Source organism: Pinus tabuliformis, chromosome 2_2 (assembly GCF_031772625.1).
Source record: "Pinus tabuliformis cultivar Carrire ecotype Pingquan chromosome 2_2, CPIR1, whole genome shotgun sequence".
Lineage (NCBI taxonomy): Eukaryota > Viridiplantae > Streptophyta > Pinopsida > Pinales > Pinaceae > Pinus > Pinus tabuliformis.
Window position 1 is genome coordinate 22260764 of NC_142300.1, and position 144179 is coordinate 22404942.

Consider the following 144179-nt stretch of genomic DNA (forward strand, 5'->3'; position numbering starts at 1 on the left):
AAAAGGCATCAGCGACACAACTAAAAGCATCTTCTACAACATGCATCCGAAAGAAGGCAGAAAGAATAAAAGTAGAGCTCCCCAGTCAGAGAATCAACAACGAAATCCAACATATGAGGGATCATGCACTCATAGGCAAGTTCATGGGATTCTAGCCTACTGAAAAGGCCCTGCATGGCTGGATAGCTTCCAAATGGAAGCCCAAAGGACAAGTCTCTTTGCAGCTTGGCCCTAAAGGCTTCTTCACTGCCACTTTTAACTGCTTGGAAGACAAACATCGCATATTCGAAGGAGGCCCGTATTTTTTCAACTCTTTAGGAGTGTATCTTCGTAACTGGAAGGAAAGGTTCAACCCAGACAAGGAAGACCTCAGCTGGGCTCCAGCATGGATAAGATTGTATTCTCTGCCATTGGAATACTAGAGGGAGGAGACCTTAAAGGACATAGGCAATAGCCTGGGGGTATTCATCAAAGTTGCCGAAGACACAAAAACCCGGAGGTACACCTCCTATGCTAAGATCTGCGTTCACATGCACTTGACGAAAGAACTCACAGACTCGGTAAGTCTATTTCATGACGATTATGAGTGGATTCAAACTATAGATTATGAGCATATACCTTTTCGCTGCAGAAAATGCCATGAGCATGGCCATCTCTTCAGGGATTGTCCTCTTAATCTTAAATCCAAAGCCCCAGCTAATGATACTAGCAAAGACTCTGAAGGCTTCACAAAGGTCCCTAGTCGTAGAAGGAATTCCAAGAAAATTCTGACAGCTCCCAGCACCTCCAAAAGTCCTGAATCCCAGAACAGATTTGAAATTATGACTTCTCTTAACTCTAAGTAGATTCACACTGATATCCCTCTAGCAGATCCCTCGCCTTCCTCACCCCCTAAGGCCCCTCATTCTGAAATGCCGAAACCTGTCTTAACTCTCACCAGCTTTCCCGCCTCAACCTCATCTGAAATATTTGATCCAGAGATAGCCCAGAAATCTTCCACCATGGAAATCGATGTAGCCTTAGCTCTCAGCATTCACCATCAAACAAATGAGGAAGATCAGAACTCCCCGATCCACATGGAAGAGGAACCCGAAAGCATAAATCTGGAAGGTCTAGATATTCTCAAACTGGAAACAGCATGCAGACAAAAGGAGTTCAACACCATACCCCCCCGGGAAATTGAAAGGCTGGAAGTAGTTATGGCTAGAGATCAACACAATAAAAGCCTAGGCATTCAAGCCGGCAGTCCGTGGGACGGGAAGAAAATCCTGAGAGACACGAAGAAACGAGGGCGCAAAACGGATCTGCAAAGGACAATAATCATAGGAGAAATGCTGGTGGACTCTGGTAGATTCCCCAAGCTAACCAGGTTCTTCAAATCTCTCCCCCATGGTTCCTCATGAAGCTCATATCATGGAATGTGAGAGGGCTCAACAGCCCCACAAAATGCAGAATGTTAAAAAATATGATTTAGCAAGAAAATCCTTCTATTGTCTTTCTTCAAGAAACCAAAGGAAATAGTATAGTACTGGAAAGGATTCTAAACAAGGTATGGCCAGGATGTCACTCAGTCTCTGTGGATGCATCAGGGGCTTTAGGAGGGTTGGCAATTTTGTGGAACCCACAGATACTCTCCCTTCAAGGTTTTCATGCCTCACACTTCTTCATTCAATCCACCTTTCATCTAATGGGGACCAACATTCACGGCCATCTCTCCAATGTTTACTTTCCACAAAACTTACAACAAAAGATGGATCTCTTAGATACATTCACAGCACTCAACTCAGAAAGGAATTTCCCCCTTTGGATTGGGGGTGGTGACTTCAATATCATCACGGCTCTAGAGGAAAAATCCGGAGGTAGATCGAAGTTGGAAGCTGACAACTATGGCTTCAAAGACTTTATCAACAACAATCAGTTAATGGACCTTCAAACCTCCAATGGTATGTACACCTGGACCAACAAAAGAAGCGTACCTCAGCATATTGCGTCCAGGCTGGATTGCTTCCTCATATCGGACAATGCAATACACCTGGGTGGGGATTTTCATGCTTCCATTATGCCTCAAGCGGGCTCCGATCACTGGCCCATAATGCTTCAGTGGTCGCGTCCGGGCACAAAATGCAATAGACCTTTCCGCTTTGAAGCCTTTTGGTTCTCGCATCCCAAATTCAAAGAAGTCGTAGAAGAGACCTGGAAGTCATTCCACCCCCCAGTAGGAGCCAAGATGTTCCAGCTACAACAAAAACTAAAACATCTCAAACAGGCTCTCAAGTCATGGAATAGAACTCAGTTTGGCAATATCTCAGAAAATCGGAAAGAGTTGGAGCAGCAGATGGCCTCATTACAGCAGAAAATTATCTTGGAGGGAAGAACAAAGGAATATGCGCAACAGGAGTAGTCCCTCTCAACTAAAATCGATGCACGAAGGCAGCAAGAAGAAGTTTTGTGGCGACAAAAATCCAGAATCAACTGGCTAAAGGACGGGGAAAAAAATACAAAATTTTTCCATCGATCAACAATTCAGAGGAGAATGCATAATAACATAGCCTTCATAAACAATCACCAGGGGGAAAGATTAGAGGCACATGAAGATGTGGAATAGGAATTCAAAGAATAATTTCATGATATTCTCAGGGATCCGCCAGGATGCAGGAATCAAGCCATACGCTCATTAACGCAGAATATTCCTAAACTGGTTTCGGAGGACCACAACAAAATGTTGCTCCAGGCCGTCACTAAGCAAGAAGTGGAGGATGCCATGGCTCAACTCAAGGATGGCAAAGCGCCTGGACCCGATGGCTTTACAGCCAACTTCTTTCATGCATTTTGGGAGCTCATTAAAACAGAGGTTTTGGAAATGGTGGAGGAATCAAGATCAATGCACTGGATCCTTCCCTCCCTTAATTCCACCTTCATAGTGCTAATTCCTAAAGTGGATGAACCCAACACGCCTGACAAATACAGGCCCATAGCACTTTGTAACGTCATTTACAAGCTCATATCCAAAGTCCTGGCGAATAGGCTCAAGCCTCTACTCCCCCTTCTCATCTCGCCTGAGCAAACCGGATATGTCGAAGGGCACCAGATAATGGATGGCATCATTCTCTCAAATGAAGTAATCCACTCTCTCAAGCTTTTAAAAAAGCCAGGTATGATTCTAAAGCTAGATCTTTCCAAGGCTTTTGACAAGCTTAGTTGGCATTATATCAATCAGGTGTTACTGGCTTTCGGCTTCAGCACAACTTGGACGTGGTGGATCATGAACCTCATCTTTTCACCTAGCTTTTCCATCCTGATTAATGGCTCACCTTCTACCCCATTTTGTTCTTCCCGAGGCATCCGCCAAGGCGACCCCCTTTCCCAGTTCCTCTTTGTTCTAATGGCTGAAGGCCTCAGTCGTCTCCTTCATTCTGCCATCTCATCCCATTCTATAAAGGGTATCTCTCTACACGGACTCCCCCCCACCTCTCATCAACAGTTTGTTGATGATACCATGCTTTTTGGCCACCCGTCAGTTCAAGAAGCTACTGCCTTTAAAGACCTGCTTAATCTCTTCTCTGAAGCCTCAGGAACCTCCATCAACGCCTCCAAGTCCCAACTTTTTTCTTCAATACTCCTACCCTGACTCAAAGGAACATTACTAGGATTCTAGGCTTCCAGATAGCTGCACTTCCTGTGAAATATCTGGGAGTTCCATTGCTAGCCTCTGCTAATAAACATGCCTCCTGGAGAACCCTCTTGGATAAGTTAGAGACTAGGCTCTCTTCTTGGACCTTCCGTCCGCTCAACATAGCTGGTAGACTTATCTTAATCAAATATGTTCTCCAAGCTATGCCCCTTTATCTCTTTTCTATATTGGTAGCTCCCAAGTGGGTTCTCAAGAAAATCCACAATCTACAAAGAAACTTTCTTTGGGGATCGAATGGACTCAACAGGAAATGGGCTTTGGTCAAATGGACTGAAGTTTTCCTGCACAAATCAGCTAGTGGGCTAGGATTGAGGGATTCCTTACACAACAACAATACAATGGGAGCCCGTATCTAGTGGAATTGGATTTCTAAATGGGAGATCTCATCAGAATCATCACAATGACTCCTGGCTCTATGATCTGGAATGCTGCCAAGCAATAGAGTGCCTTCATTCAAGCGCACAACTTTTGGGAAATCCACTCGGGCACAACAGCTAGATTTTGGGAGGACTAACCGCTCTCTTCCATAAACCCAACTGGCAAGCTTTGATGAGGCAAACCAACCAAATCCATATTCATCAGTTTTGGCAGAGGCATCCCCCACAAGACTTTCAACTCTGGAAAGCAGCCATCACCTGGTAGGCAAATTAGCAAGAGGAAACATATGAGGAGATCGACCAGGAGTTAAATCTCAGAAAAATTAAACACTCTGATAAAAAGGAAAAATTGCGATGGTGAAACACGCCAAAAGGTATGTTCACCACCAAAGAGGCATACCAACTCCTATATCAACCCATGCAAACAGTAAAGGATCAGATTTGGGAACAAATTTGGCAACCTGGTATCTGGCCTAAGGTTTCCACTTTTTTATGGCTTCTGAGCAAAGGGAGAATCCTTACCTGGGATAATCTTCAAAAACATGGATTCAATGGACCTTCAAGGTGTCCTAACTGCAATCTCAACGCAGAAACCATTGTGCATCTATTGGATACCTGCCCATTAGCAGTACAGATGTGGGAAAGAATTGCTCAATGCAATAGAAGGACAGGCAGATGTGTGGGAAATATCACAGACACCATCAGAAACTGGCCCCAGCATCCATTCCAAAGCCGCCTTCTCAACTCTCTTTGGAGCCTCATTCCGGGCTTCGTTTATTGGATCCTATGGAAGGAAAGAAATAACAGAACCTTCAACAGTCTTAGCAAGACTCCTGATACCTTATGGCTCCTTCTCAATCGAAATCTGCAGGAAACTCTTGCGCTAAGACATTGGCAAGATTCAGATTTGCCAGACTCTCCTCAGGAACGCCTCATTCTGAGAGACTGGAATATGGACCTCACTTTCGTAGCTCAAATCAAAACTAATCCCCCTATCAGAAGTACTTCTCCCCTTCACTGGTCTCCCCTGGCTTCACATTCTTACAAATTGAACTTTGATGGGGCTGCTAAGGGGAATCCTGGGCCGGCAGGCTACGGTGGGGTCTTCAGAAATGAGGTTGGTTTAGCTCTGCATATTTATTATGGGTCAATTGGCAAAGATACCAACAATGTCGCATAAATAGAAGGTTTATGGAAAGGTCTATGCATAGCAGAAAAGGAAAACTTCTTCCCTCTTGAGGTAGAAGGGGATTCTCAAATTTTAATAGCAGTAGCGACAAAGATTTACTTAGGTACCCCAGCAGCAAATATTGCCTCGATTTGGAGGCTTCTAAGTAGATTGGAACAAATAGAGGAATGGCTAAGGGCCTCCAGAAGCATAACCTTCAAACACATTCGACGAACGGCCAACAAGGTTGCAGACAGACTAGCTAATCAGGGAGTCAATCAGCAGCTCCATTTTTTCTCAGGACCTTTAAGTGAATCCAATGATGAACAACTCATACAAGACTGCAATTCTCTGGTGCTACAGGATTCATCACCCCCGGATGCGGGTGTATAGCATAGAGTTCAGAGGGATGGCGACGAAAAGGCAAAGCAAGTGGCTCAACACAAGTGCCAACCAACATCGCACAAACAATGATTTGATATCTCAGTCAGTAATCATTAATGCTGCAATAATGCAGCTCACCTATGCATGTAGATATGTTAGTATTGTGGATACTTTGCTTTGTATGTCACTCTGTCCCGCTCCTCCCTCCGACACTTGTAGGTTTGGCAAGGTGGATGATAGTCCAGGCTACCGGCGGTCTCAGAAACCAGACGAAGACAAGCACAGGGGATGGTATGCTTCCAACTCCCTTGGTTTCCCCCCCTCAATCCTTTCCATGGCAAACTGTTTAATTCCTCTTGATTTCTTCAAGATGCCGAAGCTGCGAACCAGAATGATTAGTAGAAGGGGCGATTCATGGGGACGTGTCTCTCGTCAGCCCTCCTCTTCTACCTTAGAAACTTTGTCAGAGGCTTTGAATTTTCGGTTTGACAGGTATCCAGCAACTAGAAGCGGACGCGGCAGGGGTCATGACCGTTTCCTCTCAAACGAGCATGCTCTCCATCCCAACTCCTAGACAGAGAACTTCCACTTCCCGTGCACCCTTAGCCGCTCGTCCATCACAGCCTCAGTTACTGTCGAGCTGTGTGAAGCTTCTGAGGATGGGGAGGCTGATAGTTCGGGACACCCTTCGGTTCCAAGAATGGAAGACCAGATGGCTACAATGCAGACTTTGAATGCTCAAAGGAACACCCAAGGTGGTTCAGCAACTCAGGCAGCGCCCTTCCAAGTCGGTCCTAGTGCCCCTTCAGGTGGAAGTCCTTCAGAAAAAGAGGGCCAACCCTCTGAAAGTGAAGACCCTGATCCTTATGGCTGCCGCATAGTCGAAGAACCACCTTCTACACAGCATGAAGAATGATCAGGTCGGTGCCTTAAGGTTTTTGTCCAATTGCTGTTTGAAGTCGCTCATTCCCATCCAAATTCACAGCCTTTTCATGGTTCTAGCTCTCAGAACTTTGGTTTTCAATTTTGGCTTCACCGGTTACCCAGTTGTGGGCGGTTTACTCCTGTTCTAGTTCAGAATGTTAATGGGTCACTGTTTTGGCAGCGGTAGTGCTTTTCCTTTCCCTTGTCCTGGTATTTTGTCACTGTTTTTTAGTTGCCTCAAGTCTCAGAGTAAGTCAGTATGCTAGGTTTTGGTCAATGTCCCAAGCAATTTTTGTAAGCATGCCGACACAATGGCTAGAAATCTCGAGGCCTTTGCCTCTCCGTAAAAAAAAATTTGTATCAATATAGGAGTAGTCATATTCAGAAAAAATAAAAAATAAAAAATAAAAAATAAAAAATAAAAAATAAAAAATAAATAAATATGTGCTATTAAGAATTACCATGGACATTTTTTTTTAATACTTTTTATCAAAAGCAGTCACACAAGAAATAATGAAATATGAACTACAATCTAAAGAAAATAATACTATTAAGTATATGGAGCAAACTGTAACGAATTGGAAACAAAAATGCATAGATTGCATACCATGCATTGCATTAAAATTTATAGTTATACAAGAGAAATAGAACAAATTTATGTTCATAGTTTAAAGACTTGTCAGAATTTGATATTTGCATGTTTTCGTTGTTTCCTTTCTTTTTGTTTTTTCAATATTTGCAAATCAAGGCCCTATGTCAAAGGGGCATATTTGCAAATGTGACAAATATTGTGATAACTCAACAATGAAATTCTAAAGTACAAACATTGGAAAAATGATTCAAGGTGACAACAAAAATATGGTGAGACAAATTGTATGATGATCTGTTCAATAAGCATCAAAAACATGGAAAGAAACAACATTAGTTGAAAATTTCGTCCAAAAGTGATTTGCCATTGAGCTATATAATTGTCATTTTTTGTATCAAGATTGAAGTCGTTATTTTGAATAAATGAGAGTAGTTTTTTTTTTTTTTGGGTGGCTAGTTTGCAACATGTGCATATTGAAATCACCAACAAGCACAATTGGCTAATTGGCTAGTTGTTGCATGTGTGCTTTAAAAAGAGTTTGATGAAATTAATTATCTCTTCAATTTTTGCAATACATAGATTTGCAACAATATTGGTTTTTTTTTCAACATGAAATGTTGCAAATGTTGATTCAAATTCATATTTTGTATAAGGTATATGATTCTCAATGACAATGTTTTTTTATATAGTATGTGAGATCTCTATTTAAATGGTATAAATGTAAGTAGTCATGTTTGCTAGACAATAATGGATTCGATGGAGATGATTTTTCTTTTGTTTCTTGGAAACAAAAAATGTCAGCACTCATTAGATCATACCTAGAAATGATATCTTTAAAATGCAAGGACAAATTACGAGTGTTCAATGAACATATTGTCAAATCGACAAGTGTTTTATTTTGATATATGCTATACTCAAGCTCATACAAGACATTATGTCTACATTTAGTTAGCTCAATTGCAACTTTGTCATTGAGAGAAAAGTTACTATGTTCCAATTTGTTTAATAAATACAATAATTAATATCTTTGACACAAGAAAGTGCAGTATAAACAAGTCCATGTTGCCTAACTCCTTTTGCATCAAAAGCCAATTTATCAACTGTTAACCCTTATGATTAATGTATAGTTCATGCACATGCCAATTGAGCAAGAGAAATTTCTCTTGTAAAACCAATTTTGTTGTTTGATTCATTATTCCTATAAACTCTAGTATCAAGTGTCCACCCAAAAAATATTCCATCATTGTACAAATGCACCATTTTTCTCGTTGAATAGTGCCAACAACTAGATCAACAAATTCGATTCAAATTGCACCAATTTCAAATGTCGTCTATGCTCTAAAATTCCTTCAGCACCATTGACCAAGCTATCCTGAATATTGTAATTTCCGCCAATTAGTTCAACACGCATATTTTCTTTCAACACAATAGAAGATGGCAATTGCAGTTTCATATGTTTATTATGATTTATATTTGTTGAGTCAATTGTTCTATCATATGCATTTAGTATAATTTATTATTTGTTGATGAGAGACACCATTATGTTCATTTACATTATTGTTTAAATAAAATAGGTATGGAAAAGTTGGATCATTTGCTCCCAATCTATAACAATGCTTATTCAAGAATGCAATAAGATGGATACAAATTTTCTATTGTCTTGTTACATTACATGTTTTAGTTCATAAGTTTTCACATTTTCTTTCCAAAAATTGTAAGGAGCACTGGTTCCTTTAAGATGTGGTTGTTCAAATATCCAACAATCACGTACAAGTTGTGCTTGACATAGCTTACCGCAAAATATTATGTCAAGGCTTCCAAACGAGCAAGCTAGAGTATGGATAATTTCATTGAGTTACTTGTAAATGATATAAAACAATCAAGAACCAATTAATGAAGACTCATCTATCAATGGAAATTTAAGTTGTTCATATTCTTTTCTCAATACATCGAGTGTGTTAGAATCCAATAGCACCATGTGACATGGTGAAAGTGGAAAATGCAAAGCTGAGTGGAATATAACACCATGTGCAATATATGCAACTTTGCCAACAAATACAATTATTAGACCTTTTTTTTCAAATCATTTGATAACATTAGTAGGGAAACTTGATCCAAAGAACAATGTCAGGAAGTTCAGTTCTTTAGAGAATTTCTCTTGAAAAATGCCTAGGGGACAAACCCTTTCAGAAGGTGCAATCTATATTATTCTTGTATCAAGATCATGGATAAGGTGGGCCTCTGAAGGTACAAGGTGAGTCTAGTTCCTTCATTTTTGGACTATCATTCTAATGATCTTGTCTACTTTGATCATAATGTTCTTTCCATTCATAGTTAATTTCTATTTGTTTGCTTTTGTATAGAGATGTGTTGCACAAGTCATTTAATGAACACATCACTTTCTTGGGTCAAATATTTTGAGACAAATAGGCACTCTTGTATTCCAAGTTTCTTTTTAGCATAATTCTTGTTGCCATAGTGCCATCAATTTCTCTAGACAATGCTCTTTGAATTCCATCTAGACTAGAAGGAAAATTTATGATTGTTCTTGTTAATCCAATTTGTGATGTTTTGTAGCCAAGTTGTCTTATTTGTGCAAAAGCCATCTTTGGTGCCACTAACCTCTGTTCCAAATGTCATTTATGCAATGAACAACATTTTTTCGTCAAATATAAAGAGGTGATGCAAGTGTCAGGACTTATTTCATTAAGTATTGCATTCTTACAACATTTGCATATTTGTTCATTGAGTTTAATGGTTTTGGACTATGAAGGAAGCACCAACTAGAAAATAGTAGATAATTTGTCTTTGTTAATAGATTGCATGTCTTTTCCAAAGGACAATATATCACAAATGCAAAATGCATATGTAGACCTGTTTTGGATTGATTGCAAATATGCCACAATTTCTTTATTTGACTTTACATGTCGCTTTTGTGCTTCTTGTATTATAACATCTTCCACTCATCTTGCATATTACAATTAATGTAAGTGAGTATACTTCTTACTATAGGCATTGGAAAAAGAAGTGGATACTTCTTTGCTATTTTGTGTCTTCATTGAAAAAGGATTATTGTCCTCATTTGATAATCTAAAATCCTTTGATGTTGTTATCACTTAGGGTAAACCCTGGTTGCTAGGAAAAACTCTAAGGTAACCTTAAAACCTCTTTTAGGCTGAATTTGGCCCTTCAACCCGGAGGGGGATCTCTCAGTAAAAGTCAACTACCTTATGTTCAGTGTAGTAGAAGGTTCTATGCAATTGAGTTCAGATGACAAGATTTAGGTCTAGGGATAAATTGGTTGGGTGATATTCAAAACCTACCATTGGGCATAGAGTTCAGCTATCAAACAAATGATATCACATATCTAGTGAGCGAGCTGTACAAAAAATGAAAGTAACAAGTCCTTTGACTGTTTGGGAGATTTAGAAGAAGGGGGACCAGAAGAAAACAAAGTTTATAAATGACTAGAGTAACAAACATTAATGGCTGATAATTTAAGAGAGGAGCATCAATGAAATCCAATCTCATAAACTAACATTCTCAGACATGGAAGAAAACAATTATATAACAGAGAAATACTGCTAGGGAGATGTAACACATGAATTTTCTACTAACTGTTCATTAAACATTATGAATACATTCAAGATTGCTCAAATATATTTAGACTACAAGTGTTTTTCCAATGATTTCCAACCTTGTTTTGTTATTCATAAGCTGTTTATATAAGGCTTACATAACAACTTGCACAATACTAGTCACCACATAATTACAAAACCTGAGATATTTTAAATATCGTTCAAGTTCATGTATGTAAAAGATAAACTTAATTTTTTTTTGTTTTTCCTAGAATAACTATAGGAAAATATGCTAATATTTATGCAAAATAAAATATCTGGTCAATTTCCTCCCTTGAAAGTAGAACAAGTCCCTAAACTATATCTCAGCTTCCTTTATAGCGAAATAGGTCCCTCTGCAAACTCTATCAAAACTGCTCCTTTGTTCATCCTGTTTTCCTACAGTTCTACTGGAAAAACATTGATAATGTAGATGTCAGCGTTATGGGTTTTCTGTCCATAGTTTTTGCTGACAACTGGGAGGTCAGTTTTTCCACCTGTTTAGATATTGCTGACAATGAAGATGTCAACGTTTCTTGCTTGCCCCAAAATTGCTGATAGGCAGACTATCGACCTTTCTCCTGTATTGTTTTCTTATCAATTGGTATACATAGTTTTTAATTCAAAATCGTTGACAGTGGCCCTGTCAAGCTTTTCAAAAATGCTGACAATGATATTGCCAGCTCTCTCGACTATTATGTTGTTTATAAAAACTACCAAGCCGACTGTCAACAATAAGGTGAAAACTATGTTTTCATTGGATAGGTAGGAAAAATCTGAGTCTTAATACCTTGACATCCTAGCTAAGGGTACTAGCAACTTCAAGCAACACATCTACCTTATCCAACCTCTGTTTTTTACTCTGCTTGGTCTCCATGGGTCTTCTTTTCATATTTTCTTTATTTCGGCTCTTCCTAGAGTTTGTAGGCTTCTTCTTTCTGTTAATAATTAGGTCCTTTAGGGGCATATCATCAACATCGATTACCTCTTTGGCCAACTCTGGGTTACTTTTGAGTTTAATCTTATATCTTAGTTTGTTAGTTGGTTTGGTATGTCTGTTTCCCTGCTTGAATACACTAGGTGAAGGCCCCTCTTCTTTATTTTCTACCTCTGGTTCCTTGCCCTTCAAGTCCTCTGGTTCTTTCTCCTTAGGATTTTCTAGTTCAATTGTGTCTGTAAGGGAAACTTCTGAGGGTATGGCTAAAGTATGGGAAGAGTCAATACCAACTGCTAGGTTCTCCAGGGATGTAGGCTCTGCTTTGTGAAGTTGAGCACTCTTTCTCTGATACACCTTAGGGATCTTCAAACTAGATGAGGTAAATGGGATCCCAAGGGTTTTGTGACTAGTAGGGGGTTCAACAAGATCCTGGTATCTTGTTTTCTTCACCTTTCTGGCAGTCTGTGGTTTGCCTCTTTTTCTCCTGATGGGTTGAGGTTGAAAACCTCCTCAGAAAAGGAAATGATTCCATGTTCTCCCTAATTTAGCTAACTAGTTTTCTATCAACAATTTAATTAATGCCTTATGGTATATGAAATGAGATGAAGGATTAACTCGGCCTTTGTATCTAGCAACCATATGTCTCAGACTCTTTAACAGGTAAAAACATGGATTAATTCTAATCTATTCGGCTAGATGAGCTAGAAAATAAAAATGATACAAGTTCACTCTATTGTATAGACCTTCACAGGTAAAATATTGCTAACAAAGGCATAGGGGGATATACCACTAGTCCTGTAGCCACTCCTTTTGAACTCCAACCCTCTAATTCTTTCCTTTGTGTTCTTCTTTGAAGAATAAGGGAATGTTGATTCCTGCCAAAACGTGATTGTAAAATATATTCTCACCATCCATTGGTAAGGCCATGGCTTCAACGATGGTGTGATCTGTAACTTCGAACAATAGACCTCCCATCTCCACATGGTTCCCATCGAACCCTTGCGCAATACTAAGTCACCAAGTCGTGGTAGTAAGAACATCGGTAAAGAAAACTACTCCACCTTGCCTATTGAAACAAACATAGAATATTGGGGTAGATGTTCAACAAATTGGCCTCTTGGGCTCAGTCCAGTCTAGCTTACCTCCTTTTCCCATTCTAGTGTATGTTATCCCCGAGATTTGATCTTGAAACCCTTAAACGAAAATATCTCTCAATGCCAAGTGTGAAAAATCCTGGATTAATCACTAACTAACTACTTACGAGACAAATTAAGGTGCCTTGACATAATGGTTGAGGTAAAATAAGGTAAGTAGAAGATCAAATCATTTCTTGGTTATGAATGCGAATACTATTCGCATCATATGAAAGAACATGTTACATGACCCTTTTACTGATTATGACAGATAAAAAATGATTTAACCCTGTACTTTACCCTTTCGAAAACAATGGAGACATGTTCAAACAAAATCATTGACGCTGACGTGGTCAACACAGTCACCACTTTTTAAATTTGAAAACTCATTTTGGCGCTGACAATTGGCATGTCAGCCAAAATGAAAAATGGTGCTACCCTCATTGTTAGTGACTTCTTTCTTAAGACAATATTGAATTTCAAAACACACTGATAGCCCCATTATCAGAAATTTTTCCCTGTTTATTACAATTTTAATTGTTAACACTGCAATAGTCAGCGTTTTCTAAAAAAGATTAAAATGCGAAGTGTTTATTGTGATAACAAATGCTACATCAATTTTTTTTTGATATTATGTTATCAATTGACAAATGTTTCAATTGAGTAGACCATCTAGTAAACCTAGACTCTTTACTAACAGGATATCTACAAGGTACAATTGAATTCGACTTGCAGTTATCTCTTTCCGATATTCCTTCAAGCATGTGTGATGGATTGTCAATGTCACTAATATTCTCAACATTCTGAATTTTCGGAATTGCATATAAATGTGTATGTGTTGTAGATATTGGTATACGCATAAGGTACATGACTTTGGAGCAAATTTTTGATGAATAAAATCTCAAGGAAATATCTTTTGTTTCTATGTTCAAGATATATATGTTGACCTCAAAGAGTTCACATATCCATTGTATTGCAAAACCTTTTCCCTCTATATGTCCATATGCATATGGCATTGATAGATTTATAATATAAGCTTTCCAATCATTGATAAATTTCTCGTGTTCAATGTTTTTAGTACTCAGGTGTTGTTGTAAGCAATTGATAACTTTATCATCATTACAAATGAAACAATTGTAAAACAATTTATGCAATTGTCTTTCTAATATTAGATATATCAAACCATCATGAAAATGTGCAAATAGAGTTCAACAAAGAGTCAGTCATATCCATTGAAATTTTGTCAATAGATCATGAACCCTTGTTTGAAATAAGATCTGCTTAATTTCCAATGTGTCAAATTTTCCATTTGAGAATTGGTATGGGAAAATGCATGGGCCAATCGTTCTACCTACTAAAGCTACACTATCTACTATGTTATGTAGCATCAATGGTTCAAAATGTCCACATGCTGGATTTTGACTATGTAGCAAAAATTTATATTGATAACCATAAATGTTTGAACTAAAACATAAATATGCTTGGCCATTTATAAATAGCCAAACATTGTACGAAACTAACAACAACTTGAAGAACCATTTGATACAAAATGCACCCCCCCATAACCTAATTGTAGTTCAAGCACAAATAAAAGGTGTACACAATCCTTTCAAGTACATTGTAAAATAATTAACATATGAAGGTCTCGAATGTATTTAGGCATCAATTTTGTATGCAATGAATGCAAAACAACATCATGTCCATGAGATAAGCAACGTCGAAAGTGGTTTACAATTTCATGTCATATTTCAATTGAACTATAGTGAACGTGAAGAAAAACCAACAAATGAGGCAAATACATTGTCACCATGATAATAGAAGAAATGTTCTAATCTATGTAGATTGAATCTAGATAACTTGTGATCAATTTCTTTCAATTTTGATCCTTTTCAACGCAAAACTATTACTTATTTCCATAAAGTATATTGAGACAAACTGACAATTTGACCAAATGTGACAATGATTTATAGCATTAAAAGCATGGTTTGCATTGAATATCCAATCAACACACATTATACTACATAATTTTAGACCTCATGTATTATCTAGTATACATTGTCTTTGAGATTATCTTCTATCCTTGTTTTTTTGTTTCACAATACTACAAAAATGAGTACATAGCATTGTGGCAAAAGAGTGGATGAAGCTACCATTAGCAATCCTGAAGATCGCATTTTTTTTGCAATTGAAACATAATTTAAAACTACAGACATTTATGAAATTTAAAATAATAGCAACAAAAACATTATTACCATTTTAACAAATTTCAAAATACAATATTTAAATACCAAAATTCCGTAAAGAATTTTTGAGAACAATAGTAAATTTGTCTCAAAATGTATAAATAAAATAGAATCCAATTATTCGCTTGAAAAACAAATTACAATATAGCTTTCTATAATAAACAACTATAATTTAAGATAACAAATAAGAAACCGTAGCTCAATTACACTCATAGAACTATAAATACATTAAGTTGCAAACCAAGGTGGGTAGGCTAACTTTGTACCATATTGTGCACTAGACATTGAAACCGTTACCTGCTACACCATAAATAATAAATAAAAAATAACATTTTAGCCAGACATGGCAAGAGTAATTGCAAATAAAAACCATCATTCAATATTAATCATAGTTCTATAACAACACTAAATTGGAGATGTACTTTAGTAAATGTGTCAAATTGAACAAAACATATTGCACAAAAATTCTCTAGAATTGCAATAGTTAAAGCTTCCATAGCCACTCATCTTGGAATACAGATTCCAAGTAGATATACACAAAAAAATGACTACGAGATCTAGAGATGCAATTAATATCTCCTGATTTTAGCATTACAATCTGTAGGAATTATTTCTCACTTGAGACATAGCGAATCAACAAATTTAACATCTAAATCACACAAAAAAAATCTTGCATGTTCCCCTTTGATAATCATTTACTGTTCTCTGGATTTGAACAAAGATATTACATCCAATAGCATAAACATTTGCACCAATTAAAACTGCAACTAATCCACTTGCCACTAAAATTGCATTCAAACCGCTCATTGTTTTTCCTTTCTATGATTTATTTGCAGAATGCAATTTCTGATTATAAGACTCCTCTTTTATAAGTTCTCTTATTTATTTGCAGAATGCAATTTTTGATTATCAGACTCTTCCTCTTTTACAAGTTCTTGCAACAACTTTGACAATTCCACAACTACACATTCCATGACTCACAATCATTCACAATCCTTAACATATTCCACCCAAACTAGCATACATCACCTAAAACCAGTATACCATCAAGTCAAATAATGATTAGACATTGTACTTCAAATCATACCAAATGTCAATTGGTCAAAAGAGTAAAATCTAAGTATCTAAAGGTATTTAAAGATCCGCATAGTTTCCTTTAAGTGTTTAGACATTAAATACTATTAAACACCACAATTACAAATAACAAAGGTTGTAACATTATTTAATTCCTCCTAGTTTCCTTTTGTTTTTTTATTGCTTTCCACTTGTTTTAAAAGAAAGAAAAAAATACATAATTGCTACATAAAACAATAATATTATTCCATAATTCAAAGAATCATTTAAAAGCTTGACTTGCAATCTAGCCACAAGTAACACGTAATTTAATCCCAAATTAATTGACAACAATAAAGTTCATGTAAAACTTCTAAAAAATCTATAAGTTCTGGATATTGCTCTAGCTAGATAAAAGTAATCAACACTTTAAAATACAACGACAATTCAAAATTGCACAAATATCCAAAACATCCTAAACACTACAATCTCATACCTATAAAATAAAAAACACATACAGAAACAAATATTTCTCAACTAAAAAAATGACAATTTTTTTATAAAATCCTAAAAATACATATTTCAAAGGCCCATCATAAACATTATGAAGGCATTAAATCATCACATGATTTATATAGATAAAACACCTAGAAAGAATAATGTATCTTGGCCATTTGTATCCCTGACTCCATAATTTTATTCCTCAATTCAATCTTTATTTATTATTTATTTTTTATTTTACCAATAACATCTGTTCATTGAATATCAAACAATGCATCATGATTTACAGAAAATCACTAATAAAAATAATATGTTTCTAACTATACATCACTTAATAATAATAATAATAATAATAATATCTATATCTATATATATATATATATATATATATATATATATATATATATATATATATATATATATATATATATATGACAATGCATTTATTAACTATTAAATTATTGCGATTTTCATGTTTATTTACATGTCGTTAAATCCCATATAAATGACACAACATCACAATGATGTCCAAGAATACTAGCTAAATAAGCTATTTTAACATCCATGGAATTTAAAATAGGCAAATATAAAACAACTTAATATAATAACTTAATACTCTATATATTTGTATATAAAAACAATAGAGTTTGATAATAAAACACATTATGTAAACAATTAAAAAATACAATGTTATTGGAATTTCAATAGATGTTTATATATATATATATATATATATATATATATATATATATATATCTGAAAACTATCATAAATATAGTTAGTTTTAAATCTAATTAATTACTTAATATTCCAAATACTTAATTTACAAAATATATGAACAAATTTAAATTTAAATTTAAATAAAATTTAAATTCACATTCACATGACTTTAAACAAAATCTCCTTTACTTTATAATTAGTTAAAATAATCAAAATACTCACTAAAACTTTAATTCTTTTTGCAACCATCCACAATTTTAAATAAAACCAATAAAACTTAACAATTTTGTCATTTGCCACAATTAAAAATAATTAGGACCCAGATGAAAAAAAGAAGAAAAAAAAAACAAAAAACAAAAAAGAACATGCTCAACAAAGAAAGTAAGAAAGATCTTGATATAAAATGTGCTATAGAACAAAATTAGATATATTGCAAAGTTGTATTTTAGATATAAATTGATAAAATTGTATATATATATATATATATATATATATAGATATTAGAACCCATTCTCTAAAATTGTATTTTAAATAAATAATTTCCAATCTTAAAACAAAATTGATATAGAATGCTTCAATGCAGTATTGTAGATTGAGTCGATTTGGTCGGAGACTAACAATAGTCGGGAGTGTCTAGAGAGACCATTCAAATGGCAAATCCAACTTCCGACATCATAAACATACCCATCTTTCCACCTGCTTTAAGTAGCGACCACAAAAAATATATGTACATATAGTTGGGCGTGTTTACAAGGAGGCCAATTGGTCATGAATGTCATAACACTGTCCAAAACACAATGCCGACCTCCGATCTCATAGCCAACTCGACCACTGACTTTCTTGTGGCAGGGCCTACAAAAGAAATGTATATCTATAATTAATTTTTTTATAATTTATAATTTTATATTATTTGATAAATTAATTTAAACAAAATTATATTTTTTATCAATAAAAACACAAATTGAATAAATTATACTTATAAGATAAAATGTTTAAAAGGTGTGAACCCATTGTCCCATTCTCTAAAGAAAAAAATGAAATATTGAAGATGGAGTTGAATTGGCAGAGAAGTATCAACAGTTGACAGTGTCTAGAGAGACCATTCAAAGCACAATGCTGATCTTTGATCTCATAGTCGGGACCGACATCTGACTTGCTTTCAGTACGAGCCACAAAACAAACATACTTGTCAGTAATTTATTATTTTGTTTTTCACATAACATATTATTTAAATATAAAATGATAAAACTGTATATATATATATCTATATATATCTATATATATATATATATATATATATATATATATATATATATATATATATATATATATATATATATATAATGATAATGTTTTAGAATCCATTCTCTAAAATTGTAATTTAAATAAATAATTTTCAAATTTAAAACATTGACTTAGAATGCTTCCATGCAGTATTGTAGATAGAGCCAATTTGGTTGGCAACAACAGTCGGGAGTGTCCAGAGAGACCATTCAAATCACAATTATGACTTCCGAACTCATAGCCGAACCCGTCTTTCGACTTGCTTTCAGTAGAGACCACAAAATAAATATGTATACATAGTTGGCCATGTTTACAAGGAGGAGAATTAGTGACAGAATGTCATAGCACCATTCAAAACACAATGTAAATCCATACCCATGAAGTGGCACCCTTTAGAGTAAAAAAAATCAGGTGTTGAAAGTAAGAGTTAGGTTTAGGATCAGGTGTTGAATCAGGTGTTGAATTAGGTTCAGGATCAGGATCAGGTGTTGAATCAGGTTCAGGATCAGGTTCTGAATCAGGTGTTGAATCAGGTTCTGAATCAGGTGTTGAATCAGGTGTTAGCTTGGGGCATATAGCTCAGCGGTAGAGCCAATAAGTAGGGTCGCAGGGTTCGAGTCCCGCTATGTCCAGCTGAGTCTCTCACAAGAGCATGGTGTTCCTAGGTTGGGCCGCTGTCCCAGGAATGAAATTGACTATACTCGTATGCGCCTCACCCCGAGCAGGTAATATTGAGCCAAAAGCAACACTGAGCCATAAGAAACTTTGGGTGCAAAAAATAGTACGTCACCCCACCTTCCAACCAAACATCCCTCAGCCCTCCAACAACCTTTTATTTTTTCTAGAGATGTAGAGTTCAGCACACCCAAATCTGACAGTGCATCCTAAAGATGGGCAAAAACTCCTGACCAAAAAAACATACTCTTGACCAACAAAACTCCTGACTAAGGCACCTAAGTAATACAGTTGCCACACCTAAAATGGTCTGATTTGAAGGCCAAGCCAAATCATCCCATTGAAGACTGTATACCCGAATTCCGGGAAAAAATACAGTGGGGAATATATTGATCCAAGATGGACATAGAGGGACTCGAACCCTGCGACCCGATAAAGGCTCATAAATCAAAACTTTTGAAAGGGGGAGCTTTGAGGAGCCAGGATGATTTGTTGGGTTTACATAGACGGATAGAAGAGCTTACTATTAATTATGATGAGGAGACTTTGTTCCGAAGTGTTCCGTTGTTACTCAAACAATTAATAGGTCAAGATATGATTACTGCTAAGTTATATCTAACTGAGATGTGTGTCCTGTCCGAAAAGGATTTAGCTTATATTGAGAAGTTTAGGACATATACACTGGAGGCTATCGTGATGCATGTACTAGGGTCGGTGTTCAATTGTGTCCAGAATTTACCTGTCGTTAGGGTCTCTACTTTGATCCAACAGCTTGAGTTTGCAGTACGAGTTCAAGCTTATCATCTGGGAATGTCGAAAGCTGCGGATCATCCCAAAAAAGGGACAAAACGCAAAGTGACTAGGAGTCATTATGCTATCGGGGTGAGCTTGGTTGAACTATTAGTTGAGCACAAATTGATTGCTCTGAACAGAACATTGAGCTATACGGAGGAATTCCCTGTTACCCCTAAGACGGGTAAGGGGTTTATACCCTCAAATTGCTTTGCTATGTGCAATTTTGATCCCAGTATTCTTCCGATCAAATTCAATCTTCCCACCCCACACCCCACCTTCCAACCAAACATCCCTCAGCCCTCCAACAACCTTTTATTTTTTTCTAGAGATGTAGAGTTTAGCACACCCAAATCTGATAGTGCATCCTAAAGATGGGCAAAAACTCCTGACCAAAAAAACGTACTCCTGACCAACAAAACTCCTAACTAAGGCACCTAAGTAATACAATTTCCACACCTCCAATGGTCTGATTTGAAGGCCAAGCCAAATCATCCCATTGAAGACTGCATACCCGAATTCCGGGAAACAATACAGTGGGGAATATATTGATCCAAGATGGACATAGCGGGACTCGAACCCTGCGACCCGACTTTCTTCTGGCAGGGCCCACAAAAGAAACATATATGTATAATTGGCCTCTTTATAATTTCATATTTTGTTTCTTTCATATTACATATTATTTGATAAAATTAATTTAAAACATTTTTTTTTATTTTTTCTATCAATAAAAACATAAATTAAATAAATTATACTTATAAAATATAATGTTTAAAATATGGGAACCAGTCATCCCATTCTCTAAAGAAAAAAATGAAATATTGAAGCTGGAGCCGAATTTGCCATGGAGTGTCAGTAGTCGGGAGTGTCTAGAGAGACCATTCAAACCACAATCCCTACCTCTGAGCTCATAGTCGGGGCTGACCATCGACTTGCTTTCAGTAGGAGCCACGAAAGAAATATGTGCATATAGTTACGCATAACCTTATAGGCAGCACAATCTCCTACTTGGTTCTACAAAGGCCCACCAAAAAAATGTACGTATCTATAATTTATTATTTTGCTTTTTCACATAACATATTATTTAATAAATGTGATTTAAAATACTTTATTCTTTTATCATTAAAGAAACAAACTCAACAAATTATTTTATGAGAAATTTAACATTTAATTTATAACATATCAACTCATGATAAACTTCATCATAGACCTCATTTAAGTTGTTTATAAGAAATAATAATAATAATAACAATAATGAACCTAGATTCTAAGCCGAATCGGTCGGGGGGAGTTAGTGGTCGGGTGTATCTAAAGAGACCATTCAAACGACAATGCCGATCTCCAACCTCATAGTGGGAGTTGATCTCTGACTTGCTTTCAGTAGGAGTGACAAAAGAAATATATGCATATAGTTACGCGTGTTTACAACAACCATCTTCGACCTCATACTCAGTACGACCTTCAACTTGCTTCTACGAAACCCCAAAAAACTAACATATGTGTCTATAATTTATTATTTTGTTTTTTTACATAAAGTATTATTTAACAAATGTAATTTAAAATATTCTATTCTTCTTTCAACAAACAAACAAATTCAAAAACAAATATTTTTATAAGACATATTTAAAGCAATTTTACAGAAAAATTATCATTCTTCCTATCTAAAAGTTTAAGATAACAAATCCAAAACCTACAAATTAAAAGAAAATTAGTATAATAATGCTTAAAAGATATGAACTCGCTAGCCATCGTCTAAAGAATAAAACAATCTGAATATGGTTCATAAATTACAAAAACTGAAAACAACTAAACTTAAGCGCTAGTTGCAACTTCAACACTAATCGAACCTCAGCCTTTACCAAGTTGGCTCAGAGCTTGGCCTTTCCTTATGATTCTTCTTCAAAGACAAAATGATTGCCCGACCATGAAATCGATCCTGACCTCAACTATAGGTTTCCTTTGACTCTATAGAAAACAGACAAACTGAAATGGAGTCAGACACCCCTATAAAAACTCGCATACACAAGTATGCTAAAACGAAAACATGCGTCAACTTCCAACATTGCAAAACATCACACCCAATTGAGGTTGGACTTATCTTCTTCCTGAGCTAGTTGTTTATGCCAATAGAACTTTGACCCTCCTAACTATCTAAAATAACACAATGTGCAGTCAGAGCCACCACCTTGCTCACCAATCTTCTGAAAATGAAAAGATCCCTACACTCCTGAATTCACATGTTTTAGAGTAAATTATGAGAAATCTTCACCGTAACTGCTTCAGAAAATCATGGAATTCGAGTCAGCAGACAATTTAAAATCATAACATATGGAATCGGTTTCAGCACCTTGCCAACAAGACTTTTCAAATGCAAAAAAGGGTCAACCTGTGACAAAGCTTTGGTTAGTTAATACTGGTTTTTTCCTACAACATTACATCCAAACCATTGAAACTTGCGCCGACAATGTATATAACACTTCTGACCCATTAAACTATAATTTTCTGACAGAGAGAACTCAAAATCTTACCAGGTTTCCACCACTAGAATCCAACAATCTGCTTACTTGAACAACTCTTATGCTCTAAATTCTAAAGCCTCACCTGCAAATTATGTGAACCAACGAACCATTAGAACTCCAAATTATGCACCACGACCATTAAACCAGAAAATAATGTTCATAAATTCACATGTCAAATCATCCCCGAGAAAGTTTGCAAACTTGTGTCCTGCCACATAGCTAGACAACTTAAGCATTCCGCATAAAAGATTATTGCTCGCATCCAACGAACTAAAAAAAAACTCACTTGGTAATAAGATAAACCTGACAACGAGAAGTAAAGCAAGAAACAACAATCCAGACTCAATAAGCGCCACAACACCATGAAAAAAATAATACAGCCACTTTGAACAACAAAAATAGCTAAATTCGTTTCTCGATGATCCATCAACCATAATAATAAATTCTCTACCAACACTCTTAAAATGAAATTAACACCACCAGAGCTCAAAGCAATCCATGTTAACCCTCGGTTGTACGAAAGGTCACCCTTCTCTGTACCTACACTATCAAATCTGATCTACCATGCATGGCAGGGTGACGTCGACTCTCGAATTCTGGAGCTGGGGATGTAGCGGTGTATTGATGTCACCAAAAAATTTCAGCCAAAAGCCTAATGTTAACTATGGAGATTTGAAATTTTTTACTAATACAGACAAATTAATATTCACTAATACAGTCAAATTAATAGTTTCCAACTAATCATAAATGTCATTTCATAAAAAGTGACATAATAATATATCAAAATGCCTCAATACCAAGTGACTTTATTGATGTTTTTAATGGGAAATGCCACTTTCCCATTAATAATGAAGCACAATCAATTAAATTTAATTGCTCAGAAAACTTTGTCCTAAAATGCAAATGAGTTTAGTAATTAAAACTAAATGCAAAAAATAATGAATGTTAATGTTAGAAAAAAAATAAAAAAAATAATTAATTTCATTAATGGAGTTAAAAAAAAAAAGTTATTAAATTATTAACCTATCACAAAAGCCCCCTTTCCAAACTATGCGGGAAATATTTTATAATGATATTATTATTTCTCAAAAGGGAAACATTTTTTTCCAAAATTGAAATTTTACCTTCCCTTGAGGTATAAATATGGATGAAATTTTCTTTATAATGATAAAAATTTAAAATGAGAAAATTCCTTCCTAATAATAACTTTTCTTTTCTATCAAAATGTATTATTTCATTTCGAGCTGTCGTGCATCCAAAGAAAGAAAATGAAAAACTCTCTAATTTTTTGCATGTCCAAGAAAAACTAAAATGCTAGACTCCAAGGTAATTCCGCTTAATAAATTTAGACGTCCAACCAAGGAAATGAGAGCTTGTGTTAATCTTACAACCAGGAGGAAACGGCTTGAAGAATCAAATCGATTTTAATGGCTTTAAAATTTCTGGTTCATTCAATTTCCCTGTCAAAGATTTTCTCTTCACATTGCAAAGCGTCAAGGAAATTTTGCATAGGGTCAAGATACGAAGGAAGGCCAGCTCCAGGAGAAATTGATTTTTCTTTCCAAGCAGATGATAAATGGCTTTCGGAATTCTGAATCCTCCAAAGAAATCCACACATCACAGAAAGAAGAACTTTCTAGGCGTACAGTTAACTATAAAACGACACAAAATCGTATGAAATTCCAACGAAAATATTGATGTGCAGGATCTCCAAGGTTGAGAATGGTTTCTCCTCAAAAAACGAAGAACCCTCGCAAGAAGGATTGGAAAGGCTCATAAAATTATTAAAAAAAAATATTCACAAATTAATTTATAATATTCACAAATTTCACGTTACAAGATTTAATTAGCAGATAAATTCTTTATAGCACACGATCAAATAAAAAATTTGAGAATTTTTTTAAATAAATATCATGGATGAATAATTTTGAAAAATAGATCAGCAAAACTCTTCCGCAAAATAATTCGTCAAAATGAAAGCTTATGGTTCAAAGAAGGTTGACCTTTCTCTACATTCTGTGAACTTGGAGCCCAACGGCTAGCGTACTTGTAAATTTCTATTCAATCTTAAAGTAAACTATAAGATCATATAGTGAATCAAAATACTTAACATAACTCGTACTAATAAAATGTTCTTGTCACCAACAAATGAAATAACAATTAAAATATTCAACACAATATAGAGTATAAACACATAAATTAGCACATATCACGTATCAGAAGATAGAAGAACACCATGAACGGAAACCCCAAAGTCATTCTATTATGAAAAAAATAATTCAACTCAATAAATCAAAAGAAAATTACTCTACCCAAAGATGGGAAATAGAAACTAGATGTTTTCATTATATAGAGAAAACCCCTCCAAGTGGAAAATAATGTCTAGCTGGCTTGATCCCTGTCAAAATAATCTCGACCGTCGACAATAACTTGATCATCTTTTAATCTCCATTGTCGAATTTTTATTTTTTTGAGGAAAAATTCAGATTTATCTTAAAAACCATTTTTTATTAATAAAAAATTAATATTTTGGATTTATTTCCTAAAAAATTGACTTTCACTTAATTGCAAAGGTCCAAGGCCTCAAATTTTCTCAAAATCTCAAATTTTCCCTTAATGGGGGATTTCCAAAAATAGACTACCTTTTGAACGACAAATTTATTGATTATTTTCCATTTGGAGAGATTAATTTCTCTATAATTATTTTTTGGCTCAAAATTAATTAATTTTCTGGCTTTAGATTTTTATTTAATTTTGCGAGAAAATTTAATTTATTTACTCTAGAGGGGATTTAATTCTTTTGTCACCCTCAAATATTTTAGCCATGGTTTTTGATTGCGAGAAACCATGCACTAAAATAGTTTTACATCAAAATAATTACAATATTAACACTTAGAAGGGGAAAACACGTTTAGACATAGACCCTCAAGACATTATCCAATTCTGTGACACAATATGATTTAGGATTAAACCAAGTGTGTTTATAATAAAATAATTTAGCCATAGTATTCTGATTACAAGGGACCATGCACTAAAATTATTCATAAAAACACTTTTATATTAGACTCGATAAACACTAGGACTCACCCAAGACCTTGTTAATGAATTCCACCTTAGCTTTGGGGTTATCGCTGGAAGAAAAGCTATGTTGATTATCCATGTTTACAAAGACACATAATTCTCGGAGGTTAAAAAATATCCTATGATGAAATCCTCTTAAAAAGGTCATAGGCTTACCTGGGTGCAATTACATGACTCAAAGGCCATACTAGCATGATTTACAATAAAATTTGCATAAATTAGGTTTAGAATGATAATATTAATGTTGAATAATGACTTTGATCTTTGAAACATTTTGATCAGCTACTTTGTACTCTGATTCTTGGACTGTTGACAAGGTGTGGTCAATAGGGCATATATTATACATGATACTGAAGATAGTCTTATCTATTTCCATTTCTTTGATTTATGCTAAGCAATGCAGTAAGGTCATCTCCCAGACTGAGAAATTTGTCTTCTTCCTGATTCACTCTCAAAGTAAGGAGAACATTGTGGCTAGATCCATGGCCTTGACACATGGCTCCTCCATGGTGGAAGAATACAAAGACAACTTCTCCTTGCCCACTGGGAATATTGATGAGCAAGGTAACCTTAGAAGGGGAAGAATACAAAGACATTATTGATGAGAAAGGTGTGCATGTGGATCCAACAAAGATTCAATTCATTCAGGATTTGTCGACGCTAATGCCTCTAACAGAGCTTCGTAGCTTCTTGGGCTTTGCTAACTTCTATTGAATATTCATGTTGGGGTTCTCTTATATCGCTTGGCCCTTAAGTCAAGTGACCAAGGGCGGAGCAAAAGCAAATATTTTTTGGTCTTAGTCACAACAAAATTCATTTTATGAATTAAAAAACCACCTTTGTTTTTCACCAGTTCTCACCCTGCTAGAACTGTAACAACCATTTGAGATTGAGACAAATGCCTCTGACTATGTTATTGGTGTAGTCCTCATTCAACAAGGATATCCAGTGGCCTATCATAGTGAAAAACTCTCTAATATTGTTTAGAGATACCCCACATATGATAAGGAGATGTATTCCATCATGTATGCTTGCCGGATATGGAAATATTATATTACAGGGAAGGGGATGATCATCCACATGGATCACATGCATCTTCAAGTTATGTAGAAACAAGGGAAGTTACAGAACGACTGCCATAAAAAATGGTCTACATATTTGTAACAATTCCATTTGAACATTAAATAAAAGAAGGGTAGCACCAATCATGTTGTAGACTGCCTTAGTTAGCTCCCAGTTGTGGCATTGATCAAAGTTATCAAATCTCGTAGACATAAGATCTTTGGGTGACCACATTTATATAATAATGGCTCAAAATTTGGTGTCACATACTAGATGTTGATGGTAGGAAAGCAAGTTCTAAACTTCCACCTCTAGGATGCATCGTTGTGCTACCTTGGATACCTTTGAGTTCCTTCAAGTGAGCATGCCAAACTTATTTGGGGGACACATTATAGTTAGGTAGAAAGGAATTTTGGTGTGTAGAAGACAATGACGGTAATGCAAAAGTATTTTTACTAGCCAAAAATTCGACAAGATGTTGGCTGGTATATAAGATCCTGCACTACTTACCCCATTTCCAAACCAACCATTAAGAAGCAAGGATTGTACACCCTTATGCCTACTCCTAACCGACCTTGGGAATCTATCTCTATGGACAATATGTCTAACTTTCCTTCTACCAAGCATGGTAATGACTATGTGTTTGAGGTTGTTGATAGATTTTCTAAGATGGCCATTCTGATTGTTTACAATGTTGTAACTATTTTTGCCTATGCAATTTATTTTTAAATTGTATACTTTTCCAAAAAAAATAAAAAATTTATTCGCACTATGTAATAAAGTTTGGCATATGTTTATAAATGCCACTTTAATTAAATTTTAGGTGCTAATAAAGTTTACTTAGTGTTATTTGTAAAAGGCCGTTGACAATTATATGTTGAGCAATTTTCAACGATGAGGACTGTTTCCACCCAAATCAATGCTTAACGATAAATTTTGGGACCCCCCACACTCCTGAAGTTTAACAGGGGGGGTGAAAAGCTATTTATTTGAAACTACCTAGCATGGGCAGTGGGGGGTCGGGGGGCGTGCAAAACTATTTATTTGAAACCACCCAGCATGAAGTGTTGAGCATTCAACGATTGCGGGACCCCCCTTCATGAATATCGTTTACCGCCACAACCCTTCCCGCAAACCACTTTCCAATCAATTTTTCCCACTATCACCACTTCTGCCAAACAACCACCAAATTAATTCCCCGCTATTTTCCTGATGATTTAACAATTTAACCATTGAAATCATTTGTTCTTTCCTCCCAATGTCTCGATAGTTGTTTGGGGATGCGGCAAGCATTAATATCGATAACGACTATTCAAAATTATTTGATAAACCATTTATCCTCCATCCACCTATCTTTTTCCTTCATTTCAACAATGATTGCAGAGGTGCTCAACGATAGAAAATTTCTGAATTTCACAATCAAGAACTTCAATTAGCCAGCATATCACCAAGTACTGTTACTTCTTTGTTCTCTTTTAATTTGAAATGGCTAGCCAGAAGGGAAAGACAAAATCTCTATTGAAAATCCCATGCTTCCTCCTGTCCTTAATTTGGATGAATTCCCTTTGGTAGATGTTGATTTCAAAATCATAGAAACTAAATGTGAATTTGACTTTTACGAACTCCACAATTGGGTAGGTAAGAAATTTGAAGATGCTAGTGATAAATTCAGCTTTTGGAAATCCATGTTACCATGCTTTATTTTTCCTCAATCTTATCATTTCCCTGAATTTATTACCTAGTGTGAAAATTGTTATCTACCTAGCCAGAGAGAAATTGTAGCTAGAAATGGTGAATATTTGTTCTCCATAACCCTAGAATATATTTGCCACCCCCTGCAAATCAACCCTCCAAGTTCCCTTCATACATTTTCAGTTCATTCACTGAAGGAAATCTACTAGAAACTCACCTTTCAACAGAGAGCTAGTATCTTTGAATCTTTCATGCCAGGGGGTTTTGATTTACCTCTTCATAATCCACCCTATTCTTCAGCAACCTTTCCAGAGATGTCTAGACAAGTAATTTCTATGGCTTGTTGTATTTTATGTTACCAGAGTGATGAATGGGTTGATGAAGTTATATTAGGGTTTTGTTAGTATTTTCACTTGGTAAAAAGACCTTTGTTCTTTTCAACTTTGCCTAGTTTATCTTAGACATTATCCATAAACAATTTTGTAAGTTCAATGTAGAAATATCATTTAAGCATCAATCTGTATTGGTGTATTTATTTTTATATCATCAGTGAGAAAGGTTGAAAATTCCACTTCAAAAGTTTGACTCGTAAGGAAAACCACAGTTTGTTATTCATTGGACCTCATTAGCCAGAAGAAATTTAGAAGTCTATTCTTTCAGTGATTTTGTAGATCAATTCCTACATTTTTCATTGTGTCTCCTTAGCAGTGATGTTGTCCCAATGATATCAAGATAAATTAAAAGGATTTTACATCTGAGTGAACAATCAAAGGTAGGAGACTGGTACTTGTATCATAATTTCACAAAGATTAGAGTTTATGGTTCTGAGTAGTAATCGTACAAATTGCCATTTTTTTTTTCGATAAATATTTTCACTCTAGAATCACTAGGACAAAGTTTGAACATGGATGAGATTAATTTCGTATCTAGAAAGAAAAAGGCCCAATTCAAAATAAAGGTCAAAATTGGTCCATTCATATTAAATACTAGAGCAAATGATAAGGAGGTGGAATGTTTATTGAGCCAAATGAAGTTTAAGTTAAGTTTCAGTTGGACTTATGTTCTTCTAGGAGTAATTTCATCTATTAGGGTTGAGAAAAACTCTTCTCCTTACGCTCATATCTCAAAACCAGAAATTGAACAATATGCAAATCAGGAGGTATGGGAGGAGAACACTTTGCAGGAGGTTGAAGAACAAATTTCTAATCAAACAACCTTGGAAACTCCAAGACTTAAAGAGAAAGAGTTAAAAAGACCAAGTGAAAGTATGTCTCCTACTGGTTCAGGTTCCAAATCAGTAGAATTCAAAGTTTTTAAGAGGAGAAAGACAAATAACACAAAAGAAGAATCATGAGAGGCCAGAAATATAGAGGTAGCTACAACAATTATGTTATCAAGCGAGCTTGTGTTTAATTTGTGGCAAAATGAAGAAATGATTCTTGATACATCGACTTCCCCTCATCCTGGTGAGAAAAGTATTTTTTGCTAGATTCAAAGAAATGAAGAAGAAGAATGAAATGCTAAATAATGTGATCTATTTTGAGTTTTGGAAGCATACGTCTACTACTCGAACCAGACTCTTGTCTACAAGGGACCCTGATAGAGGAAAATTTCAATTGGCATTTATTGAGCCAAGGATCCCAATTCCAAGATCAATAAATCATTACAAAACTTCAGTGTTGTATTTTGACACTAAACAAATTCATCAAATAGATCAAATCGATCTAGACAAACAAGCTGGTGAAATGAGTTATTTTTCCCTAACAAGCTCTGCCATGGCAACTTCAAAACTACAAGCCTCTTTAAACAATGTTCATTCTCAACTTAAGTTGGAAAAGAAGTCATCCTTAGCAAAATATACAATAATAAAAGCTTTAGAGGATATTGTAATCAAATTAGGATTATATCCTAATGATAATGTTTCTAAGGAAGTTATTAGGAACAGGAATGCAGACATTCAAAGACTGGGGAAACAATTGAAATTGCCTACATCAGAGCATCCTCAAGCTCATCAAGTAGGGTAAGTAGAGAAAGAAAAAGAGAATATGTTGCACATGATTGTTGATCAGAACATCCAAATTCAAAAAATGGAAACAAATATGGAAAAACTTCTGAAGAAGAGAGAGAAACAAGTTATTGCAGGAACTTCTATAGCAGAAACATGGCCAGCCAGCCAAGATGCCACTGAATAGTTATATAAAGCTATGGGAGATCTATCACTGAGGAATATTGAAATTGAGAAACTTAAAGCATCACTATAGAGGGCAAAAGATAGTAAACTCAAGGAAGATAATGCATATCTTACAAAAGTACAAAATAATTTCAAGCTCACTAGACAACTTGAAAAATATATGGATGAATCAATTAGTGCAAAAAATCTGTCAGAAGCTAAGGAGAAGATATAGACAAACATTCATTCAACAATTTCAGATGTTTGGACATCAATAGAAATTATTTTTGAACAGGAGAAACTAATACACAAAGAAAAAGCAGTTGTTGTTGAGATCAAAGAGGAGCTAGACAATAAACCTAGAGAAGCAACAAGGATTATCAAAGTTTTGTATTCAAAAACTAAAGAAGAACTTGAAGACATGGGTATTGAAGACAGAACAAATGCAGTCCTTGAAGTAAGAAAAATATTGACAAAGAGAAATTTGATGCTACAACTAGAAAACAAATGCCAAAATCTAGAAGTTCAAATCAAAATGTGTCATAAAAAGTTTTATGTTCCTTAGCAAAAAGGACTTCCATCCTTAAGAGATTTTCTTGGCCAATTGATCTAGTGGAAATATTATCAAAAGAAGTTACACGATACAACAATAAATAACTCAAAATTTGCTAAAGTAAAAGGAGATGTTGGTGGTAAAACTTTTCTTCAAGGTTTAGAAAATGATTTATTCATCTCATATGATGCCTCACCATCTTTTTGTAACTAAGCCCACATTTGAAAAATACACTGAGTTAGTTGAAACATATATGAAAGTAATTAAATTTTCATTTCCAAATGATGATAGGTGGAATACGTTCCATGAACTTATCAAATAAACAAAAAACAGATTTGAAGGCGGGATTTGGGGAAAGCAACAGGAGAAGAATAAGAAAAATAATATTGAAAGGAAGCAGTTGGAAACTAAGTCCTCAAATAGTGTGTTGATTACACTAAATCAGTTTCAAAATTTCCATTTTTGAATTTTATCAATTAGAACTATCCAAATTATTTTGGATAAAGCTTTATTTTCATGTAAAAGATTGTAATAGATTAGATATTTTTGATACAACTCTATAAGTACTTTGTAATTCGAGGTAAGAAGGGTTGATACTTTCCTAGAACCAGAGACATTATTGTACTTTTATGGAAATTTTGAAGATAGCCAAAGGCTTCTGGCTTCAGTTTCTAGAAGCATTTGTGTTCATGAGAGTCTCCTTTGTGTAACCATTTTTGTGATTCTTCATGTATTTGAGGTAATATAGAAGTACTAGGTAAGGCTAGGTCGATTTTTGACCTCCCTGATAGCCATTGAAAAGTTATTATCATCACTGAGATTAGCTAATTGAACAATTTAAATTAGTACCTCTGCATCATTAAATTATTACCTTTTTTCATCTCTCAAATGTATAATTGTTAGCTATAGAAATCTTTCTATACACCTCAACTTAGTTTGATAATATAAATATTTAGGAAGGATATTTAATTATCAAATATCTTATATTTCATCTATCATAAGTATTTAAATATTGCATTTTGTTAGTACTGGAATCAACACTTTGAGAAAATTTTAAAATATATGGGTTATGTACATGTGAATGATTTGATTCATTGATCATCCATTTAAATAAATCCTCATTGAGATGCTTTGGCACAATTCACGAGCCTAGAACTTTCTACAAAGAAACAACATACAACAAGAGTATTAAAACATAATCCATTTCCAAGATCTTCTTCGAATGGATTGGGTACATTTTGGGATCCCACAGACCATCATATCATATCAGGATAACAGGTTCCTAAGCGCATTCTAGTTGAGTCTTTAGTCATTGTTGGACACCAAGCTCGCCAAATCAACTTCCACCCCAAGACTGATGGCCAAAAAAAGGTCGTTAACATGATGATCATGCACATTTTGTGCATGTACAACTCCAAGCATCCACACACATGGAATGAGAGTTTCTCCTATGTTCAACACAACTACAACAAATATCTCCATAGCTCAATTGGCCATAGCACTTTTAGGTGGGCCTAGGATTTCAACCATTAGGTCCCATTGATATCGCACTACTCATTTCAACTACACCAGACGAGATACACATGTGCAATATGGAGCCAATAAAACTACCAACTTTATTTAATTAATTCAACACACCTTCCAACAGGTCCATGATATCTTGCAAAAAGTAAATACTAAGTACAAACAACCTCATGATCAACATTGTGTGCCACACAAGTTTCAAGTGGGAGACATGGTTTGATTGCATTTGCAAAGGAACACCTTATAGGGGATCATATAAAGCTTCATCCACTTTGCTATAGACCTTACACAATCACCAAGGCTATGGGTGACAATGATTTTGAGCTAAGTATTCACCCCTTCCTTGGCCTACACCCAGTGTTCTATGTGGATTGCCTTCGACCATAATTTCCACTATTGTTAAATACATCAGAATCATATAGAAACTAACACCAATAGAGCTCAACCCATATTTCATTTAAGATCACAATTGATTAGATCATGGACACATAAATTAAAAGGACTTGCCAACAGAGGACCTAGTTGTATCGGGTTGTCGAAGTAGGCAAGCTCCTGCACCAAGGAAGGTGGCTCACTATGTGATTTCAACAAAATTTTACCCATATAATGGAGGCACTCAATTCAATGGAGACCATTTCTTCCTAAGGGGGGAGGACTAATCCTAGTGAATATCGAAGGTCACCCACCTATTCCAATGGCTCACAACACAATTTCTAGTTTGGTAGTTTCTTTTATATTTTTTAGGTCCTGAACTTTTGGAGTTTTTTTGACGACCTAAATGATGTTTTTGGGGAAAAATAATTGCTAAGTGCAGACGGAAAAATGTACTTCTTGGTTAGACCTTTCCAATGAGTTATCTTTCACAAAAAAAAAAGATTGTATACCAAATTTATGACCTCGGGATGTTGACGTTCCGACTTACCCCATCAGGACCCATAAACATTTGACACTTCATCTCCTAGGGTTAGTTATTTTATTTTTATGGTTTCTTATTATTTTTTATGATAAAAATTCCTCCGAGCCTCATTAGTTTGATGAAGGTGTGTAGCTATCACATCTCTTCTTAGAGATAAACTACCACCATTTGAGCTAGTATGTTTTCTTTATGCATTTATATAGTTTCAACAATTTCCATTTATTAATAGAAATCAAGTGTCATTGTATCTCAATGTTTTGGTTATATATATATATATATATCATTTCATTCTTTTCATAAATTTGGATCATATAAGGTCATATGAGCCCAACGGTAAAAGGTTGAGAGTGGTTAAAGTAGACATGTCGCTTATTGTCGTGGGGCATGATTCCACCATGTTTATCACACATCGTTTGGTTCCCATGGCTAGCTAAACCAACCATAATTTCTCATGGATTTTCTTTTGTAGAGCACATGTATTCACCACCTTTGGGATGATATAACTAAAATTAGAACATAGGCCAATTAAAATTAAAACAGGTTGGTTAACAACCATACCTTCCCTTTTTATTACTGAAGCTTGATGTTTTGCATACCTATTATCCAATGCAGCATAAATTTGTAGTATGTTGTAAGCCACATCAAGTAAGCTGTGCCCCAATCTGCACCTCTGCACTATATTACGAGGCAGCTGAGGAAAGTGTTCGCTGTCTCTTACACATTGTACAACTTTGTGCCATTCTGTTGTTGTTAAGGACAATTTCTCCATAAATGGTTCTCTCCACGTGTCCAACACTACACATACCCTTTCCTGAACTCGTCAATCTCTTCTTTTACTGGTTTAGTAGGCCAAATTTTGTCATAAATAGTTGATTTTTTTTATACTAATTCTTCACTGGATTGGTGAACTTCACATTTTCCTCTCTCCTTACTTATATCTTGAGGGTTTTGGCATTTTCCCATTGAAATTGGTCTTATCTCTTTGTTTCTAGTATGTTCAAAACTCAAGTTTGTGTTTGACTGTTCATAACAATATTTGGCATTTCGGATAGTGTCCTCAAATGTTCTTAGCTCATAAAACTCAATCCTATCTCGATAAGATCGTAGTAACCCAATGATATATGGCACATACCTCAACAACTCCAAAAATCTATTAGTGTACTCATCAATAATAACTTCCCTAGCTTATGCTTGTGGAATTCTATAATTTTTCTATCATAATACCTCTTAGACAAGTACTTCTCCCATAATTATTTCTCAAAATTTATCCATGATAGTTCCTTCACCCTAATGTCTTTAAAATTCTCAAATCCTCCCACTATATATCAACTTTTCCCTTCAAGATGAAAATGACTACTTTGGCCTTCATGTTTTCATAGTCATGCATTCTGTAGTGTTTTTTCATTCCCAACAACCAAGATTATACCTCTTCAAGCTTCTTTATCTCTCTATGAAGATAAGAGGATTTGACTTCTTGAACTCTTCTGGAATTGTCCTTTTCTCCCTTATATTTTGTTGATGGTGACTTCTAGTTGCAGTGATGATTGATCAGGGCTACTTGTCTTTTCTTCTTAAGCGTTGACTAGGATTTGTCCTCTCATTGTCTCTTCATTTCCTTGCTTATTTTTTTCCTTGGCTTGTTTCCTTCTACCCTATTGGTCTCCAATCCTCAATTTTGGATCTCCAATGGTCTTTTCTTGGATTTGTGCCTGCCTAGATAGATGGCACTGAGATTATGTGGCTTTTGTCTTTGCAGGTCTAATAAGATCTGTAAAATCATTGCATTCACCTTTGCTTGCCTTTCTTTTGCTCTAATGATATTTTCATTGATTGCCTTGCAACTTCTCAATTCAACTCTCAAGATCTTGAGAGTATCCATCCAATAAGGGGATTTTTTGTCTGACTTATTTTCCACTAAATCCTCTTTTTGACCATGAGGGGATCTGTCTGTTTTGTACCATACCATTCTACTACTCATTCTTCCATTTTCTTGCTGGAATCTCTTATCTATATCTCTTTGTGTTGTTATACACATAGCTATTAGTTAATTCAAACATAAATAAACATATTTACACACCACCTTGCATGTTTACAATAAGAATTCTGATCTGCAACTGGTTGTAAAATAAAACCCCACGTTAACATGTAGGTTAGAAAACAAAGTAACATTTGAGAAATATGTCAAGCCAATTGTCATATCCACTGTAAGACTACAATAAGTACACATGAGCATATAGTGATTAAACTATTAGGTTAAGTGTTTACCATGTGTGCATGTGAGTGTGAGCTTCTTCAGGTCCATTGTTGAACCTTCACTTTGATACCACTTTGTAACATGCCCTCCCACCCCCTTGTACTATCTCAGGCTGTTGGACGTGTTACTTATTGAATTGATCTGACCTCCAAGGTATATTATGAATATGGAGTTATAAAAATTCTCCTTTCATAATTTATTTAAGTCTCAAAACACATAGCACCGTCACGTTCAACGCATGTAGAGCTTTCTGGTGATATAAAATTTATCTCTATCCAACTCCCTGATTGAAAATTATGTCCATTTGAAGTTTAGCCAATCATATTAGGCCATGTTAGCATTGCGCTTCCACGTCAACTTAGTTGTTAGTCCGCATCAACATGGTACTACCATGTCATCCCATGCATGGGCCTCAAAACTTCCTACCCTTATGTGCTTTAAGGGCTTTCCCCATTGAATGTATTTCAGCCCATCTCACAATTTTGGTGGGGCTCGTAGACCCACGTCATGTCGGACTGACATGATTATTTTCTCCTAGTAAATTTTCAAAATCAGGTGGTAGGTGGCAAGTGGTGTTAGAGGTTCCATCAATTAACAACCTTGACGGATGGATGTCTTCCCATTAACTATTTTCCCATTTTATGCCACTAAAGTTTGGTAGAGACTAAAGGCCTGGGAGTGCCAACAAGTTTTGGGCAACAAATGTTTGGTGATCTCATCAACTAACGAGTCCAAAAAAGACATTCTCGTTAGCTATAATTATATCTACTACCACTGCCTTTCCAAGGAAGTGTGGAAAGTTGGAAGTTCCAATGGGTGATGAGCAATTCCATCGGTTGACAACCCTAATAAACAAGAAATTTCTTGTCAATTGTACTGTTGTTTCTCGATACTTAGGGGAAATGAGAAAACAAAAATTTACAATGCAGAAGAAGTCTCGATAGCTGAAATATGAGATCTCGTGCACTCTGTCACCAACCATGGTCACATGGTTAATAAGATAAGCCAGGTGTTGGGGCTATATAAAACTGTGATTGTGCATTGCTACTGCAACTCCAGTGAGGAGTTCAGAAAATCACTGACAACATTGGACTGTGTAGATGGGTGTTTGTTGGCTTAATGGGGCCTGACCCGGGTTCAGAAATGTTTAGCCAAACAAATCCTGACACTACCAGCCCTTTCAGAAACAGTCCATGGAGTGCAGACTGAAGTCTCACCCGAGGTACTATGGGAGGGTGCTGGAACTAGGTTTTCACACCCTAGGGATGCCTTGATGTGGTCTAGGTTTTTGTGAAGTGATCCTACATGCTGCGTTGCTTCCGCGCAGCTGTCATCTCAGGGTAACTACCTTAGTCAAGTTCGAATGCAATTTACCCTTTTCTGTGCTTATTATTATTATTATAGATCTTTGGTTACTTATGAAGGTACAACACTATTAGTTATTATTCAACATAAACAGAAATGCACGTAATCATAAATCAGTAACAGATGCATAAACTAGAATCTAGAATAGATACACGATATTTTAGAATCAACTTATCTTTATTAATGCCTTTATCTGGTTACAACCCACTTCCTTCCCTGTGCACACAGCTGCAGGGGTCCGCGCACAGAGCTGCGGACTCTAACCAGGCCTCCATGCACACAGCTGCGAAGCCTCTTTCTCCTATTACAACCCAAACTTGCACTTACAGATTCAGATCTACTATCACGTTTAGACACCCATATTACTTCTATTACCAAAAAGCTGCCTTTTACACTTAGAGCCTTGCTCTTATTTATACCTTCCCATGGTCTGCAGACCATGGGCAGGCCGACACATTCTAGATTAATTTATAATATTTTAGGGTGGACTACCCTTAGACTTGACCCATTACAATTCGTGCTCTGTGTACTTCGTAGAGCTTTTACAATACAATACCCAAAAATGTGGGCTTCAAGCCCCAAAACCGTTACGCGGGGGATCCGCTGCCCAACAAGCCCCCAACACAATCATCGTGACTCATCCCGAGTCACTCGTCGATGCAGCGAGACGTGCTACCAAGGCTTCGCGGTTCACCATCCCTATGAGTGACATACTGTGCTTCGTTGTTCCATCCTTGCTTCTTGCAACACTTCTTCAAGCTCCTGCTCCATTTCCCCTACTAGTTCGCCTAACTGATGATGCTCATTCTGCTCTGCTTGGTTAACACAAAGCGGCTCCTCATAGGATTTTAGATCTAGATGAGATTCCAAAGCCATAAACTCTTTGTGCAAGTGCAACAAGTTTGCAATCTCTGATCCTGTATACTTAATATCTGCTGCACCTTGTGTTTCATTTTTGAAAGAGAGATGTTGTTGTCTGCGAGGTCTCAATCTTCAAGGTTCGTCGTAGGCACGTAGCCCAGGGTTGCACTTGGCCATGATATCCCAAGATTCACCATATCACCCTTAATTTTCATAAATCACTTACTCAACCACAGGTTTCGCGGCAACATCCGGGCCAGTCCTACTATCTGTCTGGGAATTTGCGATATGTCTCTCACCACTCGTGTTGAGCTCGGCACGACGACTTCAACCGTCGACATTACGTTGTCCCAAAGGTCCTGCAAATCATCGAAGTTGAATGGGTCCATACCTATCAGGTAACTCAATAACTTAAGTCTCACAGTGCCATGGTTTGTTCGGTAGACAAGTAGATGTGATTTATAAGGCAGCCAATATTAAAATTTGACCGTTCCCTGCTTTTCTAGTTCATTAATGTAATATGTCCTGGAGATTGTTTCAAATCTCGTACGACTTCATGTTTTAAATTCCTGTCATCCACTCCTTGTTGCCACAGATTGACCCTCTTGTCATGAACAGTGACCTCAACTGTCACTTTCCCGCTTATCTGCGCAGTAGTGCAGTCCTTTATGCATGATCGCGATTCTTGTAATAAACGCTTCTTACGCGGAACCCTATTTCCACGCAGCTTTCTTGCAGACTCGTTTATAGTCCCGCGCCTTCTTTCAACTACTTGAAGTGCTGAGACTATACTTCAGTCGGTTAGTCAGGCAGCCGACTCACTTGTGTAGATCTTCAGGCAACTGCCATTTACCTTTCCTGGGAAGGGCTCCCCATTAAGCTTGCTGAGCTGGACCGCGCCACCATCTGTGACTTCTTTGACTACATATGGTCCCAACCAATGCATTCAGAGTTTTCTAGGGAACTTCTTAAACTTGCTATCATATAGTAATACCAAATCGTTGAATTTAAGTGTGCGCAACTTAATGTGGCAATCGTGCCACGCTTTCTCGCGCTGTTTTTGTACCTGTTGATGGAAGCCTGCCAGAAATTGTTCTTCCTCTAGTTCTTCCAGTTGCGTGAGCCTATCCTCCAAGGCTTTGCGGTCAACCATGCCTGTCATCGCTGTTATCCGCAAATTGGGTACAATGTATTCCATTGGCATGACGACTTCCGTGCCGTAGACTAACCTGAATGGTGTCTGCCCTGTCAATTTTTTGCATGTGGTTCTGTATGCCCATAACACAATAAGTATGTGTAAATCCCAATCAGTTCGCTGCGTGTTACATACTTTGGTCAACGTAGTCTCTAGAATCTTGTTGAATGATTCTACAGTCCCATTCACTTGCGGATGGTATAGCATGCTTTGCTAATGATACACCTGGAATTCTTCAGTAAGTGCGCTAATAGTTTCATTTAGGAAGTGTGTTTTATGGTCATTCATTAGAATTTTTGGGCATCCAAACCACGTCAAGACGTTTTCAAATAAAAATTTCACAGCTGTAGTAGCCGTGCAGTCCTTAACCGGCTGTGCTTTTGCCCATCTAGTTAAATATTCTGTCGCAGTGATGATATAGCGCACACTTGTCTTCCCTTTAGAGGTGATGGACCCCACAAAGTCTATGGCCCATTTTTTGAATGGCTGTAATGTCATTTGTGGATTGAGTGGCATCTCATCTCTTCGTGATGGTTTCCCAGTCTGCTAACATACGTCACAAGCCCGACAATACGCTTTTGAGCCTTGATGTAGGGTTGGCCACCATAGTCCAGCGTGAAGAATCTTCTGTGTTGTCACTCGTGTCCTCTTGCAACCCCCCTGTGTGCTTCTGCGAGGATCTGTCCTCGTTCAAATTCCAGTACATATCTTTGTAATATTTCGTCATTTCCCATTTTGTAGAGGTTCCCCACGATAACAGTAAAATCTGTTGTGCATTCCACCAATTCTCTTTTCTGCTGAACTGAATACCCTTGCGACATGGTCTCTGTGGTTAAGAAGTGGATTATATCCTCGAAGTGGCCATCCGCGACATGAACTACATAGAGTTGTGCATCAAGTAGTCCTTCCTCCAAATTTGTTGGCTCCTCACTGTTCTCAATTCAGGACAGGTGATTTGGGCTTTCGTTTAGGTGTCTCAGCTTTACGATGACCTCGAAATCATATTCTTGAAATAGTAACAACCATCTACAAATGCGGCCCCCCAACACAGGCTTGTTCACCAGGTATTTCACCCGTGGAGTGATTGGTATACATTTTAAAGTGCCCACTGAGTAGATAGTGGCGGTATTTCTGGAGCACATATACCATTGCCAATCCCTCACGCTCAGTAGTGGAGTAGTTCTTTTCAACTTTAGACAATTGTCGACTTGCAAACGCGATCGGGTGATCAATGCCTTTTGCTCCTTCCTGCATGAGTACAACGCCCAACGCGATACACAACGCATCAACGTGTACATGAAATTCAATGTCCCATTTTGGGAAAACCAAAATGGGGGCGGATGCCATATTTTCCTTCAGAATCTCCAGAATCTTCTTACAGTCATCATTCCAACAATATGTAGCGTCCTTTTTCAACAACTGTTCCATTGGTGTCGTGATTTGTGCGTAGCCCTTAATAAACTTTCGATAGTAGCCAGTGTGTCCCAACGTGGTATGGAGTTGTTTGACACTACGCGGCGCTTGCAGATTGAGTATGACAACAATCTTTGTAGGGTCCACCATCAGGCTTTGTTTGCAGACTACATGGCCGAGAAAGTTGCTAAAAGGGATGAGGAATGTACACTTTTTAAGATTTAGCACAATCTTGTGTCGTCGACACGTATCCAACATCAATCGTAAGCTTGCTACATGTTTCTTGACTAGCCCAAATATAGTCCAATCATCAAAATAAACCTCAAAAAAATTATGAATGAATTCTTTGAACGTGACCACTACTATGCGCGAAAGTATCGTTGGCGCTTTCTTCAACCCGAAGGGCATAACATTGTACTAAAAACATCCCCATTCGGTTGCAAAGGTGGTCTTGCTCCTATCTTCCGATGCGATCTTGATCTGATGGTACCCCGAGAACCCATCCGTGAACGAGTACACTTCCTGTCCACCAACATTCTCTAGGAGTTCATCTATAAACGGGGTCGGGAACGAGTCATGAACGCAGGCATCATTCGGTTTTTGGAGGTCCACGCAGATTTGAATTTCGCCCTTCTGTTTTTTCTCCTGCACTATCACAGGACTCACTCAATCAGACTCTTCCACAGGTTCAATAATTCCTGCTGCAAGCATTTTGTCCTATTCTTCGCGAAATTTTTCCTTATACTTCAGACTCAAAAGGTAAGGATGCTGCTTAACTGGTTTCACATCTGGTTTCAGAGTTATCTTCATCATTCCTAGGTCGCTGAGAATCCCCTTTAACTTTGTTATTTTGGTCGGGAATAAGTCTTGATATTCGCGCAGTAACTCGATGACTTTATCCACCGTGGCATCATCCCAATAGTCCCCCAGGGTCGCGTACTTTGGTTCATCATCTGTACCAATGTTCACCTATTTCGTTTTTAGTGGCGCTGTGATGTCGGGGTCCTGAATTTCGCATCTCCCTTCTGTTTTGCAGAATGTTAATGTTTCAGGGGTCATCATCATCATCCTCTATTTGTATGTTGTAACATTCTAGGGCATGGCTTAGCTTATGTGACCATTTTGGTTGAACTATTTCTTTTGGTTCCTGTGGTATTTTGAAGATAGCAGTGTTCAAAATTTGCAGCGCATCATCAACAGTATCCATCCATTGGTCTTCAAATAAGAATGTTAATAAAAACCCTTCGTGTAAGATATCCCATTCGCCTGTACCATGTTGGAGCTCTGTCTCGATATACCAATTTCTGGGGATGACATCTAGGGTATGATAGAATAAGTGTACCCATTCAGGCTGGGGCTCTTCGCCATAGGCTTTGGTCCATTTTGTGAGGTGCATGCATGGGTCATCGTGTCCATCGTATTTCTCAGTTATTCATAGCTCCAGCTTCCCAAACCTTAGCTGCATCATCCTTTTGAAATCACAACAGTTTTCAAAATTCCCTTCATGTGTTCCCCACCAACACACATGTGTTGTGCGCAATACCCACTTTAATGCATCGAACCTCTGGTGCTCTGGTATTACACCCTCAAACTTGCTCAAGAATTCATCCACCACTATTAGTCCATCATATGTTGGTAGATCTCGAGCCTGGGTGGTTATGCAACACAATGATTTGGTCATCATATTACAATTTAGCATCATCACTTCACTCAACTGATTGTGCCATCGCTCATCTTCTTCGTCAGACTCCGACAAGCAGGATTCTATGTGCTCCCACGGGGTCCCTTCATCTGCAGTCAGATTTAGACAATCCTAGTTTTGCACGGTTATTTTATAGATACAATCTAACTCCTTGTCACTTCCATCATTGCACATGGGTTCTGTGTAATGCTTTCCTTCAGCAGGATCCAGCAGAACTATCACACGTAGGGACTTTTTCTCGAAAATCATTTTCTGCTTCTTTAGGTTGATGACTCCATTCATATCTGTTGCCCAATCTATTCCGAGTAATGCGGGGTAAGGGTTACTGTCATCTACAATCTCTATTACCTTGAAATCTGTCTGCGTGCTCGCACCATCGATATCCATTGTTACTCCTGTCAATCTTCCCATGGGCAAGATCTTTTGTTGGTTCGCCATCCGTAATTGAATAGGAGACCATTGTAGTGCGGGCTTGGCCATGCGTTCCCACTTCTGTTTAGGTGATACATTCACATCCAAACCCAGGTCTAAGATTACTTGATCCATCTCATATTCACCAATTTGTGTTGTCAACTGCATTTCCATCCAGTGCGCAGAGCATGCTTCCCCATTTTTCGAACTACGTGCGGCTCCCCTGACCCTGCGCACCTAGCGATAAACTCTTGTAGTCCTTTAACTACATTATTATCACGCAGCAGTTTCATACATGTCTCTAAAAAGGTAGTTATCATCAAGGGATCTAGGCTCATCTCCAGTTGATCCCTACTACCTGAAGTAGAGACTTCCGCAAAGCTCTTCTTAGCTTCCATAAATGTTTATTTTGCATGGTACAATTCAAACTCAGGTTCCTTTGTTGGAGCCTTACGTACCTAGGTATCCTCTTTAGGTTTCTTCTCCTTATCTTCCCCCGTGGTCATGCCACTTCTAAGCATCATGTTTATGTTGGGTTCCTCTTCATGTGGTTCGGACCTCACCATTTGGATATTTTGTGTCAGAGTGGGCTGCAACACCCCTTTTTCACTCATTTGTGCAATCAGCTTCGGACAATCTATCATTTCATGATCAAACTGTTCATAGTACGACAAGATAGTCTCATCAGGTTGGTACAATCATGAGCATAGTGCCCAGGTCCTCCGCAATTGTAACAAATTAGCTGTCCGTGGCACCTTCCAGGCCCCATTCCCCCATGACCTCGACCTCGCCCTTGGAAGCCACCTCGCGTTATTGCTGTAGCTGGATCAAGGCCTCACGTTTCTATCTACATTCGATAAGCAGGGGTCCTATCCATCATTAGTTCATAGCTCCGACACGTTCGCTCATCATGACCCACAGATCTACGGAAATTACAGTATAGTTGCTGCGAAGTCTAGGTGTACTTTTGCAACAGGTGATAGTTGTCCATTGCATGCTTTCCTCCCACCTGAAAAATCGTGCACCAGAGAGCGGTGGATGCACTCAGTCCTGCTTTCACCTTTGGTCTCAATGGCATCGGTCCCCCTCTTGCCAAATAGTTTGTGAATATAGTACAGTGATCCTTATCGTGACCCTGGCCTTTACATTTTATACACCACACTTCTTCGCACGCCTCTGGCCAGGGCACCCTATCCTGCTTCAAACTCTACATCTCTAAGCATAGGTTTTGTAGTTACACGTGGATTTGTTGGACTCCCAACCTCGAATCCTGTATCATTGTTTCGTGCAACCTCATCGCCATTTCCAATGCCTCTACCTGGGTTGAGAGCTTCTGTTGTGACAGTGCCGTCCTCAGGTGTGGTGTCAAAGACGCCACAAACCATGCGCGGTGCTGCACATCCGTTAGTGTCATATTAGCCTCATGGATCATACTTTTCAACCTTTGATCTAGATCCCAGGGGGTTTCACCTGGAAGCATCGCGATCTCCTTGAATCCTATAATCGACTGCGTCTTCGATTTTGGTCGACTAAACTCTCTGTTCAATGCAATTTGAATTTCTACTATTCTGGCATTCGGGTGATCATTTGAGTGCTTGATATACCAAGTCAGCGCGCGATCCTGTAGCGCACTTACCAATGTGGCCTTCTTAATGTTATCATCTGTAACCCTGTGCGCTTCCCACACTGCTCTTACTACGAACCAAAACTGATCGGGATCTTCATTTCCTACTCCTCTGAATATAGGCAACTTGATCATGCTCGCCATGCTAAACTACTGATTTGGTGGAGGCGGAGTGGGCGAAGTTGGAGGTGAAGAAGGTGATGGGAGTGGTGGTGTTAGCGGAGATGATAACTGCGGAATGCACTGCCTGATCAAACTGACCGCACTCCTCGAAGAAACCCAAGCGTGCTCTTCCCCACTTGCTCGCGGTGGTGAAATTAAAGGACTGTTTCCTAACCCTTTGATCCCTTTGAAGATCCTTCCACTTCATGTCATTCCACTCATTAATGTATGCGCATCACCCATTTTTCACATAACAACATCTTAATCCAGGTATTCAAAGACTTGATGTACTTACCTCGCGGTCCTTTGAGAAAGCATATTTCGGCTTTGCTGTAGCTGACAGTCGTGTCTATCACAAATTTAGTGATAAACCCTCCTATTATTCGATCCAGCCAATGATCTACGGCCCGCGCAATCTTATCTTCAGATGCCTCTAGCCTGTGCACTAGCTCTGGAGTCCACACTATCGGCTGATCAAGCTTGCACCTTCTCGTGCTGTCTGCTAGCCTCGTGATCCAAGCATATAGTTTCGAAGAGAATGTCGCGAAGAAGACCTCGTGGATTTCTGTATATATGAAGCGATCCAACCACCTTCTCTCAGATATCTGCAGAGTTTTGTTTTCCTGTATTACGAACTCGTGCAGCTTCTGATCCAACCAATCTTCAAGTTCTTTCTTCGTAGGGTTCCAACGTCCTAACATCAGACATCCCTTAGGTAGATCCTGGTCCCAACAATGGAACCATTTGTTGGCTTAATGGGGCCTGACCTATGTTTAGAAATGTTTATCCAAACAAATCTCAACACTACCGGCCCTTTCGGCAACAGTCCACGGAGCACGGATTGATGTCTCACCTGAGGTAGTATGGGAGGGTGTTGGAACCAGGTTTCCGTACCCTAGGGATGTCTTGATGTGGTCTAGGTTTTCGTGGAGTGATCCTACGCGCTGCATTGGTTCCACGCAGCTGTCATCTCAGGGTAACTACCTTAGTCAAGTGCGAATGCAATTTACCCTTTTCTGTGCTTATTATTATTATAGATCTTTGGTTACTTATGAAGGTACAACACTATCAGTTATTATTCAACATAAACAAACATGCGCGTAATCATAAATCAGTAACAGATGCATAAACCAGAATCTAGAACAGATACACGATATTTCATAATCAACTTATCTTTATTAATGCCTTTATCCAGTTACAACCCACTTCCCGCCCTACGCACATAGCTGCAGGGGTCCGCGCACACAACTGCGGACTCTAACTAGGCCTCCGCGCACACAGCTGCGGAGCCTCTTTCTCCTATTACAACCCAAACTTGCACTTACAGATTCAGATCTACTATCACGTTCAGACACCTATATTACTTCTATTACCAAAAAGATGCCTTTTACACTTAGAGCCTTGCTCTTATTTATACCTTCCCATGGTATGCGCGACACATTCTAGATTAATTTATAATATTTTAGGGCAAACTACCCTTAGACTTGATCCATTACAATTTGCACTCTACATACTTCGCGGAGCTTTTACAATACAATACCCAAAAATGTGGGCTTCAAGCCCCAAAACTATTATGTGGGGGATCTGCTGCCCAACAGTGTTGATCCAAAATATTGATCCGTAATAAATTATATTGGGTTGCTAAGAAATATTTTGGAGCATCAACTTTGGCATTGAAAAGCCAAATTTCCTAAGAAAGATTCACATTAAGATTTAACCAATGAACCTCATGATTTCACAACAAAATACAAGAGTGCATAAACCATAGGATTGTCACATAACTATTAAAAAAAGTGACTAACAACACTTGACTGAATCCTCATTAACATACATAATATGAGATAGGATACAATCTTAAGTATGGCAAAGATTCATTAAATTCATAAACATGTTAAATAGTTGGAAACACTTATAATCACAAGTTGGTAGCAAATATCTCATTCAACTAGATATATTCATATAAGTAGCCTTGTAGTTCATGAAGAAAACAACCATCACATAGTGTTAGAAGTTCACATAACCATAAGGACATATAAGGAAACTCATTCACCATGAATAGTGTTGACCCATATATTTTCTAATAACATATCAAACATTCATCATCCTTAAGTCATTTAGTCATAAGTAATTATACTTATCTGAATAACTTGAAATGGCTTAGAAATTGAAGGAGGGGCTTCAACTCTCCACCAAACCATAGGCCAACTACACCACAATCTTTCTTGTAGCTAACCAACCTCGACTCGAGTCCAAATTCTAAGTGGATGCTTGCTCATGGAATTCATCCAAGGCTCAGCTGGGGTATTGCTTAGTTCTAGGAGTCTATATCTACTGTCTAGGTGGTTTTTTAGCTATATTTTCAAGGCAAGCACTATAGGATCCCATAGCCCACTGTCTAGGTGGTTTATCAACCTTCCCGAAAATCACCATAATTTTTTAGCTACCATGCCTAGTGGTTTATTAACCTTACAAAAAACATCCGAGTGGTTTATTAGCCCTTTTAGCAAGCATTGAGTGGTTTATTAACTTTTTTAGCAAGCACTGAGTGGTTTATTAACTTTTTTAGCAAGCACTTAGTGGTTTATAAAATTACTTATTAAGCACTCATAGTTCAATCCTCCTTTAAGCCTCCTACTAACCATTTAGGCTTGGAAACCACAATCTATCGACCCAGCACATCAATACAGGGGAAACAACCCAAATTTTCAAAGCACCAAGCTCAAAGGTGGGGTTAATCAATCTTAAGCTCTGATACCACCCGATCTAAAAATGGGGCTCTTAGGATTCTTGTCTAACTTACAAGAACCTCTCCCACTTCCAAAGCTTTAAATTTTCCCAAGTCTTAATGATTAACCAATGCAGAATTAAGAAATGCTTGAAAATATGGGTGTATGCTTGTATTTGTTTTCAGTTGATTATTTACTTTAAAATCTGTTGTTTGTGCTGATATGGGAAGGTACTTAAATTGATATATAAATGCATATAACAGTAGTTAGAGCAGCAATAAAAACAAACACATAAGACAACAATATAATATGGAGTTCACCCTGATATCTTGGGCTACGTCTCCTTGAGCTCTAGTCAACTCGACTAGGCTCCTTGGGATTATGGCAACAGTTCTTTTACAAGTTCCACACTCAACTCCAATGTTTTACACAGGAACATTGGGCTCAGAACACCATCTTATCCCTTGGCTCTTGGAGCTCTTCGGCTTTCTAGCTTTGGCTCTTGGCTCTGGCTCTGGCTCTTGCTCTGGCTCTTGGCTCTAACTCTAGCTCTGGCTCTTTGGCGCGAGCTCTGGTTCTGGCTCTCAGCTCTCGCTTCTGGCACTCACTCTGGCTCTTAGCTCTAGCTGTGGCTCTTTGGCTTTCTGTTTTGGCTTCTCTAAGCTCTTCCTCTTGTCCTTTGCATGCCTCTATGAGTTGCTCGACCTCCAAGCAACTTCAACAACAATATGTTGCTGTCAATTGAGCTCTTTGGCTTTTCACTTGACCTCTGAGTGACTCCAAAGACTCTCTGCGCATTTAACTTTTTATCACTATTCGCTCTCCTCTCTTCTTCTATCCTCTCTGCGCATTCCACTCCCTTTTATCTCTATCAGTCTGTGGCTTTAAGCCATCTCCTTCCTGACTATTCGTTTCCCTTCTTTTGGCTGTTATAGTCACTGCATCACACCTCATAGGGAAACGACCACCTATTCCGTAACGGATAAGTGTCAGGTTCACTGGAAACACTCGATTGTTTGAAATGGATGTTATTTCCGTTTACACCAAGAATGCCCGCAAAACACGAATCTTTGCCAACTCATCGTCCTCGTCAGACTTCAAATCTTTATGCGCCATAGCTTATTTCTCCCTCGAGTCTGGTCATCCATCGGGTGGAACCTCTGTTGTTGATCTGGGACCCCTAGATCCTACGATCTTCGCTTATATCACGCGGATGAGTTGCTCGACTGTTAGTCTGTGATGTAAGCGGTTTTTCTCTCTCCCCACCGGACACGCATCACTCAGTGTATGGAATCGCTGGGTCCTCGGCCAAACCCACTTACCGCCCAAAATGCCTTCGATATTCCACCGGTTTTGGAGTGCGGGACCCGCCTGTCAGTTTCAGTGCTTTTCCCATGGTTTTCTCTGTTTTCCACGTGACCAGGTGCTAGGGATTTTTTCCTTCTCGAGGGTTTTGTCTAGCGATGCGCGATTGGCGCTTTGCGCGAATCGTGCATCAAAAACAGCCTCCGTTTCTGGGTTTGAGCCTCCCAACTGCTATTTTTGCACCATGCACAGTCTCCATGGGCCAATGGTCAAGCGCTTTGACCGAAGGTCCTCGTTGCTCCATGTTGGCTGCAAAATTACCATTATTCAGAGGTTATTTCTGATAATTCTTTATAGAGTTTGGGTAACTTTAAGAGAGTTTAAAGATCCAATTTCGGATCATGCCTTCTCACTAAAATAACTTTTGGTCCACCAAAAGACTGATACACTGATTTGAGCAGTAATGGGAGTAACAACACCCTCTTCTTTCAGCCTCCCTACATCTTCCTTTGCATAGTGCCTCTGAACCATAATCTCTAACCACTTCCCTCCTTGGATGGGTTGGTCATCTTGGGAAGAACTGTTTTCCTCCTTGACTTCATGTAGAACTTGTGAAGTTTACAGAAGGGAGATTGAACTTCTTTACCTTGATCCTTGATCCAAGGTGGCTCAAACAAATGTGAAGTACATCTGCTCCATAAAACTTTCATTTGTACTTGTTTGAAAAGCTGCCAACAACAACGGTTAACAACAATAGGTATACAGACAAAAACTGCATGGGCTAACTCCTGCTTCAACAAAGAAACAGGTTTCACATCTTGTGAACCCTTCCATGTCTTATATTTGCATACAAATGATTAATAGATAAAAGCCAATAAAACATGCCTTTACAACAAATGACCCTTCAAGTCAAGTATGTAGGAAAAAGACCTTTAGGATTCTTTTCCAAAAGATGAAACACTTCATCATTATCTCCATTTTGGAGACCAAGTTAACTTCTTCCAAACCAACATTACATGCATCTCATGCTCATGCATGCATTCCATCTATCAACTTTCGCTTAAGTACATTGTACTTTCGAAGTTGAAATGAACATATTGTTGCAGCAATAAAGTGAGTTTCCTACTCAACTTCTTTCTATTTACCATTTTGGTAAGATCCTGCAACTTGCATTTATTCCACAAAGAAATGAAAACAAAGGCATCAAAGGACATGTAGTCTTAATTGGATAAGAATTCTAACCATTTCTTACCAATCCATTTCAAAGGTCCCTCCTTGGTTTGCACTTCAACATCAATATGTTAATCATCCTGAAACACATCAATCACGGAATCTTTATTTCTATCCCTACCATTTTCTTCTTCCACCTTCTCCTTTAGCTTTGATGGAAGCAATGCTGGATTCAAAGTCCAACACCCTTCAACAAGATGCCCTTGCTTATGGCAGTAAGTGCAACACATGTGCATCCTTTTGATAGCATGTTTTGCCTTGTCCTGTGGACCTTTGGCTGCTTGCTTCTTTTCCTTCAAAAGTTTCCTGTATGTGGCAATCCTCTTCCAGCATCTAGAAACATAATGGTTATCCAAACCACAAAAGGAACATGCAATTCTATTTCCATGCTTTACAAAATCAAAAGGAATGTGTTTAGAACTAGATTTATACTTGCCTCTTTCACATTTATTGCCTTCATGAGTAGGTGAAACAAATGAAGAAGTGGCTCCCTTTGGAACACTGTCACTTTCTTCAGGGCTGTCAGAGTTTCCACAGCTCTCTAGTTCAAGTGTCTGCTTTTGAACACCTGCATCCTGCGAATGATGTTTCGAGCCATTGCATTCCTCCTGAATACAATCTTCACACTTCTGAGGTAGAGGACCTGCAATGAAACTCCTTTTCGGAACTTTTTCAGTGGCCTTCATGGCAGCTTTGGAACTCTCTCCATAAAACTGTCCATAACCAAGACCCAAATACTTAGGCCTTTCCTCAACCATTATGGGTTCAACAATACCTTGTGTATGCTTGCCCAATCCTTTTCTTTCATAGCCCATCTTGGACATTAGCTTGGAACCTATGCCTCTGGTATGTTTTTCGAAAGAACCAATATAAGAATTCTTAGAAGAGTTTGAAGACAAACAAAAATGGTTTGCCTCTTCTTCAAGCTGATACTTGGCCAAGGCTTCTTTTGCAACAAAGAGCTGTGACTCCAACTCATGCATCCTTTTTTCAGGTTCATGCTTGCAATATTGTTGAGGGAAATGTTCCCCTAGGGCTTTTTGGGTTGAAACCCTAGCAGACTGAAAGTTGTATATACAGAGAAACACACATTCACACAGCCATTATGCTATTATAAGCAAATTCTAGGATAAGGGAATTTACCTTAGGTCCTACGTTTGAGAAGGTCCTCAAGGGTCCAAACCCTTCTTCAAGTTCCTCTTGCTCCTTTGTCCTGCAAAATGACCAATTCCAAAGAACACAGCAGTATATGGACAAAAACTTATAAAGAAACCATCTTCATGTTATAAAGAAAGGTAGTTAGTTATGAAATATAAACAACCATTCACATATGAATTCTAACATGAATATCATAAACATAAAGAAGATTCATATTAGGAACCAAGACATGTGTTTCTTTTATTATAGACAAATAAAGTATAGAAAAGGAATAATTTCACCTGAGTCACCTTTAGCAGGCTCCAAGCAAAGCTTCCTTCCAGATCCGTTCCAGCCTCAAGCCTTTAACAAATTCCTTCCATGACTTACTCCATGATGTCATAAGTAGTGGATGAACATCAACACACAAGGAAACAAGGGTTTCCTGTACAAATGGGGGAAGTGCAGAAGGCACAAGGGACTTCAGACCTGGTCAGGGGAAAAATCTCAGCATAATAACCTTTCTCTCTCTTCTCTCCTCCCTTAGGCCTTCCCATTGAGGTCTTTTTATACCTCTCCAAAAGTAGTTTTTTAGTTAGGAGTTGGTTGGGAACAGTTGGGCCACGGGCACTAATAGGTGATCAGCAGGTAAAACCCGCGATCTCCGCCCGAAATTAAGGAGTTTTATATTTTTTTAAGTGTTTTAATACATATACGCGGGTTGGGTATACACAAACCCGCGTATACACGCGTTTAACTCAGGGAATGTCGCGTATAAGGGATAAAACACTGTTTTTAAAATTTTAGGACCAATTCTAGAAGGAGGGGTTGCCATAGGCCATGAGTGCAGCATCACAAACCATAAGAGTGAGATTTGGAGCTATAACAGATGCCCCCTAATATATGAGGTCAGAAGGGGTACATGATGGCCGAAATGTATTATGCAAGTACATGGAAAGGAAATCTGTCAAAAACCAAGGAGGACTTCACCAGAATTCAGCCTGCCAAGCCACAAAAGGAGATCAGAAAGAAACACTGTCTGAGGCGGGCATACCCATGCTCAGAAAAAGTAAAGCATGTCCGCATATCAAGTACAAGCGGATCCACTAAGTATACAAGTATAAATGACTGGAAAATACATAATGGATCATTTGATCATGATGAACAAGTACATGTCTGAATATCACATATAAGACTGTCAATGATGCTAAAAGATGCAACGGATCACTGATATCAAAGACTGATCCCAAAAGGTACCAACTGAACATGATGGAATAGGATGGTACTACACTGCAAACTCAGGTGCCAGCATATAAAATGTCGCCATGACTGATTGCAACATATAAGGTGGAGTGGTACCAACTAGCAGCAACAAGAGCAACTGTCAAGTGAACCAATGAATGCTGATACAACCTAAGGTCTTCACCGACCGCCGTGGTACATTTCTACACCATGGGAATAAATGATTTGAAGTCGACCATGTGAGAAATCGTTTGATTACCGGTCATTGATGTATACCGTTAACAAATGCGAGACTACTCACCGATAATGATAATGAGCGTCAAGGTACCCAGTACAATCTAACAAGTGTGAATAGATGAGCTGGAGTCGAACACCTGTAAGAATTTATCGATCAGGAGACAATGATGGTTTCCCACTGTCGATAGCGAAGGATCTGCCACTAATGACTGCAAACCTCAAGGTACTGCCAAATGGACACTAGATCTTTGCCCCAGAGCAATGAGTCAGAGTCGATAGGGAAAGATCCGCTAGAAGGAAGGCATTAAGGCATCCTTCATCAATCTAGCACGAGTGTAACCCGTAGGCCAATAATGTGGAAGGAATCGGACGAAAGAGATGTAGTAACCCAACCGAAGTACATTTCTGGCGTACACAAGATGTGGCTAGCGCATGACAGAAACCCTCTGAACCAACCAATAATGAAAGCTGACACAGAGGCGCGGTATCCACCAATAGGGTCAAATGGAAACCAATGTACTGCATGAATCCCAATGTGTGATAATGTAAGCTGATGTCGAACACAAGGGAAACCACTCAGTTAAAGACCCATGATATTGATCAATGTTGAACACAAGGTGACCTATCAATAATGAAAATAGGGCCGGGGTGTAGCTCTAGGCCTGTCCTCAGAGGAAGATGTCGTCGTCGATAAGGACAAGACCCTCTAGCAAGAAGTCAATGGGGACCTTCTCAAACCGGCATGAGTAAAGGACCAATATAGTTGATGTGACGATAGACACGACACTGACAACCAGGGATGGCCGACTGAAAAATGAGTCAAGAGACACTGTAGAGAGGCCGACTCAGGCTAATTTCCCTTGAACAAAAGCATGACTCAATGTGACTATGTGGTAGCATATGATGACTCTGTATAAGTTTGTCATGTAGGAGGCACGAACAAACCCTCCATATGATTGGAAGAGATAACCAATCCGGGGAGAACTGAGTCAATAACAAGGTTAAGGCTTACCTAAGTCAAAATAAATCCCGCCCAAATGGAGGAGACTTTGTTTTGAGTGCTTTGTTCAAGGGTGACACGACTGACTCTAGTTACCAACAATAAATGGAAATACTATCCCGTTCCTGCTCTTTTTGGAATATTTAATTTTTTTTGTCTTTTTCTGTTAAGCTGGAAAAAGAATAAAAGAATGCTATGGTATAGTGGAAAGAACGAGTGTCGTTGAAATAGATGATTTAGTTCCTGGGAATGGAACGTTCCTATGCTCAATGCAGGGAGGTGAAAACTGGTTAGTGACACTCAAAGGTGTGTTCCTTCCACGAGTCAAGGTGTGTCAAGTTGCAAAATTCAAAGGTATGCAAGGTTGATTTTGCAGTCGTCATGGTCAAAAGTTGGCTTAAACACGAGTCCAAGTGAAGCTGGCTCTAGGCCAAAAGGTGCAAGTGGTCAACATGCAATGCAGTAGTACAACTCAACACAAAGGAGCCTCTAGGGTATAAGGTTAGAACAAAGCGAAGAAGCTAAGAGGAATGAGTCTTCAACGCATAAGTCATGGCGGGACTACAGAGGACACCCGAGCCTACTCAAATCGGAGCAGCATGGGCAAAAAATGTCAGTGAGGTGCTAACTACGATGCCCATGTAAAGGATGGCTCTACCACCATGTCATTATTTTAAGAATCGACGAGTGAAGATGGCTAGCGAACCATAACACGATGGGGTCGACCCTATGGCAGATGTATCGACAAATGGAGGCTAGTATGCATAATGCAACGGAAAAATGGTGTCCCTAACCTATATGCCAGTGAGAAAACGATACCTGCCATGACGGGTCAGCAGTCATGGAACCATCTCGAAACTGTCAAAAAACGTCCAAAATGTCCTAAAAAATAAACCATTCTCGACATTCCAAGCTCCCAATTTAAAAGTCACATGAGGCCAAACAAAATAAAATTTTGAAAAAATTTTACATTTTCAAAACCTATAAAAGAGATTTTGGACTCACCATTTTTACCATTTGAGTTTGAGAGCAAAGGATTTGGAGCAAAAGGAGAAAACTTCCCATAGCCAGACTCAACCGTTCAAATTCTTCAAAAACCTCCAGGTAACTCTTATACTTAGCTTGCAATTGATTGTGACTGGTTTTAAGATTTTTAATTAATGTTTCACCGTTGAATTTTTTTGCCCAAAATTTCACCGCGGCATATACGCGGGTTAGTAATATGAAACCCGCGTACACACGGGCCCTATACGGGACTGTGTGCATAGGGACCCGTGTATACGCCGTGAACAATTTTTAAACAAAAACTAACGGTTGCAAATCATTTTTTTCTCAAAATCCCAATCACCTGGTGAGAAAGAGAGCATGTAGCGGTGGATTATGAAGTCATGAATGATCCTGAAGCTTTGGATGCCCTATGGGGATGCGGTTTGCTTAAATTCTTCAAATTGCCGAATATGAAAGCAAACACATGTCTACTTGAGATGCTCATTGATTATTGGGACGTCGAGGAGCAAGCCTTTATGATTGATCAGATGCCACTCAGGGTAGAAGTGGAGGATATTTATTTTATCACAGGCCTTTCCCAAAGGGGAGAGGTAGTACATTCCCGGGGCAGGACATGTAGCAGTCTCACGATAGAGGACTACGTACAAATATATTGCCCAAGACATCCCAAGAAGGTTGGGAGCCAGATTTCTATCACACATGTGGCGAGTTTATCACTGAGGATAATCATGTTCACCATAGCTCGAGTGAAGGGATCGTCCTCTCTGCATCAGGCATCACGGCTAACCATGAGCGTGGCAGTTGATTGTCTCACTACTGTGTTCGACTGGTGTACTCCTGTTATAGACATTTTTGTGCCTTACAACTCCAAGCGTGAAATGTCCATAAACCAAGGGCTCCTAAGTCCCTAAAAGTGTTGTCCTAACCCCTAAAGGAACAAGGTCAACAGATTACAGCTTCTCCCAGAAGTTCTCCACCAGAAACTACTCAGAATTGGTCAAAACAGGATCATTTCAGCTGCTCCACTGGCTAAGTGCTTTGCATTGCACCTAAATACACTGTGAGGGTGCGTTGCATTTCAAAACTCCCTTCTGTAGGGTGCGATGGGCGAGAAATGACAAATGGCAGTGTCATTCCGCGAGGTGGAGAGGCAATGGAAGTTTCCAGAATCTTCTCCTGTGACACTTGCCTCACTGAATTCGACCAAAGATGAGTAAGAGGCCCTCAGTCTCCAAGTGGAAGCAAGAACTGACGGAGAGAAGACACTAATCAAATCACAAGCTGACTCATCCTCCTTACACATATCTATATATGGATCCCTCATCCCAGAGATCCAGGGGCTGGAATTTTGCATATTGCAAGGAATTGCTGTTGGTTTCTAGAGACATACATCAGATTGTTGGGTGATTTATGCTTTGTTTGAGGTGGAGAGGGGCTTCTTTGCTGGGAGGTTAATGCTGGGTCGGAACCACTAGTTGTAACTCCTCCTGGATCTTTTCTTGCTTATCAATAAAAATTATTTGAGTTTTCCTCCATGCTTTTGTATCATTGATGCTTGTTACATTTTGTGTGGTTAACTTAAATCTGATCCTAAGTTGTTTATGAATATAGATCCTTGTCTTTGTATAGTGCTCTTCTTCTGTGATCCTACAGGTGCTTTGTGAAGCTGGGCAAGCAAGGGAGCAGGTAGCTGGAGACTATCAAAGAAGAGAGGAATTGGATCAAAGGATTAGCGCAAGACACAGGTTGGTTCTTTCTATTCCTCTCTGTCTATAATTCATAAAGGAAATACAAAAGTAGTTTTTCTCTGTTTGTTTCTAAGGAAGCTGTCACACCTTAGTGGGATAGAGCAGTTCTAAATAGACACTTTTCCCTGTAACAAAATGGCGACTCCACTGGGGAGTGTCTAATTAGTTTGTTTGTGTATCATTCTTTGTTGTTTGTTTCATAAACTTACAAGTAGCTCTCGAACTGCATTTGCCATAACAAATGCAAAGTAGATAACTGCTGCTTCAATCCATTCACTGGATCTGTTTATGATTTAAACAGTTGATTCACAGACTATCTGATTGCCCTTGTGATAGCTCTTAGATCCTCCTTAGATCTACCCCTGATTGTTGCATTACTAATTGCTTTTTACTCGGCCAAAAACCAAGGACTGAACTGCAAACTGTGACCCAGTACCCGGACAGAGTCTTGTTTCTGGCCCAGCGCAGGTACTGTTCAGAGATCCTCAATTTCAGCGCACTTCCTGAAGGGGCAACCTGCGCTGCATTTCAGATTCTTTATGTTATAGGTGCGCTGATCAGACTAGCTCTGTGCAGTTGTGGTTCCTGTGCTTCATTATTTCCAGTTCTATCCCTGAATTTTGCTGCCTGTGATTAGTATATGTCTGTTTGAAGCCTCTTTTCCTTGCTGTTATTCCACCTCCTTTGTACAAAAGAACTGTAGATGTTTTTATGTGTTTGTTGAGTCGTTTATAGTTTTCCATTGCAAAAGTAGAATAGTCGTACTGTCGTCCTTTGATTTGAATCTGTCGCAAGTGTCGATTTCGATCATAGGAGAAAGTTTAGTTGTTGTTGATGGTCGATTATACTGTTACTATTGCTTATGGTTTGAATTTGTGATTTTCTAGTGTCGAGAACAAGTGTTCATTTCAAAATCGTAAGGTGTCGTAATCATCTCTGTTTTTTGATTTCGAAAAAGAGCTTGTTTATATTTGTTGCTTGAAAAGAAATTCAGATTTGTACATCAACTTTCTTTTTAGCATCAATACTAAGAAAGTCGAAAACAAATACATGCATGTGCATTTGCATATAGACAGTCCGTTTGGCTTGATTTAGGAAAGTGCATTTACAGTGTGCTCTTTGCTCTTTGTGAAAAGATTGTGTCTTTCTTTTCCCCTAGTAGCTAGGATTTTCATTGCATAAAAGAGATAAAAGTTTGTTTATCATCTTTAGATTGCATTTTAGGAATTACATCTACATCTCGTGGTGAACCCGAAAGGCAAACTTCATAAACAAGATCAACTTAAAATAAATTCAATGAATCTAACAACGCTTTGGAACTTAACGCACAACATTTAGAGGTCTAGGCTAGAGACGTATTCCGGCGTCGTAAAGCCTGGTAACTGTTGTCCTCACTGATGGTTGGGTGATTCCTCCACTTTGAGACGATAAGTGCTAGTATGGACTTGTGCTCCCACGTACCGTCGAGTATATTTTGGGAGACCCCTATAGGCTTAAATCCTTTATCCTTAGGAAGTCGTGTCTGCCGCCCTATCGATCGCAATGCACTGAACACAACATTCGGGAAGATTGACTGCCATACCATAAAAATTATTCTGCAGTTTTGTGATTGGTTTGGTACTCCCTCTACCTAGATCTCCAGAGTAGTCCCTTTCGTTCCTTTTCAGACTCCTTAATGGAAAAGGTCCATCTGAGCACTTGTCACTTCAGGCTCATTAAAAATTGAAGGCGACTAGAGTCATCTTTTGTTTTTTCTCGACTCTTAAAAATTGAAAAAACAAGTTGTGTCAAAGCGTCTAAAAATTTATTTTAAACGGAATATTCATTACCCCTTTCCTACGTTGATCTTGGGTTGAGAAAATGGAGTCCACCAACCAAGGAATTCCCCTTGGAGGAAATCCTAGTCCCTTCTCCTCTTGGGGAGATGTTGGTGCACCCCATATGGCCACATTGTCGCTTCTAGGACTGACGATTGGTTTGCCTATATGGCTCTTCTCAACCTCTGTCATTCAGAACACCACTATTCCTGAACAATCGAATCAGCAATTAGACGAGTCCAGAGTTACCCACCAACCTTCTACTTCCTCTAATTCTTCCTCTCCTCCTTCCTCTTCGCTTGATGGGGCTGGTAAAGCCAAAAGTCAAGTTCCTAAGGAGAAGAAAGAAAAGAAGAAGAAAGAGAAGAAGAAGAAGGAGCCAAAAGCGAATGGGGGCAAACGAGTGTCGTCTAACAAAAATCCACACACTGCACCGACCAGGCCTAAATCGGCATGTGTCATTTGCAAAGGAGACCATTTTCACAGAGATTGTCCCTGCATCCCTCGGATCTTAAGGGACTGGTCTCCTCGTTTGCACAACCCGGTGTCATCAACCTCTGATGATCATGTTGAAAACACACCGTCAACTAGTGAAAGTGAAGCCCCAGGACAAAAAGGAAAATATAGATTTCCTTGCAAACTGTGTGAAGGTGATCATGCCGTTCACCATTGTCCCTTCTTAGACGAAGCTAAAAGAGTTTTGGATGATCGTCCGGTTTCACCGTTACGACTTCCTCCTGGATATAAAAAACTCTTGTCGAGTCCGTCACTAGTCGAAAATCCGGTTGACCCGCTCAGGTGGTCGGCTGAAGCATCTGTCATTGAAGATGAACCATCTGAATCCATACCAGACGAAAGTCAAAAGGTCGAGGCGGCAGTTGACCCGGTCTTGCCTTCAGAGGTTCCATCTTCAGATGATACAATCACTGAAGAGAACAAGGATGACACCGTCCAAATTCTTTTCATAAGCACAGACTTCAACGAACATGGGGGAAATTTACCTGTTCCTTTACCGCAGGAAGGAAGTTCGTCAAAGTCATACCCGACCGTCTATTCAGTCCCACCTCCAAGCAACCTAGTTGTCTCCTTCAACTGGAATCAACTAGGCAGACCCCGTTTACCAGCTAGTGTACCATTCCAAATTATTGTTCAAATATATAGAATGGTTATGGCTGGTACCATCATAGATGAGGGGGCTTCTGTGAGTATCCTTTCCTCAACTGCTTGGAAAGCGCTTGGTTCGCCACCGCTTTTGCCTGAGATGAGAAATCTGATAGGCTTTGATAAAGGAACCAGTCGACCGTTAGGGATCCTTCCCGATGTGCCCATAACATTGAGAGGGAAAACCGTTCATATGAATGTAATGGTAGTTCAAGGACCCCTGGATTACAATCTACTCCTTGGACGAGACTATATTTATTGCATGAGAGCCATTGTCTCATCACTCTTTAGAGTGATGTGTTTTCTGCACGAAGGAAGAGTGGTCAAGCTCGTGGACCAGCTTTCATTTCCCGGATCACGCATAGCAAATAGTCATATACCATCCTTGAATGGTCTTTTCACGCAAGAAATGTCTCAATTTCCAGTCCGTCCTCCCGATGAGCGCGAGTGATTCGGAGGGACATGACTGAAACCCGGGGGGCATGCACCCTAGTCTGCTTTGGCAGGAAAACTTCGGGTATAGGGTAGGTTTCCGCGGGAGAATATGACTAGTATGTACCCCTGTCCGTGATTGGAAGAGGGGGTTATTCTAGAACAAGATTCTCTTGTCAAAGTTATGTGAGTTGGCGGGCATCGTCGTTCACCTTTGTTTATTTCGGTAGACATCGCCAGAGAAGTGTTTTGTTTACGCCGTAAATAGAACTATCTTTGGTAACCTGTAAGAGGTAGGCCTCTCTTGGTAAAACAAATGTTTTAACGGACTAAAGAAGGGGTAACCTTGAAACTCTGTTTTATACCTGGGGGCATGCAAACCTTTTGGAATGCAAGCGAAGAGCGACTATTTATTTTTTAAATTTTTAGGACCTCTAATCCTTTAAACTCGTAGGATTGGTCATTTCCTAACTTGCATAAAGAAAGGATGTGGGGCAAAACTCTAAAAGTTTCCATTTTTACATGAGACATTCTTATCACAAGATTGGATTAATCGAGCAGTGTTACCGCAAGGTTCATGCTCGTTAAAAAATAAACCCGCATCGAGTAGTTTTAGCACATAGTTCAAGCTCGTTAAAAAATAAACATAAGACATGAGCAAATGTTTCCAACCGCGTTTAAGCTCATTAAAAAATGAACTATACCCCCGGTAAATAATCATCGTGAATGTAGTACTTCAGCCGTTAAAGCCTTGGTCGTGTTTGCACCGTCACCTCCACTTTTCATTGGCCGATCATTCACCTCCATTTGATTGTTTACCCATTTTGAGGAACAGCTGCGAAGAGTGATCTCACTAGCCATCCTTGTGACACTGCCGTGATTGGAAAATTCCAAACCTTACCTGGAATTAGTTGCTACCCGTTTTATCACTCGTTCCTCAAAAGACGAGTCTGCTTTAAGCTCTTTTCAACTGACTCATAAAATATGAAAAGATTGCCGAGCCATTGGCCTCTCCAACTCGTTAAAGGGACAGGAAGTGCTATCCCTCCTCTAGATTTTAATCTTTTTGGACCTGAGGGATTATTACACAAAAAGATCGAGTGCTTGTTTTGTTTGGCTCGTTAAAACTATCGAAAATTCATCCCTTCTGTATTGTTTTATACTTTTTCGGACTTGAGGGATTAGATGACGAAAAAGGAATTTTGGAGTTACCTTTATGTTCCTTTTCAGACTCTCTAAAATTGAAAAGGACCGAGTTATCTTTGTCGTTAAACTCGTTAAAAATATTAATAGCGACAAACTTGTCTTTAGACGAGAATGAGTTTCACTATCGCTAGGCTCGTTAAAACATAGCGATGGGTTTTCCCGAAGGGCAAATTATAGAACAAGCATATGTTATCCTCCTCAAGCTTGACAAAAATAAAGAGGTACTGGTCAACAATGACTGGGGAAAAATTGGGAAGAAAACTCAAAGAAACTTTGTTGTTAGCAAGTCGCTCTTGAACATGACACTTCCACTCCGTGTCCGAGTCGGGTTGGGTTGTTTCATTCACTGGTCACATCACCATGGTCACGCCATACCATCCACATTTGGGGTTAATGCTACCAATCCATCACATCAGTGTCACCGATATGTTCAAGAGAAGTCATCCAGAGAAGTCACCTGTGTCTCACCCACTACCATACATTATACTCCATTCTTTCATGACCGCCACCCTGAACATTATATCATCAGATCGTTTTCACCTCCATCAAAATTATTTGCTCCGTTCCATGTCATTGATGTGGGATTCATTAAGGCCCTCTTGTGACGGATCACTTCTTGTCGACATCAGCTCATTATCCAAGAATTTGATCTAGGAACACCCCATTCAGTACTTTGAAGCTTGCATGCCTCAATGGCAAGTTTCTCACTTCCGGCGACAGGTTTACATCAATGCCCTTCGACCGAAAGATTTTGCGTGGTGTTCGACGCCAAGTCCTTTATTCACACCACGTGAATTGTACTGTAGTACCTTGAGGATCATTATCATTATCGGTGATTCCTCTCGCACTTGTTAACAGTTTACATCATTGACTGGTAATCAAGCGATGTCTTTCCATGTTCGACTTCAAAACATTTCTCACATGGATCGACTTGTACTTCAAGTGAAGATCGGACGAGATTGAAGACCCCGGATCTAGTTTCATCCATTCAGGCTGTGGTATATATTCAGGGAAATAAAGACATCAAATGTACATCATTGCAGCATAGATAATCATCCTACCAAAAGGATGATGGCTCTATCAGAATCATCAGTCTACACTCAGACGATTGTCTGTCCTATGTACATGAAAATGAATTTATAAAGCTGAGCATGGGAATGCCCGCCTCAGCTAGATCATGAAAACAGTATGAAGATAATGTATTGTATTGTATCTTATTACAGGTCTCCTCCCAGCATTGAAAGAACTTCGGATCCTCATAATAAAGCATTTCACCCGACACCAAAAGGTTAACGGCTTCATACTTTAGGGGGCAACTGTTATAGACATTTTTGTGCCTTACAACTCCAAGCATGAAATGTCCATAAACCAAGGGCTCCTAAGTCCCTAAAAGTGTTGTCCTAACCCCTAAAGGAACAAGGTCAATAGATTACAACTTCTCCCAGAAGTTCTCCACCAGAAACTGCTTAGAATTGGTCAAAATAGGATCATTTCAGCTGCTCCACTGGCTAAGTGCGTTGCATTGCACCTAAATACACTGTGAGGGTGCATTGCATTTCAAAACTCCCTTCTGTAGGGTGAAATGGGCGAGAAATGACAAATGGCAGTGTCATTCCGCGAGGTGGAGAGGCAATGGAAGCTTCCAGAATCTTCTCCTGTGACACTTGCCTCATTGAATTCGACCAAAGATGAGTAAGAGGCCCTCAGTCTCCAAGTGGAAGCAAGAACTGACAGAGAGAAGACACTAATCAAATCACAAGCTGACTCATCCTCCTTACACATATCTATATATGGATCCCTCATCCCAGAGATCCAGGGGCTGGAATTTTGCATATTGCAAGGAATTGTTGTTGGTTTCTAGAGACATACATCAGATTGTTGGGTGATTTATGCTTTGTTTGAGGTGAAGAGGGGCTTCTTTGCTGGGAGGTTGATGTTGGGTCAGAACCACTGGTTGTAACTCCTCCTGGATCTTTTCTTGCTTATCAATAAAAATTATTTGAGTTTTCCTCCATGCTTTTGTATCATTGATGCTTGTTACATTTTGTGTGTTTAACTTAAATCTGATCCTAAGTTGTTTATGAATATAGAACCTTGTCTTTGTATAGTGCTCTTCTTTTGTGATCCTACAGGTGCTTTGTGAAGCTGGGCAAGCAAGGGAGCAGGTAGCTGGAGACTATCAAAGAAGAGAGGAATTGGATCAAAGGATTAGCGCAAGACACAGGTTGGTTCTTTCTATTCCTCTCTGTCTATAATTCATAAAGGAAATACAAAAGTAGTTTTTCTCTGTTTGTTTCTAAGGCAGCTGTCACACCTTAGTGGGATAGAGTAGTTCTAAATAGACACTTTTCCCTGTAACAACTCCTCTTCTGGCCAACATGAAGAGCCAGCTCACTTCTATCAAGAGGGGACAGACCAAAAAATTTGGATATGGGACTATCCTGTGCACTTTCTTTTTCGAGAAGGTTCCCGCACTCCACCCCAGGGTAGCAGTTTCCATCAACACCCCACGCGATCCACGCATGGGCCAGTGGGCTGATCTGATGAAACGTCTGGGGGGTGGGGAGGTCCCAAGGACTTCCTTCGATGATGACTTCTTCACCTGGTGGGATCAGCAGATCATCATCGTAGATGACTACCCCTATGTTGGGCTGGATTTCTGAGGAGATCCTAATCTAGCATTACCACCGAACGCAGCATGGGGCGAGATTGGTAAGAATTTTTGATTTTATGATTTTTTTGGATTTTTCAAATATAATGATGAATTTTGAAAAATATTTTTGATGAGATTCAAATGACTGATATGATGATCATGTTCCAGACATTGGGCTGGTACGACTAGATGGGTTCCCGCGGCATGGACGGCGCGGCCGAGGAGCCGAAGAGGCAGCTGCTGATACAGAGCGGACTCTACATAACGTCCAGCGACACTTGGCGAGACTGAGCTACCGAGTACCGATGGCTGCCATAGAGGACCTTCCTGAGGATATGCAACGTCATGTGGTTGGCATGCCACGTGACTGGGTTCGCACTTTTCGGCGTGTGGCCAATGTGATAGTTACCTACTTAGCCGCTCATCCAGAGCTGGGGCATTAGATATGCCGGACATGATTATGGGCATTTGAGTCCCAATTTTTTATATTTTTGGACAAACATATGTACACTCGAGACGCTTTATGATATATATATATATATATATATAGTTCGACTTTTTGATGCTTGATTTTATTGTGATGAATGTTTGATGTGCCAGTCTAATGCTTGATTAGCGATAGAATAAGCTAACCAATTATGAGATATTGGAATGTGCAAATAATTAATATAAGTAAATGATCTTTACAACAACCTCACCCTTAAATACTGGCGATATAAACATGGATCCCTTACCCGATAAATGTTTTTTAATTGTGACACTATCAATTGAGAATCAAGATACACTACCAACGAGTTGATCCCATGAGAGATTTCCTCGGATAATAAATTAATAACGGCAGTATACTTAGCCATATTGTTTGAAGCAGGACCGATGCATACGCCTCTTGATACCATCAATTGACCAGTTGGATAATAGAGTACCCAAGCTGCGGAAGCGAGATTCCGAGTGTGCCGACTAGCACCATCGGTGAACCCAAAATAGACCAAGTCATCCATCAACACCTTCCACAGCAGACCAAAAAGTGTTGATATCAAAAAAACTCTCGATGATATATGTACAAATATACATAAAGTACAAAGAAGCCATTGCCTTGCCAAAACTAAGCAAAGTACTTCCTGAGGAAGAGCCTGTCAAGGGGCTCCGCCAACTCGGTCCTAGGGATGTTTATAGGTACTATGATCGAACCAATCAATATACTTCCTTCGGCGAATAACTATGTTGGAGCCAAAGGAGCCGTACAAACATCGCTAGTCAGACTGGAGGACCTAGATTCGACTTCATGCACAGGGGAATGAAAACATGACCGACGATGTAAGTCTTCCAAAGGTCGATCTACAGCCGTCATCGCTTCGAATATCGCTTCATCCGATGGAAAAACAATATCCGAGCAATCTGATGCAGAGGTGGAATCAAGGGTCGTAATATGAGCCACATTATCATCTAACTCGTTCTCTGAAGAAGGAGTAGGATGATCATCTGCAGAGTTATCGATAGATTCACATCTAGGTTCTACTACAGACATAAGAGATTCTATTCCACCTGCCTTATCGTCATCTGATGTGGTCACAGATGAAGCTAAGGTTCCAGGATCCGAAGAATAAGGAGTTTGAACAAACTCTCTCCATAAAGGATCCCTGGAGGATGAAATTGTATCTATTCTAGCCGTAGGAGGGGGAAGATCAAACGTACCCATTAATGAAGAGTACATCATGACTCTTAGATTCTCAGTAGGCGGATGGGGGTTATCCACTAAGGGAATGGTAGAGTCCGAAGTTGCTCGAGGATCGGCTAGAGAATAATCCAATTGATCAACCTTAACGATTTTCCCTTCATGAGGAAAGAAAACGACATGAAACAGAGTCGAAACAACGGCTTCCATTTCGTATACCCAGTTCCTTCCTAAGAGGAGATTGTAGTCTAGGTTAGCATCTATGACTTCTACTTCAATATTAACGATCTTCCCTCCAACACATATAGGAAAGGCCGGGATAATCCCATATGGCTTATGAGAATGACCGTCAAACGCTGTCAAGAGGGTAGGTGAAGGAACAACCGACGGTGATCCAATGGCCTTCCAGCATGACATAGACATGACACATGTGGAAGCTCCCTCATCTATAACCGTCCGAAAAATATTCGTTTTCTGGTAGGTAGACTTTATCTGGAAATCCATGTGATGAGGAAGTCTCTTTTTGACATTATTCATATCAAAGGTGAGAGCTAAGGAATTACTTGGATCCACTGCCCCCATTGCCGATAGCAAGGCACTTCTTTGAGCAAGACATGACTGGAGAACCTCTAAAGCGGACATAGCACATGGACTCTGAGCCAGATCCTCAACAATGGAGTAATTCTGGGCTGCCCTAATATTAGGGTTGATAGTCGCACGTTTAGCGGAACCTTTCGGTACCCGTGGTATAGTCTCGACAGAGGGTCGCTCAATATGAAGTGGGTTGTTAGTTTCGGGAACTGATTTACCCTTGGAAGTTTCACCTTCACCATAATCGCGTGACCGTGTGGCCACATTAGCGTGAGAACCCATCATGAAAACATTTGATGACTTGTCCCCTTCCTGGTTGCCCCCTGCAGAGGTACCAGGATTTGAACTCGCGCCAGCAAGAAGTTGTTGCCCTTGGGGAAAAGGGTTGGTTAACACAGCCTGAGAACTAGAAGTTCCTTGCTGCCCTAACAAGCGCTGAGCGTCTTCAATCTTAGGTCAGAGATGAGTTAAATGGTCTCCACCGCACAACTTGCATAGAAACTTGACTTTCTTTCTAGACTCATTTCTATCACCACCAGCATTATTGCCAGATTTATTTGTGTCAGCCTTCCAATCCTGATTCTTTTTCTTACCTCGTCCTTTCTTTTTCCCATTGGAATTTTGATTTCCTTTGGGGTTATCAGATTGGACGGCGTTAATCGAAGAAGTTTGGGAAGATGGAGGGTTAGACGATGTGACCTGGTTGTTAGAAGCAGTTTGTAAAGACAACTGCTGCAATTGGTTCAACAAGTTCATGGTAGTTGTGTCTACCGACCCAACGATACCATTTGCATGGGGACCTAGCTTCGACTTAGCTATGTCAACCTTAGACCCAAGAGCATCTGGCAAGTATTTTTGTAGGATCCCAGACTAAGAGTAGATCAATTCTAATTGTTGGGCCCTAAAAATGCCTTGCTCCTCAGAATAGACTCTAGACATGGAGACATCCTTAGAGATCTCGGGTTGTAAAGATTTCAAAAACCATTCAAGATGGTACTCCGGAGGGATTTTGGCTTTAATGAGCCTCTTTCTCCGTCTCCATTCTTGAATATGGTCAAAAATGTGAGGTGCCTTATCCTGATGAAAAGTGGCCAGAAGTTCAGTTCCGGCATCATAACGGACAGGCAACTGGAAATGATTTAAGAAAATATTGGCTAAGTCAGCGAAAGATGTAAAGCTGCCCCCTGGAAACTCTATATACCATTTGGCCGCATTACCAGTCAAGGTGCATTGAAAAAGTCTCAACCTAATCGAGTCATCGATCAGGGAGTTAGATGAGCACCACAAATGGAATGTGGTTACATGGTCGCCTGGGTCCTCACCGCTCTTCCCTTCGAATTTTGGAATGTCCGAAGGGAGTTTGGTTGGGACCGGAGGCCAGGCCGGATTGTACTTGATTGGATCATTTGTTAACTTAGTGAGATCTGGCAAGTTCAACATTGCCAGAAACAGAAGCCTAGGAGGACCTTGGGGATTCCACCCAGAATGGGCGGAACTCCCAAAGTTCTGAAAAGATTGGCCTGGATTTTGGAAGGCACCAGGCTGCCCGAAGTAACCAGTAGAACCGACTGAACCAAAAGGCAAGCTTTTTGATCCAGCAAAATTCGGAGTTTGACCAACTCCGGCCGCAAAGCCTCCATAACCAGCAAAGTTTCCTCCTAAAGGATTATAAGGAGTTGATAATCCCTAATACGGATTCCAAGCTGAAGCTAAGGGAGGAATACTTTGAAACAAACTAACTGTGGAGTACGGCCTATTCCCTTGTTGGCCGAAAGATAGATTCCCAGTTCCCGTGCCACTAACCCCAGGGTTTGTCCAACCTTGGAAAGGATTGTTGCTTTGTCCTATAGAAGAAAAAGGCATGGATCCTATTGTCGGTTTGGAATGTGGTATATGACCACTTCCAAAAGGAAAACCCTAGAATGAAGCTGATCCGCCCATCATGGACGTAGCGGCACTAAACGGAACTGATGGAATACCTTGTGAGTGGGTGCCAAATGGGAAAAATCCAGAACCAAAAGCATTGGTTTGGAAATTTCCACTCGTGGACGGAATGGAGGTAGACCCAACTAAAGATGTGCCAGCAAAAGATCCAAACAAAGAAGCAGATGAGATGGAAATCGTTCCCCCCCCTGTACCGATGTTGGAGTGTGCATAGTTGTAGCACTTGTAGTAGAAGCCATGCTTCCAGTAGTGGTCATCGATGGTAAGCGCGTAGCGTAACCTGGACTTGACGGTCTATGCGTCGGAGTCCCAACGTATTGTAATACGTCTGGATGACTGGATGGTAGGGGAGAATTCGGAGCCGCTAATGACTCTGAGAGTTCTTCTACCTCTATGTTATTCTCTGCTTAAAAGAGAACTCGAGAAAGAACTGGTGTGTCCCTCTCTTGTTCTGCAAAAGTGCCAGGCCTTGCTTGAACACTAATGCTCCCGGGTGGAGGATCAATCCCCGATGCGTCAACTGCCATGGGACGAAACCCACCAGCAGTATTACCTCTGCACCTTCTAGGAGAAGGCTCTAAACTTGGTGGTGAAAGACCACGAAGTCTTCGAGACCGTCTAGGAGATCGGTCAGCCACTTTGAATTTTTTGTTATGATCTAACTAAAGACTCAAAAAATTGAAAGCTAGGCCAACTAAGAGCACAAAGCACACACTATAAAGTCCCTAAAGATAACAACCATTCAAACAACTTCCAAGTATTTCCGCTCCGAGTGATTAGGACCGGACACCAAAATACAATAAAGTGAATTAAGGGGCCTTCCGAAGATAGTTTGGGATGATGAGGGCCCAGTCCTATCAGTGAAGGTATCAGAGGAAGTTACGCTGACCTCCTAACAACAACCTGCGCCGGTGCAAGCTCCCAAGCTTCGCAAGGGTGCCCTCCAGTAGTACTGTCGAGAGTGATGCAGCGTCGACCTCAGGTGCCACGGGATTCTCGTCCGCAGCCATCTATGTAGATCCCTAGGAGTAGCAACTATGGATACCAACTCGTCGCAGAAGCTAGGCGAAACAGTCGTGAGGTAAGTTCGGACAAGTAGGAGAGGGGGTATCTCTCTTCCCTATCTTCACAGACCCTCATGCTTAACTCCCACATCCGGAGCTTTCCTGGTCTTCCTAACGCTATTGGATTTTCACTCGCTATTCAGACTCCTACGTTTGACGTTTAAATGGCCTTGGAGAGTTAACTCTCCACTCGCCTAATCCAAGGCCCTAAAATCCTAAACTTGTTGGTGTAACTGACTTAAACAAAAAGTTTTAGTGAATTTTAGTTAGCGCTTGATTTTAAAATAGGTTGTTCTTTAAGTCACAAGGTAACGGAAGTGAAACTAGTGGTGTTTTTTGACGCAAAAGAAATTAATAAAAACCTAACTACATGCACATGCACTTGTTTTCATTTTTCGATGAAAAGAAATTTCTATAGGGTTCAGAGGAACTTCAAATAAAACAAATTTTTCTTTTCTTTTCGTTAATTCACGCTTCACACTCACAAAAGTTAACAAAGCTATGTATGCCTAAAAAGATATGCAAATCTATCCTAATGCACAAATATATGCTGATGCAAGATTCAAAACTACTCTAAAGACAAGAAATGAAAGTTGCTTGCTTATCAATTTCTATTTTGCCACTTAAAATGTCTAGATGGAATATGAGATGTTACCATTCATTTCGTCTAAACACTAAAAACAAGTTTCAAGACAAACATAAAGCACTTTCATTCACTAAAAGGAAACCAAATGAAAACCAAGTTCAAGAAAGCAAAACGAAGTTTTTCAAAAAGTTTTCTTCAAAGCAACAACAAAAAAGTCTTTTCAAAAATGCTCTCAACAAAACTGAAACTTTGTGATTGAAGAATAGGCAACAAACACTTTTGCAAGTTGACACCACACAATGGACGAAAACTCAACAAAAAGAAATGTGTTTAAGGATGCTCTTATCAATCAAAAGCAGCGATGAAAGCTTTGGCAACAAAAACCAAAAAGATCAAAAAGACAAATTTCAAGAAAGTATCAATCAACAACTTTCATGAAACAAAGAAGTGGATGGTCACAAAAAGCGGTTTTGTCAAGCAAACAAAAAGTCACCAAAAGAAAGATTAACACAAAGACTGAGACCAATCTTTCTGCCCTGATGAATCAGAGCAGCCAAGATTCCAACAAGAAATCTTGCGTGCTTAAACAAGAAAGGATGACGCTTGCAACAACAAAAACAAGACCAATACCCCTTACAGTCAGAGAGAATTTGGAACAAGATGCTTGTTGTAAAACAAACAACTTATACTAGAAAGTGACTGTTTTAGACTGAATCAAACCACTAGACGAACCTTCAGAGATAAAAAGATTTAAAAATATTGAAAATTGCAAGATCTATGCGACTGTATTGGTGTACAGATTGCATGTATACGCAACTGTAACTAAGGAAACCTGCGTATACGCGGGTTCACTTAAATAAACATGCGTATATACGCCTCTGTAACTAAGAAAAATAGCGTATATAAAAGGTTTCAAGAAAAATAAAAAACAAACTGAAGAAACTGGCAAAACTTAAAGTTCAAAAACAGACCAGACAGCAACAGCAAGCAAACAGGTAGCTGAGCCCTGATTGGCTTGAAAACACCCAAACTAGGAACAACAAGAGTGTTGTCCCTAGCGGAGTCGCCAATTCTGTTGAGGGAAATGTTCCCCTAGGATTTTTGGGTTGAAACCCTAGCAAACTGAAAGTTGTCTATACAGAGAAACACACATTCACACAGCCATTATGCTATTATAAGCAAATTCTAGGATAAGGGAACATACCTTAGGTCCTACGTTTGAGAAGGTCCTCAAGGGTCCAAACCCTTCTTCAAGTTCCTCTTGCTCCTTTGTCCTGCAAAATAACCAATTCCAAAGAACACAGCAGTATATGGACAAAAACTTATAAAGAAACCATCTTCATGTTATAAAGAAAGGTAGTTAGTTATGAAATATAAACAACCATTCACATATGAATTCTAACATGAATATCATAAACATAAAGAAGATTCATATTAGGAACCAAGACATGTGTTTCTTTTATTATAGACAAATAAAGTATAGAAAAGGAATAATTTCACCTGAGTCACCTTTAGCAGGCTCCAAGCAAAGCTTCCTTCCAGATCCGTTCTAGCCTCAAGCCTTTAACAAATTCCTTCCATGACTTACTCCATGATGTCATAAGTAGTGGATGAACATCAACACACAAGGAAACAAGGGTTTCCTGTACAAATGGGGGAAGTGCAGAAGGCACAAGGGACTTCAGACCTGGTCAGGGGAAAAATCTCAGCATAATAAACTTTCTCTCTCTTCTCTCCTCCGTTAGGCCTTCCCATTGAGGTCTTTTTATACCTCTCCAAAAGTAGTTTTTTAGTTGGGAGTTGGTTGGGAACAGTTGGGCCACGAGCACTAACAGGAGATCAGCAGGTAAAACCTGCGATCTCCACTCGAAATTAAGGAGTTTTATATTTTTTTAAGTGTTTTAATACATATACGCGGGTTGGGTATACACGCGTTTAACTCAGGGAAATGTCGTGTATAAGGGATAAAACACTATTTTTTTAATTTTAGGACCAGATCTGGAAGGAGGGGTTGCCCTAGGCCATGAGTGCAGCATCACAAACCATAAGAGTGAGATTTGGAGCTATAACAAATATGAAGTTGCCTCTCCATTTCCTGCAATTTGTCAGAAAGCATTTGCTTCTCTTCCTCCACGGAATTCAACTGCTCTTTAAGTATGCTGCTCTTCCTTCCATCCTCATACATTTCTCTCACCATATTCATCATGGTGGACAATTCTTGCTTCATGTCTCCATCAAAGGAACTTGGGAAGCAACAAGAATTTGAGAACTCATTTGTAAAAGTTGTCATTTTCAAAATGCATAAAAAAACTTCAAACAAGATTATTAAAGAGCTTACTCAAGCAACCTTTTGCAACAAACCTCTTGTGCTTCATGGGCTGCTTTGAGGTCCTTTGGGGATAATAAGAATGCCTTCAACCCTTCTTCCTTATTGTCCTTCCTGGATTGAGCTAACAATAGCTTTCCCTTCACCTCTGCAAACCCAAACAATAGTTAGTCTGCAACCAAGCATACAATCAATGAGGCAATCAATCCTTGACTATCCAAACACCTTTTAGATAAGCAATCTTTGCCCTGTCAATCAAGAATTCTGATACAACCTTCTTTGAAGGTGGGGTTAATCAATCTTAAGCTCTGATACCACCTGATCTAAAAATGGGGCTCTTAGGATTCTTGTCTAACTTACAAGAACCTCTCCCACTTCCAAAGCTTTAAATTTTCCCAAGTCTTAATGATTAACCAATGTGGAATTAAGAAATGCTTGAAAATATGGGTGTATGCTTGTATTTGTTTTCAGCTGATTATTTACTTTAAAATCTGTTGTTTGTGCTGATATGGGAAGGTACTTAAATTGATATATAAATGCATATAACAGTAGTTAGAGCAGCAGTAAAAACAAACACATAAGACAACAATATAATATGGAGTTCACCCTGATATCTTGGGCTACTTCTCCTTGAGCTCTAGTTAACTCGACTAGACTCCTTAGGATTATGGCAACAGTTTTTTTATAAGTTCCACACTCAACTCCAATGTTTTACACGGGAACATTGGGCTCAGAACACCATCTTATCCCTTGGCTCTTGGAGCTCTTCTACTTTCTAGCTTTGGCTCTTGGCTCTGGCTCTTGGCTCTAACTCTAGCTTTGGCTCTTTGGTGCGAGCTTTGGTTCTGGCTCTTAGCTCTCACTTCTATCACTTGCTCTGGCTCTTGGCTCTGGCTGTGGCTCTTCAGCTTTCTGCTCTGGCTTCTCTAAGCTCTTTCTCTCGGCCTTTGCATGCCTCTGTGAGTCACTCGACCTCCAGGCAACTTCAAGAACAATATTCTACTGTCAATTGAGCTCTCTGGCTTTTCACTCAACCTCCAAGTGACTCCAAAGTCTCTCTGCGCATTCAACTTTTTCTCACTATTCGCTCTCCTCTCTTCTTCTGTCCTCTCTGCGCATTCCGCTCCCTTTTATCTCTGTCAGTCTGTGGCTTTAAGCCATCTCCTTCCTGACTGTTCGTTTCCCTTCTTTCAGCTGTTGCAGTCACTACATCACACCTCACAGGGAAACGACCACCTATTCCATAACAGATAAGTGTCAAGTTCACCGGAAACACTCGATCGTTTGAAACGACCATTATTTCCATTTACTCCAAGAATGCCCATGAAACACGAATCTCTGCCAACTCATCGTCCTCGTCGGACTTCAAATCTTTATGCAATGTAGCTTATTTCTCCCTCGGGTTCGATCATCCATCAGGTGGAACCTCTGCCGTTGATCTGGGACCCCTAGATCCTACGGTCTTCGCTTATATCGTGCGGTTGAGTTGCTCGATCATTATTCCGCAATGTAAGCGGCTTTTCTCTCTCCCCATCGGAAACGTGTCACTCAGTGTATGGAATTGCTGGGTCCTCAGCCAAACCCGCTTACCGCCCAAAACGCCTCCGATATTCTGCCGATTTTGGAGCGCAGGACCCGCCTATTAGTTTCAGCGCTTTTCCCACGGTTTTCTCTATTTTCCATGTGACCGGGTGCCAGGGCTTTTTCCTTCTCGAGGGGTTTTGCCCAGCGATGCGTGATTAGTGCTTTGCACTAATCGTGCATCAGAAACAGCCTTCATTTCTGGGTTTGAGCCTCCCAACTGCTATTTTTGTGCCATGCACAGTCTCCATGGGCCAACGGTCAAGCGATTTTGACTGAAGGTCCTCGTTGCTCCGTGTTGGCTGCAAAATTACCATTATTCAGAGGTTATTTCTAATAAGCTCGATATCCACAAGATTTTGAACATCGGCATGAGTTTCTTTATAGAGTTTGGGTAACTTTAAGAGAGTTTAAGGATCCAATTTTGGATCAGACCACATATACAAAAACAAGGGGTAGTAAGCATGATTGTTAGACGGAGATTGTTGGATTAATTGTCATTGATGTCAAAGGGTGAATGGGCCAACATTTGTTTGGTGATTTGCATGCAAAAAATCAAGTGAATTTGGGCACAAGGATCCTCTAGATAGGTAGGTCACACCATTTTATTTGATAGGTGGCACACCTTGTGGGTCCTCTTGGTTAGGGAGACATTAATTTTTAAAGGTTGATGCCCTAAAGATGGGTTTAGCACGAGTACCTTTTCCTCAAAGGATTATGACCTTAAATCTTCTTTTCTCCCCTAAAGAAGGTCAAAATTAGAATTTAAATTAGTCTAAAATCATGTGTCCTAATCAACCTTGAAAGGAGAGCCTATGAAATACAAACTTTCATTTTTTTGAAGTGTTAAAAATTCCCTATCATAGGTCGTCTTGATAGAATTTTCTTTTGGAAAATATTTTATATGTTTGTGTGGAAAAGTTCTCATGTCAGTCCCAATATAGGCCCCCTCCAAACACACACACATAGATATATATATTGCCTTAGTCGTGGGTATTTGTTGGAAAAACTTGTTTTCTATGAGGCATTTGATCTTAACTAATCCCGAAGAAGGCTAAGATTCTAAAGTATTTAAGATAATTGTTTTATTCTTCTACTAGATCTTTGTTGTGCAAAATTCAAAGCTCTTAATCTATTTTTTTTTAAGGTTTAAAGTCATTTTCTGGGTAAAAAGAAGATTTGTTCAAGAGGCCCATATTCAACCCACCCACCCCCTGAGGCAAGTCAAGGTTGGAATTTTTTAGTAGATTCTCGACCTATCTGAGGCCTTATGCAGCTTGCTTTGAGGCCTACTACAAGCTAGTTTGGCCTATCTGTGACCCCCACTTGAGACCTAATTTCGGTCTAAGGCGGAGGCATACTACTTGTATAAATTATGCTACGGTGCTAAGGTATTTTCCATAAAAGAAACCAATGACTTGGCCAAGATGACAATGGAAGAATTACATTTCACTCTTACATCTTATGAAATGAGAATAAATACAATATATAAATAGTCAACCAAAGAAGCATATTTTAAAGCCACAATTAAGACAAGAAATAAAGAAATCAAGGTCGAATGAACTCCAAATTATGAATCAAATATAAGAGAAGCAAATTTCAGCAGGAAGCTCAAAAGAGGAAGAGAGAAACACAAAGGTAAGTCACCTCTTAAGTATTTTTATTGTGGCAGGATAGTTCATTATCCTAAGAGATGCTCTTTTAAGGAAAATAGAAGCTTCCATAAGAAAAAATTCTATTCTAAAGAAGATAGTAGTTCTTCAGATGAAAGTGACATAGAAGAAAGAGATGCAAGAGAAGTTCTCTTCGTAACCAAATAAAATCAAGATAATAATTATGGTGATGAATAGGTCAATGATTCAGATGATGAATAACCAAATATGGGAATAGATTCTTTTTCAGGACTCAAAAAATATACAAAGTGACGCAAGGGCTACCCCGCGTATACCCACAGTATGCATATAGAATGCATAAACTAATTTCCCCAGGAATTTTAGACTCTCTGCCGAGTCAAATCTTCAATATATTAATGATTAAGGCCCTCTTTATTAAACTCTTATGCGGAATGATTTCATTACAATAGCCTAGTATTTTATTCAAATCATTCTATCGGGACTTTATAACTCAACCCTTATAAACCTTACACAATCCTTAAGCTCGCATATATACCAACCCCTCCTTTATAACTATGGTAATGTTGGACTTAACACATGGAAACCACATATCATGCTAATTTCATTATAAACCCTTTATAAGGGAAATACACATAAACATACCTTTTCTGCTTAAATACAGTTTTTGCACATATTCTGAGATTTACCTTTATCGCTATCACTAATCGCAATATCCGTGGGTCTCATTACACATGAACCTTGTCTCCTTCGATATGTGATTAACATAACGAACTTCAAAACATATACAAGCTACACCCATATAACACTATCGGGTCCACTCACTTCACATGTCATACTCTCGCGCCGATAAAGCACCATTGAATGTTTGTGATGTGATCACTTTGTTGATCACATCGGCATCGCCTGTTGCACTTCTTTATGGCCCAAGGGTTATTCATTCTCCGAAATGTGATTATGATTCCATTGTTGATCCTCTTCTTAGATCTAACAGTCCTCGTTCCATCGCTTAATTGCAAGTCACAATCGCTAGTTGCTTGGGGTCGGGCTCGTTCACTTAATAAGTTGTGATGTGAATCAAACTCTCTGATCTCTGTGATCTAATCTCAACTGTTGATCTGTTAGATCCAATGGTCCCTGTGCACCGATTCTTCAACTCTTCTCTCCTCTCATACTTGGTTTTTTTTTTTACACTATTTCTTCAGTGTTTATGTGGTTTCCATTTATTCAATGGTTTCGGGTCTTCATCCTTCATTGTTCCCTATGACTCCCTCCTGAGCTTGATTTCTGTGATTATTTAATCATTGACTCTCCAGAGTATCATTTGGGTTTCCAATTGGATTCACAATCCATTATGATTCCATTGAATCATTCCTCTTCTCTCTTCTTTACTTTGTGTATTCGCTCTCCCCTTTGTGTTCGCCGAACTTTGCCTGCGCATTTATATTTCATGCAACTCTCTGATTCACACTGAGTACCATGATTCATTCATAATTCACCATTCTATATTCAATCACACATTTATACAAGGTATTGGAATTAAATATCTATATATATAAATACACATTTATACCATCTCTCTCTCAGGCCCGATCTTCTAATATCAGTGGCCTTTGTTTACAACTCTGCCTATGGGCTTACAATCACACTCTAAGTGTCTAGTCTAGTTGGCTCACTGGCTAACTAACTTATCCAACTTCCCTCTTTTTTATTTTCAATACATTATGAGCAGCTTCTTTACAGTTGAGGAACTATTCCTCAGTTACTTTTGAGTTGCTCAATAATTTCTTCAAACAAGTTCTTAATTAATCCTAACTTGATCTGTTTGCTTAATTTAAAAACTAATAATGGCTGAGTCAACCGTAATGTTAAATGAACCACTAAATAGATTTCCTATCTACTCTTGCTAAGAAATAAATATTATTTTACATGAAATTTTACAATGGCCCCTTCGTGGCTAACGTCTAGACCCTTAGTTCCAACTAGATACTTCGAGCTTGATCTTTGAGAGCCAATGCTCTTGCATCAGACTCCCAAAGTTGAAAACATTCATGATCTCCTGATCATGTGACTTCATGTGTTGATATGAAACCTCTAGGGTCCCAAACTTTGGTTTGTAGTTGTCTAAATGCTTTGCACCTTTGCTATTGTTGTATGTCACCTGTCTTCTCTTTCATCTTCCTCTCCTTGTCAATCAGTTTCAAGTTCTGTTTGATCATTCTTCTTGTTGCTGTCAAACTCCTCCATATGCACTGCTTCATCATTAACTGCCATAACTCTTCAATCTCCATCCCTAACATTTCTTTGGGCTGGTCCATATTCTGCCATTCACTGTTACCTCTTTTTCTCTGGTTTAGGTTGTTGTTGTTGTCCACTAACTCTTCAAATTGCTATTGGTTACTTCCACCGTGTAGTTGTTGGTTCCTTACTTATTCCTCACTTATTCTTGATGCTTCCCTTTCATCCTTACCCTCTTTCACAATTGTCTCTGTCTGCACTGAATTCCAACTTTCCAACATTCTCTCCAGCAATTGAACATCTCTATTCCATGGATTAAATTCTTCCATAGAATCTTCTTCTTTCATTTTTATTTGGCTGCTTATCTGTGCCAAATTTCCTCCAGCATCTGCAACTATACTTTCCCTCGTATAATAATTATTAAAATAGAAAACATAAGGCCTCAATGACTCTTCTTCCTTTGGCAACACATCAGTATGCTGTTATGTTTTCTCCTTCTCTATCAGCATATCAGTCTGCTGATTTGAATTCTCAAAAGAATTCATGAGACTGTCAGTTAGTCTCTCCTCCACATCATCTGTTCCAAGGATGTCTCCTTGCTTGGGTTCATAATAGTGAACTTCTTCTTCTGCAATTTCCTTGTAATCTTCATCAGGTTCTTTCTTCCCTATTGGTGCTTTCAACCATTTCTCCGGTAGTTCCAATTTTGGCTCCCATTCACTGATCCTTTGATGAGAGTTTAGTCCTTCTTCTTTAATATATTTTTCCTCTTCAAGACCTCCACTTGGTTGCTTGATATCCTTCTCCACTTCTTCTTTCTTTTTGCCATCATCATAAGCCAAAATTTATTTACTCTTACCCCTTACAATATGCTGAAAAGCAACACTTCTCCCCAACTGTGTATAGACTTTTATATGCGACCTAGCTATCCCATCTTCTTTCACAATAGAGTTTAGATTCTGCATGTCTTCTTCCTCCTTGATGACAATGTTAGAAAATTGTCCTTCCTCACATGTTCCACCTATAAACATACACAAGTTATCAAATTTAACACCATAATACCTCTTGGTCTCACTTGAAGTTTCAGTCTTCAAGTCTTTTCTTCCTTCAGTCAAGCATTCATCATTTGCTCTTTCCTCCTCTATAGCCTATGCCACCTTATCTTTCTTCTCATATGAAAACCACACCTCTGGTCTTCCTCTTTCCTCTGTAACAATTCCATCAGTACCTCAAGATGGACTATTATCTCAACCTTCTCCCTCTCATATTCTTCATTAGTCAACTGCTTCCATATGCCATTTTCCTTGGCATCTTCTTTCTTCACTTTTCTTCTACTGTGGTCTTTCTCAGAACCTCTGTTATGACTATTTGTAGTCATATTCTTCCCCATCTTCATGAGTTTCTCACACTCACTATGAGCTACACTAAGCCTCTACAACAACAAGTCTTCCCTGCTGCCACTCACCTCACCAAGCTTTCCTCTGAACTTGGCCTTTTGGCAAGCACTGGTTCTCTATCTCTGGAACCTCTTTGAGCACTTTTCTCTACTCCTTCTAGGCTTCAACTCATCTGCCTCTTCTACGAACACAACTTTCCTCTTGTACTTCAATCACAATTGAAATACTAGGTTTTGACCACCTCTTTTTTCACTCAGAAACTCTTACCAACTTTCTTCATCCTTTAGAAATTCTACCCACATCCTTTGTGGAATTGCCTTTGTGAGCTGCAACACTACCTCTGCAGTAACAAGTCTCCTTCTTGCTACATATGCCTCACTAAGTTTCTTTCCTCTGAGCTTAGTCTGTTAGCATTTCTCTGGTTCTTTCCTCTGAAACCAATTTGAGCACTCCTTGCTCTAGGTTGCTGCAATCTTCTCACTTTCCTTTGCTATCACCTGTGTATCAATGTTATTTAAAACAAATACCATTCCCAAGCTTTCAAACGCTTGTTGCTGCCAAATTTCTATGGCCACTTTAAAATGCTTCTACTCAGCTTCCTTCTGAGAACACTCTTATCCTCTCTATCCAACTTTCAATTGGATTCTTCAGGTTCACTGCCACTGCATGGCTTCACAAACAGTCTCCATCCATTCTTCATATTTGAATGAATCTCTACTTTCCTCAAGGAACAAACATCACTGTGTTTTCCTTATGCTTCTGCAATCTCTTCTTAAGAGTATCACTTACTCTTATCTTATCTCATGCCTTCTACTTATCAGATTCAAATAACCTGATCTCCACCTGCCTGCATGATTTCACAAGGCAGTCTGCTTCCACTCTTCAACATTCGAATGGATCTTCATTCTTCTCGAGAAATCAACCGTCGCTTTGTTATATTTTACTGTCTGACTTTCCTTTCTGCATTTGCCTCCACCTTTTCAAATTTATAATCTGATTTCTTCTCCTCTACAGACCTCCTGCCTGTCTTCTTTCTTCAAAAAAACATAACCTGCTAAGTTTCCTCAAAAACTTTAACTTGGCTCTGATACCAAATGACACAAGGGCTACCCCGTGTATACCCACAATATGCATATAGAATTCATAAACTAATTTCCCCAAGTATTTCAGACTCTCTGCCGAGTCACATCTTCAATATATTAATGATTAAGGCCCTCTTTATTAAACTCTTATGCGGAATTATTTCATTACAATAGCCCAGTCTTTCCCTTTATTCAAATCCTTCTATCGGGACTTTATAACTCAACCCTTATAAACCTTACACAATCCTTAAGCTCGCATATATACCAACCCCCACTTTATAACTATGGTAATGTTGGACTTAACACATGGAAACCACATATCACGCTTATTTCATTATAAACCCTTTATAAGGGAAATACACATAAACATACCTTTTCTACTTAAATACGGTCTTTGCACATATTCTGAGATTTACCTTTATCGCTATCGCTAATCGCAATATCCGCGGGTCTCATTACACATGAACCTTGTCTCCTCCGATATGCGATTAACATAATGGACTTCAAAACATATACAAGTTGTGCCCATATAACCCTATCGGGTCTGCTCACTTCGCATGTCATATACTCCCGTGCCAATAAAGCACCATTGAATGTTTGCGATGCGATCACTTCGCTGATCGCATCGGCATCGCCTGTTGCACTTCTTTATGGCCCAAGGGTTATTCCTTCTCCGAAATGTGATTAAGATTCCACCGTTGATCCTCTTCTTAGATCTAACAGTCCTCATTCCATCGCTTAATCGCAAGTCACAATCGCTAGTCGCTTGGGGTCGGGCTCATTCACTTAATAAGTTGTGATGTGATTCAAACTCTCTGATCTCTGTGATCTAATCTCAACCATTGATCTGTTAGATCCAACGATCCCTATGCACCAATTCTTCAACTCTTCTCTCCTCTCATACTTGGTTTTTTTTACGTTATTTCTTTAGTGTTTCTGTGGTTTCCAGTTATTCAATGGTTTTGGGTCTTCATCCTCCGTTGTTCCCCTGTGACTCCCTCCTGAGCTTGACTTCTGTGATTCTTTAATCACTGACTCTCCAGAGTATCATTTGGGTTTCCAATTGGATTCACGATCCATTATGATTCCATTGAATCATTCCTCTTCTCTCTTCTTTACTTTGTGTATTCGCTCTCCCCTTTGTGTTCGCCGAACTTCGCCTGCGCATTTATAGTTCATGCAAATCTCTGATTCACACAGAGTACCACGATTCATTCATAATTCACCATTCGATATTCAATCACACATTTATACAAAGTATTGGAATTAAATCTCTGTATATATAAATACACATTTATACCATCTCTCTCTCAGGCCTGATCTTCTAATATCAGTGGCCTCTGTTTACAACTCTGCCCATGGGCTTACAATCACACTCTAACTAGCTAGTCTGGCTGGCTCGTTGGCTAACTAACTTATCCAACTTCCCTCTTTTTTTATTTTCAATACATTATTAGTAGTTTCTTTACAGTTGAGGAACTGTTCCTCAGTTACTTTTCAGTTGCTCAACAGTTTCTTCAAACAAGTTCCTAACTAATCCTAACTTGATCTATTTGCCTAATTTAAAACCTAATAATGGATGAGTCAGCCTTAATGTTAAATGAACCACTAAATAGATTCCCAGTCTACGCTTGCTAAGAAATAAATATTGTTTTACATGAATTTTACAATGGCCCCTTCTTGGCTAACGTCTAGACCCTTAGGTCCGACTAGATACTTCGAGCTTTATTTTTGAGAGCCAATGGTCCTGCATCACAAAGATTGAATAGTATGATGAAGAACTTCAAGAAATGTTGAAGAAAAGTGAAAATGAAAATGCCAAGCTTAGAAATAAAAGTAGATATTTGAAAATCCTCCTTGAAAAACACGATGAAGAAATTATCTTCTTAAGGTTCAAGTTGAAGAAGCAAATAGAGTTGAGGAAATAATAAAGACTCACATGATGAAGAAAGAAGAAGATTGTAAGAAGTTGGAAGAGGAAATTGTGACATTGAGGGTTGAAGTTCATAATATTAACAAGAAATTGAATAACTCACTAGTGTTGGATAACATTCTCAGTTGTCAAAATTCTCTAGGTGATAAAACATGTCTTGGTTATGAAGGCATATCTTCAAGAAAGGAGGGCACAAGCTTCAATCCTTTAAAGGAGAAAATTAAAGGAGAATCTAGAAATATTGCTACTTCAAGAAGTTTTGTTGATGTTCCCAAGAACATCCATCACAAAGATGATCAACAATGGATTGAACCTCCTCCAAGGCAAAACAACTTCAAAATATCATCCTACTCTCCTAGGTATGAAAATATATTTCTTGGTCATTGTTACTCTTGCAGAAATTTTGGGCATAAAGAAATTCATTGTAAAATCAATACAAGATACAATTATGCAAGGAGCAGGAATGATTATGGATTTAGACCTAGAAATTTCCATGGAAACTACAATCCATTTGAACCACTAATGAACCAAAACATTGTATGTTACAAGTGCAATAATCTTGGTCACAAGGAACATGATTGTAGGCTTGTGAAAGAGAATGCTCCAATCATGCAGATAAAGAAGTCAACTATGACATGGGAGAAGAAAAAGAAGGAAAATTGTAATCTAGCGTTGATCACTGAAGATAAAGAAGGTGAATGGTACATAGAGAGTGGATGTTTGACCCGTCATGATTGGATATGAAAACAACTTTGTCACCCTAAAAGAAAAAAGTGGTAGTGTTGTGCTTGGAGATAACTCTTCTTTCAAGATACTTGGAAAAGGTGTAGCAAACCTTGGAAGTGAACATGTGAAGGCACACAATGTTTTTCTAGTTCAGGATTTGAAGAAAAATCTTCTCGGTGTTGGAAATATGTGTGATCAAGGGTATAATCTCTTATTTGAATCTCAGAAGTGCAAAAGAAAAGAAGACTTAGGAAGATTGGTTGCAACAACCACAAGAAGACCAAACAACATATGCATTCTAGACCAAGTAGAGTAGAACAAAATCAAAGCCAAGCAAACGATACATAAGCCCAACAAAGAAGGGAAGGATAAGAATACAAAAATCCTATTGAGTTCCATATGTTCAAGGGGAGCATCCCTAAAGACATAAGTCACCCTTTGCCAATTATGTCAAAGGGGGAGAGAAAAGGAAGTGTAGCATGGAGATGAAGGAAATGAAGCATGGTGACAGGGGGAGGATGAGTGTTGAAAAATATGACAAAAGGGGATATTGTTGGAAGAATTTTCATTGATGTCAAAGGGTGAATGGGCCAACATTTGTTTGGTTCTTTGCATACACAAATCAAGTGAATTTGGGTACAATGATCCTCTAGATAGGTAGGCCTTGCCACGACATTTTTTTTTATAGTTGGCACACCTTGTGGGTCCTCTTTGTTGAAGAATGTAACTAGGTTTGGTCTTCATAAATTGTATTTGAGTCACAATGAAATGTATTTATAAAAAGAATGAAAAATAAATTTATTATTTTTGTTATTATTATGACTTATTAAAGCATGGGTTTCATGCTTGGGTCATCATGTTTTAGGTCAAAGTCCCCATCAAGGACTTATAAGATTTATTTTGAGTCATTAGAGTCATTGTCAATTAAAAGAGACCCTTCTTGGGATTTTGAATAATGTAAAATGAATTAAAATTTATTCAAATAAGCTATTTCTCGCCTCCATACCAAGTCGGCCTCAAGGAGATCAAGTTGGCCTCAAACTGGGTAATTAGACCTCACTAGAAGCCTATATGTTGGAGTAGTTCGAATTCATTTGGAGCACTCACTCACTCAAGTTCGATATCCCAAAAGAAAATATGGAAAAGTTCGAAGTTGGAAAAGGAGGCTAAAAGGAGTGTGAAGTTGGAGAAGAAGGAAGAAAAGGTTAAGATCGAAATTTTGGGCTATCTCTCTCAATCTCTCTCTCTCTCTCTCTCTCTCTCTCTCTCTCGTGTGGATTCCTATAGGAGATTGAAGTCTCTTTTTTCAAGTAAAAGTTGTTGTTGTTGTTGCTGCTACCAGTTGCTGGGTCGAAATTGGCATTGTAAGTTGTTGGGTCAAAATTGTTGCTAGGTTGAAGTTATTGCTAAAGGGTTATCATCTGCAAGAAGGAAGAAAATGAGAAAAATGTGTTTGAAGTCTAAGGCTTGGACTTGGAATCTCACTTGAAGGAGGCTTCCAACATCAAGGCTTCATTGGTTTTAATTCTCCCCTTTTTCATCTATTAATAATACAATATATGTTTTATTTCCATAAATGTGTCAATTATTGTCCATTTATTGTAATTCTCCTTGATCTATTACATAATTTGTATTAGAAAATGTTATGCTTTACATAGTTTTGTTGTCTCCACTTGATCTTTCTTGCAAGCACTCATCTACACCAGTGAAGACGAGATTGTGATCTTGGAAGCCAAAGAGTCAAGGTTGACATTAAGGGTATTAGCATCAGAGAGAGGTAGGAGATCTATCCTCCTTTGTATTTTCTAGTATGAATTAGGAAATATTTCATGTAGTTGTCTTATGTAGTTGCTAGATCCTCACATAGGACTAGAGGGATTGTTTTTGTCCACAAAAAGGATTGTCTGCACAACACTTATTTACCCATCCCAATGGATATGGGTTTGGATGATCATGAACTTCCAGCCCCAAATTCTTGACTAGCTCCACTGCAATGATTTTTTCCTATGACCCCGAGTCAAATAGAGCATCAATCTTTGTCTTCTTGACCTATATCTTTATATGGAAGAGTTTGATCATTTCTTTCTCTTCTTGTTGCTGAAGGCTACTCAGATTCACATCCTTCTATACTGGCATACAAGCGATATTCTCATACACATCTAAGCTACTTTCAACTTGGTTGCTTGAATAAGTGGCTATGAGATTATTATTCTCGTTATCTTTCTTCTCGTTCTTCAAGGTTAGCTCTGGATGCAACTTCTAACGTTTTTACTCCGTATGGCCATTGATGTTGCAGTGGTTGTAGTGGTTTATAGGATCTTTGCACTAGTGTGTTGTTCTTGTTGTCTTCTTATTTTTCCCCCTTTCTGCTTCTTCTTCCCCTCCTTAGAATCTTCTTGTTCCTCCTTCCGCTTCGATCCACTTGATTGTGCTCTCTTCAGGCCTATGTTCTCTAGGTATTATGCTTGTACACAAGCCTCATCTACCAATTTAGGCTTGAACAACATCACTTGCCCGCGTAGATGGCGGTGCAGACCCCCCAAATACTTGAGGAGTACATCTGGGTTCTTTGGAGAGATACCTAACATTATAGCCATCTTCTTGAATTCTGTGGTGTACTCTTGCACGCTTTGGCCCGAATTTTACCTAAAGTAATGCCATCGGATCCACTGGTCCTCCACATACCTAATGGGATAAAACTGTGACTTAATGAGGGTGTTGAAATCCTCCCACTTAGTCACTAGAGGTTCTCCCAACAACTCAGGGTTTCCGTGTGGATCTCCCATTAAGTCAATTCATGGTGTTGAAAATAGCAACAAGAAATGCTAAAAATAGAAGTGCTAAAAATAGCACTGCTATAAATAGCATTTCGGGATACATTCCAATTTTAGTTAGTCCCTGAACTAAAATTGTGAATTAAAATTTGAATTTGATCTTAGCAGCTGTTTGAAAAATAATTAATTAGTTCATCTTGAGTTAATTAGTTGTAGGAAATAAAACATGAAGTCTATGTGGAGACATGCAATAGTTTCTCCATTGATTGAGGAAGTTATCCCTTGATTAAGGAGATTAGGATGAGTTGTAATTAGTTAGCTCAGTTATCTGAGTTAAGTCTAGTTAGATTAGTTCCAACAGTTTGTGGAACTGATTGTGAGTTCAGTTAGTTAATGCATGCATGCATGTAATTGCTGCACTTTAGATAATTGACTATTCTCTCATAAATAATTCATGCATTTCAGTTCAGTTAGAGACCCAGTCGAGATCAAGTGATGAGACAATGTACTATCAGTTGCAGGAATATTCCATTGAGGATATCTCTTGCATGCAGAAGGAATTCATTCCTTGGAGATTGCGCAATTACTTTTGAGTTTGATGAGTTGTGTGAGAGGCCAATTCACACTGGCAGCATCGGACCCCAAGAGAAACTGCGCAAGGAAATAGAAGGCTCGGAGGCTGAGGGAAGGCATATGTCGTGTCTATTTAGTCTATGAGCTGTATTGTAGGATTCTACTGAGATCTGGATAACTTGTGAGCTAAACCTTTGTGTAATCCTTACATATTTCCACTTGTATGATATGACAGAGATCGGGGTTTTTAGCTGAGGCTTTCCCCAGAGTATTCTTCTGTGTTCATGTGTGATTGCTTTCTCATTCTCAGTTATATGTATTCTATTTGATCTTGCTCATAATTGATTAAGCTTCCGCAAGTTTTTCTGTAGAAGTAGATCTAGTATTTTGCTTTAGTATATTGCATAATCTGTTGATCTATAGTGGGAAATTCTACATGGTATTAGAGAAAATGTGATCAAAGAGAAGAACGGTATGCAAAGAAGGGAGAAGTTTGAAGGTTGAAGTTCCTAATCATAGAATTCGAATTCTTATCACATCTCAAATTTCACCAATGGCATTCAATGGTTTAAGACTTGAGTATGCCCTTGATGGCAGCTCAAATTATATAGCCTGGAAGGATTGCATGGAAGAAGTATTAGAGGACAACGGTTTAAAGGACTTCATTGATCAAGAAGTCCCCAAGCCAGCAGTAGCTAATGCTACAGAATTGGCGGAATGGAAGAAATGTGTGGCTAGAGTGAGGAGAATCTTTTTGGAGGGGGTTCGAGACCACATAGTCTCGAGTCTCCATGGGAAGGAGACACCATTTTCAATGTGGAAAACATTGAAAGATCTATACCAGAACAGCAGTGATCAGAGGAAGCTGGCACTGAAAGACAAGCTTCGGAAAATCAAGTGTGAAAAGGGTGACATGATCTCTACATATCTGAACAAGCTCACCACCTATAGGGATGAGCTTGGAAGTGTAGGGATCACGACAGTCGATGATGACATGGTGATTCTTGCTCTCCTTGGTCTTCCTAAGAGCTGGCATAGCTACCAAGACTTGATAAATGGAAGAGAGAAACTTCTAGATTGGGAACGACTTTGATCGGATTTGATGCAGGAGGAGATAAGAAGAAGCACCAGAGATGGATCTTCATCAAAACAAGATGATGAAGAAAATCTAGCCTTAGCAAGTAAGGCGAGGAAAGGGAAAGGGAAGGCGTCCCATTCCAAATCCAGTTCTTGCCATGGTGCGAAGAAGTTTAACAAATCGAAAGTGCGATGCTTTCATTGTCATGAGGTGGGACATTATGCTACGAATTGTCCACAGAAGAAATCCAACAAGGGATCCTCAAAGGGATCAGATGGTGAGGCACTGGCCTCATAGTTCGAATTGGATTTCTCTCTCATCACATGCATGGTTTCATCCATGGTGGGATGTGTTGTTTGGTACTTGGACAGTGGAGCTTCATTCCACATGACCAGCGACAAGAATCTTTTCAGTACCTTGGAGGAGAAGGATCTCTAGATGTAGATCAAGATGGGTGATGATGGAAAATACCATGTTTCAGGTGAAGGTACGATTGTGTTTCAGAGGGATCATGGAGCTCCTCTCACCCTGACTGATGTAAAGTATGTACCAGGTATGAAGAACAATCTTGTGTTCATCGCTATGCTAGAAGACAAAGGATATGATGTAGTCTTTAGTAAAGGAAAGGTATTCTTGAGGCATATCAGCATTGGACAGACCAAGAGGATTGGGATTCAAGTAAATAATCTCTACAAGCTGGAGGTAGATGACTGTGCTACATTGAGTCCCAAAGTAGAGTTGGTGCAGAGCCAAGATGTTGGCGAGCTATGGCATAGAAGATTGGGCCACTTGCACCATGGAGCCTGGAAGATCATGCAACAGATTTCTACTGGACTTCCCAAGGGAAAACTGGAGCAGACGGATACATGCAAAGGTTGTACCTTGGGAAAGTACGCGAAATCTTCCTTTCAGGATTGAGACAATAGAGCTGGAGCAATTCTGGAGCGAGTTCACACAGATGTGTGTGGACCATTCTCTACAGCCTCCAATGCTAAACAAAGGTACTATGTTATTTTTATTGATGATTTTTCTCGTAGATGTTGGATCTACTTTATGCAGAAGAAGGATCAGACCTTCTCAAGGTTTTGTGAGTTTAAAGCCTTGGCAAAGAAAGAACCTGGAAAGAAAATAAGGACCTTATGTAGCGACAACGGTGGAGAGTATGTCTCCCAACAGTTTAAGGACTTTTACGTAGCAGAAGGAATTAAACAGGAGTTGATGGCACCCCATAACCCACATAAAAATGGGGTGGCCGAAAGGAAGAATAGATCGATTGTGGGAGCAGCTCGAGCGATGTTGCATGACCAAAGCCTACTACTTCATTTATGGGCTGAGGCATGCAATACAACAGTATAATTGCATAACAGAAGCCCGCATCGTATATTGGGAATGAAGACACCTATGGAGGCCTTTTTGGGGAAGTGACTAGATGTGAGTCACTTCAGGATCTTTGGATCATTGGTTTATTGCCATGTGACCAAAAATGCTCAGAAGAAGCTAGATCCAACAGCTGAGTTGGGGATACTTGTGGGGTACATTGATACACCCCACAACTATCGGGTGTTCCTGTCTACCAGTTAGAGGATAGTGGTACGCAGAGATATGAAGTTCAATGAGCAGAAAGCCATGCGAGTATCACTTGAAAGGGAGCTCAAGTTGCATGCAGAGGAGGAATTTTCAGTTCCTAAGGAGGAGGAGCCTTAAATTGATGCGGAGTAGCTGCATGTAGAGGATCCGGGAGTGGAGACATCCACTTATGCCAAGTCTTCCAGAGATGGGCAGAAACACTCAAGGGAAGTTGACAGGTTGATGCTGGATGTGCGAGAGAATGTGGGAGAACCATCTTCTCAGCACAGACAGAGGAGGTCGCCCGAGTGGTACATTGGTTACATGGCCCTGGTTGGGGAGTGTGTAGAGTTTGAACCTTCTTCATTCGAGGAGGCAATGCAACAACCAGTTTGGGTTGATGCAATGGTGGAGGAGTATGACTCCATCGTTTAGAACTTTGTTTGGGATGTTGTTGCAAGACCTTAGGACAAATCAGTGGTGAGTTCCAGATGGCTTTACAAGGTAAAGTAGGTAGTTGATGGCAGTGTTGAGAAACATAAGGCAAGGTTTGTTTCCCATGGTTTTTCATGGGTCGAGGGGATTGACTACGAAGAGACTTTTGCTCCTGTAGCAAGGTACTCATCTATCAGATCAATGTTGGCACTATCAGCTCAGATGGGTTGGAAGACCCATTAGATGGATGTGAAGACTGCGTCCCTCAATGGGAAGATTGAGGAAGAGGTGTACATTGAGTAGTCGGAAGGTTTTGAGACCTTCGATCATGAGTCGCATGTGTGCTGAATCAAGAGGGATTTGTATGGGCTGAAGCAAGCACCTCGTGCTTGGTACACTAGGATCGACAACTATTTCACTGGGTTGGGATTCACCAAGAGTGAAGCAGATGCGAACCTTTACCACATCATGGTAGAAGGTAAGCCATTGATCATTCTTCTTTATGTCGATGATCTGATTTTGACAGGTGATGATCATTTGATCAAGTCTTGCAAGGAGGACCTTGCAAGAGAGTTTGAGATGAAAGACATGCATCTTATGCACTACTTTCTAGGCATGGAAGTGTGGCAGAAGGATGGGGAAGTGTTTGTGTCTCAAGGCAAGTATGCCAATGAGATACTTAGGTGGTTCCACATGGAGAAGTGCAAACCCATGCAGACTCCTCTAGCTGGTAACTGGAGGAAGGAGGATGCTACTTCAGGTGAGGTAGTAAATGCCACTGTTTATCGGTAGCTTGTGGGTTCACTGATGTATCTAGTGAACACACAACCAAACTTATGCTTTGTGGTGAACCAGTTGAGTCAAGCTATGGTTCAGCCTACCAAGTTGTTTTATAAGGCAGTGAAGCATGTGCTGAGATACCTCAGAGGCACATCTCAGTATGGATTGTGGTACAGACAAGCAGAGGGAGTGAAGCTTCAGGGCTTCACAGATGCAAATTAGGTAGGGAGTCCATTAGACCAAAAGAGCACTGCTGGAGGAATCTTCAACCTTGGTTCAGCTGCAGTTTCTTGGTACAGCAGGAAACAAAGGTCAGTTGCACTTAGCTCAGCAGAGGCTGAATACATGGCTGCCAGTCAGGCAGCATGTGGGGCCATTTGGATGTGGAAGATTCTAGTGGGATTGTTTGGTCAAAGGATGGATCCAACTATCATCTACTGTGATAATCAGATTTGTATCAAACTCTCTGAGAATCTAGTATTTCATGACAGGTCCAAGCACATTGATATCCAGTATCATCATCTTCAAGACTGTGTAGTGAAGAAGATCATGTTGTTGCTGTATGTTTTGATTGAGGAACAGGATGCAGATATTTTGACTAAGGCATTGTCAAAATGCAAGTTCGAGTTCCACAGAGATAGGATTGGGGTGACTGATAATCCCTTTCTTGTTGAGAGGGAGTGTTGAAAATAGCAACAAGAAATGCTAAAAATAACACTGCTATAAATATCATTTCACGATACATTCCAATTTTAGTTAGTCCCTGAACTAAAATTGAGAATTAAAATTCGAATTTGATCTTAGCAACTGTTTGAGAAATAATTAATTAATTCATCTTGAGTTAATTGGTTGTAGGAAATCAAACATGAAGTCTATGTGAAGACATGCAATTGTTTCTCCATTGATTGAGGAAGTTATCCCTTGATTAAGGAGATCAAGATGAGTTGTACTTTGAGTTGTAATTAGTTAGCTCATTTATCTGAGTTAAGTCTAGTTAGATTAGTTCCAACAATTTGTGGAACTGATTGTGAGTTCAGTTGGTTAATGCATGCATGCATGTAACTACCGCACTTCAGATAACTGAATATTCTCTCATATATACCTCATGCATGTCAGTTCAGTCAAAGACCTAGTTGAGATCAGGTGATGGGACAATGTACTATCAGTTGCAGGAATATTCCATTGAGGATATCTCTTGCATGCAGAAGGAATTCATTCCTTGGAGATTGCGTGGTTACTTTTGAGTTTGATGAGTTGTGTGAGAGGCCAATTAACACAGCTGGCAACATTGGACCCCAAGAGAAACTGCGCAAGGAAATAGGAGGCTTGGAGGACTGAGGGAAGGCATATGTTGTGTCTATTCAGTCCGTGAGACGTATTGTAGGATTGTACTGAGAGATGGATAGCTTGTGAGCTAAAGCTTTGTGTAATCCTGACATATTTCCACTTGTATGATATTATAGAGATCATGGTTTTTAGCTAAGGCTTTCCCCAGAGTATTATTCTGTGTTCATGTGTGATTGCTTTCTCATTCTCAATTATATGTGTTTTGTTTGATCTTTCTCATAATTGATTAAGCTTCTGCAAGTTTGTTTGTAGTAGTAGATCTAGTATTTTGCTTTAGTATATTGCATAATCTATTGATCTACAGTGGGAAATTCTACACATGGGCCTCTAATTTCAGTCGTGCAAATGAGATCTTTTTCCCTTCCTCGATCTGATGGAGATTGAAATAAACTTCTAGTTGCTGCAACTAGTGGTTTAGCTTCATAGTGTTGATCTCCCCATGGTATGACTTGAAATCGACTTTTGCTTCCATTTTAAATAGGGATTGTGATTGGTTTACGACACTCGAACTAGGTTAATATTTTTCAGGTCCTTTCTTCGACTGGTTCTCTGTTTCTACTTGATCTTTTGATCCCTATTCTTATTTTTCCTCTACATTCAAACCCCCATCTTCTCCAAATATCCTCAGCTTACTATTCAAGGCCATCCCATCATGAGGAGGCTTACATTGTGGTTGATATCTGTGACTTGTTGTTACAACCACATAAAACTCACCTTTGCAAGATCACGAGGTTCGTTTACAGATTCATCAGCCATGATTAGGATTTTATGATTTTCAACCCCGTTGATCTATATCCCTATAATCTCCAAAAATACCCAAAGAAGCCTTCTCTAATACCAAATGATCTGTAAACTGTTGTGGATATTCCAATGGATAGTTTTTCACAACAAATCTAACAATATTATATTAAAATATGAGATTCTACACTATTACAATTTGATTAAAGTTTAAGATCTGTAGATTTAATTGTACTTAGTGTATGCATGTGAATGGAAATTATGCATAAAAGTAGAGAATGACAAAATAAGCTCACTCACACACATAAGACATAATATATGCTCTCTTGGAAACCCTTTCGTGAGAAAACCCAACTGGAAGGTAAGGTCGCTTCTCTCTCTTTTTCTGTCTGGAAATATGATTGCAGGTACAAAGAAGTAAATCTTGTGGCCCATGGGCTACTACAATGAAAAAATCATCTCTGTGTTCTCTACATCCTATCTCTCCTGGCTATCTTTGCTCAGCTATGGAACAAAATGCTCTTGAAATAATGGAATGCCTCTTCCTCCTAATGGCCTGGCTATAACATAGCTTGATAGCCTACTAGTGGTTAATTTTGACTACATCAAGTCTTAACTAGAGTTACAATATATACTCTTCTAAAGTATTTTACATCATAATCACGTGGCTAGCCATTTTTCCATGAATAACGGGGGCTAACGTGACATGCTCCCAAATTATAGGTGTGAAAACAGGAAGGTCAACTTCTAAGTGGCATAACTTTTTCATACAGACTCTGATTGACACACTTCTTGCTCAGTTGGAAATATCTTTGTGTGTAGAATAGTGTGAAATGGTTATGCACCAAAGTAGCATAGTTTTACCCCTAAAAAGCATCATTTGATGCCTCAAAATTCTCCTAGAAGGTTTCAGACCTCGTTTTGCCAAACTAGGTCTTGCTAGTAAAAATGGTCCCGTGAGTTGATTCCTCTAATTTTTCCACCCTAAATGCTTCAATATGGATGAAAAACAATACAAATATCTAATCCATATGACATCAAATCCTCTATTTAATTGGGAGGTATTTTAGATCATCGACCCAGTCATCTTCATGTCAATCCCATGGGTAACTCTATTTCCTATAATTTTCACTTCAATCCCTCATGGATTCAAGAGGAGGAATATTGTTCTCTCATCCAATCATCATGGAAACACTTGACTCATCAAGAGGAAATATCATATATGGAAAAATTCAAGGATAATCTCCTATCCATTAAGAAGATATCTCACGCTTTGGTGAAGGATTACAAAGGAATACTATAAAGGTAGTTATTGGAGGTAGAAAAAAAACTCAATGAGATCCACACCACATCCTGCATAGGATTGGTCTCATCAAAAACCTCTAGGAGTTGCAAGCTCTTGAAGAAAGAAGACACTCACTTTTACTACTAGAAGAAGAAACATGGAACCTCAAAAGCAGAGTTGTATGGCTCAAATCAGGAGATAACAATACCAAATTATTTTACCAATATGAAAATTATAGGAAAGAAAGGAACACTATTTGGGAGATTAAATCAGAAGACAAAGCATCCTTACAATCTTTTGAGGAAAAAGTAGAGGTAGGTGAATGAAATTTTCAATTTCTCTATTAGGATTCCATAGGTTGTCCCATCCAATATATTCTCCAAGTGGTCTCTCCCTTTCCTTCTAGTATTTTTGAAGAAATGAATTCCTTTCTAATAGAGGAAGTGTCAGAAGCTAAGATTTTAGAAGCATTAAAATCCATGCAAAAATCCAAAATCCCTGGTCCAAGCAAATTTCTAGTTGAATTTTATTTGGGCTTTTACGAACTTCTAAAGGGTGATCTACAAAATGTGGTTAAGGAATCAAAAGATCAAGACAAGTTTTTGGGATCAATAAATGATACATTCCTATGCCTTATCCCTAAGGAATATGATGGAAAATATTTTGTAGATTATCGATCTATAACCTATAATTGTAATATACTCTACAAACTTATTTCAAAGATCATCACTTGAAGGCTCAAGCCCATTATGAGCTCCTATATCTCATAGGAACAATTTGGATTTCTACATAATAGGAACATCTTAGATGCAGTTGCAATTGCGTAAGAGGACACACACAAATAAAAATCACAAAATCTAGTGTTATTCTCCTGAAATTGGACCTTTTAGAAGCCTTTGATAGGGTGAACTAGAATTTTATTTGGCTTTCTTCTCATCCAGATGGGAATGGATCTTTTTGCAGTTAAGTGGATAATGAGTTGTATTCAATATGTCTCCTTTGTTTCCCTTATCAATTGGGCTCCTTCTGGAATTTTTTAATGCCACCTTAGTGATCCACCAAGGATGCCTCATCTCTCCATTACTTCTTCTACTTGTGACTAAATATCTTAGCAAGTTTATGGATTTATATGTCTTCAGGTGACATCAAGGGCACAAATTTCTCTAACTATGTGTAGGTTAAACACCTTCTTTTTCTAGATGATTTTCTTTTATGTAAACATGACATAAGAAAGAATATCACATCATTGAAATCCATCATGGATTCATTCTATAAATATATTGGTATTCTTATCAACTCCCAAAATTTTGTTTTGATTTGCAATGAAATGTGATTTCTCACTCCTTGGAAATATAAACTTTCTCTTTCCCAACAAAGTCTTTGGAGGAGGGCCTCAAATATATCTGGTTCATCATGAAACCTAATAAATATAGGAAGCTTGAATGTGCATGGCTCATTAAGAAAGTTGAGGCTAGAATATCTGCTTGGACCTATCGCTTTATCTCTTATGGAGGATGTCTCATTCTTCTAAAATAAGTCCAAGAAAGTGTACATGTATATTGGTTATCAATTGCATTGGTCCCAAAGAGAATTATAATAGAATTCATTATCCTAGCACTGCTTTGGTTAGATGCACTAGACTCATGGCTCTAAAATAATTTTAGTGTTGGGGCCTCAAAAAATTTATTCTTATTTGATAAAGCTTTAGTTGGTAGAAACTTATGGAGGATGATTACAGGTGATTCACTCTGGACCAAGGCCACTATGAGAAAACACCTCAAAGGCTTAATGATCATAGAATGGATTATATTTCTTAACAAACCCTCCATGGATTCAATTGTATGGAAAGAAATAGTGGCTTCTTTCCCCTTGATTGGGAAGTGGATTGCTTGGAAATAGGTGACAGATCCCAAGCTTGCGTTAGAAGGGATTTGTTGTATAGGGATGGTGATGAATTTGTGCTTTCTCATCCTTTGTTACAATGGCTAGAGGGTTGTAAATATTATTCTTCTATCAAATGCAGTGACTAGGATCCTGCGGCCAGAGGATCAAGTGCCTAGAAATTCACTCAAAATATAAGCTTGGTTGGTGAGCTTGTTAGGAAATGGGAGCAATATATCCTACTTCTTACAAAAATTTTTATTACTTTCAATCCGGATACACTTAATACTCTTTGTTGATCTAAAAATCCAAGTACAGGTGCTTACATGACTATGCAGAGATATAAGGTGTGGGTGGAATATCATTTTGACGGTTCAAAACTCTGGTGGTGGAAGGCCATTTGGAAAGCCAGTGCCTCACTTAAAGAAAAAAATTCCACCTTGATTTCTCTCAGCAACAATCTTCTTACTTGGGAGGTCCTTTTAGCTTGTGGTTGGCATGGGCCCAACAAATGTACATTATGCCACATGCATGAAGATTATGCACTACATTTATTTGTCAAGTGTCCCTTTGTAACATAGGTATACTCTCTAATTTAGTCAACTTCTAATCCTAAATCCCATTGGCTTACAATTTTTCTTGTAGACTCTGTTATATGGTGGCTCCTTGGTAAAATAATACACTCATATTAAAGCCTCCCAGGCATCCCGATCAACAATATTTGGAGGGCCCGTAATACAAATTTGTTCCAAGAGAGGATGGTGAACCCTGCATTCGGTGCATCCAAAATCCTTTCTCCTGCTAAGGATTTCAGGTCCAAGTAGAAAAGGGCACCACAACAAATTCTCTGTATGCCTAAAATTTACTATGACATCCCATGGGAGTTTTTTAACAAATCCAGCCAAGGCCATCCACCTCGTTGTGGGGTTGGTGTGGTCATTTATTTCAACCAAACATATTTTCTCTATTGCAGACTCTCTCTAGGTAAAGGACCCAACAATAAGGCATAATTTTATGGGCTTTTCCTTCTCTTACAAATTGCCAAAATGAAAAACATACCTATGATCCAAGTCCTCGGTGATTCCAAGCTGGTCATAGATTTGAAAAATGGAAGGGTATTTTTCCAAAACATTGCTTTAGATATGATATTACTAGGAATACAACAACTTGCTTCCACTTTTGAATGGATTGCATACAATGATATCCTGCGAGAACTCAATGAAGAGGTCGATGATCTATTAAAAGAAGCCCTTCAACTTCCTCTGAGATTTTCTAGCATATATGAATTTAGTGACAGGCAGGAAATTGAAGCAATGGAGTTCCATTTATAACACCAATGCCCCCCCTGCTTGTTTTTTTAGATGATCACAATTTTGTATGTATTTTGTATAGCCTTTGTCCAATTTTGACAATAGGAACCATTGAAAAGAATATGTTATATAGATGAAAAAACCACATTGATGTTCACAATTTTGATTTGTTCAGGATCCAAGAGTAGCTGTGTCATATTGGAAACATTATATATATTCTCCTAAATGAATATATAAGCTTTTTCTCTGAAAAAAAAAAGTTATCATAGATGAAAATTAATTAGTTGATATGAAATTTAATATCATCAAAATTTAAATTTATATCTCATAAAAACAAAATTTGAGAGTAAAAACCAATTATAAAAGTTTTTGTTTCCAAAAAAAAATATCCCACATATAAACTCTTTAATTTATAATTGATCCAAAAAATATCTATGACTTGTTTGTAAATCTATTGCAAGTGTGAATGAAATAATTGAATTAAGAAGTTTTTATAAGCACTTAAAGTTTGAAAATGAAGAATAAATCATAGAGACATAGAGGGAGACATAAAAGAAATTTGATAACAGAGTTCACCCAATGTTTGAGCTACATCTCCGGGTCTTGCTTCCAATCGAGTGATTGCTTCTATTAAACTCTGATTTTGATGTTACATACACTTCAAGTCCAATCTACTACAAAAGTGTTGCTAACGTAGTGATTTTCAGAACCCACTTTCCCCTTATTGCAACCAAAATTAGACTTAAATTCTACCTATATTTCAATTATAAAAAGTAAATTCATCTTAAAAGTGCTAAGGTTTCACCATTCTAACACCAATTGGCTTTGTGACACAATGGCAAAACATCTTGTTTATAATAGACCAGACTCGGAGTCAAGCCTACAAGATGTTTGGATTTTAGATCCGTTGCAATAATGTCATATCAAAATAAATGCATTGTCGACTTTCCGAACACAACCTAGAACATTGGTATAGTGGTTGGATCGTTTTGTTATAATCAAGTAGGTCTCATAGTCAATCCTATGGTCAATCCAAATTCAGACAAGTGATAAGCTCAACAGTTTATATTTGGTTTGTTTGGTTCCATAACAAACATCAACCCATAGCTTGTTGTTATCGGGCTGACTCATATCCTAGAGTTCCCGAGATCAAACCCCACCAGCTCCAACCATCAGACCCTATAAAATTTAAATGGTGGATTTGGAATATGGCTTTCAATTGTTACAATTACACTGTTGATAATCCATTTGCTTTTACAATTACACCACCTACTCTTTGGTCATAGAATCTTCTTGGTTAATCCACGTATACATACCCTATTAGCCTTGCCACGTCAGCTGTTGAATCAGATTCCATGTCACCTTGCCATGTAGATGCCATGCCTTGCCACGTAGAATCTTCTTGGTTAATCCATGTATACATAACCTATTACAGTTGTTGAATTGACTGCCATGTCACCTTGCCATGTAGATGCCATGCCATTCGCCTATGCCACGGGTCACCCTCAGATTGGGCTATGTATACATAACCTATTAGCCTTTCCATGTCAGTTGTTGAATCGTATGCCATGTCACCTTGCCAGTAGATGCCATGCCATCCGCCTATGCCACGCGTCACCCTCAGATTGGGCTACCTATATGCGACATTAGCATATTCATCCTGTTGCATTAATGACACGTTGATTATCATCCGGTCAACTTATCACCCACTAATTAGCCCATTTATACTGCCACCTATTATGACCGTATTACCACGCATCCTCCTATGATTCTACCATGGGGCACCTTTACTGAGTTTGTGCAATAACTTATTCACATTGAATCCGTTTGAACCCATTCAAACAATGTTGAAAAACTAACTCTCACAAAACTCTTCGAAATGGCATACATTGCATTAATATTTAAAAACTTTAACTTTTATAATCATGACAATCTAGCTTAACCAATAATATATATATTAATCACTTTAAAAATATAATTAATACATTAAACTTTCCAATACTAAAATGTTTGATAAATTTCCTTTAGTAACCTTGTATCCTTGGAACATGGAAATGAATCTAGTTAATTAGAGAAACATGTATACATAATGTTATATTTTTAATAAGTAAATTTACAACAAATATAATTTTAAATTATAACACTTTGATTTATATTTTTTTATTTGTACTTATGATCATGCTGCAGGGTTTTTACTATGGTTTGTCTTCGAGTTATCGTGTGAATCTATTACTTTCAATGATACCGCATTGATGCAATGGGTACACCTGAATGTTGTAGTCCTGTTTCTTTATTTGTATTCTTTCTTTGTCTCGCGTCAACAGGCAGTATCGTCTGCATGTTCAACAAATCTCTGTCCCCATTAAAAAATCTACCATTAAACCTGCACAGCTGAATCTAGCTAGTAAAGGTTGAACACATAGCTTTGTAGAGCAAAAACACTAAAAGAATCGAAAGAACAAAAAGAATGATTAATTTAGAAAATAGGTTACAATGCTCATGATATAGCATTACTGGGTGAAGATCCCAAGGTAATGCGCCATAGTGGTGATCAATGAGAGGACTCAACACCTACAACAAGTTCCAGAGAGAACTAGCCAGTTGCGGAGTGAAAGGAGGAGCAAATCAGGGAGTAAATCATGCAGAAGAACTAGCTAGTTGCAGAGTGAAAGGAGGAGAAAATCAGGGAGTAAATCATGTAGAAGAACTAGCCAGTTGCAGAGTGAAAGGAGGAGCAAATCAGGGAGTAAATCATGCAGAAAGGATCTTGCATGTAGTCCCATGCTCTAACTAAGTGTCCGCATGTGCCAGTAATGAAGGTCCTAGGTGTGTAGTATCTCCAACACCCCCCCTGAACACCACTATGGGGAAAACTAGAAAATGGGCCTTGGCAACTAAGGCCAAAGGTCACCCAAAATACAATTCAACTTTTACTAAAATTGAGGAAAGAGGGAAAACCTCGTGGGAACCCCCCCCCCCAAAAAAAAATACATTGTGATCAAAAGAAAAGAGGAAGAAAAGACAGTTGCTAAGAAACTGTGTCCTTCACTCCAAGACGATCATGCAGAGAGTGAAACTTCTGCTCAGTGAATGTCTTGGTGAAGATGTCTGCAGTTTGTTCTGCTGAAGGACAGAACTACAAATCAATGACCCGATCATGTACTAAGTCTCTGATGTAGTGCATATGGATCTCTATGTGATTCGTCTATTGTTGTTGTACTGGATCCTTGTAAAATTTGAGAGTGCTCTGGTTGTCACATGAGATGACAATGGGCTGGTGGAATTGGATGCCCAACTTAGTGAGGAAGTGTTGTAGCCACAGAGCCTGAATGGTGATGTTGACTACTCCTCTGTACTCGGCCTCAGCTGAAGAGAGAGCAATAACAGCCTGCTTCTTGCTCGACCAACAGATAGGCCCAGACCCTAGACTGAGTGAATATTCAGAGGTGGACTTGCAATCAATGCTGTCGCCCGCCCAATCAGAATCTATGAAGCCAAGGAGATTCAATGCAGTGCCTGTTACATAGTGAATCCTGAAGGTGATGGTGCCCTACACATATCAGAGGATGCACTTGGCAGCATTCTGGTGTAGCTCATGCGACTCCTGCATATATTTGGAAACTGCCCCTACTGCATATGAGAGATCTGGTCTGGAGTGAGTGAGGTACAATAAGCTCCCCACTAGATGTTGATAGAGAGTACTGTCAACTAATGGAGTGTCACCTCCATCCTCAAGGCAGATCCCATATAGAAAAGGAGTCGGTGCTGGCTTGTAGTCAGTCATGTGAAATCTCTCGAGGAGATCTTGTGCATACTTAGCCTGAGAGAGTTTGATGCTTATAGCATCCTGGCTGATCTCAAGACCAAGAAAGAAGTGTAATGGACCCATGTCTGTCATCGAGAACCTATCATGCAATGCCCTCTTGACTGCAACAATGGCTGAAGCTGAGCTGTCAGTGATCAGGAGATCATCCACATACAAAACTAAGATAAGAAGAGAATCATGTGCCGTGAGCATGTAAACATTTGAATCAGACTTACATCTTTTGAAGTTTTGTGATAAGATAAAAGAATCCATCTTCGCATACCAAGCTCTCGGGGCCTGCTTAAGGCTGTAGAGAGATTTCTTTAGGCTGCAGACCAAAGATGAATCCTGAATGAAACCATGTGGCTGCTCCATGTAGATCTTCTCAGATAGGTCTCCGTGAAGAAATGCATTCTTCACATCCATCTGATCTACTTCCCACCCCTGGGTAGCTGCAATGGTAAATGTAAGGCATATGGAATCCATCTTTGCTACTGGAGCAAAGGTCTGGTCATAATCAATGCCATGCACTTGCTGGAAGCCTTTGGCTACTAGCTTGGCTTTCTGTCTGGTGATTTGCCCATCTGCAGCACTCTTGGTCCTGTAGACCCATTTGCTTCGGACAAGTTTCCTTCTTGAAGGAAGGGGTACCATATCCCAGGTCTGGTTCCCGAGGAGGGAGTTATACTCCTCCTCCAAGGCGAACTCCCAAGAGGGATGCCCAACAACCTTAGCATAAGACTGCGGATAAGAAGACTGAACCAAACGACAATGTCAGGATGGCGTTGGTTCAGTGGTAGTGAGGGCAAGAGGAGGCTCAATAGACTCTGAGCTAGTCCTCCGCGAATCAAAATTATCCCCCACAAGACCATTTCTAGTAGCTGGGTGGTCTTGTGCATGTATCTCACTTAGGCTCCTTGTTCTCTGATTTATGACAGGGGAAGTTGATTCACTATTGGAAGCCAGATCTGGGCTTGGATGTGGATCATCATATGCATGCACTGGATTTGTATCTGAAGACTTTATCTCAGCATCTGTATGCTTTACCTTGGCATCTGCATGCTCTATATTTGCATCTGAGTGTACTAAGTCATCATCTCGGACATGAGGTAGATAAAAGGTGTCTGCATGTGGTAATTGAGGTGCATGGGAGAGACTTTAATCAAATTTGACACTTCGCTCAATGATGAGCTTGTTCGTAGAGGAAATTAGGAGCTGGTATCCCTTCACACCATCAGGGTATCCAACAAAGATGCACTCAATGCTTTGCGGATCAAGAGATTTACTCTTTTCAGAGGGGATCCAGGCCTATGCTCGGGAGCTTAAAACACGGAAGAGGGTGACCTTTGGTTTAGTGTCGCTCCAAGCCTCAAAGGGGGTCTGATCCTTGACAGACCTATGAGGAGATCTGTTCTGGATGTAGTTAGCACAATTAAGTGCTTTAGCCCATAGCTTATGAGGTAGTGACTTAGCATGTAGCATGCATGAATCCATCTCTTTGAGAGATCGGTTCTTTCTCTCAGCAACTCCGTTCTGCTGTAGAGTGTATGGAACTGTGTGTTGCAACTGTATACCAGACTCAAGGCAAAGGTTCTAAAGTGATGTGTTAACATATTCCCCCCCATTGTTTGTACAGAGGGTTTTGATCTTTCTCTCTGACTGTGTCTCAACTAGTGCTTTGAAATCGTCAAAGTGCACAAAAACTTTAGATTTGGCCCTAAGAAGATACACCCAAGTATACCATGAGAAATCATCAATAAATGTAAGCACATACCTTGCTTTGTTGATGGAAGGATGAGGAAAAGGCCCCATGAGATCACTATGTATCAGATCTAGAGGAGAGGATGCTCTGTGAGTCTTACCAGTGTCAAAATTTTATCTAGGATGTTTGCCAAGGACACATCCTTTACAAATTCCTTTGAAGAAACTGATATTTGGCAAGCCTTCCACCATCTCATGCTTGCTTAGCTGCTGCATATACCTATAATTTAAGTGACCAAACCTCTTGTGCCAAAGCCTACTACTATCATTGGCATGTGTAAGCAATAAGGAGGATTCAGATTCAATAAATTCAGAAAATGTATAGAGTCTAGCTCCATTGTTTACCTTGCTAGTTGAAATTTTGGAGCTGCTATGTAGGTCATATATGTTCACTGCATTTGGAGTGAATTCCACTCTCTTTCCAGTGCTGGAATGAGTGATCTGATAAATTGCAAGTAGGTTTACCGAAAGTTTTGGAACATGAAGCACATCTTCAAAGCTTCCGTGTAAAATTTCCACTCTACCTTTTGCAGTGACCTCAATAGGTGAGTCATCTCCCATGAGGATGGGAGGTCCTTTGCATGCATCCAAAGATGAATAGACTTCCTTTGCAGCAGCCATATGATGTGATGCACCAGAATCTATAATCCATGAATTAGGGAAAGAGTTAATTGCAACTAAAGCATGAAAATTGTTACCTTTCCTGTGTGGCGGAGCCTCAGTTTTCTTTTTGGTGCCCTGAGGGATGTGGTCCCTAAGGTTGTGCTTTTGAAGGATTTCTGCCATTTGGTCAATTTGTTTCTTCATGTAGGAGGATTCCGGAAGGAATCTTTGGTGATAGTAGGTGAATTTGTCTCCTTTCTTCCCTTTCTCATTTCTAGAGCCGGAGGAGTCATTGAAGGGCTTGGTGTGCCCTTCCTTCTTTGGATGGGAATGCGCTTTTCCCTTGTCTTTTTGCTGCTGATTTTTCTAATTTGAATAAGATTTGTGATTTTTATTTTGGCTACCATCATGCACAGCAAGTGCATGCGCTTTTGGATGTTTGATTTTTCCCATGCCAATGAGTTTATCTTGTTCAAAAGTGAGGGACTCCATGAACTCTTTGAGAGAAGGCATAGTGTATGATTTACCTGTTGCGAGCCTTACTGAATGAAATGTAGACACAAAGATGGAGTATTCTGGTTCGAGCTTTGACATAATAGAGAGAACTTGGTGACTATCCTCCTTGGATTTGTCAATTCCACAACTCTTGAGTTGTAGCAATAGATCATTATATTTGGTGAAGAAGTCTTGAACTCTGTCATAGTTCCATGGATCCAATGAGAGCAACTTCACTTCGAGCAGATGCCCTTTCATCTCATCCTATTTCCCATAGAGTTCTTCAACCTTTTTCCAAATCTCATTGGGAGTATTGCAGGCAGATAGATGAAATTGCAACTTTGGGGAGATGCACATGCATATGGATCCATGGGCCTCATACATGTGGTTAAGGTACTTGGATTTCTTTATGGCTGAAGTGGGTTCCACTTCTACAGCCATGGTAATCATGTACAACCCTTTCTGACGAAGGTAGCGAGCCATTTGGTCCTTCCATTCATGATAATTGTATGATGTTAGGATCGATGCTTTGGGAAACTCCATTTTTCTGTCGATCTTCGATCTCCAAGATGTAATGCCTGCAAAATAAAGTACTGGTGCACCTTTTATCTAGCAACCTGTGGGCTATGATACCATGTAAATGTGTTAGAAAACTTGCACAAATGAATCTAGCTAGTAAAGGTTGAACACACAGTTTTGCAGAGAAAAAACACTGAAAGAATCGAAAGAACAAAAAGAATGATTGATTCAGAAAATATGTTACAATGCTCATGATATAGCATTACTGGGTGAAGACCCTAAGGTAATGTGCCATAGTGGTGATCAATGAGAGGACTCAACACCTACAGCAAGTTCCGGAGAGAACTAGCCAGTTGCAGAGTGAAAGGAGGAGCAAATCAGGGAGTAAATCATGCAGAAGAACTAGCCAGTTGCGGAGTGAAGGGAGGAGAAAATCAGGGAGTAAATAATGTAGAAGAACTAGCCAGTTGCGAAGTGAAAGGAGGAGAAAATCTGGGAGTAAATCATGCATAAAGGATCTTGCATGTAGTCCCATGCTCTAACTAAGTGTTCGCATGTGCTAGTAATGAAGGTCCTAGGTGTGTAGTATCTCCAACATTTACCGTATATTACAATATACATGGTACAGAGTCAAACCCAATGCTATATATTACTGCAAATTGAAGAGTTTTTGTTGGGTTCACGCAATGAACAAGTTATTTTGATATAAAGTTTAATAGTTTTTTAATTATTTATTAATATAAATATTTATCAGAAGTTTTTGAATATTTTAAAATTTTAATAAATATAAATAAAATCAATTATTTGACTTCATTTATATTTATAAAATTTTCAAAATATTTTAAAATCTAAAATATATAATATTTTTTAATAATTGGGTCAACATGCTAATTCTATAGCTTAGTACGAGGGGATGTGTAAGTTTGTCCATTTATCTCTGAAGTTGACATGTATTCTAATTAGAAAAATAATGTTAACTATATAAAACAAAAATGAATATGTTTTAAAATAATTTAAAGTAAAAAAAATAAAAAAATGTGTAAGTAAGATGTTTAAACTTTATACTTTTCAAAAATATTTCAATAAGAGATTTAAATAAACTAGTTAAGATCTATGTTAATTAATTGAGTGTTGAAAATAGCAACAAGAAATGCTAAAGATAGAAGTGCTAAAAATAGCAGTTCGGGTACGAGTGCTGGATTGAGCAACAGGGAATAAAAAATGGAAGTTCTAAAAATAGCAGTGCTATTTTTAGCAGTTTGGGATGGATTCCAATTTTAGTGAGTCCGTGGACTAAAATAGGAAGTAAAATTCGAATTTGAACTTAATAGTTGTTTAAAAATAGATTAATTAATTCAACATGAGTTAATTAGTTGTGAAAAGTCAAACATGAAGTCTATGTGAGGACATGCAACAGTTTCTCTATTAATTGAGGAGTTTATCCATCACTTAAAGAGATAAGGATGAGTTCTAATTTGAGATGTAATTAGTTGGCTCAGTTAACTAGTCAAGTCCAATTAGATTGATTTAAATAGTTTGTTTAAACTAATGTGAGTTCAGTTAGTTAATGCATGTTTGCATATAACTGCTGCACTTCAAATAACTGAATATTCTCTCATGAATAAGTCATGCATGTGGCTTTAGACAGAGATCTAGTTGAGATCAGAGGAGGGGCAATATACTATTAGTTGGATGGATTTTTCCTATAAAGGAAGCTCATCCATGGAGAAGGATTTATCTCTTTCAAAATTGTGCAGTTGGATCAAAGGTTAGTGAGTGTGTGAAGAGGCCAATTCACACAAGTGACAGCACTGGACCCCAAGGAAAATTGCGCAAAGAAATAGGAGGCTTGGAGGGCAGAGGAGAAGGTTTGTGAGAAGCCTTTGACTGTCTTTGAGCAGCAAAGGGATTGCAGAGATAGCAGGATAGCTTGTGAGCTGATTTTTTTTGTAATCCGGACTATATTTTCACTTGTATGATAATACAAAGTTGGGATTTTAGGCTGAGGCTTTTCCCGAGTTATTTCTTCCGTGTTATGTGTGATTGATTTCTTCTTATCACTGATATGTGTTCAATTGATCTTGCTCGATTAAGCTTCCACATAATTGTTTGTAGAAGTGGATCAAGTATTTGGCTTTAGTATATTGCATTATCAGTTGATCTACAGTGGGAACTTCTACATTGAGCTAATAAAATGTATCTTTGTAAAATATTTTAATGTCAATTATGTATATATTATATATCATTTCAAAAAATATGTATATATCATGAAAAATTAAGTTGATATGGCTAAAATGTTTATTTGGTCTTATATATATTCTATATAGCATTTATTTTAAAATACAATTTAAACAATGGAAAATTACACATTATATTTTGCACTTTAAAAAAGTTTGCACCTGAATAAATTTGATCCCTGTGAACTCATGTTAAATCAGTGCTTAAAATAGATCTATAATGGTTTAAAAAGTCCCAAAAAAATATTTATATAAATTATGTTTATATCTATTTAATAACACGAATTCAAGACACTTGAAATATACATGATATCTATCATGACATAATGATGAAGATAAATATAATTATTTGATCATTGCTTTGGCTTGTTTGAAAATGTAACATCATTTCAGGTTCTCTGCTGACTTGTTTGTGTATCTGGCGCTTTTATATATTGAGTAAATAGGACTATCAATTATTTATTTATATACCTATATATAATTTTATCAATTTTTTTGAAAAAATGATTGATAAATATTTTTTTATATAAATTAAAGGTTAGAATTTGCAATTTATATAAATTTATTGAATATTAAAATTTGCACTCCACCATTTAATTTGTTTGTATTTGATAATCTAATTGTCAATTTTACTCCGTTCTTATTATATTCTAATTTCTGGACTTCATCTTTAAATGTTAAAATCTGCAATCCACGTAAACTCAAATATAAAACTGCTATCTATGATAAAAGCTTAATCTAAACCCACAGGCAACCGCCCAGGTTCATAAATCACCTGCCGACCATCGCTGTCTATCTTTTTGTTTTTCTTGCCCTCTGTCCGAGAGGAGCAAAGCATGGCAACGAAAGATCTGGCAGCAGCTGCACTTGTGTACAAAGAAATACCTATCCTTCTCCTCGTTATTTATATTACTCATTATTCTGTGCATATTTTTTATTTTCTTGTCCTCTGTCCGAGAGGAGAAAAGAAAGAATGCTCTGGCAGCAGCTGCACTTGTGTACAAAGAAAGCCCATCCTGGGTATCTTTTGCTGCTGACTTTTGAAACTGAAGCACTTCACTCGGCCGACATCACATGGACATTTTCCACCTTGGTATATCTGTCTGTCTGCATCAGGGTTTTTCTTAGTTCTTGGAATTCAGTGATATATGGAAAGTCAAAGTTTTAAATTATTTGTGATATTTATATGATATAGATTGATTCAGAAATGGGATATTTTTTATAAAGTCCTACCACCGCCATCATAGTTTATTATTTCCTTTCCTTGGCACTAACCATTTGAATTTTAAAGGAAATGTTTGTTTTTATTTTTGTTATTTTAAGGTGGTAATTTGTGAATTCTGATTATTTCAAAAATTCATTTTGAATGGATAAATAAATTCTAACCCTATGAAAAATTTGAGACACTTAGATGACAGTTCTTAAAAAAACTCCACACTGTTATTTTTTTCTCAAAGGCTTCCACCACCTTGCTTGAGCAGTGATGATTCTGCAAATTGTCATCTTCTTCTTGGTGCCTACTGTGAATCTTGCAGCAATATTAACAACCACAGAGACGTGAATCCTGCAGGAATATTAAGAACCACAGAGAAGATGAGAGGAGGACGTGAGAAGAACAGTAGTAGACATTATGTATGTTCATGGGCATTCAAGTTTAAAAAAGTAATGATGTGCGTGTTTTATGGGGCTCAGTTTCAGAAGCCCTCTAGCCGTAGGGTAGCAATTTCCAAGGGATCGTGTCATAGAAGGTGGATGGACTGTTGTGGATCAGGCTTCTGCAATATCAGAGGTGTTGTGCATGGCAACACAAGGGTGATGAATAGATCAAGAGATATTTCCCCACAAGCAGCAGCTACTAGTACTTCATCACAGCAATCAAGCTGCACCTGCATCCAATCCAGCCTATACCAGAATGAATTGTCGATGTCCAATGTTCATCAGGAATGCGGTAATATGTTATTGAAAAAAAAACCAATGTTATAATATATTATTTTGTTATTTTTAGTGAAATTATTGAATAATTCGCACAATAAAATGTTATCTCCTCGAAATATCTTATTCCTAGACACTAAGGGAAATCATAATGTATCAGAGAGTCAGTCGCTTAACGTAAGCTCCCGCCGTTCAAAGTCTGCTCATTTCATGATGCTGCAGCAGCAGCAGACAGGTGGGATGTTGACCAGGGATTCATCATCCATGAGCATCAGCCGGAAATGGTACGAATGTCACATGATCGTTGATCCCCTTGAAGCCTTCGCCTTCGCTGCAAGTATATGCGCTTGCCCCTCATGTGGACAAATATTTAGCAACACTGAAGATCTTGAAGAGCATCAGGCGATCAAACATGCAGGTGATATTTCCAGCACACTAATGAACTTCATGCAGCTTGTGTGATGTAAATACAATTAGTACAAATAGAAGCTTGACATATCTACATTAGGGATAATTTGTAGAAAAATAAAAATCGAAACAAAATTGTCTCTAAGATTTGAGTACAAATCTAACTGTTGGTGTGTGTTACAGTCCGATCCAAATCAGTTTTTGTCACAGAAGTGTTAAACATATGGTATAAATTCTTGGGAACAAAACCATTTTTTTATATAGATGATAAGGTATAGTATCTAGGCACTGCGTGAATAATTACCCAAAAAGGAATGATATGGGCAGTTTTAAATATCATTTTATGTAAAGGATGTTACATGTCTAACTGGGTGCTTCTGCTTTACTTAGATTGTTCTGCAAGTTCATACAAAAAAATGTTTTTTTATTAGGTCATATATATATATATATACTCTCTTCTCTATTTTTTTTTCAATTTCTTTTATTTTTACAGTCAAATGACAATTAAGGGTGGATAATTAGCCATTAGTGTTTAACTATTTTCCTATACCAGCCAATTACTCCAGTGAATTGAAAAGTCAATAAATATATATATAGATATATACTTCCTCCCTGTGTATGCTTTCAATCTCTCTTATTTTTAAAGTAAAATGACAATCTTATTTTTACAGTAAAATGACAATTACATGCTTCTCTTTCCAGACACATCAGGCCTAGTTACAATTACACTGGATAAGTAGCCATTAAGTGTTTTCATATCCCCATTCAATTACTATGCAAGGAGAATTCCAGTGAATTGAAAATTATATTTTTTTATTAATTTATATATATTTTCTCTTTAGTTACAATTACTTTGTATATAACTCTTAAAGAGTTATTAAGTATATTTTTGTTATTATATTTTGCATGAAGTTTAAACTTTTTAATTCATTTCATTTGGTCACTGTACTATTCCTTTCTCGAGAGCTGTAATGTTTAACAGGTACCATAAATATTCGTGCCCATTATTATGTATGATATAAGAGTTATTAAGTATATTTTTGTTATTATATTTTGCATGAAGTTTAAACTTTTTAATTCATTTCATTTTGTCACTGTACTATTCCTTTTTCTAGAGCTGTAATGTTTAACAGGTACCATAAATATTCGTGCCCGTTATTATGTATCATATAAATTATTCTAATGCTCCGTATATTTTTGTTATTATATTTTGCATGAAGTTTAAACTTTTTAATTCATTTCATTTTGTCACTGTACTATTCCTTCTCTAGAGCTGTAATGTTTAACAGGTACCATAAATATTCGTGCCCGTTATTATGTATGATATAAATTATTCTAATGCTTCTGTTTCTAATGGAAACACATATTTTTCTTTAACATTATTATAATTTTATTAGTTGTGTTTAGAATTATATAAATTAATATAATACTTCTGTTTTTAATGGACTTTTTTTTAATAGTATTGAGTTTAGATGTTTATTGAGTCAATAAATTATTTTATAATTTATTATAAGGTGTAATTTTATAATTTATTATAATGTGTAATTTTGTCTATTTTTATCAAAATTGAAATTTTATTTGTATGTGTCAAAATAAGTTCTCTTAAAATTTAAAAAAAATAAAAATTATACAAAACATTTAAATAATATTTGTTCGTAAAAAAAATTTCCAAATCAAATTATATCCTTAGATCTTTCTCAACTCATATTGCATCTTTATTTAAAATAAATATGTTAATTATAACTTTAGCCATTATGATTAAGAACATATCTTTCTCTTTAACATTATTCTAACTTTACAAGTGTTTATTATATTAAGCAGTATCAGTGCTCTTTACCTGTTGTTGTTATTATGTTAAGCAGTATCAGTGCTTGGCGAAGAAGATTCAGCCCGCACTGTGGTTGAGATCATATTCCAATCGAGCTGGTTGAAAAAAGAAAGTCCAATCTGCAAAATCGAGAGGATACTGAAGATACACAACAGCCAGAGAACCATTAGCAAATTCGAAGAGTACAGAGACATGGTGAAAACAAAAGAAGGTAAGAAGCTGCTAAAGAAGGATCCTCGATGCATGGCAGATGGAAACGAACTCCGGGGCTTTTACTGTACTAGGCTTGCTTGTTCGTTGGGAACAAATGCAGAGAATTCTAGTTTATGTAACCAGCCTTCATGCAATACCTGCAATGTCATAAGAAATGGTTTCTGTCCTACTCGGCCAAACTCTGAGATTGCAGAAAAGGGCAAGGGCTTCTGGGTTTACACCACTGCAAGCAGTGCGAAAGCTCATGACTCCATACAGTTTTTGGAAGAAGAGTTGGAAATGGGAAAAGGAAAGAGAAAGAGAGCAATGTTGGTATGCAGAATGATTGCAGGCCGCGTACAAAAATCCCATGATGATGCCGATTTCTTAGCTGGTGGATTTGATTCCATTGCAGGGCACTACTCCAATCTCGAAGAGTTGTTTTTATACCATCCTAGTGCGGTCCTCCCATGCTTTCTTGTTATTTACCATACTTTGTAATACTGTTTTCATCATTTGTAAATAGACTTTTACAAGGCATCATTCTCGTAATATTGCTTTCATCCTTTTTAAATTAACTTTGAAGGTTTATGTTTATTCAAGTTTTTGTGATTGATATTATAAATAATTAGAAATGTTTTTAAGGAGAAATTATATTGGAATTGTATTGTTTAAGGATTTCGAACCTAGTGTGATTTATGTCAGGGTTTTTGGATTTGTTAGGAAGATTATGTTTTGTTGTATTTTATTGCTATAAGTTTTAGCTTTTTTATTATTTTTATAATTGAATTTGTTTAAAATTTTGTAAAAAATTGTTCGAATTATAAATTTGAGTTTTGAATTTCTTATCATAATACTTTAAAAGAAATTCAAAAACTAGATTTATTTATAAGTAAAAAAATAAAAAAAATTCACAACTTAACAAAATAAAATTTAAATTATTTTACCAAATTCTAATAAAAAAACTCCAAAAATAACTTAATAGTTAAACACCAATTTGATTTTGTATTTTTATGGTAAGTGCCCACATCTTATGAATTCATAATTTAGTGCGGGACCAAAAAACTCTACTTCCGACCTGGAATCAATACGTGATGACTCGCATAAAACATAAACAATACCATGTTAGATAAGCTAAATTGTAAATTAGGCTCACATCTAGCACGTATCTCGGCTTAATCTAGTTATGCAAGAACATAAAAACTTTCAAGAATTTTATTCTTTCTGCTTTAGCCACCCGTCGATTTATTTTGGCTGCTAATTTTAAAGTCAAATTTTATTTTTAACAGATAAGGTGGTTTTTTTTTTTTGCTGGGAAAATTAGTTAGTTGAGTGTGGCCATGTTTAAAAATTTAAACTTCAATAAATATGGGTGGTATGCTAATTTTCAGTTACATAGGAATGGTATTGATGTTATTATTAGTTATTTTTGAATGAAATCAATTGATATAATTAAATATTAATATTTTAAAGAAGTTTATGAAGATTTTATATAATAAGATAAGTTTTAAGTTAAATAAAGAGAGTCTAAAAAGTTACATATTACATGTGGAAGCTTCTATAGGAATAAAATTTCAGTACTTTGTAACACCTTAAAGGAAGTGAATTATTAGGAAGAAGAAACTAAGGAACTATATATTGAATAGTCTAAGGAAAAGGAATTGAGAGCTTAGGTTGACTTATATTGCTACCTATATCATTGAGAGAAACATGAATCATTAAGGGGACTGTGTGAGATCAACAAATTTATTATGGTGCGTATGTATTAACATGGTATTATGATGACAATTAATTGTGGGATACATGGAAGCATAATAATACTATCATTGTATAGTGAGTGCAAGTTAATGATGGTTTCTTGTGAAGAGTTAGTGACAATGAAAACCTGGAAACACCAACATGTTAACTTGTACTCATAATTAGAGATATTCATGGTGTAAAAAGATGAAATATGGGAAAATGATTTGCTTTCGCAATATATACTTTTACTTATAGAAATTGTGTCTAACTATGTGAATTTTACTTTTTACTTTTGCTAACATTGGTATGTTATTTTTCATTCAAAATATAATGCATGTGTTTGTGTTATTGCACCCTTTGAGTATCCAAATGATGAAATATTACTATGAAAACTTGTAGAGTTGTAGAAAACATATTTTTCTTGTGCATAACTATTTTTACAAAATTTATAATATTAATTTTATATTTTTTTTTAGATTATGAAAGTCATTGTATCCTTGAAATTACAAGGTCTTCCATTAGTGCAACCTAAAAGGGTCTTAAAAATAGTAAAAACTATGAATTTTTTTTTTTTAGAATTTACACAATGGACTCTATATGGGCGTTTAGTTTCATGCACAACAGGTTTGTCTAGATTATAGAAAAATAACATCAAAAATAGAGTTAAATATGTTTTCCTTTTCGAAAAATGATGTTCTAGCTTACATCAAAGATAGAGATACATATGTTTTTTTTTTTAAATTGATTGTTTTCATGTATTTGCAGTACACACCACTAGGTTCGATCCTGAACCTCATTTGAAGAAACCAAGTCCCCTTCCATGTTGGATTCCTGGCAAGAAAAATTTAAATTCAAAATAATGTGTGAGCATTAATAGCGTGACACGTGTGCATTTCTAGCTCTAGGAACAGGCATGGGTTCATGTAACTAGTGACTTTAACACATGGGAAATGGTGGAGGTGGGTTTATAGGGGGTAGGGAGGGTGAGTGAGGGAGAAATAGAGGGTCCAAGAGAGACACAGAGAGAAATAAGGAGAGAGACAAGAATGTGTTGGTGGGAAATGGTTGAGGTGGGTTTGGGGGGGTGAGGAGAGGAAGGGATAGAGGGGCCAAGGGGAGAGAGAGAGAGAGTAGGGGTGGGGAAGAATGAGTTGGTGAGTGAGGGAAGAGAGTGAATGAGAGGGATAACGAAAGAGGTTGGGGAAGGGAAAGGGAGGTAATTATTGTGGTTGACACAAGGAGGAATAGAGAGACCAATTCGAAGGGGAAAGTTGTGTCGAATGATGGATTGAGAGAGAGTGTGAGAGAGAGAGACTATGTCAGTGAGTGAGTGTTGGGGAAAGAGAGAAAAAGAGAGAGTGGAGGGGTAAGAGACAAGAAGAGTGAGAGATAGTGACATGACACGGGGAGTAAGAGAATTCGAGAGGGGGAGATAGGGAGGTAGGGAGGGGTAGATAGAGAAGGATAAAAAGAGAGAGGGGGGGGGTGCCGTTGTTGTGAAGAAAGGACTATGTGAGGGAGGGAGGGATAAAGAAGTATAGGAAGGGGGAAGGAGGGAGAGGGGGTCAAGGGAGAGAGAGCATGGAGAGTGAGAGATATATAGATAACTATGGAGAGATAGAGAGAGAGTTGGAAGTCGGGGGTTATTTTGAAGCATGAATTGAGTTAGGGAGGGAGGGATAGAGAAATAAAAGTAGGGAGAGGGAGGGAGGCACAAAGAGAGAGAGGAGGGAGAGTAATAGGAAAGAGGAGGAAGAGAGAGACAAGTAAATGTGGAGAGAGAGCAGGGGGTGAGACAAAGAGATAGACAAGAATATAGGCAGGGAAAGAGATAGAGCTGGGAGGAGAGAGAGGGAAGAAGAGAGAGACAACAAGAGAGGTGTTACATGTTTAATTGGGTGCTTATTTTTTACTTAGATTCTTCTGCTCATTCATACATAATAAGATATTTTTCTTTACTAATTCATATATCATATATTTTTCATTATCAATTTCCTATTTTCTAAAGAAACAAATATATAAATTTATTTCATGTTCATATATTTTTATCTCTCTAATTCAATTTCCAGACAATGAGAATCACAATCAAATGATAATTATATGTTTTTTTTAAATACATATTTTCCTAAGTTACAATTTCACTATATTAATGTCAAAAGTGTTTATATTTTTTCATATCTCATTCAATTGCTAGGCTATGAGAATTACAGTCATTGAAATATATATATATATATATATATATATATATTTTCTTTCTAGATACACACACACACACTTTGAATAAATAATTATTAAATGGATTTTCAATTCATAAAATCTCATTTTTTATCAAGAAACTGTTATAGTTTTTATTATTATAATTTGCATGAAGTTTAAAATGCTTAATGGTTTAATGCACAAATCTTCTTCTCTCTATTTTTTTAATTAATTTAATCTTGTAACTATACTATTCCTTTCTCCAGAGCTGCAACATTTACTCAGTACCATAAATATTTGTGTCCATCATTATGTATCATATAGATTCATATGATGCTTCTCATTTTCATGGTAACATATTTTTCTCTTTGAACATTATTGTAACTTTGCATGTTGTTTATTATATTAAACAGTGTGAGTTTTAAGTGAAGAAGACTCATCCCACAATGCGGATGAGATCATATTCCAATCAAGTAGGTTGAAAAAGGAAAGTAGTATCTGCAAAATTGAGAGGATATTGAAGATATATAACAAGAAGAGAACCATTAGCAAATTCGAGGAATATAGGGACATGGTGAAAGCAGAATCAGGCAACAAGTTACTAAAGAAGGATCCTCGATGCATAGCACATGGAAACAAACTCTAACACTTTCATTGTACTACATTTTTCTGTTCGTTGGGAATAAATGTGGAGTGTTCTAGTTTATGTAATCTACTTTCATGCAAAACCTGTAATCTCATAAGAAATGGTTTCTCTCCTACTCCAAAATTGTAGATGGTAGTAAAGGACAGTTTAACCCACTACCAGCAGTGTGAGGGCTCATGACTCCATATAATTATTGGAATAAGGGGAGTTGGCATCCAAGGAAAAGGGAAAAGGAAATAGAAAGAGAGTAATGTTGTTATACAGGATGATTGCAAGCTGCGTACAAAAATGACTTCACAGCAGCTGGATTTGATTTCATGATGATAATGACTTCATAGCAGGTGGATTTGATTCCATTGTATGTCAATACTCCAATCTTCAAGAGTTGTTTGTCTATAATCCTAGTGCAGTGTTCCCATGCTTTGTTATCATTTACCAGACTCTGTAAACTAAAGACATCATTCTTGTAATATTTTTTTCATCATTTGTAAATTAAACATCTCCTTAAGTTTGGGGTTTCTGGATTTACTGTTTAGTTATCGAGGAAGATAAAACCCTTCAATAATTTTAATCTTCTTCATTATCCATCTGTGTATTTATTGAGATTGTTAAAAGAATTCAAATTGGCTCTTTTTTTCTTTCTAGTTAGATTGAGTTTAGATTATTGTTGGTGTCAAATATTGAATGGAGGATTGTTTTGGGTTCTAAAGCTCCTTGGGATAATTATAATTTTCCACATGTAGCTCCCAACCTTAACCTCTCCCCATCATATTTGAAACAATAATTTGATGGAGACTACAAGTTAACTGAAATGTAACTATAGGTAATTCTCATAGGTTGACTATAAATTGAAATGCTTCTTAATTCTCAAAGGAAGAGGTAAGGGGATAGTTTGTTCTACTATATCTAATTAAAGAAGATTAATAAGTAGATAAATTTATTTATTTCTAAATAAAAAATTTCATTTTATAATGGTTTAATTTGTTTCTTAAGAATTTTTTCTATGAAAATTTAAATTTAAAGTTTTCATTTCATTTTGAAATTACTTATAATATCCCTAAATTTAAAAAAAAATAAAGGTTAAACTTTATTCCAAAAGAAAGAAATCACTAAAGAAACTAAGTTTGTCCATTGAATAATTTATTCCACTTTCTTACCTATGAAATTTGTGTGTGTTACTAATCTAAACTTGATCCAAGATATTTTAAAGTGACTTGGCTTCTAGAAATTTTCAAGCATGAATGATAAAAATTAAACCAGCCTAACAATTAAAATCAAGCATGAATACTTAAATGAAGATGCACATTAAAACAAAATATAGAAGATCGAGACAAGAAAAAAATAAGGACAAAACTAAATGATAACAGAGTTCATCCAGTGTGGACTACGTCTCTGAGTATTTCTTCCAAGAGAGTGGCCTATTTTATTAATATAGTGCTAAGCCTCAAATACTTTATTACAACACCAAAATACTTCCAAAACTTTTGCAACAAAACAAAGCATTCTGCTACTAAATTGAGCTCTTTGCTACCAAAACTCCATTAGATGCTACAAAATCAAGCCACTCACTTCGTTTATAAAAATTATATAGGCTAAAAACTAAGCTTTAAACACTCCAAGCACTAACAAAATGTTAGCACAAAAAAGACTTCAAAACTGAGTTTGAAAATTTTCGGCTCTACAAAGCTCTCTACAATAACTCCCATCGTAATGGAAATTTATTATATATATATATATATATATATATTATTTGGTGGACTGACAGTCATTCCCATGGGTTGTTGAAATATGTGCATGGTTGTTTATAACAAATTACAACCCCATATATATATATATATGGCATGTTGTTAGAACAACCAAAACATTGTTATAACCATACTCGACAGTGTTATAATAACCATACATTAAATATGGTTAAAAACCATAAAATATATCGACGCTCAATTAATATATAACAAACCATGCTATATATAAATTGTTTCACATTCCATACAACTAAGCGTGGCATGACAATTGAACTTCTACTAGCATGTTGTTGTCCACATATAAAACATATGTTATATTTTTTATAACAAATAAAACCATATCCCATCAACATATTCATTTTCAACATTGCCAAAACAAATTACAAAGTGGCCCAATTTCATGTGAACATGTGGTATCCATTGTTGGCGGGTTGTCGGAGTTGTTAATGTGCTGGAAAAGTCGCCAAATTTGGTGGGCTCTGCACACCATTTTTCTACCATAATCATGAATCCATCGTCATATCACATGTTATAATTGAGCCTTGCCAGTTAATTTGTTGTATTATTATTTCACAAATTGCGGGTTAAAACCCAGTCGATGCCAACTGTTAACAATTTTTTGACCGTTGGCCAAAGACCGTGTGGCACCCTGCCATAGGGCCACGTGTTGCCCATCCAATAGGCAACGTTTTGATATCGTATCCTGCCACATCATATGCCATATGTCAAGCTCTGATTCACCCATGTCATCAGTTTGTATAGGCCACATTTTAGCTCCAGGGTATGTCATGTGTTACCTTTGACTTTGACTTTTTTTTCCATGTTGTCAGAAAACTTCAAAATGCGATAATTTTCGCATACGGAATTGGATCGATGTGATTCAAGTTGCATTGAAATCATCTTGTTGGTCTCTTTGACATGGCAATATTTCCATTAAATTTTGGAGACTATGAATTTTAAGCCTTTTTGGATCCTCCTAAATCAGTCCTTCCCATTGAGAGACTTTTGAACCTCCAAAAGGTTCTTATTCAAATACTAAGTGAGGGAAACACCTCCCCATTTGTCCAATATTCATCCACCTTGTTCTGATTATTTGGATCATCACAAAAAGTTTCATATAATTATGACAATTGAAGCCATACTTTTAGCCATTTGCACTTTACCACATCCTTTTACATGTGTTACTTCAGTCATTGTCCATGTACAACACACTAGAAAAATCAACAAATACAAATATGCTAATAACATGTTTGATCCTCTTGACTGGTTCCCATGACAAATTACCATGCTCCAGTACACCTGCTTTTTCCACCTTTCTAGGTATGAGTGAAGAGGTTTTTCTCACATACATGAGCCTCTTTAGTTGCCCTGTGTTTACCAACAAGGAATCAAGTTAAATCTTCTCGTCCTTCTTTAGACGAAGTTGTAGATGCAGTTTCCAACATTTAGCTTCCTGCTGTCCACCTTTCTTGTAGTAAGTGAAAAGGATATTTAACATCCAACCTTTCTTGCCCTTCTCTTTTTTCTGATGTGGAGATGGGTCTTCATGTCATGTCCCTTTCCTGGATGACATAAATTTCCTGTAGAAATCCATCATTTTCCAACACTTAGCAACACTATGGTTATTTAGCTCACAAAATGTGCATGGTTTCTTATACCACATATTTACATTTCTAATCTTCTTATAATCAAAAGGAACTTTGGAATAATTAGCTTTATTGTACCTTCAATGGTTGTATTTGGTGCACGAACGCCAGGGAGAATATGCCTCTATTCTTTTCTTGGACATCTTGTGTGCTTTACCATTTCCAAGAATTAATGTACCTTCGCTTCTCATTTATTATTCTTGTAATGGTTTATCCTTTGGAGAATTCATTGCTTCCACTGCCTTGGAGAATTCCCCTTCACCATACCCAAATCATGCATAAGTATTGATTCCACCTTTAAAGGTTCAACTATACCTTGGCCACAAATTCCAAGGCACTTTCCCTCATAACACATATTGGTTAACAACCTCAATCTAACACCTTGAGATTGTTTCTCAAAATCACCAAGAGAATGAGGAGGAGATTGAGAAAAATGAGGAGCCATTTTGAGTCTTTATCTTCAAAGTTCTTCGACAAGCTTCCTCTTCCAAAATTCTTTCATTCCAAATACATTTAGTCAACCATGGCCTTCATCACCATGAAAGCTTCACAAAACTCTATCTTGGAACCACAACGATTTTTCTCTCCCTCATGTGATGACATTTCTCTTCTTCGATTAAAGCTTCTCAATCCAATTTCCATATTGCTTTTAATAAGTGTTCCTTCACCTTGCTTGAATTTACTCCCGATTATCATGCACACTCACAAACCACCATCAAATCTTGCTTTGATACCACTTGATTTGAACTTGATCCATGATCTTTTAAAGAAACTTAGCTTGTAAAAATGTTCAAGTGTGAATAATAAAACTTAAACTAGCATAATAATTAAAATTAAGCATGAATACCTTAAATGAGGCTGCAAATTAAAACAAAATATATAAGATCTAGACAAGAAGAAAAAAGGGACAAAACAAATTGATAACAGAGTTCATCCAGTCTGGACTATGTTCTCCAGGTCCTATTTCCAAGAGAGTGGCCTCTTTTATCAATATGATGTTAAGCCTCAAATAATTTATTACATCACCAAAATACCTATAAAATCCTGCTATAAAATGAATCTTTTTCCTACTAAACTGAGCTCTTTACTACCAAAATCCTTTAGTTTCTACAAAGTCAAGCTCTCACTTGCTTCATTTACAAAAAATATGCAAGCTCAAAATTGAGCATTAAACCTCTCGGCACTATCAAAATGTCACCACTCAAAGAATTAAAAACTAAGTTTGAAAGCTCTCTGCAATAGCCCTCGTAACAATGGAAAGCTTTTACATATATATATAGTATTTGGTGGATTAATAGTCGAGCCCACAGATTGGTGGAATATTTGCATGGATGTTTATAAAAAATTAAAACCATATATATATATATATATATATATAGATATATATATATATATATATATATATATATATATATATATGGTTGTAATTTGGAATAACCAAAACATTGTTACAACCATACTCGGCGGTGTTATAATAACCATACATTATATATGGTTAACAAACCATATAATATATTGATTCTTAATTAAGATAGAATGAACTATGCTATATATAAGTTGTCGTACATTCCATATGACTAACCATGGCATGACAATTGGGCTTCAATTGGCATGTTGTCAGTTCACATATAAAACATATGTTATAGCAAATAAAACCATATCCCATTGGCATATTGATTTTCAACAAAGCCAAAGCAAATTACAAAGTGTCCCAACTGCATGTGAATGTGCGATATCCATTGTTAGTTGTTTTTCAATTTTTTAATGTGTTGGTGGAGCTACGAGATTTGGCGGGCTCTACACACACCTTTTCCACCATAACCATTAATTTTTCGTCATATCACATGTTCCAATTGTATCTTGTCGATTAATTTTTGTGTTGTTGTTTCACAAGTCGCAAGTTCAAGCCCTGTCGATGCCAAATATTACTAATTTTTTGACCACTAACCAGGACCACGTGGCGCCCTTCCATAGGGCCACGTGGCACCCATTCATTAGGCCACATGTCACCCAACTAGTGGGCCATGTGTCACTATTTTACCTTGCCACGTGTCAAGCTCCTATTCACCCATGTCATCAGTACATACAAGCCACGTGTCAACTCTAGGGTATGTCGCGTGTCACCTTTGACTTTGATTTTTTTCCTTTTGTTTCAAAGATTCAAACTATGATAACTTTCGCATATGGACTGGATCGACACAATTCAACTTGTGTTGGAATTGTCTTGTCGAGCTCTTCGACATGGCAATATTTCCACCAAATTTTGGAGACTCTAAATTTTAGGATCTTTTGGATCTTGATCTTAGATCAATCCTACCCACTGAGAAACTTTTGGACCTGCAAAGTGTTCTTATTTAGATACCGAGTGAAGGAAACACCACCCCAATTGTCTAATATCCATCCCCTCTATCAAAATGTCACCACTCAAAGACTTAAAAACCAAGTTCGAAAACTCTTGTCTCTACAAAGCTCTTTGCAATAACCTCTATTGTAGTGGAAAGGTTTTACATATATATAGTATTTGGTGGACTAACAATTGATCCCATGGGCTACTGGAATATGTGCATGGTTGTTTATATATATATATATAGTTGTTTATAAAAAATTACAAATATATATATATATATATAGCATGTCGTTGGAACAACCGAAACATTGTTATAACCATACTAGACAATGTTATAATAACCATACATTAAATATGCTTAACAAACCATATAATATATCGACACTGAATTAATATACAATGAACCATTTTATATATAAATTTTCCCACATTCCATATGACTAATTATGGCATGACAATTGGGCTTCGGTTGGCATGCTGTCAGTTCACATATAAAACATATGTTATATTTGTTATAACAATTAAAACCATATATTGTTCGAATATTCATTTTCAACAATGCCAAAAACAAATTACAAAGCGGCCCAATTACATGTGAATGTGTGGTATCCATTGTTGGTGGGTTGTCAAAGTTGTTAATGCATCGGCAAAGTTGCAAGATTTGGCAGGCTCTGCACACCTCTTTTACACCTTAACCATTAATTTGCCATCATATCACATATTCCAATTGTGGCTTTTCGTAAAGTTGTTGTGTTGTTGTTTCACAACTCATGGGTTCAAACCCCCTCGATGCTAACTATTAACAAAAATTTTACCGCTAGCCCAAGATTATGTGGCGCTCTGCCATAGGGCCATTATATATACTAATATAATGCTTTTGTTTTCTAATGGAAACATATCTTATCTTCCTCTTTAACAAACATATCTTTCCCTTTAACATTATTATAACTTTACAAGTTGTGTTTATTATATTAAGCAATATCAATGCGCTTTACATGTTGTGGTTATTATTATATTAAGCAGTATCATTGCTTGGTGAAGAAGATTCAACCCGCATTGTGGTTGAGATCATATTCCAATCAAGATGGTTGAAAAAGGAAAGTCCAATATGCAAAATCGAGAGGATATTGAAGATACACACCCGCCAAAGAACCATTAGAAAATTCGAAGAGTACAGAAAAATGGTGAAAGAAAAAGAAGGTAACAAGCTGCTCAAGAAGGATCCTCAATGCATAACAGATGGAAACGAACTTCGGGGCTTTTACTGTACTACGCTTGCTTGCTCGTTGGGAAAAAATGCAAATAATTCTAGTTTATGTAACGTGACTTCATGCAATACCTGCAATGTCATAATAAATGGTTTTTGTCCTGCTCCAAACTCTGAGATGGTAGGAAAGGGCAAGGGCTTATGGGTTTACACTACTGCAAGTGAGAAATCTCATGACTCCATACAGGGTTTGGAAGAAGTGTTGGAAATGGGAAAGGGAAAGAGAAAGAGAGCAATGTTGCTCTGCAAAATGATTGCAAGTCACATATAAAAATCCCATGATGATGTCCATTTCATGACAGGTGGATTTGATTCCATTGTAGGCCATTACTCCAATCTCGAACAATTGTTTTTATACCATTCTTGTGTGGTCCAGGTGTGGTCCTCCCATGCTTTGTTGTTATTTACAAAACTTTGTAATACTACTTTCATCATTTGTAAATAGACTTTGTATAAAGCATCATTTTCGTAATATTGCTTTCATCAATTGTAAATTAACTTTCAAGGTTTATTTTAATTCAAGTTTTTGTGATTCATATTATAAATAATTAGAAAATTTTCGGAAGAAATTATATTGAAATTGTATTGTTTCAAGGTTTATTTTAATTCAAGTTCCTGTGATTCATATCATAAATAATTAGAAAATTTTTAGAAAAAATTATATTGAAATGTATTGTTTAAGGGTTTCGAACCCTCTAGTGTAATTTATCTGAGGATTTTTGTATTTGCTAGGAAAATTATGTTTTACTGTATTTTATTGGTATACATTTTAGCTTTTTTTTACCATTTTTGTGATTGATTTTGTTTAAAATTTAGTAAAAAATTATTTAAATTATAAATTTGAGTTTTAAATTTCTTATCATAATACTTGAAAAGATTTTCAAAATCTAAATTTATTTATATATTAAAAACACATTAAAAAATAAATAAATAAATAAATAATCACAACCAATCAAAATAAAATTATTTCACCAACTTCTAATCAAAAACTCCAAAAATAACATAATATTAAACACCATTTTGATTTTGTATTTTTATGATAAGTACCTGCATCTTATGAATTCATAATTTACCGCGGGACCGAAAAACTCTACTTCCAACCTGGAATCAATACCTGATGACTCGCATAAAACATAAACAATACCACGTTGATAAGCTGAATTGTAAATTAATGCATGGACCAATTAGGCTCACATCTAACACGTATCTCGGCTTAACCATCTACTTATGACGTTAAAATATTTCAAGAATTTTAATCTTTCTGCTTTAGCCATCCGCCAATTTATTTTGGCTGCTAATTTTAAAGTCATTTTTTTATTTTTAACAACTAAGGTTGTTTTGTTTTTTTTTTTTTTTATTATTATGTTTTTTTAAATTGGTTAGTTGAGTGTGGCCATGTTTAAGAATTTGAAGTTCAATAAATATGGGTGGTATGCTAATTTTCAGTTACATAGGAATGGTATTGATGTTATTTTTAGTTATTTTTGAGTGAAATCAATTGATACAATTTTAATATTTTAAAGAAGTTTATGAAGATTTTATATAATAAGATAAGTTTTAATATTTTAAAGAAGTTTATGAAGATTTTATATAATAAGATAAGTTTTAAGTTAAATAAGGAGAATCTAAAAAGTTACACGTGGAAACTTTTACCGAGAACAAAATTGCAGAACTCCGTAACACCTTAAAGAAAGTGAATCATTAGGAAGAAGAAACTAAGCAACTACATATTGAATAGTCCAAGGAAAACGAATTATTGCTACCTGTAAACATGAATCATTAAGGGGACTATGTGAGATCAACAAATTTATTATGTGCTTATGTATCAACATGGTACCATAATAAGGGGACTATATGAGATCAACAAATTTATTATGTGCTTATGTATCAACATGGTACCATAATGACAACTAGTGAGACACATGGAAGTATAATAATACTAGATGGACTCTATCATTGTATGGTGGGTGCAATCTAATGATGGTCTCTTGTGAAGAGTTAGTGACAATGAAAACCTGGGAACACCAACATGTTAACTTGTACTCATAATTAGAGATACTTATGGTGTAAAAAGATGAAATATAGGAAAATGATTTGCTTTCCCAATATATATTTTTACTTATAGAAATTGTGTCTAACTATGTGAATTTTGAGTTTTCCTAACATTGGTATGTTATTTTCAATTTTTTCCTCACATTTGTATGTCATTTTTCATTTTTTTCCTAACAATGGTATGTTATTTTTCATTCAAAATATAATGCATGTGTTTGTGTTATTGCACCCTTTGTGTATCCAAATAATGAAATATTACTATAAAAACTTGTAGAGTTGTAGAAAACATATTTTTCTTGTGCACAACTATTTTTTACAAAATTTATAATATTAATTTTATATATTTTTTTAGATTATGAAAGTCATTGTATCCTTGAAATTACAAGGTCTTCCATTAGTGCAACTTAAAAGGGTCTTAACAATAGTAAAAACTATGATTTTTTTTTAAATTATATATTTAGAATTTACACAATGGACTCTATATGGATGTTTAGTTTCATGGACAAGAAGTTTGTATAGATTATAGAAAAATAACATAAAAAATAGAGTTACATATGTTTTCCTTTTCAAAAGATGATGGTCTAGCTTACATCAAAGATAGAGATACAAATTAGAAGGGGAAAGTTGTGTCGAATGATGGATTGAGAGAGTGTGAGAGAGAGAGACTATGTCAGTTAGTGAGTGTGGGGGCAAGAGAGAAAAAGAGAGAGTGGAGGGGTAAGAGACAGGAAGAGTGAGAGATAGTGACATGACACGAGGAGTAAGAGAATTCGAGAGGTGGGGGGGAGGGAGGGAGGTAGGGAGGGGTAGATAGAGAAGGATAAAGAGAGAGGGTGGAGGGGGGGTGGTTGTTGTGAAGAAAGGACTATGTGAGGGAGGGAGGGATAAAGAAGTATAGGATGGGGGAAGGAGGGAGAGGGTGTCGAGGGAGAGAGAGCATGGAGAGTGAGAGACATATAGATAACTATGGAGAAATAGAGAGAGAGATAGTTGGAAGCCAGGGGTCATTTTGAAGCATGAATTGAGTTAGGGAGCAAGAGATAGAGAAATAGAGGAAGGGAGAGGGAGGGAGGGACAAAGAGAGAGAGGATGGAGAGTAATAGGAAGGAGGAGGAAGAGGGAGACAAGTAAATATGAAGAGAGAGCGGGGGTGAGACAAAGAGACGGACAAGAAGATAGGCAAGGAAAGAGATGGAGCTGGGAGGAGAGAGAGGAGTAAATTTGTGTGAGGGGGAAAGATGGGGAGAGAGAGGGAATAAGAGAGAGACAACAAGAGAGGTGTTACATGTTTAATTGGGTGCTTATGTTTTACTTAGATTCTTCTGCTCATTCATACATAATAAGTGATTTTGCTTTACTAATTCATATAGGTCACATATTTTTCATTATCAATTTCTTATTGTCTAAAAAAACAAATATATAAATTTATTTTGTGTTCATATATTTTCATCTCTTTGATTCAATTTCTAGACAATGAGAATCACAATCAAATGATAACTATATGTTTTTTTTTTTAAATACATATTTTCCTAAGTTACAATTTCACTATATAAATGTCAAAAGTGTTTATATTTTTTCATATCCCATTCAATTGATAGGCTATGAGAATTAAATTCATTGCTATATATATATATATATATATATATATATATATATATATATATATATATATATATATATATACACACACACACTTTGAATAAATAATTATTAAATGGATTTGGAATTCATAAAATCTCATTTTTTTAATCAAGAAACTGTTATAGTTTTTATTATTATAATTTGCATGAAGTTTAAAATGCTTAATGGTTTAATGCACAAACCTTCTTCTCTCTGTTTTTTAAATTAATTTAATCTTGTAACTATATTATTCCTTTCTCCAGAGCTGCAACATTTGTTGGGTACCATAAATATTTGTGTTTGTCATTATGTATGATATAGATTCATATGATGCTTCTCATTTTCATGGTAACATATATTTCTCTTTGAACATTATTGTAACTTTGCATTTTGTGTATTATATTAAGCATTGTGAGTTTTAAGTGAAGAAGATTCGTCCCACAATGCGAATGAGATCATATTCCAATCAATTAAGTTGAAAAAGGAAAGTCTTATCTGCAAAATTGAGAGGATGCTGAAGATACATAACAAGCAGAGAACCATTAGAAAATTTGAGGATTATAGGGACATGGTGAAAACAAAAGTAAGCAACAAGTTACTAAAGAAGGATCCTCGATGCATAGCGCATGGCAACGAACTCTGGCACTTTCATTGTACTACATTTGTTTGTTCGTTGGGAATAAATGTGGAGTGTTCTAGTTTATGTAATCTACTTTCATGCAAAACCTGCAATGTCATAAGAAATGGTTTCTCTCCTACTCCAAAATCGTAGATGGCAGTAAAGGACAGTTTAACCCACTGCAAGCAGTGTGAAGGTTCACGACTCCATATAATTATTGGAAGAAGAGGAGTTGGCATTCAAGAAAAAGGGAAAAGGAAATAGAAAGAGAGTAATGTTGCTATACAGGACGATTGCAAGCCGCGTACAAAAATGACTTCACAACAACTAGATTTGATTTCATGATGATAATGACTTCATAGCAGGTGGACTTGATTCCATTGTATGTCAATACTCTGATATTCAAGAGTTGTTTGCCTATAATCCTAGTGCAGTAATCCCATGCTTTGTTATCATTTACCAGACTTTGTAAACTAAAGGCATCATTCTTGTAATATTTTTTCATCTTTTGTAAATTAACCATCTCCTTAAGTTTGGGGTTTCTGGATTTGCTATTTAGTTATCGAGGAAGATAAAACCCTTCAAGAATTTTAATCATGTTTTTTAGCCATCTGTGTATTTATTGAGATTGTTAAAATAATTCAAATTGGTTCTTTTTTTTTCTTTCTAGTTAGATTGAGTTTAGATTAGGGTTAGTGTCAAAGATTGAATGGAAGAAGGATTTTCCTATCTGTAGGATGTTGTCATCAAGATTGTTTGGGGTTCTAAAGCTCCTTGGGATAATTATAATTTTCCACATGTAGCTCCCAACCTTAACCTCTCCCCATCATATTTGAAACAGTAATTTGATGGAGACTACAAGTTAACTGAATTGTAACTATAGGTAATTCTCATAGGTTGACTATAAATTGAAATGCTTCTTAATTCTCATAGGTTGACTATAAATTTAAATGCTTCTTAATTCTCAAAGGAAGAGGTAAGCGAATAGTTTGTTCTACTATATCTAATTAAAGTAAATTAATAAGTAGATAAATTTAATTTTTTTTAAATAAAAAATCTCGTTTTATAATATTTTAATTTGTTTCTTAAGATTTTTTCTATGAAAATTTAAATTTAAAGTTCTCATTTCATTTTGAAATTACTTATAATATCCCTAAATTTAAAAAAAAATAAAGGTTAAACTTTATTCCAAAAGAAAGAAATCACTAAAGAAATTAAGTTTGTCCATTGAATAATTTATTCCACTTTCTTACCTATGAAATTTGTGTTTGTTACTAATCTAAACTTGATCCGGGATATTTTAAAGTGACTTGGCTTGTAGAAATGTTCAAGCGTGAATGATAAAAATTAAACCAACCTAACAATTAAAATAAAGCATGAATACTTAAATGAAGATGCACATTAAAAAAAAATATGGAAGATCAATTCAAGAAGAAAATAAGGACAAAACTAAATGATAATGGAGTTCATCCAGTGTGGACTGTGTATCTAGGTATTTCCTCCAAGAGAGTGGCCTATTTTATTAATATAGTGCTAAGCCTCAAATACTTTATTACATCACCAAAATACTTCCAAAACTTCTGCTACAAAATAGAGCTTTCTACTACTAAATTGAGCTCTTTGCTACCAAAACTCCTTTGGATGATACTAAATCAAGCTCTCACTCACTTCGTTTATAAAAAATATACAGGCTCAAACTGAGCTTTAAACACTCTGAGCACTAACAAAACGTTAGCACAAAAAAGACTTAAAAATTGAGTTTAAAAGCTTTCGGCTCTACAAAGCTCTCTGCAATAACTCCCATCACAATGGAAAATTATTATTATTATTATTATTATTATTATTATTATTATTATTATTATTATTATTATTATTATTATTATTATTATTATTATTATTATATTATTTGGTGGACTGACAGTTATTTCCATGGGTTGTTGGAATATGTGCATGGTTGTTTATAACAAATTACAACCACACACACACACACACACACACACATATTATAACCATACTCGACAGTGTTATGATGACCATACATTAAATATGGTTAAAAAATCATATAATATATCGGCGCTCAATTAATATATAACAAACCATGCTATATATAAATTGTTTCACATTCCATATAACTAAGTGTGGCATGACAATTGAACTTCTGCTAGCATGTTGTTGTCCACATATAAAACATATGTTATATTTTTTATAACAAATAAAACCATATCCCATAGACATATTCATTTTCAATAGTGGCAAAACAAATTACAAAGTGGTCCAATTTCATGTGAACGTGTGGTATCCATTGTTGGTTGGTTGTCGGAGTTGTTAATTCATTGGAAAATTCGCCAAATTTGGTGGGTTCTGCACACCCTTTTTCTACCATAATCATGAATCCATTGTCATATCACATGTTCCAATTGAGCCTTGTTAGTTAATTTGTTGTCTTGTTATTTCACAAATCGTGGGTTAAAACCCTGTTGATGCCAACTGTTAACAATTTTTTGACCGTTGTCCAAAGACAACGTGGCACTCTGCCATAGGGCCACGTGTCACCCATCCAATAGGCCACGTTTTGATATCGTACCCTGCCACATCATATGCCACATGTCAAGCTCTGATTCACCCATGTCATCAGTCTGTATAGACCACATTTTAGCTCGGGGGTATGTCATGTGTCACCTTTGACTTTGACTTTTTTTTCCCTATTGTCACAAAACTTCAAAATGCGATAATTTTTGCATACGCAATTGGATCAATGCGATTCAAGTTGCATTGAAATCATCTTGTTGGGATCTTCGACATGGAAACATTTCCATTAATTTTGAAGACTATGAATTTCAAGCCTTTTTGGATCCTCCTAAATTAGTCCTCCCCATTGAGAGACTTTTAGACCTCCAAAAGGTTCTTTTTCAAATACTAACTGAGGGAAACACCTCCCCTTTTGTCCAATATTCGTCCACCTTGTTCTGATTATCTAGCTCATCACAAAAAATTTCATAATAATTACGACAATTGAATCCATACTTTTAGTCATTTGCACTTTACCACATCCTTTTACATGTGTTACTTCAGTCATTGTCCATGTACATTAACACACTAGAAAAATCAAAAAATACAAATATGCTAATAACAATGAACTAACATGTTTAATCCTCTTGACTGTTTCCCATGAAAGATTTCCATGCTCAAGAACACCTGCCTTTTCCACCTTTGTAGGTATGGGTGAAGAGGTTTTTCTCACATACATGAGCATCTTTAGTTGCCCTATGTTTACCAACGAGGAATCAATTTCAATCTTCTCGTCATTCTTTAGACGAAGCTCCAAATGGAGTTTCCAACATTTAGCTTCCCGATGTCCACCTTTCTTGTAGTAAGTGAAAAGGATATTTAATATCCAACCTTTCTTGCCCTCCTCTTTCTTCTGATGTGGAGATGGGTCTTCATGTCGTGTCCCTTTCCTGGATAACATAAATTTCCTGTACAAATCCATCCTTTTCCAACACTTAGAAACGCTATGGCTATTTAGCTCACAAAATGTGCATGTTTCTTATACCACAAATTTACATTTCCAATCTTCTTATAATCAAAAGGAACTTTGGAATAATTATCATTATTGTACCTTCAATGGTTATATTTGGTGCACGAACGCCAGGGAGAATATTCCTCTATTATTTTCTTGGACATCTTGTGTGCTTTACCATTTCCAAAAATTAATGTACCTTCGATTCTCATAGGTTATTCTTGTAATGGTTGTTATTCTTGTAATGGTTTACCCTTTGGAGAATTCACTGCTTCCACCGCCTTGGAGAATTCCCCTTCACCATACCCCAATCCTGCATAACAAAGTATTGCTTCCACCTTTAAAGGTTCAACTATACCTTGGCCACAAATTCCAAGGCCCTTTCCCTCATAACGCATATGGTTAACAACCTCATTCTAACATCTTGAGATTGTTTCTCCAAATCACCAAGAGAATGAGGAGGATATTGAGAAAAATGAGGAGCCATTTTGAGTCTTTATCTTCAAATTTCTTCGACAAGCTTCCTTTTCAAAAATTCTTTCATTCCCAATACATTTAGTCAACCATGGCCTTCATCGCCATGAAAGATTCACAAAACTCTATCTCGGAACCACAACGATTTTTCTCTCCCTCATGTGATGATATTTCTCTTCTTCGATTAAAGCTTCTGAATCCAATTTCCATATTGCCTTTAATAAGTGTTCCTTCACCTTGCTTGAATTTACTCCTAATTATCATGCACACTTACAAACCACCATCAAATCTTGCTTTGATACCACTTGATTTTAACTTGATCCATGATCTTTTAAAGCGACTTGGCTTGTAAAAATGTTCAAGTGTGAATGATAAAAGTTAAACCAGCATAACAATTAAAATTAAGTATGAATACCTTAAATGATGCTGCAAATTAAAACAAAATATATAAGATCGAGACAAGAAGAAAAAAAGGACAAAACAAATTGATAACAGAGTTCTTCTAGTGTGGACTATGTCTGCGGGTCCTATCTCCAAGAGAGTGACCTCTTTTATCAATATGATGCTAAGCCTCAAATAATATATTACATCACCAAAATACCTATAAAATCTTGCTACAAAATGAACCTTTTTTCTACTAAACTGAGCTCTTTGCTACCAAAACTCCTTTGGTTTCTACAAAATCAAGCTCTCACTCGCTTCGTTTAAAAAAAATGTGCAGGCTCAAAATTGAGCATTAAACCTCTTGGCACTATCAAAATGTCACCACTCAAAGACTTAAAAACCAAGTTTGAAAGCTCTCAGGTCTACAAAGATCTCTGCAATAGCCCTCGCAACAACGTAAAGTTTTTACATATATATAGTATTTGGTGGACTAATAGTCGAGCCCACAGATTGGTGGAATATTTGCATGGTTGTTCATAAAAAAGTACAACCATATATATATCTATATATATATATATATATATGGTTGTAATTTGGAACAACCAAAACATTGTTACAACCATACATTATATATGGTTAACAAACCATATAATATATCGATGCTCAATTAAGATACAGTGAACTATGCTATATATAAACTGTCACACATTGAATATGACTAACCATGGCTTGACAATTGGGCTTCAGTTGGCATGTTGTCAATTCACATATAAAACATATGTTATAGCAAATAAAACCATATCCCATCGACATATTCATTTTCAACAATGCCAAAACAAATTACAAAGCATCCCAATTGCATGTGAATGTGTGGTATCCATTGTTGGTTGTTTGTCAAATTTTTTAATGTGTTGGTGGAGCTATGAGATTTGGCGGGATCTACACACACCTTTTCCACCATAATCATTAATTTTTTGACATATCACATGTTCCAATTGTGGCTTGTCGATTAATTTTTGTGTTGTTTTTTCAAAAGTCACGATTTCAAACCTTGTCGACGCCAACTGTTACTAATTGTTTGACCACTAACCAGGACCACATGGCACCCTTCCATAGGGCCACGTGGCACCCATTCATTAGGCCACATGTCACCCAACCAGTGGGCCATGTGTCACTATTTTATCCTGCCACATAATGTGCCACATGTCAAGCTTGTATTCACCCATGTCATCAGTATGTACAAGCCATGTGTCAGCTCCAGGGTATGCCACATGTCACCTTTGACTTTGATTTTTTTCCTTTTTTTTGAAAACTTCAAACTATGATAACTTTCGCATATGGACTGGATCAACGCAATTCAAATTGCATTGGAATTGTCTCGTCGAGCTCTTCGACATTGCAATATTTCCACAAAATTTTGGAGACTCTAAATTTTAGGTTTTTTTGGATCTTGATCTTAGATCAATCCTCCCCACTGAGAAACTTTTGGACCTCCAAAGTGTTCTTATTTAGATACCGGGTGAGGGAAACACCACCCCAATTGTCTAATATCCATCCCCTCTATCAAAATGTCACCACTCAAAGACTTAAAAACGAAGTTTGAAAACTCTTGTCTCTACAAAGCTCTATGCAATAGCCTCCGTTGTAGTGGATTTTTTACATATATATAGTATTTGGTGGACTGACAATCGATCCCATGGGCTACTGGAATATGTGCATGGTTGTTTATAAAAAATTACAACTATATATATATATATATAGTAAACATATATATATACATACATATATATATATATATATATATATATATATATATATATATATATAGAGAGAGAGAGAGAGAGAGAGAGAGAGAGAGAGAGATGTATGTATATACATATATATATGGCATGTCATTGGAACAACCAAAACATTGTTATAACCATACTCGACAGTGTTATAATAATCATACATTAAATATGGTTAACAAACCATATAATATATCGACACTGAATTAATAGACAATGAACTATGTTATATATAAAATTTCTCACATTCCATATGACTAACTATGGCATGACAATTGGGCTACAGTTGGCATGTTGTCAGTCCACATATAAAACATATGTTATATTTGTTATATCAAATAAAACCATATATTGTTGGCATATTCATTTTCAACAATGCCAAAACAAATTACAAAGTGGCCCAATTACAAAGTGGCCCAATTGCATGTGAATGTGTGGTATCCATTGTTGGTGGGTTGTCGGAGTTGTTAATGCATTGACGAAGCCGCTAGATTTGGTAGGTTCTGTACATCTCTTTTACACCATAACCGTTAATTTGCCATCATATCACATGTTCCAATTGTGGCTTTTCTGCAAAGTTGTTGTGTTGTTGTTTCACAAGTCGTGGGTTCAAACCTCCTTGATGCCAACTATTAACTAAAATTTTACCGCTAGCCCAATATTATGTGACGCTCTGCCATAGGGCCATTATATATACTAATATAATGCTTTTGTTTCTAATGGAAACATATCTTCCTCTTTAACATTATTATAACTTTACCAGTTGTGCATAGAAACATATCTTTCTCTTTAACATTATTATAACTTTACAAGTTTTGTTTATTATATTGAGCAATATCAATGCTCTTTACATGTTGTGGTTATTATTATATTAAGCAGTATCATCGCTTGGTGAAGAAGATTAAACCCGCATTTTGGTTGAGATCATATTCCAATCAAGCTGGTTGAAAAAGGAAAGTCCAATCTACAAAATCGAGAGGATTTTTAAGAGACACAACAACGAAAGAACCATTAGAAAATTCGAAGAGTACAGAGACATGGTGAAAGAAAAAGAAGGTAACAAGCTACTAAAGAAGGATCCTCGATGCATAACATATGGAAACGAACTCCGGGGCTTTTACTGTACTACGCTTGCATGTTCGTTGGGAACAAATGCAAATAATTCTAGTATGTAACTTGCCTTCGTGCAATACCTGCAATGTCATAATAAATTGTTTCTATCCTACTCCAAACTCTAAGATGGCAAGAAAGGGAAAGGGCTTCTGGGTTTACACCACTGCAAGCAGTGCGGAATCTCATGACTCCATATAGTGTTTGGAAGAAGAGTTGGAAATGGGAAAGGGAAAGAGAAAGAGAAAGAGAGCAATGTTGGTATGCAGAATGATTGCAGGCCGCATACAAAAATCCCATGATGATGTTGATTTCATAACATGTGGATTTGATTCCATTGTAGGCCATTACTCGAATCTCGAAGAGTTATTTTTATACCATCCTAGTGTGGTCCTCACATGATTTTTTGTTATTTACCAGACTTTGTAATACTGCTTTCATCATTTGTAAATAGACTTTGTAAATTAAAGCATCGGTCTGGTAATACTGCTTTCATCATTTGTAAATTAACTTTCAATTTTATCCTAATTCAAGTTTCTGTGGTCCATATCATGAATAATTAGAATTATTTCAGAAGAAATCATATTGGAATTGTATTGCCTATGTGTTTCAAACCCTATAGTGTGGTTCATCTTAGGGTTTTTGGATTTGCTAAGAAGATTATGTTTTGTTGTATTCTATTGGTATACTTTTTAGATTTTTTTTGCACACTTTTTTGATTGAATTCATTTAAAATTTGGTAAAAGTTTGTTTAAATTATAAGTTTGAGCTTTGAATTTATTTATCATTTGAGTATTTGAAGGGTTTTTCAAAATTAAATTTATATATATGTGTGTTAAAAACACATTTTAAATAACAAAAAAATCATAACCTAACACAATAAAATTATTTCACTAAATTCTAATAAAAAATTTCAAAAAAACTAAATAGCTAAACACCATTTTGATTTTGTATCTTTATCGTAAATGACCATATTATATATATATATATATATATATATATATATATATCTCTCTATATCTCTTTGGAACAACCAAAAAATTGTTACAACCATACTCGACGGTGTTATAATAACCATACATTAAATCTGGTTAACAAACCATATATAATATACTGACACTCAATTAATATACAATGAACTGTGATATATATGATTTTTCACACATTCCATACGACCAACGATAGCATGACAATTGGGCTTCATTTGGCATGTTGTCAGTTCACATATAAAACACATGTCATATTTGTTATAGCAAATAAAACCATATCCCATCGACATATTTATTTTCAACAACACAAAAACAAATTACAAAGTGGCCCAATTGCATGTGAATGTGTGGTATCCATTTTTGGTTGTTTGTCGAATATTTTAATGTGTTGGTGGAGCTGCAAGATTTGGTGGGTTCTACGCACACCTTTTCCACCATAACCATTAATTTTTCGTCATATCACATGTTCCAATTGTGGCTTGTCGATTAATTGTTGTGTTTTTGTTTCACAGGTCATGAGTTCAAACCCTGTCGATGCCAACTGTTAATAATTTTCTGACCACTAACCAGGACCATGTGGTTCCCTTCCATAGGGCCACGTGGCACCCATTCATTAGGCCACATGTCACCCAACCAGTGGGCCATGTGTCGCTATTGTACCCTACCACATCATTTGCCACATGTCAAGCTCTTATTCACCTATGTCATCAGTAAGTACAACCCACGTGTCAGCTCCATGGTATGCTATGCATCACCTTTGACTTTGATTTTTTTCCCTTTGTTGCAAAACTTCAAATTGCGATGAATTTTGCGTATGGACTGGTTAGACGCAATTCAAATTGCATTGGAATTGTCTCGTTGAGCTCTTTGACATGGTGACATTTCCATCAAATTTTGGTGACTCTAAATTTTAGGCTTTTTTGGATCCTGATCTTGGATCAATCCTCCCCACTAAGAAACTTTTGTACCTCCAAAAGGTTCTTATTCAGATACTGAGTGAAGGAAACACCTCCCCACTTTTCTAGTATCCATCCCCACTGTCAAAATGTCAGCACTTAAAGACTTAAAAACCAAGTTCGAAAACTCTCAGCTCTATAAAGATCTTTGTAATAACCCCCATTGCAATGGAAATCTTTTACATATATATAGTATTTGGTGGAATGACAATCGATCCCATGGGCTACTTGAATATGTGCATGGTTGTTTATAACAAATTACAACTATATATATATAGATGGCATGTCGTTGGAACAACCAAAACATTGTCATAACCATACTTGGCGGTGTTATAATAACCATACATTAAATATGGTTTAACAAACCATATAATATACCGACATTCAATTAACAAAGAATGAACCATGTTATATATAAATTGTTGTACATTCCATATGACTAACTATGGCATGAAAATTGGCTTCGGTTGGCATATTATCGGTCCACGTATAAAACATATGTTATATTTTTTATAACAAATAAAACCATATCGTGTTGGCATATTAATATTCAACACACCAAAACAAATTACAAAGTGCCCTATTTGCATGTGAATGTGTGGTATCCATTGTTAGCGGTTTGTTGAAGTTGTTAATGCATAGGCAAAACTGCGAAATTTAGGGGGCTCTGCACACCTGTTTTCCACCATAACCATTAATTTTCCATCATATCACATGTTCCAATTGTGGCTTGTTGGTAAATTTGTTGTGTTATTATTTGACAAGCCACGGGTTCAAACTCCCTCGATGCCAACTATTAACAATTTTTTAACTGCTAGCCCAAGACCATGTGGCGCTTTGCCATAGGGCCACGTGGCACCCATTCATTAGGCCACATGTTGCCCATCTAGTGGGCCACATGTCAATATCGTCCCTGCCACATGTTGAGATCTGATTCACCCACATCATTAGTTCATACAGGCCACGTGTTAGCACCAGGGAATGGCACGTATCACCTTTGACTTTGACTTGTTTTTAACTTATTGTCGCAAAAAGTGAAACTGTGATAACTTTCACATATAGACTCTGTTATCACTCAGTTTGTCCCTAAAGCTTCTTAAAGGGATACGGCCGAGGTAACCACAAACCAATCTTTGGACTGTAGGTTCTAGCCCACCTACAATCAGAGAGGGCTCTCTCTTAATGATTTAGCTTTGTTGATGATGATTTTAGGCTAGTTATTGAGTACAAGGGGTTTTGTTTGAGTTTTGGTGGGAAGGATGAAGCTTTCAAGTAGAGAGGTAATGCATAGTATGATAAGTTCAAACCATTGGGCATGGAGTTATGGAGTAGGACTGCTGGTGCGTTTTCTTGGTCACAAGAGGAATATGGAGCAAGATAGCTACACACGAAACAACTTTCAAGCTAAATGGAGACGGATTGAAGGCTAAGGAAAGACAGGTAATTAAGAATCTCTCTTTCAGCTTAACAGTGGGTAGGTGAGTGAACTATATCTAGGAGCAGCCAAGAATTCCTAAATAAAATTCATACATGAATGAAACGGAGCAAATACGAGCCATGAGGAATTCATATTTATGCCTGAATCAGAAGAAAACATAAGGAAACAGCAAAAATTGAGCATAGAGTGCAGTTAAACAAGTTCTAAGCTAATTTTTTTATCTGCTATTTAGATGGCGACATATGTATGATATGAGCATATATCAGTAGAAAACAGAGGTAGAAATCACTTATTGAGTCGTGTTGCAGCACAAGAATTCCATATTCATTCTTCAACACATTAATAGCACAGTAGACAGTCCATCCTCCAAGCTTTTCAGCAGTCTTTGATTAATGAAAACATCAAGTATACAGAGCGAGTCTCTAGTGGAGCAAATCAACCAACCAACCCTTTAAACAATGAATTAGGGTGGTTTATATAGGGAAAATATCTAAAAATATCCATTACAGCAGATCTTAAACAGATCTGAGGGAAATGAGTTCTTTAATCTAATCTTGTCGTGGAATTAATGCAAGAAGATATCTAAGTGCTGCGCTGGGGCAGCTGCCTCAAAAATGAGTCGAAATCTATCCTTATGGCTCTGTGCGGTTCATTTAGCCATAACTGTGCTTTGGGCTTTGATCCCCTGCTCTTGAGTGGCTTTGATGTGCATTAACTGTGATCTGAGAGCCCTTAAATGGCTTTACCGCTTTCTTTGACTTTGCTTGGGGGCCTTTAATGTTCGCCCGCTTCGATCTGATACTCTTTGCCACTTCACTGATATTCTTTAATTTAATCAAGGCTTCATCTTTCCTCTGATACTCTTTGACACTTGAATCGGGCCATTTTCTCTCCCTCGACGTGTTTGAAACTGTCAAATCGCCCCTTTTTCTGCCTTTTCAAGGCAAGAATGGCTACTGCAAATGATTTCCGTGGCTCTTGGAATGCTACCGGTGCTGGCCGATTTGAATACGAACATAAATGAAGAAATCCTGTCAAAACTGCGAATTTTCGGGCCTGCTGGTGGTCGAGCGATATGATGCTTTCCATTTTGGTCATTTTTTCTTAGCGATGCGCGATTAGCGCTAAGCGCTAATCGCGCATCAAAAACTACCTCAGTTTTTCATTCCGGGCTCTCTTTGCTGCGATTTGCGCCCTTCGCGCCTTCCTTTAGTGATGACGTCAGCAGTGGGTCCCAGTACGGCAGTGATGTGGCAGGGTGATGTGGCAGGGTGACGTGGCAGTACGACGGGGATTAACTCGGAGATCGGCAATCGGCCGGGACAGGGGGCAATGGCTTTTATATATGTGATGCGATGGGAGCGATCGCCGATTTCGGAAAGGCGACAAGGCATGCGGCTGTGCGATAATGGGAAGTATTGCGGAAATGAATGGATCGCGATGCGATATGCTTTCGGATGCGATAGTAATATCGCATCGGCGGATGAGAGGGGGGGCATATGTATATAGGTACAAAAACTTGTGACTGCCGATCGCGAAATCGCATCGGCGAAATGATATCGGGGAGCTATGAAGGGGGCGGGCCGATGAATGAATGTTGCGACCTCAGATCGCGAAATCGCATCGGAGGGGAGGAAGATTCATCGGAGGAGGGTTAATGCGATCGGAAGAGGCTTTTTAAAGCTTTGGAAGAGTTCTTGATGCATCGGAATGAGTTCGATAGCATTTGAAGGGGGTTTTTGTGTTTTGGAAGGAGTCCAAACACCTTAGGAAGACGGTTTTTTGAGCAAAATGAGGGTTCTTACTAAGTTTCAAGTAAACTTAGTAATTCCCAAGCAATTTTTATGGTTATATTTCAACCAGAGGAAGGGATAAGTATATAGGGGAGTTATTAACATAGCGTTAGTCGGGGGAGGGGAGATAGATAGGGAGTTACATAATAAAGTTAGTAGTTAATATGAAATGTGATGAGAGAGCGCTAAGTATGTAAATCTTAGGCTATTAAGGGAGAGAATGACTTGTATAAGAAATATAAGCATCTTTAAGCAAAGCAGATCTTTACTTAGGCAATGATATGGCAAATGATGAAACTTAAGAGATATCAAGCAGATCTTGACCTCTTTGGGGAGGTTAGTGAATGATTTGGGGAATAAGAAGAAGGGGGAGTTAGTCATGCCTCACTTGAAGTCCTCCAAGGGAAAATTGCATTGCATTTGTGATCTAAATAGATATGACACTGGCAAAGATAAAATGGGTCTCAGGCCATGATTCTGCAACCACCAAAACTACCTACCCGGCCTACTCACCTAGCATTTTCTCTTCTTTTGGTTTGGGTGCACTTGAACTAGCATACCCAGCTTTTCATTCTTTTCTTCTTGTTGTCCTCCTATCTACATCTACACTTATTTCGTCCAGGGGCTCAGATTAAGCGGTTGAGCACCCTTGTTTCACTACCTATCTACAAATCTGCCAAGATTAAGCTGTTTGGACAGATAATTATTCTCTATATTCTACAACAGGAAATTGAAACCTAGGGAGACCAAGATTAAGCTGTTTGGCCCTCCCTTAACTGAAAAACTCATCAAAAATGGATCAACTCATCAAAATGGAACATAGCAGTGGCACTTAGACTAGCACACTCTCATGGGCAATTCTCTGGCCTCTGTAGCAAATATGGAACGTTGCAGCATGCAAAGTATGACATATTTGGCATGTAAAAATGTCGATCATGAAAGATGAATACCTGCTGCAGCAGGAGGCTAACAGACTCAGATCAACATGATTCAAGTTGCATTGTAATCGTCTCATCGATCTCTTTGACATGGAAATATTTCCATTAAATTTTGGAGAGTTTTAATTTTAGGCCTTTTCAGATCCTCCAGGATCAATTACCAAATACTAAAATGTGATAAAATATTTAAAATGTATTTTTTCAATGAAAAATATTTATCTCAACTATTTCAAGCATAAAATTAGAATACTCATTGTGGTAATTTTCAAATACTCAAAAATCAGAAACCTTCAATATGCATTTTTTTGAAATAATTTTTGTTTTTCATAAGCATATCACAATTTTCCTTAAGATCCCCTATTAAGGATTCACAAAAACATTTCAGCCATAAGGTTTAGAATTTAAAACATGACTTAGATCACCATAAACAAAGAACATAAAATAAGACTCATTTTAGCTACAACATCAATAGAGTCATCTTTCATATGTTGAAACTTGAGTCCTTTCTCTGAACAACATGTTTTATTATGAATTTAGTATTTACTCAAATTATCATCATTTTGGAATTTTGAAATATCTACAATTGTTTTTCTTTCAAAAGAAGCCACAATGCATAAAATTCAGTTAGATTATTGTTACTTTTCATTAGGATATTGCAATGAAAAGTAATGTGTACAGTCAAGAAAAAGGATGGTTCGTAATAACCTACATATACCTTGGCAATCCCAATTAAATAAGCACCAAGCCTTCTACTATGGTGGTTCTTTCAATATTCTTTGATATTTTTCTTTTAAGAATTTCCATCTCTCCTCTAAAAAGAACCTAATTTTGTGAGCTACTTATGCAAGTGTCATATGAATACCTTGAAAATTCATGCAATTCTTTTAAATCCAAATACCCCACATTATAAAGCATAATAGAGCCTTGTAAAATTTCATAGATTTGTAAAGAATTAGAATTCAACTAAAGACATTTGATCCCATTTACTTCTCTTCCCTTAGATTTGTAACACTTCATTCCAAGCATCTTGAAAAAAGCATGTGTCTAAAAGGTGATCCATTAATTCTTTAGTGCATTTGCACACTATGCATTGCCCTAGCCCCTACCAACTCATTTTGGAAACATTATACCTTGCTAATATTTGATTAGCCAAATCTCACCAAAGGAAGATTTTGGTTTTTCAAGGGGATTTATAATTTCCAAACCATCCTCCACCACCATACTCTTTCACCTACCTCATATTCTTCCATTTTCACTAAGTAGCCAATTTTTGTTTTATAACCATTTGTACTTGTTGACATGGAAAAATATTCCTTCTACCAATATCAGGGTTTCTCCTTGATTAAGGGACTCAATTAGACCTCACTATCTAAACTAGGGAACCCATCTATATTTTGGCCTTGCAATTATTATTGGTTTGAGTTTTACTAATTATGGCCCAAATTTCCTTTTAACATCTAATATGCAAAATGGAAATTGATTTTATATGCAAAATGAAATGACCTACTTATGGAATAACAACTTTTTGACATGGAACCAATTGCTCCTCCCTCATCCCTTTCAATGAAAAATCATTTGCTAAATAATAATGTAGATATAGCTAACTACTTACTAACCTAGAAAGTCTTGTAATTAAATACACTTTTACAATGTTGTATCCATAGGCCATATAAAAAACAATTGAAAGATAAATATAAATAAAAATGTGGCAAACTGATATAATAGTATGTATATTAATAAAACATTCTTATTACTTACTCCAATCCTAATAACAACAAATAATAGAAAAAAATCACACACATATCTTATTATAATCACAATATTGCTCTCACCCCATAGTGACTCATCTCATTAGTTCTCTAAAGAAGTTTACAAGAACACAAGAAGAGAAGCCCCTTCCTTATGGTTCTCATTCTATTTATAACTTAGTTATCAAAGTCAATGTCAAGAAGTTCAAGGGGTTCCTAAACTCTCTTGACCATTGGTATCTTGTGTAATTACCTTCCCTCTATCCTCTTCCCATATGGAAATTTAAGTTGCGTTTCAAATGGTTTCTTGTATCCCTTTAATTGATGATTTAACATAATATGGAGTTCTTGTTTTTACAACTTTCCTTTTCCCTTTTAACTTTTAGAAAGAATTAAAGAGTCATGTGTTTGCATGTAATGTCACTTTAGTAGTGTTGGACATTGGATAAACCAGTGCTCCCCGTATGTTTCTTGACATGGAGTAACTGCCTCTCGTGGATTTTGGCAACGCAATCATTGACTAACACCTGTGAATTTTAGTTTAACGAAAATCGTGATTCCCAATAAGTGGTATCAGAGCATAGGTCACGAATTCGATACACACCCCAGCACGCATTGGGAGGGAGATTGTTGGGCATTGGATAAACCAATGCTCCCTATGTGTTTTGTGACATGGACTAATTACCTATTGTGGATCTGTTAACTCTGGCGATGCGTCCATTTACTAAAACCTGCGGGTTTTGGTGTAACAACAATCGTGATTCCAATAAGTAGCCTACTTGATTCTCGTAGGCTATATTCAAGAAAATGGGATCACTTACTTTAATTGGTTAATTGTCATTTGGGTGAAAAGAAACTTATAAAAGTGACATTGAATAATTAAATAAAAAATGGTTATAAAACAGAAAAGCCATGATATTTATATGATTATATTCTAACCCATGGTATTTTGATGACAAATGGTATTCTATGATAAAGTTATAAAAAATTAGAGCTCACTTTTGGGGTGTGCATTGATTATTTGTTTTGATAATTGTTTTGAGAGCTCTTGTAGCTTGAGAGTATGGGTGAGAATCCATGTGAGGAGGGTTAGTTTTAGTGGTGAGAGATCCACCCTAGTTGATCCGTCCAGACTGGTTTCGATGGTGAATATATCTACCCTAACTAGTCAATAGGAGGAGCCACCCAAACTTCCTCACTAGTGCTTCACTTTGGACAAAGAGGGTCCATTCAGATCCATCATTATATTTTGACATGGAGACAAAAAGGGAAGGACCAATCAGGGTCTTCATAAGCACTTAAATATTGAATACAGGGTTATTAATTAAAGGTCTGGTGTAGCGGCTACAACCACCCTCCAAAATTTTGCCTTAGCTTCGTTTTGGAGCCTCCCTACCAATCATCCTTAGCAGCATGTCTTGCATTGTCAAGTACATAGGCTTCAGTTTAGTTTCAGTAGCATGTCAGCCTGTGCATGCCATCTTGTTTGTCTCCCTCCCACAGGCTGACATTCAAGACTCAAACTATTTGCTGGCTAAGACACTCCCCCAGAAAATTGCGCAATTTTGGAGGGGAACCAGCCTTACCTCCATAAATTTCACAAATCAGTTGGGCTCCAAAATTGCGTAGAGTAGTTAGGCAATCCTCCTTTAGAAAACTACACAATATGGCTTGGCAGTACAACTCAAGCTAGAAATTACGCAATCTGGGAGATAGTCACCTACTGACCCCAAAAATTGCGCAATCCCTCAGGTACAGCCAGCCCAGCTCAGCTCAGAAACTATGCAAATTTTCATCCCAGGCTCGCAGACCGATGCATGTACCTTCAGGGTTGACTGGTTCCCTCTGGGACCGAGCAAAATTGGTTTGCATGCATGGGCTAATTTTCTCGAAATAACGAAAGGAAGCATGCAAAAGGCCTCCCTAGATTTAGGGATCTATTTTGAGCAACTGGAGATTACATGCAAATATCGTTTTATAAGCCTTTTTCCAAGTGTCGCTTTTTCCTAGATTTGTGGCATGCACATCATAATCTCAATCTTATCAAAACTTATGAACCGGGCACTACAGATCTCATTCCTCGGATCAATCTTGGAGCTCTGACATCCCACATCACATCCAGGAGTCTTCGACACTTTCAACTTAGTTGTTTCAGGGTAAGTCTACTTTTGATGTCTTTCACTGTGTTTTTATCGCTTTTTGTGTTTCACTTCATGTAAGTGTTATCTGCTTGATTTCAATGAATGCTTGATGCCTTTTTAATATATGTTAGCTTGTAGAAGCATCATTTCAGTTTTCATTTGCATCTCACTATTGTCGCATGCATGACAATATTTTTGCACCGACGTCGTCGTTGTAGTAACCCGCTTCACACATATGCATGTTTTCCTGTTTTCTGAATCCTACCCTTACTGTTTTCATGCATGATCATTCACTCCTATTTACACTCGGTTTCACCATGCATTCAGACTTCTCATGTTTTCGGTCACCCGTCGGCAGGTCTAGGTTGCCTTGGCCCAAACCTTACCTTGCCCGGTTAGCATTGCGCCTTTCTGAAAGTGAAGGCTCTACCTTCCCTCCAGAAATTTCACAAGTTTGGCCCAACACTGAAATCCAGGCTTACATTGCACAATTCTGGGAGGCGATGCCTTGCTAGCTCTAGAAATTACGCAATGCAGTTTGGTGGTTTTCATGTCACTACTGACTGAAATTACGCATTGAGCAGTTTCAGTCCTTAGAAGGCTAGGTTGTACTATGCATTGCAAAGTTCCAGCAGTCAGTTAGCCTCCCGACAACCCGTATTCTGCCTTGCGCAATTTTGGCAATAAGTCTCCTAGCGTCCCGATGAAAATTGTGCAATCTTCACAGACAATGAAACAGGTATGTTGCATGTCGGTAGTCTAGTTTGTTTTCGTTTTCAACTAACAGATTGCTTGGCATGAGTGTTTCTATGTCTCCAGGTATCGCAGGTGTTCGTCTGCCTCTCAGTAGCACAAGTACAATGGCTTCGAGGAGAGCAGAGTAAAAGACACGTTGAACAGCAATCGATCAAGTGTCTATGAACTTGCCTATCTATGAAGACATCAAGTTTTTCATAGACAGGGATATCAATATGAAATGGCAGCGGCATCATAGCGAGTACCACCATCAGCAGCATCAGAAGGTAGTAGACCTGCATGCGACAAATGCAAGAGGAAGATTGTTGAGAGTGCCAAGACGGAGCAAGGTTGCAAGCTCAAGCAGATCAACTTGTGATGAAAGCAGCTTTGGATATTGAGGCTATGATGCGATGGAGCGACAAGAGGATCGCGCGACGGTAGAGAGAGAAACAAAGGAGGAGTTGCAGGTGTTA

General features: G+C 37.5%; 2 protein-coding genes across 2 annotated transcripts; both read left to right on the forward strand.

Annotated features, from left to right (window-relative positions):
• The first annotated feature begins 19695 nt into the window (after window positions 1–19695).
• LOC149191336 (uncharacterized) lies at window positions 19696–110313 on the forward strand. Its single transcript, XM_089406604.1, has 3 exons — window positions 19696–20272; window positions 107545–107802; window positions 109655–110313. The coding sequence occupies exons 1-3, from the start codon at window positions 19696–19698 to the stop codon at window positions 110311–110313; spliced, it is 1494 nt and encodes a 497-aa protein (XP_089262730.1).
• A 15066-nt stretch (window positions 110314–125379) lies between these two features.
• Window positions 125380–126162, forward strand: LOC149191337 (uncharacterized). Its single transcript, XM_089406605.1, has 3 exons — window positions 125380–125419; window positions 125503–125775; window positions 126056–126162. Exons 1-3 carry the CDS (start codon window positions 125380–125382, stop codon window positions 126160–126162), a joined length of 420 nt encoding a protein of 139 aa, XP_089262731.1.
• Window positions 126163–144179: the final 18017 nt, after the last annotated feature.

What these genes read in the sequence shown, in the direction of transcription:
- LOC149191336 (XM_089406604.1), top strand. Translation starts at nt 19,696, where the DNA reads ATGGACATAGAGGGACTCGAACCCTGCGACCCGATAAAGGCTCATAAA. An exon ending in CCCTGTTACCCCTAAGACGG is followed by an intron (nt 20,273 to 107,544) that starts GTAAGGGGTTTA and finishes ATAATGTATCAG; the next exon opens with AGAGTCAGTCGCTTAACGTA. An exon ending in TCAGGCGATCAAACATGCAG is followed by an intron (nt 107,803 to 109,654) that starts GTGATATTTCCA and finishes TATGTTAAGCAG; the next exon opens with TATCAGTGCTTGGCGAAGAA.
- LOC149191337 (XM_089406605.1), top strand. Translation starts at nt 125,380, where the DNA reads ATGTATGATATAGATTCATATGATGCTTCTCATTTTCATG. An exon ending in TGATGCTTCTCATTTTCATG is followed by an intron (nt 125,420 to 125,502) that starts GTAACATATATT and finishes TAAGTGAAGAAG; the next exon opens with ATTCGTCCCACAATGCGAAT. An exon ending in TGTGGAGTGTTCTAGTTTAT is followed by an intron (nt 125,776 to 126,055) that starts GTAATCTACTTT and finishes ACTTCATAGCAG; the next exon opens with GTGGACTTGATTCCATTGTA.